Source organism: Cenococcum geophilum, assembly GCF_001692895.1.
Source record: "Cenococcum geophilum 1.58 unplaced genomic scaffold K441scaffold_6, whole genome shotgun sequence".
Lineage (NCBI taxonomy): Eukaryota > Fungi > Ascomycota > Dothideomycetes > Gloniales > Gloniaceae > Cenococcum > Cenococcum geophilum.
This window is the reverse complement of record NW_027137564.1, coordinates 1492023-1624093: the sequence shown is the minus strand read 5'-3', so window position 1 is coordinate 1624093 and position 132071 is coordinate 1492023. Positions and strand designations below refer to the sequence as shown.

Here is a 132071-nt window from a genome sequence, read left to right as displayed (position 1 = left end):
TCGTACTAAATAATTACTAGCTTATTTACTTTATAAGGGAAAAAAGGGTAAGTAGCGACCTAGCCTTAATAGTAAATATTTAGAGCTGCGAAGTAAAACTAGAAGCTACCCTTAAGGTCCTAGGGGTTTAGATAGACTCTAGGTTAAACTAAAACGAGTATANTATATAGGNGACTTATAGAGAAGTAGTAGTATTTTTAGTAGTATTATAAATTACTACTTTAATATAAGGACCCTTTTTTAAATATATACGNCTACTATATATAGTAGTAGTAAGGCTAATAATACTATACGGCTCCTAAATCTAGGGCTTAGGACTAGGCGGTAAGGTACTAGTAAAAAGCTCCTTAGCGCTACTAGCTAAGCTATAAAACTAGTAAAAAGCTACTTATACGCTAGAGTATTATCGATATATTATTAATACTAGAGGACTAAGCCTATATAGGTAAAACTATAGATATTAACAACTAGGATGTCTAGACTTTTATAAGTATATACTCAGAGGAGAAATCTATAGCCTTATAATAGAGGTAGTTCTAATTTTTTTTTATTATTTTTTCTTTAGATAATTATTAAGCTATACTATTATATATATTGATTATTTGTTAAGATCTTTTATATAAAGTTATTAAAGAAGATAATATATGAATATACTACGCTACTAACAGAGATAATATATTAGTTATATAATCTATTAATGGTTATTCTATGTAGAGTACAGCTATAATTATAATAGAGGGTAATAGGCCTAATATATATAAGTATAAATAGTGATCTATATTTACGTATAATCTCTATAGAGACCTAATATGTTAATATAGGGGCTCTATACGATTATTAGCGCTATATTTACTATGCCTCTAAGATATTAACGCTATAGTAGTGTTTTAGGAATCAGAGTCTACTTATAATAGTATATGATATAGACGATCAGTTATAGTGTACAAGCTACCTACTATCTGTAAATAGAGGCTAAAAATAAAGTATTAATAAGAATCTATACGTCTGTCTTAATTACTAAAGACGCATATATGATATTACCTACTGAAGTACTAGACTTATAAGATATTAATTGAAAAGATATAGAAGTGTTATCTTACTAAGCAGAGACTAATACTATACTATAAGCCTATAATAGTATATATAGAGTATTATTATATTTATATGATAGATGTATCTACTATACTCATTTATAGAATAGGCAGATCTTAAATAGAAGCATATAGTAGAAGTAGTAAAAATATAAGACGCAGCTATAAAGAACACCCCTATATGTTAATACTAATAAAGGTAAAATCTTAGTCGCTTTCTACTATAAATATTTGGACTTAATATATAAACTAGTAAGTAATATTTATTACTTACCAGTTAAATAAGATTTTATACACTATTAATCTATTATAGTTCGGCTCATATTTATTAGTTAGTACGCTATATATTACTATTTCTCATTAATATAGTTACGCGCTTTAGATAAGGGACAGCTACTTACTAATAGAATATAAATAATTTACCGCGTAAATACTCTCTATAAGTAGAGGCTAAGTAGTAATAAGATAGCTTATAGGCTAAGAAGTTCTTTAATAGTTCTAAAATGTTATATAAGATCTAATAGAAGGATACTAAAGGTACGCCTTTTTCTAGCCCCTTAAAAACTAAATACCTCTACCTAGCCGTAGTAGTTACGCTAGCGAATTACTAGATACTTTTTACTACCCTCTAAATCTTTAATATCTTTAGGTCTACCTTATATACTATACTTTTTAGGTATATTAGAAGATCTAAAGGGGGCAGTAGGAGTATCTGGTAATTTATTAGCATACTACCTATAGCTAGGCAGTGGTATTTAGTCTCTAAGGGGCTAAAAGGGGTATATCCTTTAGTGTCCTCCTATTAAATCTTATATACTATTTAGAACTACTNAAAAACTCCTTAGCCTATAAGCTATTTTAATANTACTTATAGGCCCCTACTTATAGAGAGTATAAGTAATATTATTTATACCTATACTAGTAAATAGCTAGTACCTTAGTAAGTAGTAGCTATAGAAAAGTAGTATATAGTATACTAACTAAATNGGCTATCTATAAGTGTATTAAGGTATAGTATTTAGAATATAGATACTTACTAGCTATATATTTAGGCTTAAAATCTCTATTTATAGTAGGAAAGCGGCTATAGATTTTACCTTTATTAGTCCTTTATATAGGAGGAGTATTAGTATTAACTATAGGGTATTCTATATAGCTACGTCTTATATTTTCACTACCTCCTTCTATTTAAGGTCTACCTATTTTATAATAAGTATAGTAGATCTCTATCTATACAAATAGCCTCTTATCCTCTATTACTATAGTAGTACTCTATTAATACAGCGCTAGGTCTCCGCCTAGTAAGCTAATAATTTCTATATTTTTTTCTCTCTTTACTACTTATAGGTAGAGGGCTTCCTAGCTAGTATACTTAGGCGTATTACCTCTTTAAGGGGCCCTCGATCCTTATATACGTCTTATTCCTTATATACGTTTTAGTATTTAGCGTATATTTTCTTTTACTAAGTAGCCTTATACTATAACTATTCTCTATATAGTAGTTATATTAATATATAAGTCTACTAGTAAAACTACTACTTTATATTCTAGTATGGCGCGTAGTGTTCTCTTATAAACCCCTATAGTTCTATATAGGTACTAGTTTTATAGCTTAGCTAATAGCGCTAAGGAACTTTTTATTAATACCTTACTACCTAGTCCTGGGCCCTAGATCTAGGAGCTGTATAGTATTATTAGCCTTACTATAAATAAATAAATAAATAAATATCTATATAATTTCTTATATAATTATTTCTATAAATTCTATAATTAATTACTAGTATAAAAATATATATCTATACGCCTATATATTTATATAAAGCTCTATATAAGGCTCTATATAAGGCTCTATATAAAGTTCTATATAAGACTCTATATAAAGCTCTATACAAGGCTCTACTTAAAGCTCTACTCGAAGCTCTGCTTAAAGCTCTGCTTAAAGCTCCTTAAAGCTCTACACAAGGCTCTGCTCGAAGCTCTGCACGAGGCTCTGCACGAAGCTCTGCACGAGGCTCTGCACGAAGCTCTGCACGAAGCTCTGCACGAAGCTCTGCACGGGACTCTGTATGAAGCTCTGCTCGAAGTTCTGCTCGAAGCTCTGCAGGAAGCTCTGCAGAGGCTCTGCCAGTGATTGTATTGGACTGGACTGGACTGGATTTGAGCTTAAATCCAGTCCATCCAATTCTTTTAGAATTTGGCTCCTGGAGCTCCAAAGGAATCCAATGCAAATATATACTATAAATAGTAAGTCTTGGCACGATTTTGGTGTTAATATTAAGACGGGTAGGTGAGCGAATATACCAAATCTAATGCAAAAATAGCCTATATTACATCCAATCGAGCTTATCTACTGCATTAACCTCAGCAATATCGTCGCCGTTGCCCTCAATTAGAGCCAGGGCCTCCTCAGAGCCCTCCATACTATTATTAGGAAGTTCCGCCTGCGCAGCAGCAATTGCAGCGACATCTGCAGCAGCACAAGCCTTCGCGGCTTCTGTTAGTGGTATTCCTAATGAAGCCTGTGGTTCGCCTTCTGCCTTGCCAATATCCTTATCATTAAATGTATCTTTCCGCGGAGGCCCAAACGAGTGCCGAAGGACCTCATTTGCCTTAATTATATCCATCTGGAGTTGAGATCGTTGGTCTTTAAGGAGGATCTTGCAACTGCTAAATAGGCGTTTGTATTTATTGCTTATAGGAGGTACCGCGAGGATATTAAGGGCGAACCGAGCAAGGTCGGGTTGGCTGGTATAGCGATCCTGCCAGTATTAAATTACGTTAAAGTCTTCATCGTCTTTAACGACCTTAACGTTTGTATTAAGGTACTCCTAAAGGTTGTCTATTTTTATTAGTAACGCATCATCTTCTTAATAAATAGTCTTTAAGCGTTTATAAGCCCGAGCAGATATATAGACCTTTAACTACCTCCGCCGCGGTACCTGCCTAGATAATAATTCTTAATTAAGCCCGCGCCTGCCTTTATATTTAAGGAAGAGATCCTCTACTAGCTTCCTTACTTGCGGAATCCAGTGCTTTTTAACCTTATAGTTATTCTATTTTTCTTTAAACTACTGCATCTTAAGTGTCGGATTAAGAATAATTGCGGCGTAGTAAGCTGGCGTATTATCGGCGTATTTATAGTACTTTTCGCACTTCTTCTATGCTACATTAGCGCAGCCAGATAAGATCTTATAGTTTTAAGCCTTAGCTTACTTTTGTTTTTCAGCTACTAGCTTAAGAAACTTCCGCTTTGTTTGATTAAGCTCTATTATAAGCTAATCTAAAGTCTAAAAGTGGTTAGTAAGACCTGTATAATTACCTTCTACTATAAGAGTAGCCTTATAGAACGTCTTAAGGTGGTTATATAGATGTTTAAGTTCTTTCCAGTAACGTAGTTGGAGGAAGTCATCGTATATAAGCGCCTTTAAGCTAGTAGACGGCGAATAGTCGTTATAAAACTTAATAACACGCTCTTTACAGTTTAGAAAGCAACTAATAGCTATAAAGAGGGAGTTCTAACGCGTTTGGTTATTTTAAATAAGCTAGTAGATCGTTAGTATAACTTTTAAATATTGCGACTATGGGCAGAATATTGTGACTGTAGGCAGAATATTATAACCATAGAGCGGCAGATATAAAAATTCGAAGCCGTAGCTAATTAGGAAGCTAATATTATTGCCTCTAGTATTCTACTGGTTAGTAAATAGCACGAATACTTAACACTATAAGTCTATTACGTACCTCTAAGCCATTAAATTCTGCTAAATTACTACTAATTTAAATCTTTTTAAAGAAGCTATAATGCTGGGGAGTTATATAAATATACTAGACAATATTATAAAGCAGACTAACTGCTCCGCGCTTTCTCCAGAGCTTATATACCTTTTTAAAGTCCTATTTATAATAGGCAGTTACTAGCTTCTTATAGATTTTCTTAGCATCCTTTCTAATAATAAAGGCCTATGCGTAGAGATTTGTAATATGACCAAAGCAGCGTAGTTATTGTTCTTTCCGCTTCTTTGCTGACATCTTTAGATAGAGGACTTAAAGGATTGCGTTAATATAGGTATCGTTTAACTCAGCGTTATCGGCTATAAAATACCCAATATTGCCACTAATTTGATACTCCTTAAACAGAGCAAGCAGGACAACCGCTATATTCTTACTACTATATTCACCAATTACCTTACGGAGGCCTAGTATTACATGCCGATACTTACCGTACTGGTTAATAAAATAGGTAGTAATACCTAGAATTACGTACCTATTTAGCGAGGTCTAAAGATTAAAGGATATTAATATAGAACTATAAGCTGCGTAGAGTTTCCTCCTTAGTTCTATTTTCCTTTATTTAAAAGCTGTAATAACCTAACCGCGTATTTTCTTCCTAGTCTTTAGTAGGAACTTTATAAGCCCTGGATAAATATAGAATAGAAGCGTTCGGAAATACTCGTTTTTAAATTAGAAGAAGGCGATATAGTAGCTAATAATCTATTAAATTAACAGGTGTTTAAAGGCCTTAAAGTTTCGTTATAGATTAAGAGACTTTACCTGCGGATATTCCTTAATCGTTAGCTGATTTGGTAAAGGTTCTTTTAGTTAAAGCTCGCTAGAAATACGGTTTATATAGTGGTTAAATTTAAGGTAATCTAGAGCAGTAGTTCTTCCAGATAATATAACTATAAGCTCCTGCTAACGCTTTACCTTCTTATATAGGTAGCAATAGAAGTACTGCGTCTTAGTAGTATTATCCTTCTCCTGTATATCCTCCCCCCACTTCTAAATTGGCGACGATCGCGGCTTAGTATTCTTTAGTCCCTTTGTTAAGGCCTTACAGCAAATGTACAGCTTGCCCTATAGCTTAAACTCTTTAACCTCCGCCTGGCCCTTAGCCTTTTCGTTAAGCCACTCCGGTATAAGGACAACGTCGTCAGATACGATAGAGGTGCGGAGTTAAGGATAAAATCGCTCCATAGCGGCAGTAGGTAGGTAAGAGAAAATGAGGTTAGATGGCAGAAGTAGTAGCAACAACGCGACGATAATAAGCTGTCCTTAATTCTATACTAATAATACACGCGTTTTTTAGGGCAGACGCTTACCGCTAGAGCTAACGATTGGCTCTGCTAGTCCTTAATATCCGCATTAACACATTTTGGTCCTTCCTCCTTTAATCTCCTTCCGATTTGGGTATAGAACTCTTCCTATTCGGGTATAGAACTGGAGCTCCAGGAGCCCCAGTTCGACCAGATCCACTCCACTCCGGATCTAAAATCACTAGATCCAGCTCCAATGCGACCCCTAGATCCACATGGAGCTCCAACATTACCCCAGTCCAATACAATCACTGGGCTCTACACGAGGCTCTGCACGAAGCTCTGCACGAAGCTCTGCACGAAGCTCTACGCGGAGCTCTGCGTAGGGCTCTGCGTAAGCCTCTACTAAAGCTCTGCGCGAGGCTCTACCTAAAGCNTACCCCCTTCTATAAAGCAAATCTATACCTANTAGTAGTCCTTAGTTATTATTTAAAGCTGGCTCGTCGGTTTGGGTACTCTNGCTACAGTAGGAAGAGGGCGGCGGTGGTCGTGGGCTGCTACGACTCGGGGGCGTCGGGCGCGACGACGAGATAACGAATTAGAATCGGGCAAATCGGGCAACGTAGTCTTCTTCGCCAGGTTTGCTTTGGTAATTCTAGCCATTAGGAATAGNTTAGGGAGCTATAAGAGTTNAGACAATTTGGCTCAAAGTAGGTGTATATAGGCCTAAATACCCCGCGCGGGACTAANAAAAATCCGAACCGTGTACCAGACCTTCTAACGAAGGTCTTGCCAAAAGCGGCTAGCGGCTTGGCAAGGTAAGCCTTGGCAAGAAGGTCTGGGAACGAGACAAAGTAACGAGCATACGGCTCGGCCAGTGTTGCCGAAAGCTCCGTTAGTGCTCGCCAAGGCGCTAAAACCTCGGCTAGTGTTAATAATCTGACGCCGACACAGCCTTACTTGGTACATAATTTAACTCTCATCGTATTACGTTCAGAGTTAATATAACAGCAATATATTTCGATTATAACATCAATAGAGCTGTTTAAGAGTTTCAATTAAATACTTTATACCATTTATCACGATTTTAAAAGAGCTAAGTGATGACATAGACGAGGTGAGTTTTGGGAGGTTATACTAAGGTTATATTAAGGTTTTATTAAGGATCTAATATGGCTATAGACCCTAGAGAACTAGCAATCTGGAGCAGGAGAGGTATTTTATTAATATTCCATCTATATTATTATCTTAATCTAACTAAACCATATTAGTTGCCGCCGAATCCCTTTCAGCCCCCAGAGAATAGCCGCGATAACTCTTATATAAGCGGCGCATGTATATATCTAGGTTATATCCATAATCTAACATGGAATAGACACCACTTAATAGTCTAAACACACAATTTCGCAATAAGGTAATGTGACTTCTAGTAATTATAAGAAGGATCTAATTAGGATATAGACCAAGAATTTTCTCCAAAATGGGCAGGTAAATGCTTTTAGTAGGATAGAGGTCGCATAAGATATAAGTTATATTTTAGACAAAACCACATTATATCTATAATCTAACCTCAATAGATTATCAATAAAGTCCTTAGCAGCCCTAGCAGCTCTATCTAAGATGCAGACGCCACTACAATAGCTATATATAGCACTTTAGCGAATAGGGCAGCAGCTTCTAAGGCATATTCTGATCCAGACTCGGATAGTAGTAAGGGCGAGGGTTCTGGCACTCGTGATGCTGCTCTTTAGCTAAATACTATAAAAAGGCGTATTTCTGGTGCCCCTAGTTAATACACTAAGGCATAGTACCTTAGACTCAATAAGCGCCTAGGGTAAATTCCGTTCTTTTATATTAAGGTAATATCTAGTATATATCTAGCTTATATCTAAGATGTAACCTAAATATAGCCCCATAGCAAACATTTCCTCGTCTATATTCTGCTAGAGGAGATTTTCTATAGATAGGATTGTGCTATTAGGAAGACTATAAGTTATAAGTACTATATATCTTTGTTATATCCTAGATCTAACTATAATAGGATCCAGATGCCGAGCACACTATTTACAGTTGGGAAAAAAAATTCGCAAATAGTTGTAAAGGATTGATTAAGCATATTAAGTCGCATTTTCCTATAAGATCCCAGATATATCCATATTATAACCTCCTTCTAACCTTAAAATAAAGAAAGGCGGAGGCTATATAATTAGGAGTGTAAAGCCTAGAGGTTAAAAAGAACTAGAATTAGATAACTTAGATAGTATGTTTATCCATATATCTATATTATATCCTAGATCTAACCCATTTTAGCGGCTTAGAAGACACTTTATAAAGCTATTTATACTAAGGAGGAACTACAGGTTATATGCCCTATTAGTAAAGCAGTAAGAAAGGCTGGAATATATTATAATGGTATAAACTATTATTCTTCTATCTAGGATATATCGCTAATATATTTTAGCCCCCCTAACTAAAAATGCACTCTTAACAGCCAAAGGTTATAGAAAACGCAAAGCAACTTCAGCAGATTTGGGTATATTATTATTTATAATTTTATTATATTATAGATCTAACCAGATTATAGAGGAGCTAGTTTAGCAGACGCGTATTATATTCCATTCCAGAATCCTATTAACCCCTAAGGTAAGGCAAGTTTATACAGTTCTAATTATAATATAACTATAATCTAACCTTAATATAGCCTGACCGCACCACAATGTTTAAGGTTATTAGCAAGTCAAATAAGCAGAAATGTTCTTCATACAGGATTAATAGCAAGAGTAAGTTTACTAGTTATATTTCTATTATATCTTAGATCTAACGTAAATAGCATGCTTATCTAACTGGGCTATATATATCTAGTTCAACAAGGTATACTTATATTCTTTAATTATATTACTAATATATCTATAATCTAACTGTAAATAGAACTTCGTTTTACCTAATATAACACTACCAGAGATTACAGATAACTTTAATAATAGGGAGACGTTTAATACTAAGGAGGACTACGCCGTATAGATTAATTAGGTTAAGGCGTTTATGTATCTTAGATGTATGCCGGTTAGATCCTAGTTATATTATAGGCATAGAACATTACGCGGAGCATAGAGCATAGCGCGGAGTATTAGGGTTAGGCTTTCTCTCAGATATTATAATATCTTTATATCTAGGTAATTACCTTAATATAACCTCCGCCCTTTATGCTTATAAATATAGAAGTTCGTACTAACCAAGTTCTTATTCTAATTTTCTAAGCTCCAATTCCATCTTTTAATTTTATAGTTTAATTGCTTTTACTTTAGCTTCTATACATAAAACCCGGGCTTCTTACTTACGAATATTTAATTAGGATTGCTATAGCGTTAACTGTTATAAGAATTAAGCTTATTAAGTAACAATTATGCGAAGTAAAGACTAGGAGCTACTCTTATATCCTAGATATAGTTAGCTTATAAGCTGGATATATTAAGGATATATCTAAATAATCCTACCTAACAGTAAAATAGGCCTAGGAGAGAGCAAAACCTAACTATCATTTAATGTTATAATAGAGGAAGCTAAAAGATATTAACTTTATAAAATTTAGTAAGATCTAAAATATAATATACCGGAGCGAACAGAGGCAATAGATTATAAGCGAGATTTTAATTATCCGCCTCACGAACTTCGTAATTACGACCGTAGGCGTATACTAGTTCCAGAAGATAATATATTTAATATAACATCATTAAAATCAAAATCTTTATCCTCTTTAATACTTATAGATATAGCATTAGCTTTTCCTTTACTAATACGGGCCTGTTTTCTTAACTTTTCTAACTCTTTTAAAACTTATAGAACTATAACAGATTATATTAGCGATATATCTACGTTAGAGCCGTAATAAATCTATACATTTACGCTTCTCTACAAGAGCCATTCTTTCGGCAATAAACGTAGTTCGCGATGTATATGAAATTCTATACTAATAATACGCCTTCCACACTTCAAAATCAAAAACATTAATTCTCTGCCTACTATAATCGTTATTATAATACTATATTACGGATATAAAAGATATACTAATATTAAAATAGTAGCTAGAAGGCTTAATCAACGTCCAAGATTATTCGCTTAAAAATAAGAGCATTTAACGGCGTTTATATTCTTTATAATTATAAAGAATATATTACTGTCTATTTTACTACAATTTAGATTTATTCCAGATGCAATACATATATATCGCTTATATCAACACCAGTTTACGATTTTATAGTTATTACTGTACTTTTCTATAACCGTAAATATTAGAATGTGGATATAGTATGGATTAATTAGGGATATAATATCTCTATACCTTTAATCGCGTCCAAAATTTCGTAGTATTGCTTACGGCTTATAGCCTCCATAATTAAAGCCATGTGTTACCCAATACTATCTTAGCCTATATTTCCGGCTCTAATAACCCAACAAATACCGCAAAGAATGTGGATTTGGTAATATATAATTGCAGACTTTATATAGCCCTGCTAGGTCTGCGAGGGGTTAATATCTACTAGGTAAAGGCCAAGCCCTAATACATTTTAGTAATATCTTTAACACATACGCATTATAAAATACCTTTTGCCTGCGCCCCATCTATATCCATAAGAGCTATATAAAATCCACGTTTATAGATATAACTCCAATAAGTTAGATAGCCGCAATTCTTATATAAGCGGAATATAGTATAGAAAAGTTATTAATACATCTCTACTAATCGGCTCATGGCTTAGTTTATAAAAACTCTTATTAGTATAATAACTATAGCCTTATTAAAATAAAGATATAACCGTAATATAACTAGGTTATATAATACCTTTATTAATTCTAGGGACATTTATAGCAATTATAACCTCATCTAGCCTAGCTATACCGACTCGTTTAAACAACATATTAATTTTAAACGTTTTTAACGTTAATAGTATTTCTACCTGGCCTTTTTAAAAGCATATAATTATTAGCTTACCATTTTCGTGGAATATATCTTATATATATCCAAAACCAGTTTTATAATATAGATGCTTTTTAAATATTACCCCTTATATATCTTAACCTTATAGAAATAATAAAAGCTATTACTTTTTAATTATATATCAAATCTTATTAAGATTTACTAGGCTTTAATAAAGGCTTAGAAGGCTAGTGATATTATATTTTTCGCAAAACTCTTTTATTAAAGGGCTGTATGTAAAAGAGCCTAATAGAGTAAGGATAGAGCATTAATATAGCTTAGATATAACATACTTAGAGTAAGCCCTGGCCCCAACTATCGCTGGATTTGTTATTAAAGTTCTTTAATAAGCTATATTAGAACCTTCGACGGAGGCGCTGGAGGATGCGTATATTTACCATAAGAAGTTAAAATAACATAAGGGCAATCCTTAATATTATCTGGCTATATATAATTAAACTCCACGTTATATAGGGCTAGTACCCATTTTCTAGGCCCTTAGGCGTAGTTACAACCTAGATATATTAGTGTTATATTATAGTTATATCATAGTTATATACATATTATAATAACTTACCGTAATTATCTAATCTTTTCTTCCTATACTCTACCGCTGTATAGGTTTCTGGGGTACCTTAATAGCCTTAGTCAAGTAAATCTCTTAAATATTTTAATAAGTATCTTAAAACTAAAGAAAGAGACTTTTAGTAGTATTTTTTATGGTTCTGTGTTTAACTTCCCTTAGTACAATATATACTTGCCACAGGTCTATCTATAAGTAACTAGTTATAGCTTAGTTATAGTAGTAATATATTTAGAATCTATTAGACACTAACCGTGTACTTTACAATATAAAGATATGGCTTACAACTAGCACTCTACTCTATATAGGCAATCTAATGCTAAAATATATAACAAATACTATTATAAAGCCTATATATATGTTAATAAAAATAGATAATATAAATAAATGTCTTACGTGTTCGTGTCTCTTTATTTAATATTATCTTAATTTAATTCTATTAAATTACCAAGGAAATATATAAGAGTTCGCAACGTCTATATTATAACTTAGATATAGTAGCATAATATTATAGATATATTATACTTTTTCTCACAATTTACGTATTCTTTCCCAGTCCTCCACTGTAATTTGCTTATAATAAAAGTTTTATAGTTAAGGGTCTAAATATTCGTAACAAAACACGCCTAAATAGGGTATCTATCTTCTAAAACACTTTTAAAGGCCAAGAAGAGGGCATATTATACTCATTTTATTCTTTAATATATATAAGTATTGCATCTATCTATATTAGAACCAAGTTATATATAGGATCTATCTAGAATATAGTGTCTTACATTTTCATATATCTTTATAATATTCTTATTATTTAGCTATAGGCTAGATAAATCTATAATATATTTAATCCCGTACTTAGAGGACATAGGATATTCCGGTATCTCTTAACTAAATATAAGTCTTTCTACTGCAAGCGATCTAGTTTATATAATTAATATTAAGCCTAGCTATATTATAGAGATAATTAGTTTATATATTATATATAGCTCGCGTTATATAATTCTACTTACTACTATTATTAAAGAAGAGGCGTTGGCAGATCGTTATAGCATAGGCATTTAGGATTAAATATCTTGGTAGTACTCCCAATATAAGCCGGATATATCCTGATTACCATCTTTAATGTTCACATATATGCGTTCCTCCTGCACCCGTTACCCTTTATAGAAGAAGTCCTCCCGTAATTATTCTAAGTCTTTAATTAAAGGCTAAGTTTCTTCTGTTGGCAGTAGTATAGAAGAACTACCTAAGATAGGTAAGTGCGTAAGGGTACCTGGATTATATCCTGGATACATTATTAATCTATCCTAGATACATCTTTACGCACTTTGGGATACTTGCATATTATTAGCCATTTTTGATGCTAAGATTTGTACGATCTTAAATACGCCAAAGATAGGGTATGGTTGCAATATTATATGATAATATATAGCTTTAATATATTAATTATAATAATTTTGAAGAATTTTGTATTAAAAGCTTATTAGGTATACGCGCACGGGGCTAAAGTTCATTAAGTATAAGATTTTGCAACATGGCGTATTTAAACACTCCCAGAGCTTTTGGCTACACTCTCCAACCTTCAGACTCTAAAGTGACCCACCCTCATGTATATATAACGTAATCCACAAGCAAGCTGACCACACGACCATCCTGGCCACCCAAAATCCGACACATCACTTAACTACTACCTTAATGGCCACACCACAACAGCAATAAGCCCTCTATCGAGAGGGTAGAATTAATCTGGCTATATATGCGCATAAGTAAGGCCAAATCACAAGTTTCCAAGCCGCTCCTAGCGCCTACGGCGTGCCCCAGAGTACGGCCCAGCTACGCGTTAAAGGCATTAAACTAAAACGCAATTTTATTGCACTAAATCGCCGTCTTGCACCAGCATAGGAAGAGAGCCTTAAGTAGTGGATTCTATTAATGGATTAACGCGGTATACTACTATAAATCGCGACCGTACAACAGATGGCTAGTATTCTAGCTACCCAGCGGGCTGGATCTGCTAGCCTGTAACCTATCGGCTAGAATTAGGTACGGACTTTTATTAAGCGCTATAACGACCTATAATCTAAATATAATCGCAAGTACGACTACTAGCGTACTAAATGCAAGGATCCTATACTTATCTAGGCCTAGTTTAAACGCGTTTAAGATATAAAGGTTTAATATAGAATTCTTAATAAGGATACTTGGAATTTCGATAAAACCAGCTTTTAGATAGGTGTTATTATAACTATAAAAGTCGTTACTAGAACTAATAAGGCTAGCCAGCCTAGAAGTATATAGCTAGGTAATAGAGAATAGGTTATAATTATTAAATGCATTAATATCTAAGGGATTGTAATTTTACTAAGCTGCTTTATACAAGGATAATATTTATAAGGGGATCTTGTAGATAGGGGGCTATAAGGACACGATTGTGGAATAGGATAGATTGGTAAGAGAGACGAATCCTTAAAGAGGTATAGCCTCTGGGATTGTAGAGATTATATACTATAGGCATGTGCCTCTAGTATATAACTAGTAACCATTTAAGGGGCGATTAGGGGCTGTCCTAAGGGCAACCTAAGGTATCCGCAATAATATCCCTTATATTACCTCCCCCTTTTTATAGTTGGCCCCTAATTACTATTATCTTACAGTAGGGAGATTATAAGGGTTTGTCCTAGAAGGGGTTTGGAAAGATATTAGAGAGGTATTAGTATGCCACTATATATTATCTATCTATCTAACCCCTACTTTAAACTTCTAAAAAACCTTAATAAGGAAAAAATATAACTGGAGAAAAGATATAAGGATTGCTAGAAGACCTATTAAAAGCCTACTAAAAGCGTACTAGTAACTACCTAGGCTAATATAGGGATTTTTATACAACTCTATTTCTAAGCCTTTATACCAGTGTGTAATTAATTATAAGTATTATAGGTAATTTAGTGTTCTAGTATAGTTCCGTAAAACCTTTTGGTATAGAATTTAACGTATAAAGCCTTAGCTTATTATCGTCTTTAACTACTAAGATAGAGTCTATAATTCTCTCTTATAATCCTTTTCTTATAATCCTCTACGTTACTAATATATTACTCCTATATTTGCCCTTAGGCTATTAAATGCGGTTAAGGTATTAATTAGTTAGTTAAAGAGACTTATTTCTTAAGATTTAGTATATATACTTTTAAATCTAGTGGTCCTATACTGTATATTTAGTGTAGCTCTACTACTTAGTAAATAGAGATATTTCGTAATAGTAATTATAGCTATTATACGATTGTTAAGAACGTCTATAACGTTGTTCTTTAATACTATAGTATTATTTTAGGTCTAATTTAACCTATATATGTCTTTAATTTAACGTTTTAATTGCCTTCCCCTAGCCGCGTAGTTAGTTTTTATAAGGAAGTAATAGTTAAATAACTTATACGCATGTTTCCTTTTTTTTTTAAATAGCGCTATTATAACGGAGTTATATTAGTAAGGTTGCGGCTATTTACTAAAAGGGTATTAGAAGGTAAAGTATAAAGATACCTTACTTATTAAGCTACTCCTTTTTTTAAACACCTTACTTCTCGCCATTAACCGTTATCTAATTTTAGACGTATCTTTAATATATTATTAAGATTTTCTTCTTTTTCATTAATAATTTAATATGCCTCTTATTACGGACGCTTTAAGTACAATGTTACGACTACTTAGAGAAGAGTTAGAAGAAGCTAGTTGGTTAATTTAGGCACGGTCCAGGATAAAGCCAGTAGAGCTATGTAACGAGGAATAGTAACTAAGGTTATATGATATAATCTGTATAATCTATAGGATCTATATAATCCGTAATAGAGTAGATAGAGTACACGTATATTACGTATAAGAAGGATTTTATAGGAGTACGGTTGTGTATTTAAGGACCCTTAGTCCCTACCTAGATAGTTCCTTCCTTATAGTAATTCTTAGAATATAATTAGAGTTAATCTATTAGGCAACTACTCCACTAGTTATTATTACGTTATTAACTTTAATTTGTATTACTTATACACCTAGCCTAATAATAAGCCTATTATAGTACCTACTACAAGGTTCCGTTACATAATTACTACCTAGTTATAGTATTAAATACAGAAAGTTAAATAATATACCACCAAAAGCAGCCACTACAACGCCATTAACAGCGGCAACTACTTTAAGGTTAGGTAACACCAGTATAGCAGACACTAACTTACAGCAACCTATAACGGTTAGATAACTACAAGAGATAGTTAACTAGTTAATAGCAAACAATACAGTAATAGAGGAAAGGGTTAATGGGAAAGGAGTAGTAAGAATTAAGTTACCATTAATCGAGAGGTACTTAGGAAAGAGATTAAAGCTTAAAGAATTTCTTATATAAATACACTTTAAGGTTACGTAAGAAGGGGTAAAGCTACTAACACCTATGGATCGAATAGCGTATATAGGACTATTCCTATTAGGGAGAGCACTTAAGTGGTTTAAGCCTTACCTTACGGAGATACAGGCAAATAGAATAACGACCACCAATTAAGAAGTGCGATTTATATTCTTAAGCTAGGAAGGGTTTACGGAGCAACTTATATAAATGTTTGGAGACCTAGAGGCGGTAACTATAGCGAAAAGAAAACTTTAAGATATTACGCAACGAACCTTAGCAATTAAGTATACAACGCAATTCCAGACACTGGTAATATAAGTTAAGTAGAATAATAAGGCGCTTATAGCATAGTATAAGTAAGGACTTAAGGCTAAAGTTTAGAACGCGATTATCCTAATAGAAGATGCGGACACCCTATAGGATTTAATAGATTAAGCGATTATNATTAATAATTGGATCTACTAAAGGGAATAGGCTAAAAGAGGCTAGGATAGAGTTTTATAGTTATATAAGGCGTAAAGTACGCAATAACTAAAGCTAAATTAGAAACTATAGTACGGCGTAGAGCTAATGGACCTAAGTGGTACTAAAGAAGCCTATAAGAGATAGAGTAAGAAACTATAGAAACCTAAAGGTTAAGGATTTAGTAATTATAGGACTAGGGAGCAGAGGCTAAACTAGGGATCTTAGTAGTAGAAGATGTTTAGGCGGACTCTATAGTAAAGTTAGTGGTTTAAAAACGGAGCTTATATAAATTGCGGGAAATAAGGTTATTTCGTAAGGGATTATAAAGATAGTTAGAGTTACTATGTAATAAAGGGAACTAAACTAATAGTAGAAGATATATGCGTATAGAGGAATAATAGTATACTGCAAGGAACAAAGGAATGTTTAATTAGAAGTTTTACGTTTTATTATAATAACGCATGCCGAATTTATAAAGACGCTAAGTATAGCGTAAGCTATTAGCCGCAAGAGCTAAAATCCTTAGAATGTAGAGGAATAGACGAACCAGTTCGCAGATCGGATATTAAAAACGATAAATTTAATAAAGGCGAAATATTTTATAACAATAAGGCAATAAAGGCGGCTTACTAGGAGTATGTAGACCTTAGAGATGTTATATAAAAGGTAGAGGATAATTCCACTACAGAATAGGGAACATTAGTAGGGATTAAGACCCTACTAGACACAATGTCTATCGCTTTATAAGACGTAAGAGAAGTAGGGTAGAGAACTACTTCGGCATTTAATAAAGGCAAAAGGCTAAAGGCTTAAGACTCTTAAGATAAGATAAGGCATACTTAAGGACCTATAACGGATAGAAACCGATAGAGCAGGGCAGTAGCTTAGTTTAAAGATATATAAATAAGCTCGGGATAGAGTTTCCTATAGGTATAAGACTCTTAAGACGAGATAAGTAAAATTTAAGACTTTTAAGATAAGATAAGAACACCCAAGCCTAGTTAGACTAAGGTAGGAGCTAGGCTTAAGCTAAAAGTAAGAGGCTTAGGGTTAAAGAACCTAATAAACTAAGAATTTGGAGTATGAATAAAGACACCTATAAGTAAGAGGCAAGAGGCTTCTTTATAGATTAGAGAATCTATAGTGTAAATAGCAATTAGGCTAGGAGACAGATATATAGACCTAGAAGACTTACTAGGAGAACGTAGTGTTTAGCCTAAAGATCGAAATACTAATACCGAGATTAAGAAGTAGGAAGACTTTAAGGATCCACTTATAAGACGCGAAAGGAAAGAAACCATAGAGGAGTTTAGAGTAAGAATTACCTTATAGTAAGAATAGAAACTAGATAAAAGATCTAGTATATTAGAACGTATAAGGGACTAAGCACTAGTATAAAGGATTACTAATAGGCCTAGAGTAGATATACTAAGAGCTAAGTGGCTTACTAAACTAGAAAATAAAGAGGATTTAGGAATCCTAACTAGGTTCGAAGAATAACACACTAAAGGCTGTTATAATGTAGTAATAAGAAGATACTTCCTTATGGACGAGCTATATATACTCTAGTAGCTGTACTAAAAGTGGTATATGCAAAGGCATAACAATAAGTGGGAAGATTTCTATATATAGTTGGATAAAAAAGTTATCTAAGACCACCTAATTACAGAAAAGGCAATAAATTACATTAAAGGAGCCTTAATTATAATATTAAAGGATTTAGAGGAACAATTAGAGGACTAGAGAAGTAGGAGACACATTTTAGTACCTATAAATAAAGTTATAACGTTTAGATTAACATGATAAAGGTTTAAACTTAGGGATAAAGACAAGCTAAGAGTTAACCTAAGACACTAAGCATATTATATACTATTGTGGATCGTATATATAGATAATGCGTATAATATATATAAAGTACTAAAGGATAAGCACCGGAAATACCCTATAAGAATATATTAGTTAGCAGAAGAACAAAGGTATAGAAATGCTAAGTATATACATAGTTAGCATCTAGTAGAAGTTTAGGAGTTAGGAGACTTAATACTTTAGCTAGGAAGATTCCTTACGGAAGAATACCTAGATGGATAATAGTAGTGGGAATACCTAGAGAACACGTGTCTATAGCATATTAAAGACAAAAAGTAAACTAAATATTGGCTAAAAATGGACTAAGTATAAACAGGATTAAGTAGCTAGTAGTTAGGAAAAGTGGAGGCATATAGGACTAGAGGGAACCAGTAGTAGAGCCTTAAACCCTTAAAGGAATTTAAGGACAATACCTAAATTTATAAGTTAAGTGGCAGGATTAACAGTTTAAGGTGTTAATAAATAGTAGAGCAATGAGGAACCATATCTTACTAATAGCGGTTAAAAGAATAGGATTACCACATAGGAAAAAGGAACACTTATACCTATTAGTAATAATTTTAAGAGATCCAATAGCCTACGGAGGAGGCATTATTAATCTTAAAATAGGACCTATTTAGTTAACTATTAAAGGGAGATAGATTAAGATGTCTTTTAATATATTACTATTAGGGAATAATAAGGCAGTATTAGGAATGCCTTAGTTACAGGAATATAATCTAAAGATTAATTAAGTTATAGGTTAAGTCGTTATTAGGGATACGCAATAACGCAAGATGTAATAATAAGCTAAGATAGTATGGTACTAAGTAAAAGCGACCTATAAAGAAACAGAAAAAGGGCTAAGCTATATACTAAAGAGATACTATAAGTATGGTAAGAAGTTATAGTTATTAGAAAGTAAAAAGCTGTTAGAATATATAGCATAGGACTATAAGATAGAATTAGAACTAGGAATAAGTCTAAGGTTCTTTCCAATCTATAAGCTTACTAAAGAAGAAGGTAAAGCATTAAAAGAGTTTGTCTAGGAAAATCTATAAAAGGAATATATTAGACCATTATAATTATTAGCGGGTTATCCAGTACTATTCGTACTAAAGAAAAATGGCAAGCTAAGGCTGTATATTAACTATAGATAGTTAAACAGCATTACTAAAAAAGATAGGTATCCTTTACCCTTAATTAGCGAAATCTAAAACAGAATAGGTAACGCGTAAATCTTTACAAAGATAGATCTAAGATAGGCGTACCATTAGATTAGGATTAAGGAAGGCAATAAATAAAAGGCAGCCTTTAGGTTAAAGGAAGAACTATATAAACTATTAGTTATGCAATTTAGATTAATAAACGCACTAGTAACGTTTTAGAAGTGTATTAATAATATATTAGGAGAACACTTAGATAAATTTATTATAGTATACCTTAATAATATTATTATCTACTTAATAACTAAAAAAGAATACGGGAAACACATTAAATGGGTTTTAAAGAGACTATAGAAAGAACAGATGCTAGTAGTAATTAAAAAATACGAGTTCTTTACTAGGAAGACCAATTTTATCGGATTTATTATTAAATTAGGCCAACTTAGTATAGATCTAAAAAAGATTAAGGCTATAGTAAATTGGTAGAAACTAGAGAACGTTATATAATTAAGATTATTTTTAGGGTTTTACAATTACTGTAGAAAGTTTATAGCGTAATGGTTAAAAGACATTAAGCTATTTATGCAGTTAATAAAGAAAGAAGAACTATAGGTATGGGGAGAGAAATAAAGAGAACATTTTAAAAGAGTTAAAGAATTATTTACTTAGGAGCTAGTTCTAAAAATCTATTAACTAGGTCTAAAGACAGTTATAGAAACGGATGCATTAGACTATATACTAGGGGCGTGCTTTATATAGAAACATTAAGATAAATGGCACCTAGTAGCATACTATAGTTAAAAGATAACACCACCAGAGTTAAACTATAACATTTACAATAAAGAGTTATTAGGTATAGTTGCAGCACTAAAGAAATAAAGAGCATTCTTATAAGATATAGAAAAACTATTTATAGTTAAAACGGATTATAAGAACCTAATAGAATTCCTAATAATAAAGGAACTTAACTAAAGACAGGTTAGATAGGCGGAAATACTTATAGAATATTATTTTAAGATTTAGTATACCAAGGGTATAGATAACACGTAAGTAGACGCTCTAAGTTAAAAGGCTAAACTATAAAACAATAAGAAGCCATTAGGGGCTTTACTGCGAAAAGATATAGATGGGTTAATTAGATATAATTAACTAAAAATTATAGCAACTTAAAAAGAACTAAATAAAGTTTACGAGTTACTGGAAAGCTTTTAGGCATAAAGAATTCTAGAAGCATAACTAGAAGATCTATAGGCGGATATATATAAAAACTATAAAGCTAAGTATATCCTAAAAAGCATAATAGAAAACTTTATAGGAGACTTCTATAAGGGAATAACTTAAGGACATAATGGAGCTATAGGCTTAGTGTTAAGACTCTAAAAGGAGTATATTATTAATAGAATCTAGGGTTTAGCGCGAAAAGTTATAAAGAAATACTTAGATTACTAAAGAAATAAACTAACGAGGTAAAAGCTATATAGAGGGCTATAACCTATCGAAATACTAGGAAGACTATAGGAGGTTATATTATAGGACTTTATTATTAAGTTACCAAAATTAAGAGACCCTATTACTGGATAAGATTATAACGTAATCTTAGTAATAATAAATAAGCTTATAAAGTGGGGATACTTTATAGCATATATAGAAGAAATATTAGCAGAAGATGTCGCTAGAATTTATGTTAAGGAAGTATTCGCAAGATATAGAGCACTAAGTAAAATTATATTGGACAGAGATCTAAGATTCGTAGTAGCATTTTAGGAGGTATTCCTAGCGGAATAAGGAGTTAGAGCAGTAACTTCTACCGCATATTACCTATAGATAGATAGTTAAACGGAAAGGCTAAATTAGATACTAGAGCAGTATCTAAGGCACTATATTAATTATATATAGAATAATTGGGCATTACTGTTACTAGTTATATAATTTGTATATAATATAACACTATAAGAAGGAATGGGCATATTACTATTTAAGGCGAATTACGGATATAAGCCAAGAACATCGCTATTACTACATTAAGTAAAGAAGATAAGTAGTATAGCAAAATAAAGAATGGAGACATTAATAAATCTTTATAAGAACCTTACGGAAATAGTAAAGATAGTATAATAAAGAATAAAAAAGTACTATAATACTAGGAGATCTAAGGGTCTAGATCTTAAGGAGGGAGATAAAGTATAGCTACTATACAAAAATTTTAAGAGTTAACGACTAAGTAAGAAGTTAAACTATATTAGACTAGGACCTTTTAAAATTANATAAAGGATTTTACCNGTTATATTTAAGTTAAACNTACTAGCTAAAATAAAGATCTACCCTATATAGTATATTATAATGCTAGAGCTAGTATATAGGAATATTAAGCTACTAATCTACGAAGTAGACACGTATAGAGGATAGAAAGAAGACGAATAGTAAGTTTTAAAAATCATTAGCTATAAGGACATTAATAACAAAATATAGTACGAAATAAAGTAAATAGGCTATAATGAGACTACCTAGAAACTATTAGAGAATTTAAAGAATGCTATAGGAAAGGTATAGGAGTATTAGAAGAGATTAGGTTAGGTAGTATTAATAAAGAAAGATCGCTAAAGAATGAGTCACCTAAGGGGGACCTAAGAAGAGCAGTTGCCGAGCTACTTAGATCTATTTCCTTCTCTATTAGAGGAGAATCCGTTCTTTTATCGCTAAGTTCCTATAAACCTTATTCTATAAGTTTCTACTCCTTAAAATAGACCTTCTTACGCACCTTTTTAAAATAGATTAGTTAAGCGGACGCCGCTAAACAAGACTTAAGGGCCCGTTGCTAAGCATTAGCAGCCTCCCGTTCAGCGTCCTAAGAATGGTATAATTTAGCAAAAGCAATAGATAGTTTATTATCTAGCTATATAATAGCAGATTAAATATAAAACCTTAAGACAAATTAATTAGGGAGCTAGATAACTATTAAAAGTAATAGGTTATATATATTTAGTATTAGAGATAGAGCAAACGTTATAGGACGAATAAATATTCGCTTTAGTATACTTTAAGTAAGAGGACGGTTGTCGCGAAGATAGGTTTGCCAATATAATATAAACCAACCCCTCTTTTAAACAGCGAGAATATAGAGATGGTATAATCTCACTAAGAGATAATATTATAGTAATAGTGCGACTATAACGAGCGGTTAAAGAAGAAGAAATTACTTTAGGTATAATAAGCAATAATATTAACTAAATTAATTAGACGGACATTATACCTCTAATAAATAACTTAAAGATATTTTAAATCTTTAAGAATAAAGATAAAGAGGAGGGAGATAGTATTACGGACGCTTTAAGTACAATATTACGACTACTTAGAGAAGAGTTAGAAGAAGCTAGTTAGTTAATTTAGGCATAGTCTAGGATAGAGCTAGTAGAGCTATATAATAAGGAATAGTAACCAAGGTTATATAATATAATCTATATAATCTATAGGATCTATATAATCCGTAATAGAGTAGATAGAGCACACGTATATTATATATAAGAAGGATTTTATAGGAGTACGGTTGTATATTTAAGGACCCTTAGTCCCTACCTAGATAGTTCCTTCCTTATAGTAATTCTTAGAATATAATTAGAGTTAATCTATTAGGCAACCACTCTACTAATTATTATTACGTTATTAACTTTAATTTGCATTACCTATACACCTAGCCTAATAACGAGCCCATTGTAGTACCCGCTATAAGGTTTCTTTACACCTCTTCGTTCCCCTACTAACTGCTCTTTTAAGTAGATTCTATAGTATATCCTAGCCCTACCTTTATATATAGAACCCTAACCTCTGCTAATTTATAACTAGTGCTAGTCCTACCTAAATAATTTTACCTATACGTCTTTAAAAGACTAGAAATCTAATAATAGGATTCTAGAGGCTTATAATAAGACGCACTATATTAGATCTAATACCTTTAGTCCTTATAATCGATATATACGTACTAAGAGTGGTAGTTATATTAAGGTAAGCTTTTCTATTCTTAATAGATTTCTATTACTAACTTTAAGCTTTAATAGCCTGGGCCTAAGTGACAACGTTCCTTTAATATTCATAACTACTATATTATCCGGGCTCTCTCTTATTCTAGCGTAAATACTAAATAACTTAGCTAAATTTAAAACTATGCTATGGCCATTTATACTGCCTATAATTCCTAGTAAGCTAGCTAGTAATGCCTAATATAAGAGTAAGGTTAGTATATTAAGGATAGGGTAAGGGATAGGGGTAATAAGAAGAAGGTTGCCGTCTATTATAGGAAGAAGTTTGTGTATACGCGTTAAGTTTTAAAAGAGCATAATATAATACGGTATTAGGTAGGTTACCCTTTAGGTACCTAGCAAATAGGTAACTAATAGTTGCTATAGTAAGGTCTCGGTAGTTCTAGACTATGCTAGCTAGCTAATATCTCTATTTATTTTAGGCTTAAGCGTGTCTTTATTAACTATAAGCTTACGCCGTAAGAGCTTTATTAGTATTAGTTTGGACCTAATATTAGTATTAAGCGTTCAAGAATCTCTACCCTAGCTATACCTTATCGTCCTACCCCTATTTTTATACCTACTTATACCCCTACTAAGGGTTCTAGATCTTATTTTTATTAGCTATCCCTTAAAGGGCTAATGGATACTAATCCTACTCCTAAGGATAAGGCATAGTGGCTTTTTAGATTAGGTATTTGGGGTTTATTCCTATATATAGCAGTAATTAAGGACCTTAATTAGGTGCTTAGGAAGGCCTTAAAAGGCTTTTAGGAAGGGCTAAGGAGCCCTAAAAATAATATTCCTAATATAGATAAATAAATGGGAATGCAATTCTAGTAAAATGCCCTATTAACTCTATGCTATGTATATAAAAAGGCTAAAGACCTGTCCTGCCTTAGGCCGTAGCCCTATTCCTATAGTTTTTTATTTTATTTTTTTTAAATCATTTATATTATACTACGTACAATACTACGTATATAGCCTTTAGGCTATAGCGCTATAGTTCTATATATATAAATCCTTTCTAGGCAGCTTAATATATACTAGTAGCTATGTCCTAGTAGTTTATAAACCCCTAAGCTAGGAGTTTATAGCTCCTTAATAAAACACTAAGTTACTACAACTACTAGGGAATGAGAAAACGATAGGAAAAATATAAGAAATCCTAATACCTGTCCCTGTCCTTTTACAATTTATTTCTATCCTTTTACTCTCTAATATCTTTTTACTAGAACCTTAGTAGAAGTTGCCTCCTTCTAAGGTTCTTATTTTATTTATTCTTCTATAAAACCCTCTAAGCTAGTACTACGTACTAGCTTAGCTGCTTTAAGAGTCTCGCAGTCTTTACTATTAGCAAAGTAGTCTTCTTTACAATTAATGCAAAGAGGGGTAGTATGCTTGCAGGGCTTGCCTATTATTATATAGGTAGAACAGGAGTAGTCTTTAGATAAATACGTAGCTGTATAGAATCTATAGGCTCTAGTAGAGCATCTGTCTCCTATATGGCCAAATTTTTGACAGCTAGTATACTGCGTAGTAGGAAAGACATCTAGGTATTTTACTACCTTAGTAGCTGTACCCGCAATTAGAATATCTTTTTGCTTAAAGGATTTCTTGTCTTTTCTCTTCGTTTTCTATAGTAAAGACTATAGAGCCGAATCTGGTTTATAGATCGTGTCTTTTTACACTAGATAAGATCCATTTAGGTAGTCCTTATATCCTTATAGGATTAAAGGTCTCAATTTCTTCTTTTAGAAGCTTAGAGCCTCCTTCTTCTAAAAAAGGTAGGGTAGGAACCCCATGGGCTATAATTTAAACCCAAGGTTCTAGTTTTTATTCTCTTTAGAAGGTAAAGCAGTTATGCTAGATATCCCTATATTTGACTAGGAAATCTACATTATACTCTTCTATAGTTATAAGGAAAATATTTTGTTTTCCTTTAGTTCTAGCTATAGACGCTAGTACTAGCTTTTCTACTTATAGTTTTAATGCAAATAGTTAGTTAACTTTATTCCGTATAGAGAAGGTATTAAGAGGTTAGTCCTTTTTGTCTATAATTAGAACTAGCTTCCTTTCTTATAGCTGCTTTTTCTTACTTCTAGTAGAAGTAGAACTCCTACTAAAAGGTAGTAGTAGTGATAATAAGGAGGGTAGGGAGGGCGAAGAAGGGAGGCCCCTCTTTAGCCTCTTTGCGTAAGTTTCTTTAATAGGAGCTACCTCCTTACGGAGAGCTCTTATTTCTTCTACTAGTCCTTTTAGGACATCTTTTGCCTCTTCTTTTTCTTCTTCTTCTCTTATAAAGGGGTTTTCTCCTATTATAACACCTTGTATATAGTCCAGTAGCTGTCCAACTTGTTTTTCTTTTTCTTCTCCTTCTAGCCCTTTATAGGCCTGGATTAGGCTTTTTAAAGCCTCGCGTAGATATTGTTCTGGAGAAAGGGAAGAGGGAGGTATACTAGGCATACTAGCCGTAGTAGTCGTTAGTTTTATTATCTTTTTTATAGGTTTTTGGTTTTCTTTTTCAGGAGAAGACTAAGGATGTCCTCTTTTTTCTCCTGTCCTAAATAGGCTAGGAGAACGAGAAGGGAAAAAAGTGAATATAGGCTTATTATCACTTATTTCTATAGGGGGTTGTTTTTGGGGCCTGTCGGGTACAGATAAGAGTTCGTCATCACTTGTCTCTGTAGTGTATTCGCCTCTAGAAGGCTTTTTAGGCTTTTTTTTAGGCTTAGTAGCCTAAGTATTTTTCGGCATTTTGTAGCTAGTAGCTTATAGGGGGTTCCCTAGACAAAAAGTCTTACTAGTTTTTATTACCCTTATACCTTTTCTCCTTACTAATCCTACTAGAAGATTTCTGGGGAGATTAGGCTAAAAGGTAGTAGAAAACTAGCCCCTATTTAGTATTCGTTTTAGTATTTAGTTTTAGTATTCCTATCTATACCTCGCTTATAAGCTAGGACCACCCTTAAGAAGAATTTTCTGTTGGGGAAAAGGGGGTAAAATGACAAATAAATCCACCTCTAGCTCCCTAGGCAGTAGTAATTAGGTCTTGAAAGTTGGAAAATCGATTGTTTTTAATAGAGAGATGGGTATGCGTAAGTTTTGAAGTGTGGCGCTACCGTTTGGTAAGGTCGCATGTGCGGTGAAGGTTTTTATTCCTATGGTTTCTAGAGCCTGTCTATTCTATATCTAATTTAACCTACTTACTTTTTTCGCGAGCTTTCTTTATAGGTCGCGATAACACTATAGTATTAGAGCGCTTTTTGCGACTTATAGATTATAGACCTTGGTTTTAATATTCTTTTAGAATATCTTTATAATAATTAAGGTAATCCTCTAGTTCCTATATAGAGTTCTTAGCGGGCTAGCCTAGCTATTTAACTTTAAATTAAAGCTTGTTCTTAATAGACTTATAGCATAGTATAGCTTTAACCTAGTACTACTCGCCTACTACCTTAGGGTATTTAATTGGGCCTAGACGGAAGTTCTTTTCCGGTGGTAGTCTATACTATAGCTTTAGTAGGTTTATATAAAACACTAGATGTATATAGGCTATAGATAGGGGTAGCTAGAGACAATAGGCTAGCTTACTAATTTATTCTTTAACTTAAAAGGGACCTAGGTATCTTATATTAAGCTTCTTTAATAGTTAATGGGTCTTAATATTTGTTAAACGTAATAGAACCTTATTGCCTACTCTGAAATACTTATCCTAGTACTTATAGTTATACTAAAGTCTCTGTTATTTTTAGGCATCTTATAGGCTCTGCTTTATATACTTTTATTACTCCTCCTATTCCTAAAGGTATCCTTATACTCTTTAGTAGATATTTTTAAACTTCTTAGTAGGATCCTATAACTAATTATGCGGCCTTAGCTAGTAATTATTAGGTATACTATTAAACCTAAATAGTTAAACGCTATAGGCAATCTGGATTAGTGTATACTTATATAATATATATTGCTTTAAATTATAAGCGTACTCCGCGTATAGAAGTAGCTTATACTAGTTATCTTACTAGTAGTTTAAATACATTTGTAGGTAAGACTCTAGTTCCTAGTTCTAGCGTTCTATTTACCTGTCTATTTATAGATAGAAAGCTATACTATAATAGTGGTCTATCTTTAAATGGAAGTATAGATCCGACTAGTACTGGCTTATAAAGACGCTGCCCCTATTAGTAATAATAGAGTATAGCTAATTTACTTTAAGAAAGCATTTCTCCTTAATTAGGTTAGCGAGCTCTTATATATTAATCGTCTTATTAATAAAAGGGTATTAGACGTACTTTAAAAACTTATTAATAAGTACGAGGACCGAATTATATATTCGTCTTTAGCCATCTTTAGATAGTGGGAGATCTATAATAAAGTCTATAGCGTAATATTGCTATAGCTTACTAGCAGGGAGAACTAATTTAAGTAGACCCTATAGCTTATGCCTACGGATCTTATATACTTAATACTTCTTGCAATAGCTAATATACTCCTTTACTTTCTAATTAAGCCTTAGCCAATAGTATTTACGCTAAAGTAATTCTATTATTTTTGCTTAACTATAGTGTGCCGCCTAAAGGATTATTGTAATTCTTTATAAGAATCTTCTATTATAGGTTTACTTTTTATAGTACTTAAACCTTATTACCTTCATATAGTAGGCCTATTAGGTCTAGTTCCTAATAGTAGCGCCTAGCAGTTTCCTTTCTGTTATATTTCCAGTCTACTTCCGTATTAAAAATAGTATAAAAAGCATCCCTTTATTGCACCTTATAGATAAGATCTATTAACCTTTTAGATAGTTTTTAGGTAAAAGCTATTTTATCCTATACTACTTTAAGTATAAGACTAGATAGTACTATAGATCTTATAACTCTTTAATACGCGTATATTAGGAAGGCCACTATAAGGTTAAAGTCCTTTAGTTATTATAGGGCTCTAAGTTCTAATTGCTTTATAGCTTCGCTATTAGTTTAAGGGGATAGCTTAGCAATTAGAGATAGTGTATTACTAGGTTCCGAGAATATATTAGGGACGTCCTATCTAAGTATATTTAGACCCTTATTAGTAACGGATTAAGTACTAGCTAGAATATTAATAGAGACTAATAGGGCTTATACCGCCTAAGACTTAATATATAGAACTGTAGGTGCTTAAGTATCTTATACCTGGAGCTTATTTTATAATATAGGGAGTAAGATATCTATTATCTGTTTTCCTTCTTTTATTTTAAAGCCTTTGGTATAGTTTAGCCGTTATAACGGTCTATTAATAGGGTTGTTTTCCCCTAGCTTATATTTAATTTTAAAATTAAATCGCGTAAGCTTCTTTACTTATTTAGCTTATTAAAGTATAAGCTCCTTTATAGTTATAAAGTAGTATAAATTATAGTGATTTAAGAGTATATAAGTGGTATAGCTCGCGTGCTTAAGGTAGTATTGCTACTATTTAAAGCAGTCAACTATAGCCAGTAGTTTCTTATTGTGGGTATAATACCTAACTTTAGGCCCTTAGAATTTTCTGCTATAGAATACTACTAGTCTTTAGTAGAGCTAGGTAGCGTCTAGGTGCCTATTAGGTTATAGTAGAATACTAATAAGGGTAAAATTTAATATATTAGTAATTATTATTAATGGCTAATCTGGGTTAAAATACCGTAGTAATAAAGCTTTTATAAACTTTGTATAAAGTTTCTAAAAGGCCTTTTAAACCTTTTTGGGCTATAACTATAGTTTATACTATTTAGTTGTTCCCTTTTTAGCTTTCTTCCTTACTACCTTTAAGCTTTTTACTCCTTAGGTTAGGTCTTAGGAAGCTTTTATAATATAGTTAGATAGGTATTAGGCGATATCTAAGTAGTTATAAATAAAGCGCCTATAGAAATTGGCAAAGCCTAGGAATACTTAAATATCCTAGTAGCTCTTTAGCTTTAGCTATTCCTAGATTATCTATACCTATATTAGGTCTATAACTATACCTATAGGTATTATAATATAACTTAGGAACTTAACATACTTAGTATTAAAGATATACTTTAACGCCTTAGCGTAGAGGCCCTAATTATCTAAACGTTCTAGCACTTTGCGGACGTATTACTTATACTAATCCTCATCTTCTAAGTAGATTAGGATGTTATTTAAATAAATAACGTATATACGGTCGACTAGTCCCCCTAAGGCTCTGTAAATATATAATTGGAATATTGTAGGCATATTAGCTAGCTTAAAAGGCATTACTAGATACTTAAAGTGGCCGTATTAGGTCTTAAAAGCGGTCTTTTACTTATCCCCTTCTTTAATATAAAGCCTATAATAGGCGTCTTATAAATCTAACTTTATAAAAATCTTCGCCCTAAATAATTAATCTAGCATTTTACTAACTAGTGGTAGTAAGTAACGGTTCTTAATTATAATCTTATTAAGACCGCGATAGTCTATATATAGCCTTATAGTTCCATCTAGTTTTAGGATAAAGAGGATTAGTGCGCCTACTAGTAACTTACTAGGCTAAATTTATCCCTTTTCTAGTAAGCTATTAAGGTACTCCTATAGGATCTTAAGCTCTTTACGCAAGAGGTTATAGATAGAAAGGTTTAGTGGTTATTTACCTTTTTTTAAATTAATTATATAATCATACTCTAAGTTCTATAGTAGGACTTTAGCTCTCCTACCCAAAAATACCCTTAGTAAGTACCTTAGGCCTATTAGAATATTTAATAAATTAGGGTCGCGTTTATCCTTTATATTATTATTAGGTAAGTTCTAGAGCTCCCTTAAAATACTTATAGGCAGCGTTATACGCTATAGTGGTTGCTTATATATAGTTACTACTATATATTATACCGTTTTATACAGTAGCTAGTAAAGGGTAGGGAAATCCTTAACGTAGCGCTTAAGATGCTATAGTATACTCTTTAAATATTACTTAAGCCATAGTAACCTATGGCGATTGAAGTATCTTATAAAATCTTTAAGATCGCCGCCTCCTTATACTATTTCCGCGACCTATCTAGCAGTTCCCTATAGAGTCTCCGTTATAAAGGGGTTATTACCTATACTAGGCTCTATACCTATCTTACTATTAAATAGGGGTTGGATTTAATACTCCTTTAGGTATAGAGTGTATACTATTTCGCCTAGGGCTACATTCTCTAAAATATCCTTTAGGCTTATTAGTAATATACGCCCTTTTAAATCTTTATTATTCTACTATTTAAAGGCTCCTATCTTAAAGTGTATTTTAGGATTTGCTTTTATAAGCTAAGGGTATTTAAGAATAAGGTTATAACCTATAAAGTTAGCCGCCTAGAAGGGTTACGGGCTAACTACCTTAGTATAGTTATATATATTAGCTACTAACACTATAAGCTTATAGGCACTATATAGTTTAATCTAATACTTATCTAAAAAGCTTATAATAGGTTTCTGCTACCTTTACAATGGGATAAGTTTATACTCTTTTACTAAATTATATTATATAAGATTAATTTTGACGCTACTATTATATAGTACTTAGAACTAATATACCTTACTTATAGGGGGTATTGTTTTTAGCTTAATAGTAATATAGAAAGTCTCTCCTTCTATATCTTGCCTTAGTTGCAGCCGGGAAATGTCCGCGACTAGGGCTTTTCTTTTTTTAGATTATTAGTGCGGTTATTACCCTACTTATTTTTCTAATAAGATCTACCTCTAGAGTTTCTCTTAACTTCTTAAAGTGTTTTTATAAAGGTGCTAAATAGGTATTAGGTTAACCCTAGGAGTCTTTCCCGTTATTTAAGGCTTCTAACTTTAACCTTTTTAAAGTTCTCTTTAAGAACGGCTTCTTTAAAGGTTAGGTTTACCCTATATTACTACTAAAGTGCCTATACTTTTAGTAACCCCCTAGCTTTCTACCGGAAGAGGTCTAGTTCTTTACCGTATCTTTAGCGTTTAGGACCACTTATTTAAAATCTATATATATAGTAATCTGCAATAAGGCTCTTACGCGCTTTATTTTATTATAAATTACTAGCTTAATTTTAGCCTAGATAAACCTAACCTTTTTCTTTTTATAGATACTACTATTTTTATTTTTAAAGGGTTCTAGATCTATCTGTTAAGTATAAGTTTCTATAAAGTTTATAAACTAGTAGAAGTTATAGCGGTTAAGCTGTATCCTATTCTAGAATAGCTCTATATTATTATATTATATAATATATAGGTCTTAAGTCCATTTCTTTAAAAGGGTTTATAGCTGTGGCTATATAGTAATTTACTCTTTATTAAGCTAATTAAGTGCAATCTAGTTTAGTAATTAGTCTTTAATCTTGCTAATAATCTAGCGTATACGCTCTTTGGTATTATCTTATATTATTAGCATCTTAAAGAAGTTGTCTACCTTACAAACCTAATTGTTTAACTACTGGGCGTTGGGTTTATGGCGAAGTTCTAGACTACTAAAGGCCTTAGCTAGTTAGTTTATATCCTTTTTTTATTTATAGCGTAGATAACTCTCTAAGTCTTTTATACCTCCTTAGGTAGGTACTAAGTAGCTTTTAGAAAGCCCTTAGCCTTAAGTAGGTTATAAAAGAATTTGCCTAGCTTAGATTAAACCCTACTAGATATAGATTTGCCCTTAAAGGGTTCTAATATATTTATTAGTAGCTTCCTTCTATATAGCTTTTAAGAGCCTTATAACAGCTTCCTAATATCTATCTTAAAGAAGATTAATATAGGGCTTTTAACCTTCCGAACTTGGGCCTAGGGAGGCTCCTACTATAGAGGTAGTGTTAATACTAGTAGCTAGTATAGGCTTCCTAACAAGGCTTAGGTCTTAAGTTAGTAATTAGCTTAAATTACCTAACGGGGTAAGCCCGCTTAGCTTATAAGTAGTTTATATACCACTACTATACTAATTATAGGCTAGTGGTCTTCTGGGAAGGTTCCGGTTAGTTCCCTAGTTAAATATATTAGTATATTCCTCTAGCATTTCTAGCTTAGGGGAAGATCTTAAAGTTACCTTTAGCGCTTAATCTTCTAATCGGCTTAGGTAGGGCTAGAGGGGTTCTAGCTGCTTTTTAGCGGTATTATAACCGTTATAGAGGGTGTTTATATTTTCCTTAGTGTTGCCGGTAACTATAGGTATGTAAGAGTCTTTAAGCTCCTAAAGTATCTAGGTATTAGGGCTTATTCAGCTATCTTACCTAAAGGGTTATATTGTTATAATCTCTCGCTATTAGAGGGACCTTTTTACCTTAGCGCGATAGCTTTCTATAAGGTGCCTGTAGAGTTTCCGTTTAGGTTATCGCGAGATTTTTTTAAGGAAGGATAGTAGTTATAAATAAAAGATATAAATAAACAATCTAGTTCTTAAAGCCGACTACCCTTCTAAAAGGAGTAGGAAGGATTTATATATAAGGGGATCTTATAGATAGGGGGCTATAAGGACACGATTGTGGAATATAATAGATTAGTAAGAAAGATAAATCCTTAAGGAGGTATGGCCTCTAGGATTGTGGAGACTATATATTACGGGTATATGCCTTTAGTATATAACCGGTGACTATCTAAGGGGCGTTTAGGGGTTGTCCTAAGGGCAACCCAAGGTGTCCGTAATAATATCCCTTACAATATTATTCTATACGACTAGTTAATTAGTATTAGTAAAAATAGCTAATTACTTAATAAAATTAGCCTAACCTAGCTATTTCTATTCTATAAATGTATATAAAATTATACTATTAATAGGTGTTAGCTACTAGTACTAGATAGCTATAATAGCTATATATTACCTAAATTTGATTAGCTCTGCCTAGATTACTAGATAGTTTTCTTTTATATACCGGCGCATTTATTATATTTACTATAGCCACTAGATATAAGCTGTTTGTTAATCCTAAAGTAGGCCTATAAACACCTTATAGAATAGATAATAGGCTATAGTATTAACTATATTAATAAACGCGAATTCCTACTAAGATTGGCTCCCTAGAACTCGGTCGCCCCCCAAACTCAGTTACTATACTAAAATTAACTCTCTTACTTGCCCACCTATTTTCTACACCGCTAACCGTTTAATATAGATTAAAAGGAGCAGAATCTATAAATGGCTGTTGCTAATTTTAATGCCGGCAAATTTAAATCTGGTACTTAAGCTACACGAGCATACGGTGTCCCTTAGTTAACTTTTAACAATTGTATAAGTAGCAAGCAGCTATAACGAATTGCTTACTAGTATAAATAGCGATTAACTCCTATATAAGAAGACTTCCTTACTAATTAGATGCTCGAATAAAACCTATAAGGATTTATCCTATTATATACCCGATTATAAGAAATAGCGGTTTAAATCATTAATTAAAATTATAACACTAAGGCCCTTAGCAAGTTATAGGTCTCTAACTATTTATAACGTAATCCTTAAATTAAATCCTTAGTTAGTTAACTAATAGAGGCCGCTAAAGCTAAGGGAGTACAATATAAGCAAATCTAAGAGTTCTATTATCTTTTAGAGATAGTATAGAAGGCAAGCGGTATATAGGTAGAGAATACCTAGAATATAAACAAATTTGGTATTATATTAGGTGTATATACAAATTTAGTAAGACTAGGAGATGCTTTAAAAAAAATAACCCTTATATAGTCGCCTAAAGATCGCAAATAGGTATCTACCGTAGAGTTAATCTTGGCGCTTAGCCGGTTAATTTAGCCTCTAACAATCTTTAAGGGAAAGTATATTTAAATAAGCTGATCCCATTATAATAAGGTACCTAATTGGGTATATACAACTTCTAAAACCGGTTAAATAGCTAATCGCATCGCATTTAATTGGCTTACTAAATTATTTTTACCTAAAACTAAATTAACTAGCGATAAAGCTTAATTGCTTATTCTTAACGGCTACGGAAGCTACTATACTATAGAATTTCTATATGAATATAAGACTAATAATATATAGCTTATCTTTCTTCCTCCTTATTTAACGTATATTTTATAACCCTTAGATCTATTATACTTTTGCCTAATTAAGTTAAAATATTAAGAGTAGATTGCTAAGCTTATATATATTAATAATGAAGCTCTAATTAAAAAGCACCGCTTTATTAAGTATTACTATAAGGTCTAAGAGGAAGGCCTTATAGTAAGGACGATTAAATCTAGGTAGCGTACCTCTAGTATTTATCCATAGAGTCCGCGTAAAGGTCTTAAATTCTTACTGCTTAAAAAGAAGGCTCTAATAAAGGCTCTAAGCTTTAAGCAACCTAAAAACGATTAATTTAATATTCCTGCTACCCTAAAGAAACTATATAATATATAAAATATATTATAAAGCCTTTATACCAAGCGTACGCCTAATTAAAAGACAAGGGCTCTTTTATAAAAAGTAGCCCGATAATTTAAGTAACTTACTGTATACGCTATATATTAAGAGGCTTAAATATATAGCTTATAATCGCAGCTTAAGGACCTTAAGGGCCTAAAAAGACGTAAGCGGGTGGCCGTAAATCTAAATATAAAGTTTGCAAATATAGATTTAATTAAAGAAGTTATAGGTAAGGTAGAGAAGGAAGAGGCATATATAAAGGCAGAGGAGACAAAATCACGACCGAAAAGGGCGTCTGCTCGAAAGGCCAAGGCCAATATATTAAAACCTATGTATTTGGAGGTGGTCAACCTTAATTAATCTAGTGTAGATAGCTTAAATTAATAGGGTAACCAATTAGGTTAAGCGTCTAAGTATAGGGGTTAACCGAGTTCCAGGGGTCCGATCTTACTATATAGGTAGGATAGATAGGCAGTAATATATTAGAATAATATAGAAGTAGAATTCGCTGCCATTTATAGATCTACTTATTTACTATACTACTAAATAAGAAAAGGTTAGCAGTAGCTATATATCCTTAATATTTATAAGTTTACTTATTTCCTATACTAATAAATAAAACAAGATTAGTAGTAGCTATATATTATTAATATTTATAAGTCTACTTACTTGCTCTACTAATAAATAAGATAAGGTTAGTAGTAGCTATATATCCTTAACATTTATAGGTCTACTTACTTACTATACTAATAAATAAGATAAGGTTAGTAGCAGCTATACATCCTTAATATATATAGGTTTATATATAAGCTATACTAATAAATAAGACAAGGTTAGCAGCAGCTATATATCCTTAATATTTATTATAAATTTGGTATATATTATTATAACAAAACGCGAAACTTTTAATTAAATATTTCTTTATTCCTCTAAGCATATTAGTATACTCTTATATATTTATATCTTTTATTAACCTTACACCCTTTACTATATTAGGTCTCTAACCACTTCTATAGTCTCTAGTATAATAGTTTTATTTTCTGCAATTTATATAAGCTTTATTTTTAAACTACTAGTTTTACTATAGAGTCTACCTAGACGTCTTCTACTACTAAGATCCCTAGTTTAGCCTCTACTCCTTAGTCCTATAATTAGTTAATCCTTAGCCCCTAGGTTTCTATAGTTTTTTATTTTCTCTTTAAGTTTTTTTAATACCGCTTAGGCCCATTAGCTCTACACTATATTATAGTTTAAATACTTACTATATATTACGGGACTCAGTTAATCGAGGCATAAGCGCCGTAAAGAACGTATATAAGCCTGTATAATTAGACCGTCCATTAACGAGGATATTAAGCTAAGGAGCAGAAGGTGGTGGAAAGGACGTCTATATACACGTGCTAAGTCTTAAGCGAGCCCCTGACCAGATCTGTTACGGGTGCCGTAACACTATAGTGCCTTATTTATATTAGTCCTTATTATATTTTACTAAACTAATTACTTTAGTATAGCAAGTTGTCCACTTTAATAGCTTACTTAATTAATTCTCTTACATTATTTAAATCGTCTATTAGTATTATAGTATTTTTAAACTTTAGCCTTTAGTTCCCTCTTATACTATACTATTAACGCCTCTTAGTTCTATTTAGTTTACGCTACTAGTATTTAGAACTATATTATATAGTCTATTACTAATCCCTTTTATATAAGCTAATAAAGCTTCCCTTTAGCTATTACTATTAATTTCGGATCTTTATATATCTATATAAGTCTATTAGTAAATCTTTCCAAGCTTAAAAATATATACCTATTAGAACGCTAAGGCCCTAAGGGTATATAGCAACGTAATAACAGTAGCGGAATGCAATAGGTATCTGGTTCTTAATAAAGTAGAACTATAGAACTAAATCCTACCGTTCTCTAATACGGGGCGACTATATTTTACGCTAAGCTAGTTACGGTAAGTACGTCTCTATAGCCTAATAATTGCCCCCCCTTTCTTAAGCGGCTATCCTTAGCCGACGCTATTATACAATAGAAGTGTTATTGTTGTCCTTTACTAAATAAGAAATGTGTAGTAAAATATAATATAATTAGATAATGGAATAATAGAATAATAGGATAATAGGATAATAAAACGCTAGGGTCTATAAAGACCTATAAAGGTAGGAGTCCCCCTAAGGTAGAATACTAGTTTTCCCTTTCTATTTTAATTTAATTTGTTTAGCCTGTGACTTGCCATCTTTAAAACTTCTAATTAATTATAAATCGCAAGTGTAACGCCACCAGTTCGCTTACTAGCGAGCCTTTTATAAGTATTCTTTATACTTACGTATAGTAGGCGCTAACTTTACTAGACGCTATCTAAGCTCCTATATCGCTCGTAAGGTACTTTACTAGCCTTACTTAAACCTATTTACCTCCACTACGCTAAGCGCGTGGCTACTACTAGGTGGGCTACTTATGGTAAGCAGGCTAACCGTAATTACGGTTACTACCGATAGCTAAATAAGTTGTGCCAAGTAGTAAGTCTATATGCATTAGTTTAGGTTTTAATAGCTAATAAGACCAGGTCCCTAAGGCCTTTTATAGCCTAAATAAGCTACTTACCCTTATTAATAGGACTAAGCGCTATTAAGTTACTAGTAGGGATACAGCTAACCTTAACGCTTGCGTTACTACTACCTAGAAATCCTTTATAAAGGATATTAAAGCCTTCGTACGTACTGACGCTAAGTATAGTCTCCGCCTGCGTTTAAAGGGCGAAGACTTTCCCCTATTCTAAGTATAGGAATTATAGGCCATCCATTATACCCTTAAAGGGATTCTTAACGTAATACGCGCTTTAGTATTTACCACCTAGTCTAATATTACCCTTCCTAACTTTATAGGCGCGAGCATAAAATCGGCTGGTTATAGTTAAGTGGTAGTTTTAATACCACGTCTTAGATAATTAAGCCTGTTAATTAAAGCCTTATTAACTCTTACTATAACTTTAGAAAGTAGGTAAACTATAAGCTTTTAAACGGTAGAGAGGAAGTTAGAGGAGACTGCGTATTTAAGCGGGCCGTTAAGAATATTTTATCCCTAGGCCTTTTAGATAGTCTCTTTAGCTTTATTATACTAGTTTCTTTAATCTTTAGCCATTTTACTAACGTTAGAGATGTTCTTAAAGATTAATATAAACGTATCCTTTTCTAAAGATGCCTATAGTCCGTTATTATAGTTAATAAAATTAACTACTACACTAGTAGTATCTGCGTAGTTTTCTCGTAAGAGCAAAATCTTGTTATAGATTTAGATAAGTACCACCTAGCACTAATTAGCCGCGAAGCCTCTAACCTCTATAAGAACGTTACTAATCTATTACTTAGTTCCTTTATATAGTACCAGCGGTCTACTAGATAAAGATATAATAAGTATACTATTATTAATTCTGCTTAGTTTATGCTTTAACTAATTATAGCTGTCTTTAAGGTTTATTAAGAGTAAAAAAGTAAAGTTCTAAATAGGGTTTTCTAATCTAAATAGTCTATTAAATTTAGGTAGCGGTATAGAGTTCTACCGGCTCTAACTGTTAAATAAACTAATTATAATTTTCTATACCTAGTATAGAAATTTACTATTAGCTTAATAAAGGCGGTCAGCAGAGCTAATATCTTTATAGTAAATAATACTAGACGGTTATACGCAAATATTCTTCTACCCTTACCTTACTATTAACACGCATTAGATTTCTATAACTAAAAAAAGTAAATAAGAAAGCGTAATAAAAAGAGCTTTAGGAAATACGGTAAATAAACGGATGGATTATATAGCTATTATCTATATTTCCTCCCCTACCTTAGAACTTAACTGTTCTCCAGTTAAATATTTTATACTTAGTTTTATTAAATAATCTTTCTAAAACGCGTACTTCTTAAACTACGCGGTATTGCGATATTAGTGAATTTTATATAGTATCTTCCTTAGGTTCTAGCTCTCCTGTTATTTCTTATAGTATAGTTTTACCTAATTAGTTAAGCTAGTCTTCCTAGCGGACCTTAGATATCTATTATTAATAGAACTTCTTTAATTTATTCCCTAGAGTTTAATTACGGAACAGCGTGCTATTAAGATCCTTAATTAAGTACTATCCTTTATAAGGGTAACTCTTACGTATACGGAACGGGCCTAGCTATTTTAAATTTAACCTATAACTACTAGAATAATTTTAATTAAGCTGCGTATTATAGAGTATAACTATATCTCTAACCTTAAATCCGTCCTGGTGAATATAATAGGTGCCATTAAAATACTCTTTATTTGCTATCCTTAGCCGTCTTATATACGCGATAGCTTCTTATATATTCGCGCCTCTTTAGTTAAACTGATTTATATAGAGTGCTAATAGCTCTACAGTAGTCTGGACTATTTACTTAGGTAGTATTTACTAGGTAGGTATATAGAGTTTAATAAAAAGAACATGCTTATACCAATATATAACTCTCGCTAGTGCTATTTCCGTAGACCGCTTAATAGTTATTCTGTCTGTCTATAAAACGGTATAAAGATTATTTAGCTATAAGCCATCTATCTTCGCCAAAGCATCTATTATAGGTTTATGGCCTTACTCTATAAAGCCTTACGCCTAAGCGTAATATATAAAAGCTATAACCCTCTTAATATTATAGAGCTCTATAAGCGCAGCGGTAATATTAGTATTCTCTCCTTTACTATCTACAGAGAGCTATCTAAATACTCCCTATTGGCAGATAATATCTTTATAGAGGAACTTTGCTATACTTTTTATATCCTTATTTTAAAGGGCCTAAGCTTTTACCTACGTCAGGAAAACAGGGAGTGGCGTAGGAAATTTGGTTTCGCTAAAAGTACTTTTGGGGCCCAGGGCTAGCTTTCCGCCATATTAGCCAAACCCTGGGGCTATACGCTAGCTTTTCGCCATATTAGCCAAACCCTAGGGCTATACGCTGGCTTTTTGCCATATTAGCTAAACCCTAGGGCTGTACGCTGGCTTTTCGCCATATTAGCCAAACCCTGGGGCTGTACGCTGGCTTTTCGCTATATTAGCTAAACCCTAGGGCTATACGCTAGCTTCTGGCTATAAAATAAATATTATTACTATTATTGCATTTATTGCTATTAGGGTATTAAAATTCTAAAGGCCTCCTATAGGCTCCTAGCAGGCTTTTTAGCAGGCTCTTAGCAGGACTTTAATTTTCCTAATTATTTAAATTGTCCTACATAACAGTACCATCGGGTCCCCATTCTATTCCCAACAGCCTCTACACGTGCCTTTATATACCCCTTATACACCTAAATGCCACCTTATTTTTTAACCTTTCTTTACCCTCCCTACCTAGGGAGGCACCAGAACGGTAGCTAGCAGAGGACTGTGACCAGAACCAGACGACGGTTGTCAGAACCAGACGACGGTAGAACCAGACGACGACCATTCAAACGACCAGCCAGCGAACACCACGATTGATTCGATCGATCGATCGAATCGAACTAGAGCCTTGATATCAACCTGTTACCAAATCGAATCGAATCAAGGCCTCCTAAGGAGGCACCCCAGATAACCACCGTTCGAATGTACAGCCGGCGAACGCCTGTAGAGAACGATTNGAATNAATTAGAGCCTTNAATCGGGCCGATCCCTTCCCTAAATTAAATCAGGTACTGACATGGCAGGCAGGCAGGCAGGCAGGCAGGCAGGCAGGCAGGCAGGCAGGCAGGCAGGCAGGTAGGTAGGTAGGTAGGTAGGTAAGCAGACAGGTAGGTAGGCAGGTAGGACCGTCGCCAGAACCATAACCGTCGCCGGAGCCAGACGATAATCGTTTAAACGACCAGCCAGTAAACACCACGATTAATTCAATCGGTCGATCGAATTAAACCAGAGCCTCGATATCACCCTATTACCAAATCGAATCGAATCGAATCGAGGCCTCTTAGGGAGGCACCCCAGACGACCACCGTTCAAACNTACAGCCAGCGAACGCCCATAGAGAACGATTNNAATTAATANAATTAATCGCAATCGAATCAAGCAGAGCCTTCGATCGGGCCGACCTCTATCCCGAATTACAGATACAGACAGGTAGGTATAGACAAGTAGGCACGACAGGCAGGCACAGACAGGTAGGCACGAACAAGTAAGACAGTCAGACAGGCAGGATAGGCAGGACAGGCAGGACAGGCAGGACAGGCAGGACAGGCAGGACAGGCAGGGCAGGTAGGGCAGGCAGGGCAGGCAGGGCAGGCAGGCAGGCAGGGCAGGCAGGGCAGGCAGGGCAGGCACTAGGCCTAGTTAGGAAATCAGTACATAGCCAGCGGATCATCGGGAACGCCGCCAATTGACGATTTAGAGTCTACGAGAGATATCCCTTATAGCTACCATTAATTTTAAATTTTGAATTTTATTATTTATTTTATAATTATAAATATTACAGCTATAGGAAATATTATATAAAATGTATAAAATGTATAAAATGTATAAAATGTACAAAATGTATAAAATGTACGAAACGCACAAAACGTATAAAACATGCTAATGTTGCTAATGTTGCTAATATGGCCCCGGGCTAGCCCCGGGCTAGCGTAAATAAGTGTACATAAGCAGATTAGCGGATTTAGCTGAAATGACCCCGGGCCAGCCCCGGGCTAGCCCCTGGCTAGCCCCTACCACCTTCCCGTTTTCCTAACGTATCTAGATATATATTTTTAAGTAATAGCCAGATACCAGAATCTAAGACAGTTTGTTAGCATAAATATAATATCTACTATTACTTATTGCTATAAGGTAAACTCTTATATAGGATATATTACTTCTTCTTTCTATTCTAGCTATTGCTCCTAGTATTATAGATATAACTTAATATACTATAATATCTAATCCTATAGCCTTAGCCACTAATATTAATTTAAGACCCTCTAATACGTTCCCTCTTATCTATAATATCCGCTTCCATTTTAAGAGGGGCAGCCGTATATTCTAGGGTACTTAGTTTAAAGTTAATAAACTCTTTAATATCCTTAGTCGGCTTATTAGGTTATTTACTATTAAGTAGCTATCGCGAAAGTCTATTAGCTAGGCTATTCTTCTTCCCTAATATATATTAGACATTAAAATCTTATAGCTAGATCTACGCTAACTATCTTATTATTAAGGCTCTAGGTAAATTAGTAGTAGTATAATTTAGCTATATAACTAAGGTGTTTATATCTATCTCTATTGTAAATTAAACGCCGTATAAGTATATGTAATACTTCTTTAACGTATACAGTAGCGCCTAATATTTAAGCTCTTCTGTATTACACTTCTATTCTACTTAAGATTAGATACCGCTTTTATATTAATATAGGTAATAATAACCTTATACGTCTATTTATATAAGGCCGCACCCCTATCTATTTTTATATCTATTAACAGCGAGAATAATTAGCCTAGCCCCCTTACTATAATCTAGCTAAACTAGCGCAGGTATAGTAGTAATTGTATACTTTAGAGTTCTTATAACGGCTATCTACTCTATACCCTATATAAATAGAACGATTACTTATAGCAGTTAGAAGATTGGCTCTACCTTAATTACAAAGTCTTTTACCTATATTTAGTAATATATAACAACTCTTAAAAACGCTTAGGCCGACGTAATATCTTTATAGTCTTTCTAGTAAATAATCTTTATAACCTTTAACTCTTCTAGATATTGTCCCTTTTTATTATAGTGGTAACTACTATAATCTCGTCTTTATAGAAATAAGACTTTACGCCTAAGATTATATACCTAGCTTGTTCTAAATCAATAAGCACTCTATCTAGCTATATAATATATTTTAAAATATATTTACGCACACCTAAAAGACTTTCCTCCCTATTATATACTATCTATGGGCCTTTTACTATAATATCATCTAGAAATAGTAGGGCATAGTATAGGATGTATTATTCTAAAATCTTAGTAATTATCCGTATAAACTAGGCTACGGAATTCGTACCTTTTATAGGTACCATTATTTATTATAGAAGTCCTAGAGTTATTATAAAAGTCGTTAGGTTTTTGCTTTCTATATATAGCTCTAATTAGTTATAGCTAAAGAGATCCACTAAAGATATAACCTTATATCCTATAAATTCCTTAGAAAACTTATTAGTATATAACGGCAGATTTACATCCCTAATAGTTACTCAGTTAATATTTATTGCTATATTAATTAGTTAGTACTTCTTATATTCCTTCTTACTTATAAAAACCATAGGTTCCTATATAGGCTTTTGTAATATTTTAGAGCCCCTTAAGCTAGTAGCTCTTATAATATATTTATTACTTCTTTTTATAGGGCCCTTAGTATAGGAAAGTTTAGTACTTACTATACTTTATACAGCACGGTCTTAATCTTTAGTGGTAGAGTTATGTCACTACTAATATAACCTATCTTAGAGAACTCCTATACTAGAGCCTCTTCTTAGTTAAATAGTATGGCCTTAAGGATCTCCCTTTCTCTTAGCTAAATATCTCCTATAATTATGCGCTCTAATTATTTTAGCTTTAACTACGCCCTATAGGCCAGCTTAGTATATTATAGCTTAAGAAAATAATTATACGGACTAAGAGGTAATTCTTAGATAGACGCCTTCTGTTAACGTAAGGCTACCTCTTACTATTTTATTATACCTCCTATAACTATTCTATCTAGTGCCGATAAATTAACTAGGTAGACTTTATCTACCTTTTATTTATACGTAGTTGCTATATTTATAGCGCTTAGTTAGGCCTTACTCTAGTAGCTTTTTATTTACATTATAAATAGATTTATTATCTTTAATATTTAATATATAAGGGACTTAGCTTTTACTTTAAATACCAGTTTTTAATTTTTCCTTAAGTATTTCTTTAGGACTTCCTTTAACGTTTTACTATTAAGCTCTCTCTGTTGGGAATAAAGGCAAATGGTCGCTATATAAGGCATATTGCCGTCATATGTAGCAAGTTGCCGTTACGTGCGGCAAGTTGCCATTACGTGCCGCCGCGGCACTAGCGTAGTGAGGAACCTTAAGTTCCTTACCCCTTTCTTTAAGAAGAATACAGAATAATTATTATACTATCTACAAACCGTAGCTACGTAATATCCCCTTGTGTAACCAACACTAATTAGTGGTTAACTTTACTGTTATACTATAAAACAGTAAGGTATTCCACCAAAAAGAGACGAGCTACTATACTAGTGCTACTTGTGCTAGAGGAAGCTATCTTTTAAGGTTAAAACTAGTCCTAAACCTTAAATAGAACTCTTCTATAAATCTAAGGATTTAAAGGCTAGAACTAATCCTAAGCCTTTCTAAGATTACAGATTTTTGTATCTATTACGCAGAATAATACGCTTTATAAGTCTTTATAATTTAAGGCCAGAACTAGTCTTAAGCCCTATAATCGCAAATATATATCTAAACGTGTACTAAATAATAAACGCGTACTAAACAATAAATATATATTACGAACGCGTACCAAACAATAATCCCTATACTAATAATACTTCCCTCCCTCCAAAAATATGGCTACGCCTACTTTAAATAACTGGAAAGACTCCTTATTACTAGGGGTAGCTAAGTACGTAAAACTTATTAATAAAGATTAGGACGAATTCGCCTTTAATATAATAACTTATACCATAAAACAAGTTAACGGCTTTCTCCTATACTATATTATATTCTACTAAAATAGATACTATATTAATTTACAACTATAGGAGTATTTTAGGGAGGATTTTATAGGATAGACTGCTGATACCTAAGTACTTAGCAACATTAATATTATTTAGGATTTTTAAGACTTCCTTTATAGGAATAGGGTATATATTACTAAGAATGGTAACCCAATTGCTAGCAATATTTAGGCCGTTATTACTAGTATAGAAGAACTAATATGGACGGAAGCTAAGATTATATATTAACTACGGAAACCTAAAAACAACCTATATTCTTTAAAAGGCAACTTTAATTCGTATTAAAACCCCTAAAACGCTAACCCCTTACCTAGAGGTACTCTCCTACCTAAAGGTGCTCTCCTACTTAGAGTTGCTTCGCCTTTACCTCCTCCACTCTAGCTAACCGGTAAGCCTTTACTATAAGAAGTTACGAATCTAATAAAGGTATATTTGGACAAAGAGAAGAAGTTTAGAGGAGAACTATATAATATACTTGGAGTAAAACTATAGGTCTTCTATAAATATTGTAATAAGGTTAAAATTTAACGCCACTAGTACCACTATGCTTTCTCTATTATGTTAAAGGGACGGGCAGCAATATTCTATTATAACCATATTGCGGGTAAAAACTATAGCTTTAATATAATGCTTTAGCTTATCAGAGCCCACTTTAAGACTAATAAAAATTGCTAGTTTTATATATCTAAATAGTAGGAGACTATATTCTAAAGAGTTATCGCTTTTAACCTAATAAAGACTTATTTAGAGTACCTTTAACTACTCTTTAATAAACTCTAGAAAATCTAACATAGCCTTACTAAAACTTACTAAAATAAGAACAGCCTAAGGGACTAGGTTATCTTAGTATACTATAGCGTTCCTAAGTATAACTTAGCGCTATATAAACCTATAGACACATTTAAAGGAGTATATGCTAAGCTACGCTCCGCTATAGGTACTATAATATAAATATAAGAATCTTAATAGTTTTATACTAAAAACCCTACCTAACTAAGTATTTCTAACTAATATAATTATAACTAGACTAATTAAATATATAGTGGCCGTAGTAGGGAATATAGAAGAGGGTACGATTAATGTTAACTATAAGGTAATTATGGAGGTCCTTATAGAGGTTTATTTTAAAGTAATTGCTAGAAAAAGTACTACGTTTATAAAAAGCTAAATTACTAGTTAACTAGATACTCCCTTAATAAGCGAAAAGAGGTATATAATAAGTTCCGTTAGAGTTAGGCTAGGCGAAAATAAGCAAATACGATGTAGATCCAATATCGCTTATTAGCCAATAAAATATTGGTTAATATTAGGTTATTAGCCAATATGGACCGGAAAATTATATTTCCATAACATTAAAATAAATTAAACTAATATAACTGTGTATATAGTGATCTGTTTGGTTTCGCTATATAGCTACTTATCCTAGATACCACGTAGAGGTATAGATTAGATCTAGGTGCTGGAGACACCCCTAACCAGCTAGGTATATATAGGTTGCTGCCAATAATCCTAATAGTTAGCTATATGCTAATGTATATAAGAGAGAAAATTTGTATATACCTAAGCTAAAACAATTGCATTTTGGGCCGTAGCCCCAGGCTTATTATCCTCTATTAAGAGAGGATCTGTCGCCGTCCTAGACCCCCCTCCCCCTGCTAGGGGCAAGCCACGGTTGGCCGGCGCAGGTGTATTATTACCCCCGTCTCGTACGGTGCACTAACTAGCATAATTAGGCTATTTATAATTGGCGCAGCAACCGCTAAAGTGACCGTTAGCCTAACGGTATAACGGGAAGGGTTATAAGCCTAGCACAGCGCCGCGGCACCGCTGGTAAGGTTAATCCACTACCCTTCTATAAGATTGTATGAGGATGGCGTTAACGTATAAGGGCCGATGCATTCCTATCTAATATAGGTAAATACTCCCGCGTATAAACACCATATCCTGCCTAGGAAGGGCTAGAAGTGCTCGGCCCTATAGACTATACATATATAGGGCCAACTGTTGCTGTCCTATAAAGAGAATGGGGGCTTAGGGGTTCTAGGCGGCGGCAGCGAGGGCTTAGGCGGCGGTGGCGGCATCCTAGAGAATAAGGGCCCTATATATATGTCAGTATTCGTACGAAGTAAGCAACTAGGGTAGATTAGTAAAGGGTAAGGCTTAAGTAATGCTTATATAAAGTAAGAATACTTATATGTTGGTAGTTAATGAACTAGTAGTGGTAGTAGTAGTAGTGGTGGTAGTAGTGGTGGTTATAGTAGTAGTGCTGCTGTTGCTGCTTCACTTGTTAGTACTTAACACTTATATAAGGCAGGCAGTTAAGAGTATATTAGTAAGGCTAGAGGCTTAGGTAATGCTTATATAAAGCCAGGATACTTACGTTTTAATAGTAGCTGATAAGCTAAAACTAGTTGTAGTGGTAGATAATAGCTGGGTTAAAGATAAAGAAAGAAGAGAGGTTAAATAAGGTAAAGTACTATATAAAGAAGGAGGGCATAATTACGTGTTGTACGAAGAAATACGTATATATATTCTATTCTATTCTATATCTAGCTTAAAGTATTCTCTTTTTTCCTTTCTTATCCGTATAATTAACTCTTCTCCATTAAAACTCTTCTATTACCATTTAATTCTGCTTCTAATTTTTTAAGCATTTAAGTATCTTAATTATATTAACCCTAAGCTTTGCTTACTCCCATAAAACCGTACAACGTACTCCTAAAAATACCCGCTTTGGGTTATCACTTATAGCTGGAATTGATAGAATATCAATAGCCATTAATAAGAGTTGTGGCCAACGCTTATATTGCTTATCTTAACACCACTATTTAAAAGGAGAAACCTTAATACGAAGTAGGTTCTCGGCGATATAGTTCTTATACTTATCTTAGCTCTTTAGGCGATTAAACTTATTAAGGTTTTTAATAAGCTGCTTATATAGATTAAGATCTTCTTTAGATAAGGCCTTCTTGTATAATGCAGTACTTAATACTTGTGGTAAAGGCTGGGGGCCTTAATACTGACTTCGATACTCGTTCCAAAGTTGCTCTACTGTATTAAGCGCTAGCTTTCGCTACTTCTTACTCTAATTTGCTTTGATATACTCCGTATAACGTTATGGATAAAGAATAATTGCTATAGTATATAGCGGAGACTTATTAGACTTTAGGTAGTATTTATTAAATACCTTCTAACCAGCCTTAATCCGCTTATAGAAGAATTTGTCTTCTTTATAATCTTCCTATCATACGATATTAGCCTATATATACTCCCTCTAAATATATATGCCTTACTAAGCTGTTTTTAAAGTAGTGCATAAGGAGGTCCATTTAAAAAAGTATATCTAAGATTGTTGTATTATGCCCTTAAGTTATAAGAGTTGCTTTCTTAAAGATAAGAAGAAAGCCTATTATCGTACAAAGCTGTTTCCAGTTTATAGGATTTAGAAAATTATTATCTAAGCCGTACTTTTTCGTGTATTAATCTATTGCAGGCTTGTGTTAAATAGCAACCTATAATATCTTACACCAGCTATTCCATCTTATACAATTATTAAGTGGAATTTATCTTCCTACTAGCTCTTTAATAGCCCTTATACGGCTAGGAGAGCTTTGTGTATACATAATAATATTATGGAGCTTTCCAAGGGCGCCTATATCTTAAAATTTTTCATCTTTATCTTTAGCTTCGTACGAATTAATCTACTCAACTTTAGCCTTAAAAAGAAAGGCTTAGACAGCAAGATTAATAATATAGCCATTATAACAGATTCGTTTGTATAAAGATTTCCATGTAATAGCTTCCTCCTCTTTTATATACTTTTTAATCGTACGATAAAGAGTATTATTTATTCCTATATTATCTGAGACAACTACACTAAGCTTTCGTATAATCCCGTAGTCCTTTAGTATAAAAAGCAGAGTTAAGAACTAATTATTTCTACTATAAGATTGTACCGTATAAAGAGCAAGGAGAGCTCTAGAGAGTCCTTTTAAGTTTTACTTAATAAAGTGGGCGCAGACTCTAAGGAGAAGATGCCGATTAGGAGAGGTCTAAATATTAACTAAAAGATGAATACTTAATATTGCTAACTGAAGCTTCTTTTGTACGATATCTTTTATTAATTCCCATAATTCTTTAATCCTCTTTCTTACTTATATATAAGTTATTATAATAAAACCCTCTACCTTTAGATTAAGGACCTAGCAGAATATATAGAACTTTAGCCACTTAATAAGTTGAAGTAGAAGATTTCGTACGGTAATAAGGGAAATAAGGGCAGCCATAATAGCCTCCTTATTAAGAGCGTTTTTAAGTGTAAGAAAATTAACCTCTATATAATTATATTTCGTATAAAGCTGCATATATAGATCTTAAAGCTTTTCTTCAGCACCTTAATAAATAACACCCGGGGTTTTAGAAACAGTAATCTCATACTTCTTTGTAAGATAATTCCGGAAATTTATAATACACTTTACGCCGTATAGTTCTTCCGTATAGTATTTGCAATATAAAATATATTGCTTATCCCGGTATTTTTTTAGCTCGTTATTATATGGATCTCGTATATAGCACCAGATTTTGGGGTTCCTTTTATCTTTTAATCTTTCTATACTAGCAGATAGTATAGAATTTAATATTTCATCATTAGAAGCCATTTTATTGTATATATAATAAATATTATAAAAGAAATTTAGAGTTATGGGGAATGCCAAGAATTATTGGCCGATATTGGCCGATATTGGGTAATTTAGCGATATTGGCCAATACCAAATATTAGCCAATAATATTGACCGTCGGATTATTTTCGCCTACACTGGTTAGAGTATAAGAAACGTTAGAAATTATAAGGTTATTATAGCCTACTTCTAAAGCTTCCTAGTTTAATATAAAGGCGTAAAAGATCTTAAGGGTAAGGTTAATAAGACTAAACAGCTCCTTATAGATATAGAAATTAAGAACTACTTACCTAACCAATACTTTACTAAGTATGGTAAGGTAAATGGTATATAAACCGTTGCTATTCTTAATAACTAATCTACGCTCCATTTTATTATAAAGTTAGATATCTTTAATAAGCTAAAGAAGAGCTCTGCGTTTTCCTTTAACAACAGATACTCGGCAAACGTCTTTTATAGTATTATACCGGATACTGGAGCCGTAGGAGTATCTATAGTAGGAGAACCTTAAGTTTAAGCCCTTTAGCAGCTTAATAGCTCTGTTTAGATTAACTATTTAATAGTAGGCTAATACACAATTTGTTTTAGTAAAGGTACTACAATCTCTCTTAGCATAATTAAGGTTTAAACCCCCTTAGGGTATATCACTTTTTACATTATTTCCATAAACACCCCGTTTCTATTTTATATTAAAGATATAGATAAACTAGGCGTTAAGCTTAATAACCTTAAGAATATACTTATGCAGGGAGATAATTAGGTGCCTATTATATATAAATAGGGTTAGCCTTAGCTGCTCCTTTAATAACTAGAAAAGAGCGTTACTTAGAGCTATTTAACTAAGTTAGAGTTACGCTAACTATACCGTTGTTTTGGTTACCTATTAGTTTACTAATTACTTAGGGTTCTTTAGCGAGTAGGCTATAAAGTTAAGGTTAAGGCAATTAAGCATCTTATAAAATACTATTACTACTACTAAATAAACTAGAGGTCCCCTAGCCGATTTAAGTTTACCCTTAAAGATAACTACGACTTTAACTTCTATATTATCGTCAACGTTATATATCTTAGCGGCAAGCTAGTACTCTAAGTTATTAACTTCTTAACCTCCTTCTAAGCTGTACAATTCTTAAAGGATATATTAGCTAGGAACGTATAGGATACCCTTTAGTTATACTAAATTAATATCTACCTAGGACCCCCTAATTAAATCGTCTATAATATAGAAAAGAACTTCTTATCTATAGAGTTCCAATAATAAATAAAGGTAATAGCAATTAAGGTTAAGGAAGTCCCTGTTAAGGTATATAATAGTATTAAAAAAGTAGAGCGATATTACGCGCCATTACGCCGCGTATATAAGATTATCTCTTTAGAACTAATGGACACTAGCAAAGAACTTACCTTATAAATAGCTATTAAAGCTATTAATAATTCCGCTGGCCCAAATAGACTTATACCTACGTTACTAGTCTTTAGCGCCTACCTATAAATAACTAATAATTCTTTACTATCTCCCTCCGTTATATAATAAGCTAAGGCAATTTACAAGGCAATAAAGAAGGTATAACGCCTCTATACTACACGCTAGGTTAATAACGCACTAGGAATAAGAAATGGCCTAAATACCTTAACTACGCTCAATCTGCCACTCTAGTCTAAAGTACACGTATAGCGTAAAAGGGGAGGATAGTTAGGCCNATATTAACTTATTATAATTAATAGTTAAACTTATACTATTTAGATACCTTACAGACCTACCTAATTCCGTTTAACTGTTATTAAGCCTTACTATAAAGATAATAATTCTAAGCCTTTATAGGATGCCCTAGAAGATGCTTTAGAAGAGAACTACGATTAACATACTCTAAAAGGCGACTATAATCCCAATATAATTGTAGTAGATACACCACAACTATAACGCGGTAGAGGTCGCCTAAAGGGATTATGAAATCGCCAATACCTTATTAATTTTAAAGAATAATTTGTTGCCGCCATTAAGAATAAAGTTAAGTTATTAATGGCCTTTATAACAGCTAAAGAGAAGGCTAACTTTAAGCTCGCAAAACAGCTCTAAAAGGAAGGTCGTATTATAACCCTAGGAGCTCCTTTCTAAGTATCTAATAAGCAGGAGATCAACGGTCTTATTACAAAAGGAGTCTTTAAATTTAAGAAGTATGACCCTACTAAGTTTAATAAAGTTCGCATCTTTAAGTTAAGGATAGTTAATAAGATTAAGGGCAAGGCTATTAACGCCCTATTTAAGAAATTAAGGCTTATTATCTAAGGTTACAACAATAATAGTAAAGAGATAATTCTTATATAATCTCCNANNATTTAANNAGCTAGTTAGCNAGTNATTNTTATATTAGCTCCCTCCTTAATAAAGAATAGAATAGCGGTTTATTTATAAGATATTACTTAAGCCTATACCTAATTAGAGACGTACCTTTAGCGCTTAATATTAGTATACCTTCCGGAGCAAATTCGCCACTAGTATCCTAAAGATATAATTATGGTTATACTTAAGCTATTATATAGAATTACAGAGGCAGAAACTTACTGGTAGGCTACCTATAGTAAGCACTATAAAGAGAAGCTTTTAATAACTACTTCTATATTCGATCCTTGCTTCCTTATTATAACTATAGGAACCCTATTTAGAATTATTGGTATATAAACTAATAATATAATTATTTTAGGAGACGACTAATTCTTAGCTCTTAAAGAGGATAAACTAGTAAAGGCAAATCCTATAGCAAAGCTAAAGAAAAAGCTTAACTTAACAATACTATTACTCTTTAATAGATGTATCCTCTCCCTAAACGAGGATTCCATTGCTTTACGCCAGAAGGGTTAAGGTAAGAATATTAACGTTATTAACGTTAATTCTCTAAAGTAAGGATATATAGAGTAACGTGCTTATAGAGCTTATATTACTTCTATCTATTAACCTAAGGCTTTATTTAATCTCTCTGTTACGGCTTAATACCAGAAATTAACTAAGGATAATATCCTTGCCCTAAATAAGCGTCTTTTCTAGTAAATAAACCATCTCGATTAGGGACTACTCTATATGCCTATTAACCTTCCTACTACTAAGCTCTTTATATTTGTTAATAAATCGTTTATAAATAATAAAGATTTTAGCTCCTAGCTAGGATATAAGATTATTATCGCGAATAAATCTACTAGAGAGAATAACTTTACGATCTACGGTAATCTTATCTATTAGAGCTTAACTAAGAGCAAGCGCATTACCTAAAGTGTTTTAGCGTTAGAGATATATAAAATGGTTAACGGAGTTAATATAGCAATTATAATTAGAACTACCCTAAAGATAATTATAGATCGGCTTAAACTTCCTATTATCCCTATAATCGTATACACTGATTTATATTCCCTCTATAAGTGTTTAGTTAAGCTTAGTACTATAAAGGAGAAGCGCCTTATAATTAATATTATAGCACTTTAGCAGTCCTATAAGCGTTAAGAACTCTTTAAGATTTAATAGATTAATAGCTAAGATAACCTAGTAGATATAATAATAAAGGCGAACCCAAACAAGGCACTAGAGACGTTTATTAATATAAATACTCTACATATACGAGTTAAAGGTTAGGTTAAAAGGAAATCCCTAGAAATTTCTTAGTTATATAAGGTCTTAAGATGTCCAGGAACTTCGACCGGCGGTTAAAGTTATCTAATTAGTTAGATTCTCTTGCTAAGACTTTTTAAGAGGGGGGTATAATATTCTGCAGACCCTAACTTAAATAAGCCAATTAGGATTTTCTATCCCCGGGATAGAAAATCGCTATTAGCTTACTTACCGCTAGCGCCTTAGCGGCCCTACTAATAAGATACCTACCTATAACTTATAAGTAAGAAAGCACCACGTGCTAAGAGGCAAATTTTAGGATAGCGAGACTTATATTATAATGGCAATAGTAAGTAAGGGGGATTAATTTTTATTCCGCTAGTTAAGCGGTATATATATATAGATGGCAACTATAAAAGAAGAGTTGCCAGTGTTGGGAATAAAGGCAAATAGTTACCATATAAGGCATATTGCCGTCATATATAGCAAGTTGCCGTTATATACGGCAAGTTGCCATTATATACCGCCGCGGCACTAGCGTAGTAAGGAACCTTAAGTTCCTTACCCCTTTCTTTAAGAAGAACATAGAACAATTATTATACTATCTATAAACCGTAGCTACGTGATATCCCCTTGTGTAACTAACACTCTCCATCTAATATTATATTTCTTTCCTTACTAATAGCTCTATCTAGCGGGTATCTAAAATAGTATACATATATATTAGAGCTACACTATATTTCCCTCCTCTTTATTTTTAATATCCTCCTTATTTTAATACGCTAGGTTATAAGTAACCCCGGATATAATTCTAGCAGTTATACCGGCTATATATTTCCTAAACTATTTTATATACTAATGCCTTTATTTAGTTTAAAGAACATTATATCCTTATAGTATGTTAAGAACCTTATTTTACCTCTATTATCTTTTAATTAAATAATATAAAATACCTAACCTATTACGGTTTGTTTTATTACTAGTTTAGCTTTTACTAATTATAGTTTACTAAGTATTACCTTATATAATATTTCCCCTAAAGTAATAAATATTATAGATATTAAGACGTTACCTATTACTATAGGGACCGTATATACTAATCTAATAAACTTGGACTAAATCCTATTAGTAGACGTTAAATATATACCTTATAATTATAGGGGCAGACTAGATATTAGTAAACTGTATTATAGAGTTACGCTTTCTTTAATAAGGTTAAGCTCCGCTCTAGAGTTAATTAAGCATTTAGCCCTTCCATCCCCTATTTACACTTCTACCTTTAGGCATCGTCTTTAAAACTAGATAAATCCTACTTCTCGTTTAATCTAGTCTACTTTAGTAGTTATTAAGCTGGCCTAATTAGTATAGAATATTAGGTATACTAATAACACAGATACCTTAACGTCCTCTTACTCCTATTAGTAAGGCTCTATAAGAGGTAGTAGAAGAGGCTTAAAGAATAACCTTATAACTTTAGGTATGTATATAAGGCAGTCTTTAATAATAACCTTAATAGTTTTTAATAAAATCTTATTTGCCATTATAGTTGGGCTTAGGGTTTTTTTTTTAGGATATTTATTATCCTAACTAGCTTTAGCCGTAATGCCTTGGCTATTATTATTATATCTACTATTTACTCCATCTATTGTAATTATTCTATATAGTTAATTTTATTAACCTTATTACTACTTAACGGTAAGTAAGGAGCCTGCTGCTAGAACTATAGTATAATTTAGATATATCCTCTTAGTTATATATTTTAAACTACTGCTAGTCGCTAGCCAGATGATTTTAAAAGCGGTTTTATTACCCTTACTTTCCCCTATAGCCTCCTAAGATTATATAACTATTGCATAGGCTGTAACTAGGTTACGGCTCCGACCGAATTAATGTATATTAACTCTACTTAGTATATATCTTCCTAGGACTCACTAAGTTCCTTCTTACTTTTAGCATTACTACCTTCTACAAGCTCTACTAAAGCTGCCTTTAGTAGGATACCTATCACTAGAGTATTAGAATTAATATTCGCGTTTTACTTTAGCTAGTTCTTAAGGAACTAGATTTAATTATCGCTTAGTAAATATAGAATAGTATTTCCTAGGCACTTACACATTCTAGCGCAGATTTAGTTATTCTTATTTATATATAGAAAACTATAATAAATTAACTCTTAGAGCTGCAGATATTAATTAATAAAATAGTAGGAACCCCCGCATCTATAATACATTTAAGCTTATACCTAGTATATGCTAAAGTTTCCTAGCCCTCTATACCTTTTTGGACTTAGCTTATACTATTCTTATAGCGCTCCTTTATAAGGCTACTGCGGTCTACTATTACTTAGTGCTAGTTACGGGCCCATTTATTCCTAATATATTAACGCCCTATAAAGGAGTTATATATACTATATTAGATCTTAGCAAATCCTATTTAAAAACGGTATTAAAGATATAACGCCTACTAATTTAACCGTCCCAAGATTAAGTTTCTAAAGTTAATTAATAAGTTTCTCTAGTTTAGAGTTTACTTCTTAAGTCGTTTAATAGGTACTTACTAACTTACTTAGCTAAGAGACTATAGGTGGTCTAAGGGTAGTATTTCTTTAGTTAATTATAGCTAGTTACTAATTATAGAATTGTCTAACTAGCTAATAAAGGCTTTAATCCTTAGGATTTATTATTAATAACTAATCTGCGCCTTTATACGAATTAAGCCTATCCTCTATAGCTCTCCTTATTAGATAAAAGTTAAAAAAAATTCTCGTCTATTTGGGTTAGCTCTTATTTTAGTTATAATATATCTCTAATATTTAAATAGGAGTCCCCTTGTAAACCAGTACCCTTATTTATAGTTTTCTAAATTATTAGCCTTAGTAACCTTTTAGGATATTAGCGTAAACTGCCTATAGTATTCACGTATACTACTAGGTGGATTATTCCTATACTACAGCATATAAGCTTCTAATAATTCTACCGTTTTAACTTATTAAAAGTAGTTACTTTCTTAATAGTCTATTTTAAGCTTCCTTATAAGTTCCATTTAGTTACTAATTATAAACTTAGGTAGGCTTGGATCTATATCCCTATCTAATAGTCGCAATACTCTAGAAGTCCTTAATGCTTCTTATTATCTATAACATAATATTAGATATATAGTTGCTTATACTGTTTAATAAATTGTGTAAGCTTTGCAGTGTGGGAGAATTGAGTGAGCGACTTGATTGTAAATGGAGGTCTAAAGGGTCTATATATATACATGAGGAAGATATAGATAATGAGATAAGAAAGGAGCAATTGACCGAGTCATCGACCGAGTCAGTGGTCGAGTCGGTGGCTCGAGTCGGTGAACGAGTCAAGGTGAGCGAGTCGTTGAGTGAGTCAAGGGTAGGCTCAGCAGAGCACCAGTAGTCGGTTACAAATTGCAATATATTTTATGCCGTAAAGTAAAGGGTCCTAAGAGTTTTTAGAGCTGGTATAGGCTGGGCCATAATATATACCTTATCTCGTTCTATTAGTAGTTTAATAGAAGGTAGTAGGCCTATAGTTTTTCTAGAGATAGGTAAGTGGACCTTATAGCCCTTATCCTCTATCTATTAAGGGTTATTAGTCCCTAATATTGCGGGAGTTAGGGTTAGTATCGCATGCCTTAGTTTAGGAGGGCTTCGCGGTTTAATAGGCTGCTTACTTTCCTCTCCCTTTCTAGCGCCCTCGCCGTTATTATAGAATGGGCCCAACATTCCTAATAATCCCTTTACTGATACTATTGCCATTATTATAAATTTAAAGGTGGCACTAATAAATGTGAGAATAATAGCATAGACTGTTGTAAATATAATAAACAAAATATAAAAGACTTTTCTCTGCCGTTCCTAGTGTACTATAGTCCTTCCTTTTATCCTTTATTTTACTATACTACGTACTTACCCTCTTATCGCTACTTGCCGACTACTATTCCTATATAGAGAGTTCGGCAAGTATCGTTAGTTTATTCTTTATGGCAGTAGCTATATATTAGTTACTTATACACCCGTGCTTCTTTACCTCCGTCATTCTTTTATAGTTCTAGATCGTTCCTATATATCTTCTGTATATAGAGTACTAGACTTCTAATTCAAAGAGCTTGCCGTTATCCCTATATGGAATGCTATAAAATATATGGTAGGGTATGGTGTCTCTTAGGTTAAAGTTCGAAGTGCTATTAGTCTATCGGTCTATCGGTCGGTTAGTTAGTTAGAATTAATTAAAATTAAGTAGTAAGAAGAGGATGAAGAGAGTATATTTAAGGAAAATTGTGTATCTGTTGGTGTCGCCGAAGTTATTAAAAACTCTAGGGCTTTAGACCGATCTATATAACTATAGAAGGTCTAGGCTCTCCTAAAGCTATGCCTAATCTAAATATTAAATCTAGGAGGCTAAATCACATCACTATAATATAAGTGGCTATATATATAGCTTCTTATAGAGTTTAATAGCCCTAAGGCTAGATCTGTCAGCTAGTAAATTAAGGGCGACTTTTACTAAGTACTGGACTACTTTTATATTTATAATAAATCCTAATTAATCTAGGCCTCCCAATCTCCGATATCCTTCTATTCTCAGCTATAAAGAACAGCTTAATAGTAGGAAGCTTCTTACTGCCTGTCTTAATTGATTTTAACGATACCATAATTACATTAAATCTTACTGTTTAAAATTAAAGAAAGGCTCTACTAGAGCAAAGAAGTGCTGCTTTTATTTTCCACGCTCTCTCTATAATAAGGCCGCTATATTAAAGGATTAAAATCTATATTACTAGACGTTCTATTTATAGCGTAATAATAAGCTTCTTAATGGTTATAATGCAGCCATAATATTAGCGTGGATGGCGAATATTAATACATTACCCGCTATAAGCGTATTAGTAATAGTTAACTATATAGGCAAATATTGTAGTGTTAGGTGACGAAGTCACCTCGCCTATATATATTGTTCCGCACAGCCGTGTCTGGCATCAAGCCAGTCACTCGTTTACCTTTTGTGGGTTTATGTGGCTGAGTGGTGCGGAGCTTATCACCTCACATAGTGACTGGCTTGATACCCGGGGCCTCGTGGGTTTAAACCTCGTTCAAACCCCAGGCTAACTCGGGGACAGCCTTTGCCGGTCTACAACCGAAGCGCAAAGCCTATAAACTTGGGGTCGGCGGCAGTATCGTGATTGGCTAGGCCCGACCGCCCATGAGTCCAGCTGCATTGTGAGGGCAACACGCTATAGCTGCTAGAGGTCCAGTATATATTGTGCGCGACATGCATATCCGCGAGCCGGCATCGCGACCGTAGCTCAGCACTGATCCGCGCTCCTGAGCCTCACCACGGGACAGGGAATTGCGCCTGTGGACAGTCGCCATTAGGAGGGATGCATTGTCAGGTGACGAAGTCACCTCGCCTATATGTATTGTTCCGCACAGCCGTGTCTGGCATCAAGCCAGTCACTCGTTTACCTTTTATAGGTTTATGTGGCTGAGTGGTGCGGAGCTTATCACCTCACATGTAGTAAGGAAGAGAAGAAGTTAACCTCCTACTAGGAGCTACTCTAATTAGTATAGCCGCACGCTAATAGCCTTTATGCCTTTAGTTCGGTAGTAGTAAAGTTTATAAATAAGCTTATTGCTAAACGCGATTAGTTAGCGCAAGAGGTATACTATTTACTTTTTAATATTCCCCTTTACAAAGGCTCCAGGAATATAGTAACTTTAGATTACTACTAGGAGGACGATTAAAGCGCTATATATAAGCTTAATAGTAGGCAACTAAGAGGGTGCGGACTGTCTAATTATAAGAAATATAAGCGCTGCCTAGATAGAGTAGAGGATATTACTTTCCTTAATTTTCTACTCTATTTTAATTACTCTGTTTATAAGCGTTAGCTAAGAGTAAGGCTTTAAGTTATATCGTACTTTTTGTAATATAAAGGCGATTCTTCCTATCTATAATATTTTAAGTTCTACTATATAAAGCTTATTCTTTATTACCTATAGAGGAAGTATAAAGAAGTTGCTACTTATACTAATAGATTTGGGGCCCCTAATTATATAGCTTCCTATTGGGCTTGTGTTAACTCTTATTAGCACCCACCTAACTACTTCTGTAATTGGAAACTAGAGGAAGGTCGCGAAACTGCTAATAATATTAATAAGTTTAAGGGCGATTTTGTAGACGACTTGGAGCTATACTAGTCCTTTAAGGCCCTATATACCCGCGTTTAAAATACTACCGGAGTTAAAATTAAGGATCCTAACAGGCTTAATAATAGGGAGCTTAATTATAACTATAACTGGAATACGCATTAGGGTACGTACTTATAGCTTAATAAGAGGACTTATTGGCAGGAAGTATAGCTATAGCCTCTACCATAGAGCCGCCTATCCTAAATAGTAACTCCGTCCTCCTTATAACCAGGTTAGCGTTATATCTATTATATTATAGTTAATTACTACAGGCAGATCTAATTAGGCCTTAGCCCCCCCCTATTATAGATTAATATTAATAGAGAGGTAGAAACCGGCAAATTATATCTTATTACTATTCTCTTTACTATACTCTATAATATAGCAAGGGCCAATAGTAAGCTATTACTATTAGCTTGAGCTGCCCCTACTAGGGTAGCTACCTTTAGTATTAGCGATAGAACTATATACGATCTATTAAGGTTGCTAGTAAATTATCTATTTAAGAAATTGCCTACTACTAGTCTTACGCCTCTATAATAAGCTTTTAAGGATATTTACTATTTTAACCTTAACGAGAAATCTATAATTGGGTAAGTATATCTAGCCTAAATTAATTACTACCTCCGTTAGATTTACCTTTCGCGTAATAATAACTACTTTAAAGGCTTAAACATTTTACTAGTAGGCAATTTCTATTAGCTTCCCCTTATAGGTTAGGCGGCCTTATATAGCAATTTACCCGCTAGGCCGTTAGAGCTTGCTAGCTATAGAAAGGGAGCCTATAAGGCGATTAACTAAACAGCTGTCCTAGATTAAGTTATACGGTAAAGCGGTAATAACGCTAAGAGCTTTATATTTAGGACCGCCCTTATAAAGCTACGTAGTAATTCTATAAGTAATTTAACCTAGAAGCTTCTTTTAACTAGGTATAAGTAGGGCCTATCTACTAATAAGGTTATGGGCTTTAATAACGTAATTCGGCTATATAGTATACGCGCTACTATAGGTAAGTATAACACTATTTAGCTTCGCGACCTTTTACAGCTAGTAGTAGCTATTAAGTTAGTTAACACTGGTATAGGTATACGGAAAGTTACTCCTAATTAGTGCAATACTATAGAGAATTTAGCCCCTATATATTAGCGCGAAAGTAATACTAATATAGAATATCTGGGTTAAACTAGGCTTAGTAAATGGTACTACTAGTATAGTTAAAGATATTATATAAAAGGGACATGCGGATATTAAAAAGGATTAGCCTTAGTTACTACTAATTATAGTAAATAGGTATAACAGACCTACCCTATATACTTAGCAGGATAGTAAGAAAGTTATTTCTATATTTTCCGTGCTTTATAAGTAAAAGGGTATAAAAGGCCCTTATTTACGGCATTAATTTCCAATTACTCTAGCTTTTGCTCTTACCGTATATAAAAGCTAGGGCCTAATACTTAACTAGGTAGTTTTAGATATTAAGGGAAAGAATAAGATAGCAGGGCTAACCTATATAGTAATCTTATAAGTTAAGAAGCTTTTAGGGCTTATATTTAAATATAGGTTTAATATAGAATGATTTTAGTTATCTATAAGTAAGACTAAAGAGGTATAATAAGAATATTTTATATAAAGACAATAGTAACTACTTATAAACGACTTTTCCTAAATAGGAAATTATATACTAGCTTAAAGGTAAGCGGAGAATATGGTATTTATCTTAGTTTCCTAGCCTTTAAATAGCTTAACCGCAAAATCTAATTTTCTAAATTTTAACCCCTCTATCTATCCTACCTTCTTACCGCTTTTAGGGCTATTAGATATACATATAGTAGTATATAGGGAAAATTAGCAGTATTGCCAGATTAATATTACTGCTATTTATAGCGTTAATTAATTTTTAGAAATTTTTAAGTTTTTTTTAAAGGGCGGAAATGTCGCTTATATAAGGAGTTATATAACCTCTAAGAATATAACAATTTCTAACTAAAAACCCTCTTTTTAGCTATATAGCCTTATTTAGTTACCCTAGCGGCTATATAAGGTGTTTTATATATATCTAGTAAAGCCCTTTATAAGCACGCTTAGCTATACCTCTAATATTAATAAGATTAGTAAGGGGTGGTTAATTTTTTGTCCTTTTTCCCTAATTAATTTCTAATTTTCCTTTCGCGCAACTATGCTGACTAATTCTATTACGTAATGCTACTTGGGACCGTATATTAGCAGCTACAACTTCTCTATACTATAGTTAAGATTTTATATATACTGTACCTAGAGCTACTTAAAATAACTATTACCTATAGATCTGCCGATTTATAAATTAAAAATTAGACGTAGTTAGAGCTATTAGTAGGGATTATTAATCGCGCTCCCTGTAATAAAATTTTAGATTTTAGCAATTTAAAGTCTAGATCTACTACCTTATTTAAGAAGTTATCACTTTTACCACCTTTATAGTATTTTAAGCTTCTTTACCTATTAAATAACCGGATAATTAACTCTAGTTAATGAACGTATCCGACTAATAAACAAACTAATAAATTAAATTAAAAGTTTGGAATGTCTAAATAAGGTTCTATTAAAACGCTAGCTAGACCCTAACCTAGACCCTTCCTAACCTATTAAATTTTAAAAATAACGACCTTTACCGAATTAAAATTAACCTTATTCTTAATAAGCTATCTAATTAGATTTAATAGTTCTTTATTATCTAAGATATAGCTAAAACTAATAAGGTATAGTAGTATATCGACCTATTTAAAAAGAAAGACGATCTTCTAAAGCTAAAACTATTAAGTTGGCCTATATTAAGGGATATACTACCTACAGCTATATTAATAGTAAAGCTAGACCTAAACTAGCTTACTATTTATAACTAGCTCTACGCCAAATATAAGGACGATTTACGCGTATACTAGAAGCAAAAATAGGCTATAAATAATATTAATAACTATATTATTCGTACTATATCAGTAGCCTACCTTTCACTTATTAATAGCCTTAGTAGTTAGTTATATTAAATATTTAAGACGTCTCTACCACTATAGTAGCTACTGCAGTAATAGAGACACCCTATATTTTAGTAAGTAATTAAGCCTATCTTATATAAGAATCTTATACTATTAGTACTTACCAAATTACATACTTATAGGGCCTCCTCCCATTTATAAATACTTCCTTCTTTATACCTTTCTCTCTTCTTTTCTTCTTCTTTATAAGAGCTAGGTACTCTAATACTTCTTAGTCTCTACTAAGGGATTTATTGGTTAATATAGTAATATAGACAGTATTAGATAAGGAGATAGGTAAAAGAGAAGATAGAAAAAACGGAGAAGCCTCTAGTAGGTATTAGTTAAGCAACGTTAATGGCTATATCATAGCTGCCTAATCTCCTATACTTATTGGCCTTCTCCTATCTATAAATACTCCCTTTTCTATACTTTCCTCTCTTTTTTTCTTCTTCCTTATAAGAGCTAGCAGTTCTCTAATACTCCTCCTTAGTCCCTACTAAGGGATCTATTAGTTAATATAGCGATATAAATAGCATTAGACAAAAAGACGGGTAAAAAAGAAGATAGAAAGGACGGAGGAGCCTCTAGTAGGTATTAGCCGAGTAATATTAATGTCTATATTATAGCTGCCTAATCTCCCATTTATAGGCCTCCTCTCATCTATAAATACTCCCTCCTTTATACCTTCTTCTCTTCTTCTTTCTTCTTCCTTATAAGAGCTAGAGGCGCTCTAATACTCCTTCTTAGTCTCTATTAAGAGATCTATTAGTTAATATAGCGATATAGACAGTATTGGAGAGGAGATGGGTAAAAGAGAAGACAGAAAGAACGGGGGAATCTCCGGTAGGTGTTAGTTAAGTAATATTAACGGCGGTTTTTATTACCCAAAAATTGCGTTATATAACGATATTTGGGAACGCAAATATATACCCCTATCCCATACTTACACTACTACTAAATATTCTAGATTTCGCACTTAAAACTACTTATAATAGGCATTCCTAGGAGATCTGCCGGTTTAAAGCTCTATAATTAAACGTTATTAACGTTTAATATAGGGGTCGTTGATTAAGCTCCCGGGACACAATTTTTAAAGTTTAATACTATACTAATATTACGACCTTCTTACAGTAGCCAAGCCACCCCTAATCTTCTCCTCTTCCTTCCCCTCCTCCTATTACTTGGCGCCGAGCTATTACGTTATTACTAAGCTATTACGTCGTTGCCGAGCTATTGTGTTGTTATACATCCAAACTAGGTGGGCAATGACGTGGTTAATTAATTATATTAGACGTCTCTGTATATAGTTATATCTCTTTTTACACACGTATTTAATTAAGTTAGGGTAGTAGACTTACTTTAATTCTAGCTATACGGCGATTTAGTTATTAGGTATTAAAAATATTTAGTATATAAAGCTTTAAATTAGAATTATAATCTACTATATCAGATCCTACGTAAAGGGCTCTATATTAAAGCTCTATAGTCTAAATATGTACTAGATTCGTAACAAATATAATCTTTAAGCCCAGCTTAAGTAGGGCGCCTTAGTCACTGCAGTAGATTCTTACCTAGCAGTAACTAAGGCGCCTTAATCTTGCTACTACTTGTCGATCGGTAGTCCGTGCACCGATTGTAAGAAAAGAAGGACTCGTGTGTAGATTGATCTATAAAGAAAAGAGACTATTTATACATGAGGTAGTACCCCCCATAGGGGTCCCTAGAGAACGGTAAAACTAGATTAAAACCAGGTCGAGACAAATCTGAAGCTTATGTCTGACAGTACCCGTCACGGTCGATACACCCTCCCAGCTTTAAGCTCTCTGAGATTGAAGCTGTATTACCAGTCCTGGCGCAGTGCCGAGTTTCTCGTCAAGGCCAGGTCGTCTATAATCTTCGGTAAGGCCATATATAGGCCCACTTGTCGATAAGGCCGCAGGTCGGCAGCTACTTTATTATTCTTTATCCGGTTAACACTAGCCGTACTGGTGTTTAGATCCTCCCATACTGTCCAGCAATCGTCCATCTATGCCTAGATCCTCCCATGCACTCCGGCAATCGTCCATCTATGCCTAGATCCTCCCATGCTGTCCAATAATCGTCCATCTAGTATCCAGCTACGCCGTAGTAGCACAGTTGTTGTCTTGTCCTTAGCAGTACGGTGCCAGCGTCGATATAACATAGCAGTAAGGTGCCAGCTCTGGGGTAACGTAGCAGTAAGGTGCCAGCTCCGGGTAAAAGCGGCAACGTGCCAGCTCTAGGGTAAAGTGGCAATGCGCCAGCTTTACGATAACGTAGCAGTAAGGTGCTAGCTCCTGTCCTTCCACTAGCTTATTGCCCCAATAAACCCAAACTCTTGGGCCGCCTTGTCTCTGGCTCCTGCCTCGTATCTAGCACTAAGTACCTGCCTTAACTCGGCCTGCCTTAATCCGGCACCTTAGTACCTGCCTCGTGTTTAGCTCCTGCCTCGTCTCTAGCGTACAGTGGGCATCGTTGGTTATAACATTGGTGGAAGGATATAAAAGTAATCACGAGTATGTTAATGACTGAGGTACCCGGACACGAGCCTGTAGGAACAGCTGATTAAAAGAATAACTGGTGCATAGGAAACAACTCCGGGCTCATAACTGTCAATCGGTAGTCCGTGCACCGATTATAAGAAAAGAAGGACTCGTGTGTAGATTGATCTATGAAGAAAAGAGACTATTTATACATGAGGTAGTACCCCCCACAGGGGTCCCTAGAGAACGGTAAAACTAGATTGAAACCAGGTCGAGACAAATCTGAAGCTTATGTCTGACAGTACCCGTCACAGTCGACACTACTTCTAAATTAAGCAAAAGCTCTATATAGGGGGGTCCTAGGGGGTCACCCCCTGGAAAACCTCATCTCTATATATTAATTAAAGTCTATATAATAAAGCTTTAAAATTAATTGGCTTATTACTTATAAACTCAGGTCAAAATTTTCGTTGGGGGGTACCAACGATCCGCATGTTATTTAGATTTAAGCTCCAGTTAGGTTACAAATGGAGATGCAACCGAACGACCCCTAATATAAAACCGAGGTAATCTCTCTCCAAAGCCCTTCGGCAGCATTGTGCAATCCATGCGTTAGCGGAAATGCCGCTAACTTCTCCGTAAACTCCTCTTTCTTTGCCACTTTTAACAAACCTAGAGCCTTCTTGATTTCGCTCAGGAACCACGATCGTTCAACTGCCATCAAAGGACATGATTCAATACAAATAAATAAAATCCATAAAAGCGCATCAAGTTGTTTACCTTTCGTCCAAATGCCGTATGTGTTATCGAGGTCCAGCGCAGCCTTAACTCTGCCAAACAATAGGCCGCTGGAGCCCGTCTTTACCTTAGCATCTCTTGTCTTATCATAGTATCTTACGTGACGAATACTCGCCCACATAAAAACTTGAGATGCCATAAGGAAGGCGTTGTATAGTGCAAGAATTTCGGGGTATTTGGTGACAGTAAGTTGCGGCCACGGCTTGTCAAAGAGCATAGTTAAAATTATATGCTGTAACTCAAAGTACACATTGTTAACCATTGCACAGTCAATCTGTAACTTCCATTCAGCATCGTATGAGAGCTCTATCTGGTGCATTAGGAGGATAATTTCGTAAAGGAAAGAGCTATCTTTCGGGAGCTTCTTCAGTGTATGCCAAGCGCGGAGAGAAGACTCGTCGACCATTGCAAGAGGGAATGGTCTAGCTTCAGGAGAAGTTGGGCATGAGTGTATGCCAAGCGCGGAGAGAAGACTCGTCGACCATTGCAAGAGGGAATGGTCTAGCTTCAGGAGAAGTTGGGCATGAGTGTATGCCAAGCGCGGAGAGAAGACTCGTCGACCATTGCAAGAGGGAATGGTCTAGCTTCAGGAGAAGTTGGGCATGGGAAAATCGGCTTTTGTTGGAGTGCTGTTGCAACATGGTAGCTGCCCCTAATGTAAAAGGTCAGTGGACTTGCTTTTGGAGCATATCGTCTCAGGATAATCTTACCAAGTAATTATTTTCCGAAGTTCAAAGCCTAGCGTGCAAATTCCGCCTCTCATTTCTACTATTCGTTTCAAAGCTTCAAAATGAGCCTTTGCTTGGCTCCATTCCGCGTTAATGACCTGGAACCATTAGCGAAATCTGATAGATGACTTTCTCAAACTCACGGATCCTGATGCAAGCCCACAAACCGCTAGGACTATGGACTGTGGGACAGTCTTTTCGCCTAATTGCAACGTCTCCATGACTTTCCGTACCGTCTCTCCTGTATACTGCAGTGTTTCTACACTTGGTTCTGTGAGACCAGACATTTTGTCGCGAAGAATCGAGCCAATATGGAGAAGACTACACAAGGAGGTGTGGTCCGATGCTGATGCTTCACAAATGGGATAGAACCAAGGCCTGCCATCCCCTTCTACTGAACGTCGAAAGAACCTCGGGTAAGTATGCAATCATGTGAATGTGTAGATTAGAAGAGTTCAGGAGGGTTCCTACCAGTGACGGGATTTACTAGGACAGGTATGCCTTCAAAATCTACTATACGCTTAGCAAGACAATCGGAGTCTTCACTGAACCATCACTTACTCGACTGAATAAGTAGCTCCCCATAACCTACATCTATGGAAGGACATCCGCGCGAACGGCCCTTGCTAAGATCCTCATTTTTCAGAGTCTCATGCCCAACTTTATTTACGATCTCAGAGTTTCGAGATCTCTTCTTGATCTCCCTCATATCCCTCGACCAGCTCGGTATTAATATTACTTGGCTTTCTCCCTTAGCATTTTCACCTTCGGGAGATGTCGATGCTCCACTCGCATCGGACCCGGTCGAATTTTTACTATTCTTCTGCTATACGTAGTTCCTCATTACATGACTCCTCACTGTCTTGAGCTTTCGCTTTATGCTCGCCCTGGTGTCATCTCCCGTTGTGGTGATGAATTGATACTGCGTCGAGAGAGTAAATCCTGTCAACAAAGACCCTCGGGAGTCCGGAGTCGCCGAGCGCGATTTAGCGGGAGTAGTAGAGGCCGAGCGCAACGGGCTTGCGCTATCGTTGGACATGGCTTTGCGTTTTATTTCCCTTCTAGTGCGCTTCGAATATATCTAGAGCAGAACTTGATTGCCTCTTACTCTTATTGCAAATTCACGGCCTGAAAAAGAAATGCGCCGGCAAGACATTTAACTTAATAATGATGGAAGGACTATTGCACCGTGCTGATGCTGCAGCCTAAATCCGCTCAGCTTCTCACTGGTATCACTGGCTTATCAAAATGCATGTTGCATCCTGCTACGCCAGCTCAGCCCTACAATGCCGGCACTGTCGTAGGGCAATGGTGTTCTCAGGCCCGCCGTTTTGGTTACGAGGCGCTACGCTCATTGGAATCTAGTCGGCATGCCGGTAGTTACACGGGCGGCTACTGATACATCCGAGCAAGGGGTGAATGGCTGAGCGGTAGTCGACATATTATTAATCGTGGTACAGCTACATACAACCGAAATCCGCGGTCCCCGATCTGAGACTACATACGCCAGCTTCCTTCATACCCCAATATAAATCGCAATGGTATATCCAGCCTCAAAGGCTAACTCCTATAACCTTGTTCAGACGGTCATTGCCACTCAGACTGCATCCACAATCCATATTCGATGAGTCGCAAAATGCTTTCTAGATTACGCAGATTCTGAAACAAACGCGCTCTCACCGAGTAATCTATGCAAATTAATAAGGATCTGAGCTCACTTGAGATTGAATGAAACGCAGATACATTACTAATATTACCCCTTCCCAGATTTTCAAGGTGTCGAGTGAATATATAGCATTCCTACAGCCACTAGGTACATCGGTCATTTCAGGCCCGCTGTCCGGCCTCACCTCAGACATCCCCTTTCTCCTTATCCTCGATATACTCCACTGCGCCCTCTCCCTTGCTCTCCTCAACAACCCCCGAACCGCCCATCTCCCTCTCAGTTCTCCTCGCTCCAATCTCCTTAGAACTCCTCCCGCTCATTCGCTCCCTCTCATACTCCAGTGCCTTCGCTCGCTGCTCCTCCCTCTCCTCCTGCGTCATCTCGGGCCCCAACAACAGCCAGAACAGCATATACGCCCACATCGTGCCTATGAATATCTCAATCACCTTCTCGTAATTGAACCACTTCGTGCCGTCCTTCGCCGGCGGCAGCGGATACCGCTCGCCAATCGTCCCCCGGATGGTAGCCGAGGCGCTAGACGCTAGGTTGCCGAGCTAGTACGTCAAGCCGACGATGAGGGTGCGCAGGGCGGGCGGGGCCAGCTCCATCAGGTGGATGGGAACGGGGCCCCAGACGCCGCCGACGAACAACTGTTCGAAGAACACCAGCGCGGTCAGCGCCAGGTCGCGCGGGCCGACGTGCGCGGGTACTAGCGCGCGGCCGATGATGCACGCGCTGATCATCGTTGGTCGCCGCCCGAGGATGCTGCTGATTTAGCCGATTGTCGTGCCGCCGAGCAGCGCACCGATTTGCCTGATCGCCGTGGTGATGGTGGTATTGGTGGCGGATTTGCTGACTTGGTCTTTGAAAGGTCGGGTAGAAGTCCTGCGAGTCGCGCGAGCACGCGTTGAAGCCTGCCATGATGATAACCATGTAGATAAGCGGGGCCTAGTTCTGCTTGAACGCGAGCCAGGCTTCGCGCGCGAATGCTCGGAGCCCGTTTCTCTCCTCGTTAGCGGCTGCGTTGGCGCTGTGGGTTCTGGAGTGGCGTAGTGCGTGTTTGGTTTCCAGCTCTGCTTTTTGGACTTGGAAGTGGCTAGTTTCTAGGAGGAAGAGGCGGAATGTGGTGATGAGAAGGGGTGGGCCGGCTCCGAACTAGAATAAACTGCGCCAGCCATGAGAAGCGGTTGGGGCGAGGACACAGTAAAAGATTGCAGCGAGCAAGTAGCCAGTCGCATGGCCAGAAGATGCCACGAGCCTCATAAGGGAGATCTTCGAGGGCAGCAGAGGCTGCTAGGCCAAAAAGACCTGGTGTCGATTAGCATATTGCAATTGCTATGTGTCTATGAGTTCACAAACCGCCCATAGCAATGCCATATAAGGCGCGAACACCAAGGAATTGACTCAGGGACTGAGCGAAACCAGTCCCGAGCTCAAGAACGACCAATGCGCCGAGATTGCCAATGAAGGGCCGCTTTCTCCCGAAGAGATCTGATAGGCTTCCGAAGATTAATGCGCCAACGGAACGAAGCATGAGGGTTACTGTGAGCCCCAAGAATTGATCAAGTGTCGGTTATGTCATCTAGTAATTGGTCTGTGCTTGGACTTATGAGACTTTTGAGTTCGCAACGTTGAATTCTTTCGCAATCTCGGCGATTGTCAGGGACACCGTAAAGAAATCAAAGGTATCCCAAGTCCAGCCAAGGAAACCAAGGAATATTAGCCATTGATGAGAATTAAGCCGCTGAAGGACTTGAATCGAGTTTCTTGCGTGGGAGTTTTGTTTTTCGTTTAACAGACTTTGAATGAGGATGGTAGAATTTACCCTCAGCGGCTGTAATGTAGAGAGACGGGTGAAGAAGTAGTGGCCAATCTAGGAGGGCACCCTGCTGCCATGTTGTTCCTCATGGCGACAGCAAAAACGCATTCGCGTAAAGAGTCGTATGTGCTTGAAGTAACGAGAATTGCTGGATTGTTGGATGGGTATGGGGAGACTCGTCTATTTCACTCGGAGGGGTCACCACTTTTTGCATGCATATTGCCATGGTGATATTCCGTTGCAACGTACCATATAGATGCAGATGTATCGACGATAAGCCCGTCTAGAATTTGGAAGGATAGTTTGTAGAGAAGTTGAAGTTCCCCGTGTTTCATATACCGTACCCATGGGATATGTGCAACGGTTGGTGTTAGCCTATTATATGTATTACAGCTCCAATATCTGAAGTGCTATTGAAGGGGATATTCCTTAGGTGTTCGTGATCGGCAATTCCCAATGACGGTGCCCAGATTCGTCGCTTTAACGGTGAATTTAAAAGACGGCCCGTGCCAAGCATACAGCCAAGATGCGGGGACGCGGGGAAGCCTTCTTTTGAGGGCATCCTCGGCCCCTTCGACCGTAGGCTCCATAGCTTCCGTGCTGATATAACCATGCTCTCGGGAGTGTTCGGCAAGCATTTCTATGTGTTTCCTCGAGTTCGACTCGACAACTTTGATTCAAATAGGACTTGAAACTGATATTTTCAAGTATTATAATCATGAAAATGGTGAGTGGTATTAGTCGAGGAACTTGTAATTGTCTTTCATTTTTTTTTCCTTGCTCTGAATAGAAGCTAAGAAAGCCATCGCACGGGTTAAGAGTTCCGTAGGAGGATTTATAAAATTGAATTAATATCCCATTGATGATGCATATCAATGAAGATATTGAAGTCTGCTTTTGTCTTGATTTAGAAGTCATATTCACAATTTGAACCGCCATATCATTTCTTTCCCGACAATTGTGAGACATTCCTCCTGGGAAACACTAAAAGTCTCTGAAATACTTCTAGTCAGTGCCACTAAAGCTAACACTCTGCGACGTTTGTCCGGCGGCTGCTTTATCTAATGCCACATTGGTGTTGAGTTTGGTAATCTGTTACTGAAGCTCTGTGCTAAGTCCCTGTTTCGATCAGTAACCCTTCATATGCTGCAACTTGGAGCCTTGGCTTATCCATACAGATTTTCCCTGAGCTTGCTCTATCTGGAGTCTTAATACATCAGTCTGTAATTTCAAGACCTTGTTCTTGATCTTCCCATTCTGAAGCGCGGTGCCTGCCGTCGTTTGTGTACCGCCTGCCGCTGTGATTGCATCATTGAAACCCCCGGTCCCAGTCTCAGCGTCTTCGCTGACCTGTGCGGCTTTGACGATTATCGCCAAATCCGACGCGGCGACACCAGCGAGATTCGACGTATCGATCTGGGCCGAGATCAGGAATAAGATAGAGCTGATAGGAATGCTTAGAGACATACCGGAAACTTAGCATTGACCTCCGCGAAAGCATTGCCAGAGACGCCATCCGATACTTGGAAGTTAGCATAGCTTTGCTCCGTAAGGACACCAGCTCGTTTGTTTAACGACGATGGATTTGCCATTGGGGCGCTTGATGCGAGGGCAGCCAGGCCTAAAAATGAAAGACTGGTAAAGAAACGCATTGTAATATGAACGGAGGAGTGGATATATATAACGAGTGATGCAACAAAAATAGCACAGCTGGAAGGTGAGAATGTAGGGAGATCTCATAAGGAACAAATTCTATATTCATGCGGCCAAAGTCACAGCTCATATGCAACTGCGACAATGGAGCCATGCTTTAAGTGGGCTACCCGAATCTGTCGCCTTTTCATCTCGCTTTGCTTTCTAACGAAGTGCGGCGGTGGTCGAAACGGGTTAGGTTACTGTCGGAACGTTAATCACGTGACGTAGTCACGGGACTACGAAGCGAGACTAACTGTCTGACCTTGGAGCAACCCCTTTCTTCTAGACAACAATCAACTACCAACTTTAACACCGCATACGTACCACTACAAGTGATATTCGTGCACGTTGATAAAGAGAGTTATACTAACACTAATCAGTAGACGTACAGATCAGGAAATACGCAATAGCAAAGCTTAAAACTACGCATTGGCTTAACTGCTAACGCGTTAGATCGCAGAGCTATCGCCCTATTTTAGTTAAAGGAGAAAACTACGTTACCCTTAAAGCTCGAAACCACGTATTAGCTTACTAATACGTTAGATCGCCTAGAGAATCGTATCTTTACTTAGAGAGAGCTACGTTATCCTTAAAGCTCGAAACCATATATTAGCTCGCTAATGCGTCAGATCGCCTAGAGGACCCTTAAAGCTTGAAACCACGTATTAACTTAACTGTTAACGCGTCAGATCGCCTAGAGGACTGTATCTCTGCTAAGAATCGTCTTTAGTCTTTAGTCTTTAAAAACTATAGACTCGTTAAGGGGACACGTATATACCCTTACATCCTTACCTTTATACTCTTAACCTTGACCTTAACCTTAATCTTAACCTCTATTCAAGACTACCCTTATACCTACCCTTATACCTACCCTTATATCTATAACTATAGCACTAATAGAGAAAGAATAGGCTATAATGGCTAGAAAATATAGATACGAAATTAATGCAGATAAGGCTATAAAGGATGAACTAGTAAAGTTTGTAGAGACGACAATATACCTAACACGGGACTTTATAGATAACGACTTATAGTATATCTTTTGGGAGCAGTTTAAGGGGTTTATAGTAGAGAGTTTTAAGAAGATATATATAGATATTAGATCTAAGCTATAAAGATATTTCCTTAAAAGAGGTGTTTACGTAGGCAGACGTAATAGTAGAGTTACTATATCTAAGCTGCTATTTAAAGTTATATAAAAAGAAGAGCTGCATTAATGGACAGATAAGGAGATCGTAAAAACTATTAGGTGTTACGGCACTGACGCGCGTAACCTGGATAGGGCTTAGTTAGGGTTTGGCTAAAGGCTTAGCTCCCCCTTGTATATAGACGTGTCCTTACCACCATCTTCTTCTTCTCCTTATCTTAATATCCGGGTTAATAGACTACTAATTATATAGGCTTGTATACGTTCTACGGCGCTCGTGCCTTAATTAACTAAGTCGCTGTAATATTATATTAAGATCCCTTAACTGATTGCAGGCTGTTGTATCCTAGGTGTCACGGGACGGGGCAGTGGCTATAAGATGTATATATTTAAGGAGTCTATAAGACGTTGCGCGATCGATCGTAAGGGTTGAGGGCGTAAGGAGGTGATATACCTACGCGTAGCTGACATAAGCTGTACGCGAGGTGTACGCGAGAGCACGGGGCTCTCCTATAAAGGCCCCTGCGGTAGGGTTTTGTAACACTACCCCCCCTCCTATAAAGGCGGAGCTCCGGTAACGCTGTGGTTACTATATATATATAAAAGGGACACTTAGGGTATAAAAAAGAAGAAAAGGGGGGTATCGCTAAAGGCTTAAAATAACGTTATGTGATAAGGCTTGGCATCTAAGAATCCAACTAATTAGATAACTTTAACCGCCGGTTGAAGTTCCTAGACATCTTAACGATATTCCGGTTATATAATCGCACTTTACCGCAATCTAACGGCAATCTAACGGTAATTTGCCCCTATATGGTAATGTATAACGGTTTAACTCTATAAGGGCTCCTATAGAGGATTAGGTATAAAATCTCTACTTAGGCCTAGTTTCTATAGGTTCGCGTAGTAAAAGTCGCTAATTAGATCCTTTACATTTTTAAAGTCTTCCTATAGTTGCTATTTTAGCTAGTCTATATTAAATCCTATGTATATAGCTCTGTAGTAGAGCCGTTATCCTCTACCTTTACCAAAGTATTTAGAGTCAATAATTCGTTTAACGGTTTACTCCTTATGGTTCTTATCTTCGTTCTCGTCTCAGATTAGTACTAGTAGGGGTTTAGGCTATATCTGCCCCAGTAAGGGGTTAGGCTAGTAAAGGTATAGTAGCTATAGGTGAAATATAGGCTATATCCCGCGGGTAGCTAGGGTAGACGGGAGCTCTAGCTTATATATGGCTCCCCTATTAATGACTTATTTAATTAGGTAGGGGCTAAGGTTCTTATAATTAAGTGACTTTATAGGCCTTTGCGTAGAGATATTACGTATATCTAGCTATACCCAGTCGCCAACACGTATCTCTGGTGGTGGCGTTCTATAATGGTCGGCGAAGTAGGCCTACTTTGCTTAAGCCTAGGCCATTTCTCCCTTATAGTAGTTAAGTAGATTTTTTATATGGTCTACATGCTAGTCGGTAAGTAGCATTTTAAGGCGTTTTCTATATGGCAGTTTCTTATTAATAGGTTCTGGTGGTTCTATGCTAGATTGGGGGTAATATCCCTTATTCGCGAAGAACGGGGTAAGTCCTATAGTAGTTAAAACATAGTTATTCGCTGCGAATTTACCTAGTAGGAGGTGATTTACCCAGTTATCTTAACTATAGGCGACTACCTGTCGTAGGTACGCTTTTATACTAATATTAGCGTTTTCCGGTTGCCTAGCAGTTTCGTAGTAGAAGGATATAGACATCTTGACGGAGATGCTAAGGCGTTAGTAGATTCGTCTCTATATATTAAAGCTAAACTATATGCCTTAGTCGGACGTAATTAAGTTAGGTAACCTATGTAATTGGTAGATTTCGCGAAGGAAGGTGTTAGTAACGTTGCTAATAGCTACGCCTTTAGTTAGGACGTAGTGGCGCTCTTTTATAAGTTGGTATATTATTATAAGGATATTCTTATAGGTACGGCCATATCGCTTATAGGGTAGTAGGTTAATAACGAAATCTATGGCGATATCTGCCTATTATTATATAGGTACTAGTAAAGGGTATAGTAGTCCTTAGTACTTTATATTAAAGGCCTTAGCGCGCTTATAACTGTAGTAGGCGCCTATAAAGCGTTTAATGGACATGTCTATGTGGCTAAGCGAGCACTGCAGCAGCACCCCTACATCTCAGCAACACCAACATCATCAACATTCACAAAATTGAGCCTTGCTTGCTTGCTTTCCCTCCCACCCGCACCTTTTTCTTTGGTTGCATATTTTGGGCTTTGTAAATAGATACTGCAGCGATATACTTGCGCACGGGTCCATGGGCATCACGTTTAGTCAAGGCAGGGCAATCCCCTGCAAATAGCCTTGCGAATATACCCATTCTCAATTAATGCCTTTGAGCCCGTACCCACCAATTAGATTAATTAATCCTCTTCTCCGCAAGCGTGTGAATAATAGACTAAGTCTATTATTTTAGGCTAGAAGTAGTATCGGCTAAGAAGCTTATAGGTTCCTCCTCTGCTTAGGTGGCCGCTTAATTAGAGGTTATAGGCTATTTAGATTAGTTACCGTTATAGATTTTCTAAGTTAGGGATAAATAGACGGCCTCTATAATAGAGCCTATTCTCTTTTACTTTTAAGGCTACTATATTAATCTAGCCTAAGCTTTAGAGTTTAGTTAGTAGCGTATAGGCGCTAGTGGTCTTTGCGGTAATAAGTTAATACAGTAATGGGTTAATAGAGGTGTTATATGCCGTAGTGATAAGCTTGTTGATTTTGGGAGGTAATTTTAGTTCTATAGTATAGAGCTAAGGTATAGTTAGCTCTATTGTAGGTAGCATACCTAGGGCCAAATTCCGTGCTTTTAGGATTGTTTGTTGTTAGAACTGGTTATAGGGGTTATCTTTAGACTAAGGAAGGTCTTATAAGCGGCGTATTAGGCTATTAAGCTTAGTACCTTATACTCCTGGCCTATATGCGATTTTAAAGTTAAAATTAGAGAGGAACTTGTTTTAGCGTGCTTAGCGTTAGTTTAGCTGTTTTATAGTTATAAAGTACTTAAGGTTGCGATAATCTGTAAGGACTTTAGTTAGCTAGTCAGGTTTTACTAAGGAGAGTTCCGGTTGGAATTTCTTAAACGCTTATATAATCGCAAGAAGTTCCTTATTATAGATCTTATAGTTACATTCTTATAGTATAAGCTTAGATAAATAGAATGCGACTAGGTAGAGGAGACCGTTATTACCTATTTAGGAGAGGATGCCTACGTTAACGTGGTCTAAGGAGTTAGTCTTAAGATAGAGTTATTGTCCTAGTATAAAGTAAGCTAGGATAGGTGCTTTAGTAAAAGCATCTTTAAGGTCTTAAAACGCCTTCTCGTATTTAGGTATTTAGATAAAACGTAGATATGTTTTTCTTTCTTTTACAGAAAGGCCCTTCATTCGCATTATTGCTGTAAGTAGTGCTATAACACCCGAGAAGTTGTATATAAATTTTTAATAAAAGTTAGCGAAACTAAGGAAAGCTTGTACGTCTTTAATGTAGTTAGGGGTTTGCTATTCGGTAATTATACGTACCTTTTTGGGGTCTATACGGATACCCTTAGTAGTAACAATTAGTCTAAGGTATTTTACTTCTATAACTAAGAATTTGCACTTCTTTAAATCAATATAAAGTCCTACGTCCCTAAGGCGCTATAGGACCTTTTAAACGTGCTTAGTATGCTTAAAAGGGTTATCGCTATAAATAAGTATATTGTCTAGGTACGCAGAGTAGAAGTCGTTAAGGTAGTCTTATAAGGCGTTATTAATATAGCTTTAGAAGCTGCCTGGGCCGTTATATACGCTAAAGGGTATAACGGTATATTCGAATTGGCTAAAGCGCAATGCGAATGCGGTTTTCTATTTATTACCTTCTCATATTTAGAGGCGGTTAAAGGCGGCGATAATATCGAGCTTGGTATAGATTTTAGCTTGGCTAAGCCGCTTAAGAGTCTTATATATAAGCGGTATAGGGTATCAGTTCTTAATTGTAATAGCGTTAAGTCTTCTGTAGTTAACGTAGAATTAAATACCTTTTCCTGGCTTCTTAGTAAGGAGGATAGGGGCGGCTACTAGGGATATACTAGGGCGAATAAACCCTTTATTAAGGTGTTTGTTGATATACTTTTTAACAACTAGAAGTTCGTCTTTTAATATTAGGTAGGGTCTCTTATAGGGTGGCGTTTTTCCTTATTTAATATTAATGGTATAGTTATTAGGTTAATATAGGGGGAGTATATCTACGCTCTTTTATAAGCATATGTTAATAAAGTTATAGTACCTTTTAGGGAGGAGCTTGCGGAGTTCCTTGTTGGTAAGTCCTTTTTTAAGCTTTATAAACTTCTTAAAGTCTAAAGGTGAAAGTCCATAGAGTTCTATGGGGGCATCGTTTTCTAAAAGGTCAACTATATCTATCCTATTACTGTAGAGGATGTAGTCCTATTCTTTATTAAGCTTATATAGTTATAATTAGGAGGCTATAGTAACGGTCTAGCCTTTTCTACGTACTATGCGGTAAAAGGCCGCGGCACTTATATAGTGGCAGTTGGTTATAGGTAGGGTAATAAGGGGTTCCTTAGGTTGGTATCCTAGGGAGTAGATAGAGGCAGCTAGGCTATATCCTAGGCAGGTCTCTCTATAGTATTTAGAGTTAAAGGTTGCTTTTCTCTTTTTTTAGTTAATGGCGGGGTTATGTTATTTAAGCCAGTTTATTTTAAGGATAATAGGGTAGTTAGTAAGTAGTATAATATAGGCCTAGAGTTCTTCCTGGTGCCTATTTATATCTAGGTAAAGTTATACTATATAGGTAATCTTCTATACGGTATAACTACCGTCAGCAAGTTATAGGGCGCGGGCTTTAATAAGGGGTAAGGTAGGTAAGTTATAAGTACGCATAAATTAGGTATCTATAAATTTATTAGTAGCTCTACAATCAATTATAGAACAGCTTTTATATTATTTTTTAGCAGTAGTTCCTATTACGGGTAAAACTATCTATTTCCGTCTATTTATCTTTACTAAGTTATTTATTAAGTAGGCCGATATATAGATCCCCTTATTATTAGGGCGTCCTAACCTACGACTTAGGGCTAGGACTTAGCGTTTTCCGTTTCTATATCCAACTCTACCGCTATTACTACGTCTTTATCTTATACGGTAGTGGTATATAGCAACGTATTTAGTATTTAAGGTATTAGGTTAGGTATTAGGCGGCGGCTGCTAAACCTAGCCATTAGGCAGTTTAGGCTATAGCTATAATAGCCTTCTTAACGACATCTATAGCAACGCTTTAGCTTTTAGAGTAGCTCGCGTTCTCCATTTAGTAGCTTTTGCGGGAAGGTTGGTATAGAAAGGTCAATATTAGGACCAGTAGTGTTGCTTAGGGTAGTGGGCGTCGGTGGTTTAGTAGGTCCAGAGGGCTTCTATAGGGAGGTCTTTAGGCGGGGGTTTATAGTAGCGATCTAATTTAGTCGTCGTTTAATCTTCCGTATAGCTACTACCATATTATAAACATTATTGTAGTTATGGCTGGCGGCTGCGTAACTAAGGTAATAAGTGACTTTTTTAAGGAGATCTTTCTGGTCTTTAGTATCGTCTCAGGTAAGGGCTTTAGTGTATTCCTAGAATTTAATATAAAACTCGTCGAATAATTTAGTAGGGCTTATCTTTAGGGCACGTAGTTTAGCTCGGTTGGTGGCTAGTAAGTTATAGTCGCGGTATATTAGGTCAAGATTATTAAGGACTTCTTAGTGGAACTGCCACTTCTAGGGGCTATTGGTCTCCTATTAGGCGAAGAGTCTGTTAAATAGTATACCCTTTGTTCGCCTAATAATATAGCCAATCTTAGTGTCTTCTATAGGAAAAAGGCAGGCGCTCTAAGTTAGTTTTTCGCGGATTTATATCTTCTAGTAGCTGTATTCTTTGCGGTCTCCCTAGAAAACTAAGGGATTAGGGTAACGTATATTAGACCCTACGGTAGTAGCTTAGGTTCGGTCGTTATAGCTTTTATTATCGCTTTAGTAGGGGTTCCCGTTAGGTAAAACTACTTAGCGCTAACTCTTCATTAAGCGTTAAGTAGGTGAAGTTACCAGGGGCATAGAGACTTAAGTGGCGTTATATATAGTAGAGAGGTATCTAGCGTTATTACAAATGTGCTCGTTAAGCTAAGATTATAGGTATTTAATTATGCCTTCTCTTTTAGTGACCGTAGCAATAAGTGCGATCTTAGCCTTCTTTAACTATTAGACGTCGCGTTTAGATACATAGAGGTCATCTTCGGTTTCTTAACGCGTATTATCAGCAAGCGCCTCATAAGCTTATAGGTCTTAAATAATATCGCGATCTTAGGCAGTATGCATCTCGGCTTATATAAGCTTTAGGTGGTAGTTCTATAGAAGGCAGTAGTATTTATTAGGTTCTTGTACTACTATTTTTACAAACGTCTTGGCGTCTCGTATTTCAATTTTAATAGGTAGTAGCCCTTCCACTTGCTTGTCCGTAGTTATATAGTCAATAAAAGATAAGATATTATTGGTGTCTATCTCCTTAGGGGTTAAGGCTAGGGCTAATAAATCAAATTCTCCTAGGATTAATTGGCGTTGTAGGTTAAATATAGGTATTGGATTATTCTTTAGGTTTGATATAGTAGCTAGTAAGGAATATCGTCTTACTATTATAGGTTCCTTAGAAGTATAAAGTAAGGTAACTTATAGGCACGCTGCTTCTGGCAGCGCCTATAGTATTACAGAGATATAGAATTGGTTGTAGGCTAGGTGTCGGTGGTAAAAAGGCGCAACGTAATGTTATGGGATAGGGCAGTGGCTACAAGACGTATATATTCGAGGAGTCTATAAGACGTTGCGCGATCAATCGTAAGGGTCGAGGGCGTAAGGAGGTGATATACCTACGCGTAGCTGATATAAGCTGTACGCGAGGTGTACGCGAGAGCACGGGGCTCTCCTATGGAGGCCCCTGCGGTGGGGTTCCGTGACACTAGGTTAAAGAAGCCCTGTGGCCTAGGGTAGTTAATAGGTAACGGAGCCCTATATACTAGCAGGCAAAGGAAGGAAGGAGAGCCTAACTTCTATAACAAAGAAGGTAGGAGATGTATACTCTAAGATAAAACAAGACTTGTATAAAGCCCTATAGTGGCTAGGTATAGAATCCCTACACTATATAGGCACCCTTATTAAAGTCCTACACTATATAAGCACCCCTTATGTTTATATTTCTCTTCTTTTTTTTCTCTTCTCTCTACTAAACGGCTGCCTATGCTATAGGGAAGCACGTGCTAAGCGGTAACCTCTTTTTAACCGTATAATCTTGTCGACTAACTAAGCAACGCGTATATCTATTAACTAAACGCGTATACCTACTAACCAATCGATTGATCAAATAACGACCCTTTAAACGACCACCGTACGTCTCTATTAGACGCTTACACCGTACTGCTACCTAAATAGTCCTTTTTAATAGATACTAAGCTATATATACTGTAAGGAACGAAATCGGTTAATACTGAGACTAGTGCTATATACTGGCTGCGAAGAACGACCCTAATTAATACTAAGTTGTACAAGCTGCGAGGAACGAAATCACTAGGACTATCGACGCTGGTATTACTCTACTATTAACTACTAATTATGCCGATATGCATACAATCCATATACTAGACAACAGTAGCGCCAATACGCCTGCTACTATAATTTAACTACAACTATACTAATACGCCTACAGTCCATTAACCGTATGATTGTGCCGTTACGCCTATAATCCACAACTTCCGCTTATATTATACTGCTACAACAAACAACTGCCCTACCACAGTCGATAAGATAATAATCGTGCCTCTACGCCTATAACCACTCGACTAATTAATAGCCCGAGCTCTATATTTAACCTGCTATTACAAGACAACCGATAGACGAGCTCTATACTTAACCACTATCATTACCGCCGCTAGTACCGTATTACTACCCGAACATAGCTACTCCTACCTATAGCTAAACCTTAATTTAACCCTTACTACTCTACCTATAGCATTCTAACTAACACTTACTGCTCTACCTATAGCATTTTATCGACTACTGCTGCCCCACCTATAGCAAATAACTACAACTGTATAAGAGGTAGAAGACAAGCACCTAAGGATAAAGCTTAAGGGCAAGCTTTTTTAAAGGGGGGGGTAATGTTACGGCACTAATGCGCGTAACCTAGATAGGGCTTAGTTAGGGTTCGGCTAAAGGCTTAGCTCCCCCTTATATATAGACGTGTCCTTACTACCATCTTCTTCTTCTCCTTATCTTAATATCCGGGTCAATAGACTACTAATTGTATAGGCTTGCATACGTTCTACGGCGCTCGTACCTCGATTGACTGAGTCGCTATAATATTAGGGAATTAGCAGAACTACTAGCTTTAAGAGCACTATAAGATAGGCTAAACCACGCTTATGACGGTCTATTAGGTTAGCCTATAGCTATAGTTATAATACCACCTAGGTCTACTGTACTAACTGCTACCTAATAGCAGTATACCCTATTATAACCTACCTCTATATAGAATTAGTAACTATCGCCTATGGTAACTGCCTCTTTTTTAGCAACTGCTACTACCCTACCTGGTCCTCCTCCTGCCTAGTATCCTTACCCTAGTACTACTAACCTTAACCCCGACTTCGTTAAACCAATAACCACCCTTATAGCTATAACACCTCAAATACCTATTATATCTGCACCAGCTACTCCGCCAATTCCACTAGCTATTCCAACTACCGCACTACTAGTTATCCCGATCGCTGCATCGCCAGCTACCCCGATCACTACCCCCGCTACCCCTACTACCCCTACTGCCCCCACTACCCCTACTACCCCTCCCGGTCCTTAATCCTCTAATTATAACCAATTGCTATAGTTAAGAGAGCAGTAACTATAGCAGCTATATATATATACACCACTTAGGCTAACTATGCCTAGTGTGGAGTAAGGACCTAAGTAAAGACCTAAATATAGTAAGGAGGTGGCTATAATTATAAAGATCTATATAGACAACTAGAAGGCTTGCTAGGGAGTTCCTGCCTATAGAACTGCCGTCTTAAACCCTAAAGAAGACTTGTCTTAGTTAATTAATAAGTTATAATCTTTAACCGTTGTATGGGAGAAGGAATACCCTAGTTAAGGAGCGTATACTACCTTTACAGATTACCGCTATTATAGTTAAGATTAAGGCCGGAACTATAACCGGAATAACCGAAGCCGTAACTAAAACGGCTAAAACCTTAGCTATAAAGGATTTAAACAGTATATAAGTACTATAGGTGTTAATACGGAGGGGGTTTTAGTTAAAGCCTATAACTCTATTGGTGTAGGTTAAATAAATAAACTATAAGGCATTGCCTAGGTATATAGTAGGGAGTAGGTAATACCCTTATATAGGAGAAAGAGAGAGACGAACTAATAGGGGAGGAAGGAGGCTGTAAGCCTAAAGAGCTTATAGGGGGTGGCTAAGGCCTAGCCGAAGGCTACCCTTAGCAGCCCTAAAAGCTCCTAGGATATAGCTAAGATAGTATTATAGGACTACCTATAATACCTTATACACGCCTACCTATTTGCACCGCTAAGATACTAGTATCTAATATCCGCAGTATCTGATATCTATAATATCTATAAGATCCGCAATATCCGCAATATCCGTAATATCCGCAAGATCCGCAATATTAATAATATCCGCAATATTCGCAATGTCCGTAATTCTCTATACTGATTTAAAGTCTTTATACGACTGTCTCGTCCGACAAGGAACTACGTAAGAGAAACGCTTAATAATTAATATTAATGGAGATATTAACCCTGCGGACGCTACAACAAAGGTTAAATTATAGGCCGTAGGGTAGGTTAAACGAACGGAGTTGGCTTTAGTTTAACTAGGTATAATAAGCTCGGACTATACAGAGCTAACCGCTAAGGCGCTAGTGGCGGGCGAACTAATAGCGATTTTCTATCCTGGGGATAGAAAATCCTAATTAGCTAGTTTAACGGCATAGCAGAATTTAGTAGAATTTTGGCAGAATTTGGTAGATTATTACATATTAATTAGATCTCTAGCTATTGCGTATTATAGACGGAAGAGCTAGCTATTACGTATACGCTACGAGTAGTCTAGAAGACTTAACTTTAGAGTATAGATTAGCCTTCTCTTTAGAGTTGCTCCAGTATTAGAACGTTAATCACGTGATATAGTCACGGGACTACAAAGCGAGACTAACTGTCTAACCTTGGAGCAACCCCTTTCTTCTAGACAACAATCAACTACCAACTTCAACACCGCATACGTACCACTACAAGTGATATTCGTGCACGTTGATAAAGAGAGTTATACCGACAGTTACGGATCCAGGTTTGATCTGCAGGCTGAAGTTCGCTTCGGGATGGGGCTTATGCTTTGGGGAAAAAGCGTTGCTCTCGTTAATGGAAATATTCGTGAGAAGCGAACACCAGCAGAAAAATGGTTCATGTATGGTTCATGTTCAAGTGAAAGAGTTGGCGCGGTAGGGCGAGGTATGCATTTTAGGTGTTTTGGAGGACGCTAATCTATCGAAGCACACTCTTGCTAAGCAGCGCATACCTTATGAATTCAAGTTTCGCGTGAGGCCTTTTACAAACGTCGCACAACCTCACGTGTGTAGAAAATAGTGCAGCTTAGGTTATACATAAAGTAAAATTCGTGACACGAAATGATGACTCACCAAGAACTGGTTTAGACCGAAATACCCCGATGAAGGGCTATCCAATCGATCTTCTACCCATTTTCATGNTAACGTCTAATCATCATACCATAAGCCTCGCTGTTAATTGCCAAGATACGCCTATAGTACTCCATGTTCTTGCCCACCCACTTCACATCCGGCCATATCTTTCGTTGTCTACAAAACAGTTCCAAAACCGAAGGTCGTTTTAATGCTTCTTACGTAGTACTCGCCCCAGTTTCTCTTCGTTGGCTCCTCCTGGCCTGCCGGGACGCCTTCCCACTTCACTCTCATCACAGTCACTGCGTCCACATCGTTCTGGTCAAATTGGATGGACAGAGTTGAGTAATGCCCCTGGGGCCATTGCCCTAACCGCCACTTTTGTACGATCTTTGTGGGTTCCTCGAGGACAGTGTATTCTCCTGATACGTTACCGCCAAATAATTCGAATCGACCTCCAGGAGTGGCACCGGTGAATGCAGTGGGCGGAGAGCGCGTAAATGCAGCCAGGCGAGACGGATCCGTAAAGGTTTGGTATAGTTCTGCAGCCGTGGTGCGGAACTCAGCACTCTCGGTGAGCGTCACAACGTTGACAGAAGGACCCTTCGTATTAGACTGGGTTGTCGTGGGCGCGAGGTTTTGCTCGGAGGAAGACTTATTGATAGAGGTATTGGAGATGTATTTTGGAGTTGAGAAACCGCTTGACGGATTTGACCCTGGTGCATGTTGAATATCCCGGCCATGTTCTGCGATTAAGGCAGGCCCAAGCTTTTGGAGGTGCGTACGCAGTTGGGGGACTATTTTCGAACGAACGAGGTCTTTGACGGGTTGCTTACTGGCTGCGTCGGAGTAAATATCTATCTCGAACTAAAGAATGCCGGCTGTTAGTAAGAGAGGCAACTGACAGAAAATGAGAATAGCACGACAAAATCAATTTAGGGAGACAAGGGAACGTACGACGTACTCATCTTCCTCCGTATCATGAGCTACCTCGGGAATAGTGATGGTACCACTAGCCTCTTCGCCTTCTTGATTCTTGCCTGAAATGAAGGTTAGTAACAAAACTCTGGTCCCTTAAGTATAGAAGAAATGAATAAGAGAGGAACGAAGTTTCCAACCAGAATGTTGTCAATTCTGAGGCGGGGAAGGTGAGATATGGAGGGTGAGCCTAACGGAATGGTGAAGACAGGCTTACCAGAGTACTCTAGTTTGAGTTTTACGTCAAACAAGGTAATGACTTTTCCCTTACGCTGGCTCACGTCCACGTCTCCATCCATGCTGATGATTTTGTCCACCTTCGCTGTAACCCCGTCGGCCTCGGCAGAAATTCCGGTTAAGTCATTCTCTAGATACTCCTGCGTCCAGGCGGAAACATCCTTGTTAACCCAATGCCAATTATTTGGATTATGGAGAACCATATTTGCCGATGAAGGATCGAGGTGGGTTGGAGAGGGAGAGGTAACTAAGGTCTCAAGTCTGTCTGTAGGCTCTCTGATTAGCTGCAATTCACCAGAAATCATTCTTAATATTGAAGGTTCAGTATTGAATATCAGAAGGAGACTGTGCTCCCGTAAAGCTGATCCGCATCAAAAGAGTACAAGTCTTCTAGGCCTGGTGCCAGCTGGAATTTCATCATTCAAGATTTGAGAAAACATGAAAGCGGATGCTCATTTACCTGGAGCAAATGGATAGCCCTTCTCAGCATGAGAAAACCGGAGGAACAACGGGAGTATTGGAGGGTGTCGACTTGAGTAGTTGAAGTTTTAAGGTCGTGAGATGGGGACAAGAGAAGCTGCTAGAAAACGGACGCCGAATAGCGCCAAGCCTTACCGGCCCGCCTGTGATTCCGTTAGAGGGGGCCTCGGGGCTCAGGGAGCACCAGCGCAGCGTTATTACCTTCAACTACTTTCTTATTATCATTCGTAGCCAATAACGATAGAAATTGATATCAAGATCGAAACTCGCTCCAATTTAGCACCCCTTTCTTTCGCAGGCGTTAGTGTCGAAAAGCGCGGGACGCGATATTAGTCGAGTTGTGAATATGGACGAGACCATGCGCGGAGAAATGATAAAAATCTATCCCTTTCATGTTGGGGTACACCAAGAGCATCAGTAAAGACAGGCTTAGCATTAGTATTCTTGGTTAGTCGGGGCCTGGTAGTGTTTTATGTGATGCTGTGGGTCTTTAGGGAACTTTGCTCCGATGCTGCTTTATTGAAGTGGCCTTGGTGGTTGCAGTGCAGTAACTAAGTTGAATTTTGAGGAAATGTGCCGAAATCCTTCATAAGTACAAGGTAACAAACGTCACTATCATCGTAAGAGCTTGTTAAGTTCGCCATGTTCTGAGACCCTTTATGAGCGTATCACCACCACCAATTCAACAAAAATACTTTTGGGGGCAATCCTCGTATTTGCTTACCAAGTACCATTTCTTAACAAGTCTTCTTTCGCAACTTAGAGCCATGGCAGTTTACCGTCACACCAAATATTTGTCTGATACTTGGTGATGATCTGGTATGTAGGAAAATCGGACATCCAGACAGATTCTGCTTGACCAGGGGCAAGATATGAGTATCAGCCCTAATATGCCATGCGATAAGCGTTACTAAGAATACCTTGCTGTGTGCCACTTCCTGCAGCTCGGGAGTTTTTGCATATTAAAATAACCCGAAGTCACGCTGAACATTCTCATACATTTGTACACTCACACCACAACGCCGCCAGCATCATCTTCATTGTCTCCTTGTACAAAGGAGCAAAAGAGAGACCAAGCTTGGCAAGCTAGGCTGCCAGGATTGCACGCACCGGCGCTTCTTCGGGTCAGCTCGACGCATCTATACGAACAGGAACAATTTCGTAGCCCTCCACCACCATAGTACTATACAATTGCGAATTGGCCCCCCTTCTTTGGATTTGTCACCTCGTCAGTGCCGATTAAATGCTCGATTTGATCATTCGCTTTGAAACAGCGCGCTATTGAGCGAGACGTGGAAGGCCCCCCGTCTATGCATGTACAACACTTCAACTCTCCTCGACGAATCCCCTGTCCTTGCGCTGCCGATAGTTTCAAGAGAGCTCTTTTGTATAAGCTAGGCCTGGCGATGGTCGCTGCTGGTCTTTGGCCTCGCTGAGAGGCGTGAGAGGCTCTGAACACTTTCTCCACGCTACATCTGCCTGTCACTTCGGGCGCGCGCGCAAAAGCAACCAAGCTGATCCCCGACTGGCACACTATATGCCAGCATGGCGCCTTCGAACATGTTTTCCTACCTTCGCCCTCACCATAAACGCACTGGGTCGAACCCAACCTCACCGGATCCTTCCAATTCCCCGGCCTATCAGCAGATACCCACCTCTTCAGTACATTCGTCCGACCACTTTCCCTCGTCCCGCATACAGGACAGTGCGAATTTACACGCTGGCTCTCCGGTTTCGCCATATCCCCCTATACTTCCTCCAATTCCTCGGGTAACGTCGCAATACGATACGTCATCGCAGCCTTCAGCAATATCAGCGCCACAGCCTCCACATCCAGAGCAAGCGCAAGATGTGGTGAAGAGTGGACGGATAATGGAGGACCGAGGTTTTCGTCCGATATTACAGTCTGTTCCGTATGAATCGCTTTCTTTGAACCAGGATGATATGCGAATACCTGCCAACACGACAACCTCAGGTGCACCGAGTGGATACAAAACCAAAGCACAAAGGCCTTTCGATCAGGGAATGTTCGACGGTCAGGGGGATCAATCTTCATTGAGGCCTACAACTTCAAATTTGGCCTCTACAGCCTCGCCAAACGGTTATTTCAACAATTCGAGATCTCAATCTTCGCTGTCAATGGGTTCTAATGATAAGCAACCAGTCTCTGTTAAGCCTCCAGCACAACAATTGAATAACAATCCTCACAAACCTGTCAAGACGAGACTCAGTCTACGAAATCCTATGTCTCTTCTCATGAGGCGTCGATCCGGCCAGGCATTAGAAAATCTCTCAGATGAATCTCTTATTAGCCATCGGAGTCAGATCATCCCAGCGATGACTCTCCCAGACGGCTATGACCCGAGAATCAGGGGGAAAGGAGTCCATGATTTTAGCGCACCAAGGCGGAGAAGTAACTTCTCATACAATGATGCCTACTCGGACCTAGCCGGATCTGCGGGCCGAGTTAGTGCTCTGGAGTCTGACAGAGACCGGCCAAACTCCAGGACAGATGGGCTTGATGGTAAAAACTCTTCCGGAGACTACAGTCCTCCCAAAATAGAACGAGAACATACTCCTGTTTTCCGAGAACATTTTGACGACGACTTAAGTTTCGAGGCTTCTCAAGCGGCTATTCGAGCGGAAACTCTGGTTAACCATGACTTTCTTTCGAGAATTTCGATACCACTGCCTCCTGCTCGCTCACCACCTCCACCTCCACCAATTGCAAAAGATTCTCCCCCACCCGTTTCTCGGCTGTCTATACTCCCGGCTCCCATTAAGACTAACTCGGAGTTCCACGAATTATCCACTCTATCTCCAGTCCAGGAATCCGCCAGTCCTATCAGTCCTAGGTCTCCTGAGCAGACCCCGAAGAAGAAAATGTCAACTAAGACCCCACCATCTACACGCTCGAGAGCTACTTCGGTCACTGATCCTTCATTTACCCCTGCTGGTTTACCCACACACATGACCAGCAAAGCTTCGCGTTTTAGCTTCCAGATATCTGGCAACGACGATGCTCAAGAAAAGCTCCTCGAAGAGAGGCATAAGCAGAAAGCGGCTGCGAAAGCTTTCAAACAAGCGCGAAACTCGACCAATACACTGGATGATGAGTATGACGAGGATATGTATGATTATGATATGGATGATGACAGGTTCGAAGAGCCCATTCCAATGATGGGCGACGAAGATGATTATAACGCCGGGGAAACGTTAACTCCAGGCATCGCAGCTTTCGATTTTTCGTCTACTGGACTGTCGTTGAACAATCCACTGAGTCCGATAAGCATGATTGGAGAGACCTTAGACACGCCACGCGATGCTGAGGGCAATGCAATTGGCTTTGCTTTCTCGGATAGTGTTCCTGGCAAGATGCATCTGCCACTTTCGGATTTAGTATCTGATGTGCGAGGTCTTGGGTTAGTTGATTTTGGGAATGGACCTACTGGTGACCATTCTAGACTTACCCCAGCCGCAACGCCTGAAGATACGTATGGTCTGAACAGCAACCAGGTCTTCATAAATGACGATGGCATTGACGACGATCTATATTTTGACGATGGAATGATTGAAGATCCCGGCCGACAGAGCGGAGAAGAATTTGATGAGACAGTTTTCGATGACCCGTCGCATCATCTCTATGCTAGACCGGCTCCAGACCTTAAGCCTAGCACACATACACAGGATGGGCATCTGCCGAGTGTCCCACATGATGCTTCTGCTGTTGAAATCTCGGACAACAACCACGATAGCGAAAGCGATCTTCCGGGTCACCTAAACCCTACAGAACCAGCTCTGATTCACCAGACCTCGAAAGCCCATCAAAAATCCAGCTCCAGCTTTGCAAATCTCGAAAAATACCACAGTGCCCTTGCCGATGCCGCTAACAAAGCTGAAGCTGACGGTCGTTTCCGGCGACATGATAGCATTGATACCGGGCGCAACTCTAGTGCTGATGATAATGACGACGAATTAGCTAGCCATGGCTCCCACCCCAGCCTGATTCCTGATGATGGCTGCTTCAGCCAGGATACGTCAGCCTTTCCACCATCGGATTTTGACACTGGCTCAGGATTCATTGACGATGACTACGACTATAGTGACTATGATAGCACACTGGAGGATGATCCTATGATTGCAGCAGCCAATGCTGAAGCGCTCGCAAACGATTATGATGGGTTCTACGGGCAAGAATTTGGCTTTTACGCTTCTGCGCAGGGCGAAGCGCAGTTCGCGAATGGTGGATACTTCGGAGCAAGCTCCATCGGTCGCAGTGTTAGCGGTCGTAATGCTGTGCGCGAGCCGAATCTCACACCCATTACAGAACGCAGCGAGTACAGTACCAGAAACTCATATATCAGTCTTAATCACTTCAATGGCCAACAGGCTCTACCAAGCCCTGGAATCGCCCAATTAGCGAGGATGAGTCCGTACGGATTTCCAGACGACGATCCGGATTTGAGCCTGAGCCAACTCATGAAGTTGAGGAAGGGTACGTTCGGGGGAAGCAATGGGAGTCTGGGAAGCTCCACTGGCACATCCCCGCGGAATTCCAGTCCGGTCGCGTTTCAGTATTACTCCAGAGGCGCCAGTCCAATAACCCATCTTGGCATGAATGCGGGCGAGTATGACAATGGTGGGTCGTCCGCGCTCGAGGACGTTCACGACGGAGGGGATGAAGAAGAGGACGACGAAGCGCTCGATGCCATCAACGCCATTGACGACGACTCCGATGAAGAAGATGAGGAAAATACTGGAGCCAACCGCGAAAGTCCTACCATTACTGGAACGAATTACTCTTCGTTCCCAAACTCCGTGGCGCATTCGGCCTCGATCCAGGACCAGAAGCCCCTCCCATCAATACCCGTTCCGCCTTCCCTCACCCTCTCTACGAGCTTTTTCCACTCAGCTGAACAACTGCCTTCTCCTACACCACCGTCGGCCTCCGTACCTCGCCGCCAGTCTCTGGGACTAGTCTCCCCTATCTCAGCTTCTAGCCCCATGACCCCCGGGGGCGGATGGAGAGCACATAGTCGGAAAGGCAGCGCGGCAGATAGCGTAACTTATGTTAGGGAGCAGGATGAGAGTGGAGGGGATAGGTGGGTTTTAGAGCGAAGAAGAACCGCGGATACTGGCGAGTTGGAGCTGGTGGCAAGGGAGATTGTTGAAGGGGGAAGAATTTGAAAAATTAAAAGAAATATTTGTATGTCATGGCCTACATGGCTTGTGACGGAAGTCTCATTAATATACCCAGGAAATTGGGCGTTTTGATCCTGGCTCGCCCGCACGTATTTTACTCGTGCTTTTGGCGGAGGCGTTGGACTGGATTTTGAGGCATTTTTTGGTGCCGGATCGGGATTTTTTTTTGTGCGCATCCACACTTTTAGACAAGAGGTATATTCATACAAGTCTCGGTAGGCTATGCTGGGATTCAAGTCCTGGGAGTGCAGGTAATCGGGCAAAGGAAATGAACATTACCATCATGCTAGCAAGAGTGGCTGCTTTTCTTTTAAACCTGTTGGGGAATTGTGAACGAAATTTAGGGTCATCATAGAAGCTAAGACATCAAGTCCGGGTATTTGTTCCTCTCAATTGACATATCCAGCCGCCTCATTCGTTGATCCTCGCCACAACCACAGCCTATGGGTGATATTTCTACGGCCGTATGCAAGGTTTCCTCCCCAGTTCTAACGGGTGAGCGTCGCCGCGCTACGCCCACACAAGCCGAAGCGAGTGTTGGGCGAGCAAGAGTGAGCAGGGTAAGTACAGGGTGATAAGGATGGGTGATCTCTCCTCTTAGCTCAGTCCTAGGCTTAAATGTATCGGTTTAAATCCTACTATTAATTACTGTTCTAACCAAAGTGGTATATTAGATCTACATTATGGGCGCAGATTTCTACAGTCTTCAGAAACTAGGCCTACTAATTTCTAAATCTAGAAATGGCCTTCCCGTTTTGCCTATCAGTCCTTAGCCTTACATATTTAATTAATCGCGCCTGGACTGTAAGCGCTAGAATGTGCATTTCTCACCTTCAACGTACCTGTCAAGGGACCCGCCCATTGGAAGGTCTCTTGCATGTATCCAGTGATTGGGCGTATTCGGAGATCATATGGTCTAAATTATCCAGAAGCTTGACTTGCGTATTACCCCCATTTCTTTCCGGCTCGTGGGCATAATAGAGAAACTCGTCTACTAATCCAATGGTCTGGTTGACAGAGCGCCGGAAATTGCGGCCATCAGGAAGCCTTTTGATCGAGGCTAACATCATAGAGCTGTTCCGTCTTGTTCAGGATCATTTCCGCCTCAGTATGGAATAATGTCATGTATCGCTTCGAGAATGTATTCCGGCATAGATAATCCCTAAGCTAGGCCTAGTTAAGGTAATTGTAGAACCGAGCCCAAGTTAAGGCCCCACAAATCGCTTAAAATTGGCCTACAATGTCGGACGGACAAGTCACTGAGAAGAACTCTGTCTATTGAATGTGGCTCTAGAGCCTCTATAAATACATAAGGAAAATAGGTAGTAGACTACTTCGCTGACCGTATCGTAAACCGAGTCGTAGACCGTGTCGTTGACCGAGTCGTTGACCGAGACAGTAGTAAGACATACGAGAACAAGGTGGTGAGTCATAAGGTGATACCTGAGAGTGACCTCAACGGTCGACACACCCCCCCAGCTGCTCAGTCTTGACTGAGCAGCTGGATAGAAAATAAAACGAAAAGTCACGATAGGCAATTTGGTGTTGAGTTTCAAAGGAAATCCTCCATAGTTACCTTACCTAATATCATTCAAATCGAATCAAATTAGATCCTTGATATCAACGAGATTCAACTGTTGAACGAACGCCTCATGCTTCTGACGCGGTAGGGCCTTTGTTAAGCCGTCTGCGACCATAGCAGCTGTAGGCGTCCAATTGATTTTAATTCGGCTATCACGTACTTCTTGGCGAAGCCAGTGGTGGTGTATATCGACGTGTCGAAGCTTTGTAGTGAGCTCTTGTCCGTCCTTTGTAAGCAGTCTAATCGTCTGTAGATTATCGCAGCTGATTGTTTGTTCCTCATCCAAGGACAATTCGATTTCCTCAAAGAAGCGACTCCACCAGATTGACTCCGTTCCTGCATGAGACAGAGCCGTGAGCTCTGCCTCCGTGCTTGACTTCGTCACCATCGTCTGCTTGGTAGAGCGCCAATCGATTGCCCCTCCGAATAGGGTGAACAAGTATCCTTCTGTACTGCGTCTGCTTATTGAATCGTCTCCGAACGCCGCGTCGCTTGCTCCTGTAAAAGCTTGGCTTCCTACATTCTGACCTGAGTATTCGATTGCGAGGGTCTTATGCTGATATAGGTAGGTGATCGCTCGTCGAGCTGCGGCGTCGTGTAGAGGTGAGGGATTGCGTAGGAACTCCGATAGCTTGCCTGAAGCTCTAGCTGCATCGGGTCTTGTGATACAGGTCGCATAGAGTAGTGATCCGACCATCCTTTGGTAGACGTAGATGTCCTGTTTTGAAGCTTCCTCCGGGTTAGGTAGGAGCTCGTCGGTGCCCATAGGCGTACTGACTGAGCGCATGTCAGTCAGGTGAAATGCATTAGCAATCTTTTCAATGTAGGAGTCTTGACAGAGCCAAAGCTTTCTTTGAGTTCTGTCTCTCACGATTCGAATTCCTAGGAACCAGGACAGGTCACCTAGATCCTTCATCTCATACTTCTTCATCAGTGCTTCCTTGAAGCTCTGGAGCTCTGATCGATTTTCTTTGGTAGAGGCGACGCAGATATCGTCCACGTAGAAGAATACGATCAGTGAGTTATTGTGGTAGAGACACGGCTCACCACTGACGGGCTTTAACCCTAATTTGACGAGCTGATTGCTGAAGTCGTTGTGCCATAGACGTGGCGATCGTCGAAGTCCATAGAGCGCTCTGCGTAGTAGTAGACATTTGCCCTTGATGGTGAATCCATCTGGACATTTGATATAGACGATTTCGTCAATCAGGCTATTTGCGAATGCGTTGACAGCGTCACCCTGCCAGACGTCCAAATCGAATGCTGCGATGATTGCTGCGAGAGCTCTGAAGACTTTGGCTGCCAAAGTTGCTGCATACGTGTCCTCATAGATTGACTGTTGTAGATCACCTCTCACACAAAGTCGAGCTTTGAACTTCGTGAGATATCCGTCGGTGTCTGTCTTGTAGGTGAATACCCAGGTGATGGGTACCGTTTTGATAGATTGAGTCTCATCTACGATTTCGAATGTTCCACGATTGTCTAGATCCGTGTACTCCTTCGTAGCAGCTGCTAGAAATTCTGCCTTGTACTGGTGTCTCATAAGCTCCTTCCAGTTCTTGGGTGGAGGTGGAAGCTCATCGCGGTGTATTTTCCTTTGATATTTGAGCCCTGCGTGAAAGGCTGCTTGAAGCGGTCGGAAGGTGTCTACCTCTTTGAGGTGAGTCAAATAAGCTCCATATCGTTTAGGTGGCTTCTTTGATCTTCTTCCTTCGATTATGTTGTCCTCGGAGACCTTAGCTGTGTCTCCTTCCTTTGACTCCTCCGGGTCGATTTCAACGTATTCGAAACCGGGGCGTCGACGGGTAGAGGGTGCGGAGGATCTGGAGGTGCTTGAGGAGCTTGAGGGACCTGCATTTGTAGGATTTGATTGAGGTTCTGGCGTTGGTTCTGGTGTAGGAAGGCCAGGTGGAGGATCGTCTTTTGAGGTGTCTGCTACAATTGAGTCATCGCCTTGAGTGTCTGTCTGCTCACGGTCGACGATTTGTCCTTGATTTCCACTAGAATCCACCTGTTGATTTCCATCAGTGCTCACTCGAATTTCATCAAAAATCTCATCTTCCTCATTCGTGTCCTCATTCAAGTCTTCTTGAAGCGTCCTATCGAGGTTAATCACATTAATCACCTCTAGCATTTGATCGGCTTTCTCTCGAAGCAAATTTGCAAGATCTGGCTTGCTATCGTCATAGACGAGTCGCTCATTGAACGTAACGTCTCTCGTTCGAATCACCTTCTTTTCGCTTGGTATATATATTCGAAAGATGTTCGTTGAATTATACCCCACTAGATACCCAATATGGGCTCTAGGAGCAAGTTTTTGAGTGCGTGGAATGTTGTATTTGAGTGGATAGGCTCTACAGCCGTAGGCACGTAAGTGAGCTATATTTGGCTTAGCTGGTGAGAGACCCATTGCTAACTGAAGCTTTTCAAAGGGCGTCTTCCAGTCGAGCCGTCGGCTTGGTGTCCTATTCGTCACATACGCTGCTGCTTTGAAGACTTCGGGCCAGAGTTCCTCTGGTAGTCGTGCTTCAATTCGCATGCATCGAGACTTCGTTATAATCACCCCCCCAGAACGTTCCGCAGGACCGTTCTGTTCTGGTGTACTTGGAGCTGAGTACTCCACCGTGATACCTTTTTCGGCGGTCCAGTCATCGAATTTGCCTCCAAGCGATGACTCGTTATCTATATGAATGACAACGACTTTGAAGCCGTAGCGTCGCTCGACTACATTACAATATTTGATGATTGCTTGGGTGGTTGATGACTTCTGTGCGAACGTCTTGACCTTGTTCATTCGAACCAAATCGTCAAGGAAATGGATCGCGTACTTGTGTCCGTTGTAGGCTTCGATTCCCTGAATCAAATCTACGTGTATACGGAAGAAAGGCCTCGTCGCCTTATCCGTAGGTGCTCTTCTTGATATAATCTTGTGAGCTTTGCTGACTGCACAAGTCTCACATTCAATTGTCGTAGGGCCTTGTAGAATCGCCCCAGTCACTTCCTTAGGCAATCGCTCAATAGCAGCACTTCCTGCGTGTCCGAGTCGACTGTGCCAAAGTCGTCCGTCTACCTTTTGATTTGGTAGAGGATCCGTTGATCGAGCCGCGAAGGACGCATCCTCCGTCTTCGGCTTCAATTCGTTATATTCGAGGGTTATCTGACCGTGGTGATATCCGCAATATGCGAACTTCTCGCCACCGCGACGGTAGAGGTAGTTGCCCTCATTGTGCCAAAAGACACCCTTCTCATTGAGTCTGTGATTGCAAACTAGATTCGTGTGAAATCCTGGTACGTACGCAGCGTCAATAAGATGGATCTTCTGCTTTCCTGATGGGGTAATAACTGTGACTTCAGCTGTTCCGAAGCCTTCGATATTTTCCATACCAGATCCAGTATACAACTGTTCACTGGCCGGTCGGATATCACCTATAAATCTTGCTCTGTCGTTGATGACATGCAAGGTCGTCGCAGGGTCTAGAATTACGCTGTCACGGAGAGCGTAATCTGATGCGACATAAGCTCCTGCTTGATGTACTGCGAAGCTTCCGTGTGGTTTACTGGGTGAGCTCTTCTGCTCTGCATTCTCTGCATTCTCTGGCTTCTTGTCAGATGAGGCTTGGCTCCTCAATCGGTCGATCAAGGCCTTGAATTCGGGTGAAGCCTCAGCAAGCTTCTGCTCTACTGACTGCATTTTTGAATCGTTTGGTTTCCAACCCGACGGTCGAATTGACTCAATGAGGTAGAAGCATTTCCTCCACGGGTGTAGTAATCCGCATAAGCACGGCTTTGTCCATTCCTTCTTATCTGTCCTTCTTGAAGAATCAGCTTCTGGTTTAGTTTCTGATTTATCTTCTGATTTAGGCTTATCAATTGGCTCTCCTTTGAAGCTAGCTGCGTAGGAGCTGTGCTGGCTCCTCGCCTTCTGAGCTGAGTCCAATCGACGATGATTTCGGTAGACCTCGATGATAGATCGAAGGGTAGGTAGACTTTCCTTCTTCCTCTCAAGGTTCTGTAATTCGTTTTTCCAGTATTCTGACCATCCTGATGAGGCAGATTCGACGGCATACACGAAGTCCTTGACTGGTCGATCGCCATCTACCTCAGGTAGTTTAACCTTCTTGCAATCGTTGTANACCTTNTCCCACTCGCGGAGCCACTTCTCGATATTCTGACTCTTCGGGGCTTTCTTCATTTTCAAATATTGGGTGGCTAGATCAACCTTCCGAGCGTCGTCGGTCGGAGCGACTGCCTCCTTGAGTGACACAAGGACATCGTAGACGGTATTTCCTTCGAAGGTGTAGTCGATGTAGTCACGGGATATTGTGCTGATGATGTAGGTACGTAGAGACTTGAGGGCTGCTTCCTCTTTCTCATACCGCTTGTAAGTACGGTCGTACTGTTTTCGCAAAGCTCGAAGCTCCTCCTTCTCGCCTTCATCGAGGGCTGAGAACGTAGTCTTCTGAGGATTAACAACTGATGGTGATGGCTCTGACGGTGCTCTGTGTCTAGGTAGATCATNTTTCTTGACATCCGGATCGATGTACTCCCATACATNCTCACCGTCGGCTCNATACTTGACGACACCAATCCATTGGTCCCAATCGTTTGGGCCTGCTAGGATCACAGTGTGCGTCGTAATAAGGGTTTCGGATTGTTGAGAGGACATTTTGAGGCTTCTACTGTTCAGTTGACGATAGGGTAATCAGGGTTTCAAATCAAAGATGATGCAGTAGATGGCCCGGGCTCATAACTGTCGGACGGACAAGTCACTGAGAAGAACTCTGTCTATTGAATGTGGCTCTAGAGCCTCTATAAATACATAAGGAAAATAGGTAGTAGACTACTTCGCTGACCGTATCGTAAACCGAGTCGTAGACCGTGTCGTTGACCGAGTCGTTGACCGAGACAGTAGTAAGACATACGAGAACAAGGTGGTGAGTCATAAGGTGATACCTGAGAGTGACCTCAACGGTCGACATACAAGGACATCTAAACAACCCCAAATTGTAGCTAATGGAACGCTTGTAACTAAGGTAATACGGCATATCAAATTTGGAGGTTGTTTGGCATATTGTGTAGTTAAAGATATTCTGAAATGAGGCAATTGATCCGGAATCTAGACGATCAAAGCGATGCACGACTTCGTTCCTTTTCGAGGACGATTTGTTCCGGAATGAAGCACAAACAATCCGGAACGGGTCGCGTACCAGTATTAGGCAGAACAGCTACAAGTGAGAGATGTCCTAGCTGGTCCAGTACGTGACTGCTTGGAACAATGCCGGCTCTTCAAAGGCTGAGAAGCCTGGGGATTCAGTATTCCTCACGCTTTCGAAGCGTCATGCGATTGTGAGGCCACACATTCCCAAAAGTTTCTTCTTGCCATGCATTCCCAGTTATTCGTGCTATATTTGCATCGGCTGCCCTGATCTCTTTGTGAATTCAAACAGGCTAAAGCCTTTTCGTTTCTGGGACTCTCTATCCGCGCCCCGAGCACCCTGAAACGCCAGAGAGTAAAGTGAATGATATGCGAAAACGGAAAGAAAAACCCATGCTCCAAAACTCCAACTGCTAAGGAAGGTCATCGGTGACCACATTCGTCGTGGTGCATGCATTTTGCTTTCCATTTCTAGTTTTGCTTCCCAAAACCAGAACCATTTAACGGTAGCTAGTCTCCTCATTGCTTTTGCGGAGGCTCAGAGCAGTCGACTACACCTACGTAACTCAAATATACTGCACGCTCCCGTTTACTGTGTATCCGGCGGCAACTCCTCGGCATCCCGCACCGCTCCAGCCCCATCTCCACCACCATCCCCCTTTTTCCTCTTCTTCTTCAGCCCCCCATCAGCTCCACCACCCCCGCCCCCAGGCCCCGGCGCGACATACCACCCCGCCCACTCCCTCACCCTCCCAACCTTCCCCCTCAGCTCAGCGCCCAGCCGACCAACCACCGGAGCATCGACCCCGTTCCGCACCAGCACGTCGACCGCGGTGCGCGCGCGCGAAATGCTCGGGTTCAGGCTCTGCCCGTACACGGTCCCGCGGAACGCCGTCAGCGCGATGTTGCGCAGCAGCACGATGTCGCCGGTCCGCAGGCCTTCGAGCGTCGCGCGGAGCTGCTCGTGCTGTGGCGGCGGCTTCTTGGATGGCTGCTGCTGGGGCGCGGTTTCTGGGTTGGGGAGGGCCCGCTCGTGGGGGGGGAGCCAGAAGGTGATGGTGAGGTTTGAGCGCGTTTCGTCGGCGACGAGGATGTCGTGGAGGGTCATTTGTTTTCCGGTGCGGCGGACGGTGACGGTGCGCGGGGGTGGGATGGAGAGGAGGGTGACGAGGAGGTTTGGGGTTGGGGTTTGCGGGTGGATGGATTGGAGGTGTGTTGGTGAGGGGAGGGCGGAGAGCGCAGTTATTGTGACGTTTGTTGGGATGTGGCTGTTGTTGCTGGTTGGGCCTGAGGAGAGGAAGTCCTGGAGGTCCTGGAGGGCTCGCACGCTGCTGTTGTCTGTAGTTGTGCTTTCGAAGGAGCTCGTTGCGAGAGATCCAGTGCTTCTGGTTAAAGAGGCGCCTTCTTGGGATGTGTGCGGTGCTATTTGGGATGAGAGCAGCGTCTCGTGGAAGGCAATGGAGTGCTCGAGGAATTTGGTACTGCTGATGGACTCTATGCTCTCCGAGGTCGCCTCCCAAACGGTCGAGGTGAGATCCGAAACAAATTCAAAAGATACGCCTCTGCGATTATACGGCTCTTCGAATGACATGGATTGGATGCCGGATGAGCTGAATTCAGCAAAAGGCGGGGACAGACCTGTTCGAAGGTGTGCTTGGGGGTCAAGGGGTACTGAACGCCATTTCGGGACAGGGCTTATTGGGGATGATTCTTCTGAAATAGTATAGGAATCATTTGGAAGGTTCGAATTCTGAATATCTAGGAATGTTTTCATTGAAGGCAGCAAAATGTTTTGAAGAAGGCCATTGTCCCAATTGAGGTCCCTTGGCCTTGGAGCTCCTGTGAGAAGGATTGTCCGGTGTTTTGGAGGGGACATTGGTATAGAATGAATGAAGAGTGAATGAATGAAGGGTATCATTCATTGTGGTGGAATCCGAGCAGTCATTTTCTACATAGAAGGGCTTGATTCATTCTAAATGGTGTTGACTCGTTGGTAGGCGGGCGTATCCCTTAGCACGATGAAATGGGCCTTACGGTTATCGATAAGAGCCAGCCAATAGAGTCAATAGGATCAAGGCTCCGTGACCATACGCGTACTTTTAAGTCTAGTGTTCGCGCACAGACCACCTTCTCGTAGGCCCCATCGTGCTAAGGGATAGTACCACAGCGGTGCACGGATACCTTGCGGCCTCAAGCTCGGCGATCGGAGAACGGCCTTCTCGATGTCCGACGATTTCTCGGAGATAGATAATAACGCGTGTACACTTGTAAGGCTGCTGTGTTATATAAATATGTATAAACAGGAGCTTCTCATCATCTCTCTAGCAATCCTTCAACATTTATCTCTCCACCGCCCCCTTCTGTAACATTATTGTTGATGGTGTTGTCGACAATCAAATACCAGGGCATACGTAAACAGCGGAACAGGATCCGCATATTATCAATCAATCTGATAAAGATTTTATAAGGCCCCGCGCAATCATGTCCACGCCGCCCTCAACATCCAAACCCCCAGCTACCTCCTTTAATCCATACAAAATGACCTCGAAAATCAAGAACCTCTACTACCGCTTAACCCCTAGTTCCTCGACTACGGCTCTCCCTACTACCGGCTTCGCGAAAGCACCCGCCGCGTCATCGCTTTTTCCACAAACTGATCCCACCGCTGACGGCGAAGAATGCCTGCACGACTGCGCTAGCTGTACCATCAAGTATCCGAACAAGTGGTCTATTGATGAGGATGAGGAATTATATGGCCATGTAAAGGGTTGGAGCACACATTTGATTGTGGCAACGGGGAAGACCGACTGGGTAAGAGATGTTGCGGGTAATTATTTGATATTTTGCAATTGAAATTCAGCATCATGGCATATCGACCTGGCCTGACTTTGCGACAGACGAGAAAGGTAGTATAATGGAAGCTGTGGATAAGGGAAAGATGAAACCTACCAATGGTGTAAGTATTCCCTTCTATGCGTTCCACTCTGCGCCACTCCATCGCAGCTTGAACTTGTATGGCATGAAAAATCACTCCCACTATTGCTAACACTCTTACCCAAGCGCCTCATGCTTTCGGCCTCAAATATGCCCCTTCCAGAGCATGATACCGAGAGTACAACCGTCCTCCTCCTTCCGTCCTTCATCATACTAGAAAACGTAACACCCTCCAACGTGCCGGATGTGATAACCAATTACGTCAACTCCGGCCCAACGAACACGTCACCTCTCTCGAGTACCGCCCTACCTCCACCTTCAGCCTCCACATCCGCACCGGAACAAGCACCAGCCTCAATACCAACTGCAGCGCCAGCACTAAAAGCCCGCCCTTGTCCCCATCAATATCTTATCCTCCTGTGCAGCCAGAAAACTCGCGATGCTCGCTGTGGCCAATCTGCTCCTCTCCTCCGCCGCGAATTCGAGCGTCACCTGAGACCTCTTAGTCTATACCGAGATTTACACGACGAAAGGCCTAGGGGAGTGGGCATATATTTCATAAGCCATGTTGGCGGCCATAAATTTGCAGCAAATGTAATGATATATCGGAAAGAGTCCTCTCCAACCGTGTCTGCTGAGAAGCCCGTTACAAATGGAGCCAAAGAGGCTAATGGCAATAGTGGAGGCGACCAGGAAAGGAAACCAGGCGAAGATATCCAGGGCCAGGCGGCGCAGTGTATATGGCTTGCACGTGTCAGGCCAGAAGACTGCGAGAATATTGTCAGATATACAATCTTACAAGGCAAGGTCGTTAAGCCGGGGAGGCAGCTGAGGGGTGGGTTTGATAGGGGGAAGCAGCTAGTCAGTTGGTAATATGTTTGGCAGTAGTATGAGACTGTTACGACGTTATGCGGCTAGGTAGGCCTTGGATATATTTAGCAGATGGTTTAAGCCGGGAATTGAGCTAAGTTTTGACTCAACGGATTTCACTGATGGCATGAGGTATATTTCTGTTTAATAGATGTCCCAATGCTAAATGCGTCCGCCATAACTTACCCTCTGAATAGGAACCACCTAGCAGTCAATTTAACGCCAATGAGCTTCATCCCATCACCCCATGCGTCATTAACAGTGTAGCGTGCGGGCGGGTGATTTAGTCCTTGCCACGCCATTTGATTTTTGGGCAAGCGTTCGAAGTGTGTGAGAATAAAAACGATGAATAATTCCGAGGAATTTGCACAGTTCTAAAGGCATTTGACGCTATGGGACAAAGTCTTCAATCCCACTTAACTATGTAGCTCAAACATATTGTCACCTCCACCATTAGTAAGTTTCTCTAAATAGTGTATTTTATTTGTCTTGTCCCGAGTGCTAGACCCAGACCAGGACGTGGACATGTTTCTGCTGCTGAATGTACTCCAGTTTATAAATATTCGGCTTGTCAGCAATACGATAACCTGCTGAGGTCAGCATCTTGCGTGGGCCGCATTAACGGGATCGTCAATACATAAAAGCAGGCTAACTAGCTAAATAACCTTTTTCCAATAATTAAATTATTAGTTCCATACTTCACCGTTTCAGTATGCCTCCCAAATCTCATACCTTTAGAATCACTCTCCCACTGCCGCCCTCTATTTCAGCCGATGCTGCTATTGGAGCGTTACACCTCCATTCTAACACCCTAACCCTCCACCCCCTCGTCGTTTCTTTTAAAGAGATTCCCACCGACGCTGTGGCTGGAGCTAGTGACGCCTTCTTCTCCTCTACCGAAGAATCAAGCCCTACCAAAGCTTACGAAGTCACTGAATCCGTTCAGGTGGTCCCCGGCATCGGCAGCTGGGGCCAAAAGACAGTTATCTTCCCCGCAATCTATCAAGACACCACGGACTGAGTAAAGACACGTGCAGATGCCACGGGCGGAGTTATAGCCAAGGCACAATGGCACGTGCGACAGAATACCGGTGCGAGCGGGAATGAAGGCAATGTGGCAGGGGGTTGGGAATTAGTGGAAGATGTTACGCTTGAGTGTCCAGCATTGTTGATGCCCTTTGTCAAACGCTCCGCAGAAGATTCCCATCGGAAAATCTGCGAGAGACTAATAGAAATATTTAAGGACAGTTGAACGAATAGTGTGGGAATCCGTGGAAAATGTTTTACTAGAGGGCGGATAGATTTGTATTTCTTTGATCAGGAGTATAGCCTCGCTACTTCATACACCAGTCTTATCTGCCGGTTTTAATTTTCGTATTTCTCTGGCCAAACCATCTGTAGCCCTAGTTTCACAGAAGAAGTCTTAGAGCTAATCATAAAGATGACGACGTGTCCCTTCAGCATCTGCTTTAGCAACGAACCACGCTGGTCGCACATTCAACAGTTCGCGTTCAAGATTATGGGTTTCATCATTCTCAACTAGCAACTCCATACCTGAACTTTTCATTCCTCCTATTGCAAGCCATCCAACGGCAAGCGCACATGTAAGCGACGAATTAAGACGGACCCCACCTGGCAGAAGTGCTTGGCGCATCTTTTGGAATGCCTCGTCACCTCGCTGATAGTCGTCTCCGAATATCTCAGGTGTGTGAGTAATGTGAGGGCCCACGAGTGAGAAGGAGATATTGCGTTTAACAGGAGGACCGTGGAGAGCCCGCAGAAGGCCCGTGGCACCTGAAGTTGTCAATATATGTTGTTACGTCTCAAGCCTCTTTGGAAAACCACGAGAATCATTCATACCATGTTTTGTTGCTGTATAATTGGTATTTCCGGTACTCCTTGATAGCCCGCCAGACTCGACATTATGATTATACTACCACCGTTTGGGTTGGCTTTGAGGTGATAAATTCTCAAGTGCACGGTGTAGGCTGTTCCTTTCAAATCGACGTCGAACACCCTCAGATCTAGGGGTTGCGGCTTTCCTACCGTGTCGAAATTGAGCTCGAAGTATTGATTAGGTGGCTCAGCAACGCCTGCGTTAGGGCAAATAATATCGATACGGCCAAATTTCGCGATTGCAGTGTCGAATGCTTCAACAAGATTATCCCAGTTGCTTATATCGCAATTGGTAATGAAAGTGCGCGGATTGTCTTCAAAAGGTACTTCTCTCTTTGGGCGCTTGCGACCACAAATGAATGCGGCATTGCAGCCAAGATCGTAGAAGCGTTCTGCGGTTTCAAGACCTATGCCCGAAGAGGCACCAGTAATAAACAAGGTTTGGCCGGCGAGACTCTTCCGGGACTCTATCGACTTGAATTGCTGGGGCAGTCGCCATAGTAAACAGGAATCTATGTGCTAATTAGGTGCCTTTGAGTGTCGCGTGACTTCAGTGATGTGTGCTTTTCGAATGATTCTCTAACATGCTAGAGCTCGTCAATTTAAACGTTTCTCCTAATTCTAACTTCTCCGGATTCGTGCGATCCCGATCCGTTGAATCATCTTTTCCATAGCCGGAGAGGGGAATATCACAGACGCGACCACATATGAATAGTTTTCAGAGATCCACGAGGCACTTCAGAACGCACGACTACCCTGGGAGAGTAGTACGGCAACTTTGTTAGGGAGCTTTGCACTTCGGTTAGAGTCTATATTGTATCTGGACAAGGTGTAAGTAATCACATCGGCCACCAGGTCAACTTGAGAAAGCTTATCATAGATGACTCGGGAAACCCGGCCCAAGAGAACCTTGACTTAACAAATGTATTGGATGTTGAAGGAATAGGACTGTGTGTTACTTACAGCTGCCTTGGACACCAGCAAGGCCCTCAGCTTCCTTGAATGGCACAGTTCTGCTTTGGACTGTACCCGAATTGCAACCGCCGTAACAACACGTTTCAGGCGATGCAGGCGTCATTAGGGCTGTGTGCTGCTAGCGAGATGGCGATTCTAATCGCTGTTCCGAGCGTATCGGATGATATCTGTATCGCCAAGAGTAGAGATTAAAAAGTCGAGAGTTGTTCGTGCGATAGGCAGGAAAGGAATGTTGCGGTTGTTCAAAATGGGGCACGGTAGGCTTCGCATGACAGGAAGAATACCAATGACGGAGGCAGAGTTGGTGTTTGATAAATGCGTCATTTGAAAGACCGTGGGCTTGCATCTGGCCAGCTTGCGAAAGCAACTTGTTTATTTGACCAAAGCAGAGGCTGGCGATATAGGTAGCACCGATGTGCACACAGTTACCGCTATCACCCTATTATTTTTTCTCTAGCAGAGGCTGATTATTCATGGTTGAAGACTTGAAGTAGCCAACTGGTGATGTTCTCTTTTCTGCCCCGGTATTGTGAATGTGGGCCCAAGCGTAGTATTGCGACAGTCTGGCTGTATTGTGGGGATTGCGGTTATTTTGGTTGGCTGGTTGGCTGGTTGGCCATGACGATTCATGACATTTCACCTACTATTTTTTGACTTTGAAAAGCTCATGTTGATGTGATTGTGGCGCCCGGATCGCCATTAAGCACGAGGTTCACATCACGCCACCCTGCGAACAGATAGGGAACAAGTGCAGCTAAAAGGGGCCTATCGGGACCATCGGGACTACCGGGACCACCGGGACCATCAGGGCCATCGGGACCATCGAACGACCGAACCATAGTTTGATGCACGGTCAGGAGAGCTCAACTCACAGCATTTACTTGAGCGCCTCAATAGAGTTTACTAAGTGGGTCGGGGGCGTCTGGCCAAGGCGTGCCAGTAGCCCGATTTGCTGTGCCGAACCCAGGAGCTCGGCACCCCAAACTCACGATCCTTCATTCATGTCACGGTGGCTTTTGCTATAATACGTAGTTGCAAGACGTTACTAGTTGTCTCCCATACAAGCTATCTATGCCTCCGCCAGACACTGACGTCTCGGATGGAGCATCTGCCGCTGCACCGCGTATTTAGCAATAACCTCAACTACATGGATTTCGCAAATTTCCTTACACTAGTTGGATTAGGAAACTTGCAGGGAGTTCAAATACGGCTTAGAGGATGCTGATTTGGGCGAGGCTCTGCAAAGGAGCCATGCTTAGCTTCTTGCACGAGCTGGCGCCGAGCCTTATATTCTTTGAGGTTTCAAAATCGTATAGTAAGCCTATATATTACGTCAAGTTTCTTGTGGTGATGTCGTGAGGAAAATAAGTAAGGAACTGCTAAGACGTCAAGCTCCACAACTACATCGTGGCTCGATCAATCGCGACGATCACTAAGTAACACTACCTGATATAGGTGTATAAGCGAGGTAACGCAGGCCTAAAATACTGCCTTATTTTACGGAGTATTTTGAGCCTGTGTTATGCACGTGTAGGGGTCCTCTGTAAGGAGGCTTTTGATGAACGATTTTGTGTGGGTTCACAAGCTAAGGCTATGCGACGGCATCTAGCCACTTTTCGTTGATCAGGGCTCAATCGACGGCTTCAGCTTCTAGATTGAGCGACTTTACGAAAGTGTCAAGGATTGCGAAATCCGTGTACCAGTGACACGGCGCTAACCTAACGGCTTTCCTCGAGTTTGATTGGGTTTGCTTGAGTGCTCTTGAGTGCGCTTGGCAGCCCGTCCCCGTAACTTATATCATTGACTATGATTCTCTGCCCGGAAACGGAGGAGATTGATCGACTGCTCCCGTAATGGTAGAATCACACCATACTGGCATGTCTGCCCGCGGGCAGCATGTTTTCGTTATCAGCATCGCGACTCTAGTAATTGCCGGCTTTTTTGTCGCCCTTCGTCTTTATACTCGTATGAAAATCCTTCACTTTGTGGGCCGCGATGATGTATGTATCGCAATTGCTCTGGTTCGTTGTATCAGTAAATATATTCATCAAAGAAACTTCCTGACTCAAGGATTGCATAACAGCTTTTCTCAGTCGGAAACACTGTGGCCATGTGCATTCGTTAGTACCCACTGTTGCCATCCAACTAAGGATTTGAACTTACTTTCCCTAGAGGCCGAATCTGCATTAGGCAGGCATATCTGGACTCTTTCGCATGATACTATAATACAATTCGCAAAGGCAATATGCACGCAATCTCTCGACACTTTACGGCTAGAGCTAACTGCACGTAGATTGCGTATGCAATTGTTATCGTGTATACTTCTAGCTTCACACTCACCAAGATTTCTATCTTGTTGCAATATCTACGAATCTTTAACATTACTAATATTCGGAAACTCTGCTATATCCAGATTGTTATTGTCTCTGTTTATGGGGTCTGGCTTTTTTTCTCCTCAATATTAAACTGTGTTCCCATAGCACGCAATTGGGACAAGACAGTACAGGGGAAGTGTCTTCCAACTACGCCGCTATGGCTAACCAACGCTGCGCTCAATATTTTGACCGACATCATGATTGTATTGCTGCCTATGCCTGTAATAAGCTCGTTGACGCTGCCATTAAAGCAAAAACTTTGGCTTGCAATGGTCTTTTCATTTGGTTTACTGTATGGCATTCACCCTATTAAGTGTGCTAATAGTTGACTAACTTGAGCGAATACCGCTGTAGTGTTTGCGTTGTTTCGTTCCTCCGCCTCAATTCATTATACCTTGGCTCGAAAACAACAGACCCGACCTGGGACTTCGTTGGTGTCGCCATCTGGACATCTGTCGAGTTGAATACCGCTGTTATATGCGCCTGCCTCCCGACACTAAAACCGCTAGCATCTCGATTATTTCCGCGACTACTTCCCTCTAGTCGCTCGCACACTCATTACCAACATTATGGCAGCGGTATCGACACCCACCATGNCACGGTCACGAGCAAGAGGCTCAAAGCGCTGAAGCTGAATTGGGGCATCAAGGGGAAGATTGTTGCTCCCAAGGCGAAAGAAAATAAAGGAATCATGTTTGCCCCTGAAGAAATCATGTTAGGGGGCCTCCAAGGTAGAACAATGCATTTAGGGAAGGGAACGGATGATGCCGTGATCGAAGTCAATATTTATTCTGCTAGTGATAATCCTTACAGTAATTCGTCGAATTTAGGGGGAAAGGATGGGAATGGAAGAATGGAAAAGACCAAGAGCACCATGTCAACAAATAGGTGAATTCAAGTTGGAACCACGGTAGCACAAAGCTTGAGCCCTGTACTTTAATAGCATAGTTCTATTTTTTTTTCTTTCTATGTATAGTTGCGGGGACTCTTTCGTTGAAAGGATTTTCGCCTAGGAGTGCTAAACCCCGGAATGGGAGAAATTTCAATATCTCGGACGAGGCCGAGTGAGGGTGATTCTCGTAGATCCTTATTGGTCGAAATCCAAATCGGGATTCACGTAGACAGAGGCTACGACTCAGCAAATCTAGATGATCTGTATTTGAGCGAGTCGCCTCTGAGTAGTTTTATAAAACTAAGCATTGATTGGTCAAGGCGTACCACCAGAGAGAAGATTATATCATTACAAGTTTCTAAGCTACGCGGCTCACCCACAACCCCAAGATCCAGATACATTTCTGGTACTGCCTAAGCTGCCATGGCAGGCATCTCATGCTTCCCCTTGTCACCTTCTTTCTTAACGCTCTTCCATTCAAACAAGCAAGCCATTAGAAACGCAACAGCCGCAACAGCCGCCACAACACGGTAGGCATCCTTCAAACCACTGGCGTACGCCATGGTAACTGGCCCTAACTGATCCTCACGACCTATTTGTTTCAGAACATCACGAATAGCTGTAGCGCCGGTATTCACCATTAATTTCGGATCCAGCTCAGGCGCGTCTTTTTTTAAACCATTGATCAAGCCATTCTGGAATACAGACTGGGCAACAGCGATGAAAAGTGCGCCACCAAGAGACTGGAAGAACATGGTGGAGACGGTACCGATGGGTATATCTTCCAGCGGGAGCACTGTCTGGACAGCGACCAGCGGGACGTTAAACCCAACACCGGCACCAAGCCCTGTGATGATTTGATAACCGAACCATTTCCCGAACACTGTATCGACCCCGAATGTTGTGATCAGGCCAGCCCCGACGGTCATGAGAGCAGCGCTAAAGATGAGGAGAGGTGTGTAGTAGCCTACGAGTGTGACGTAGACGCCCGCAAGGATGGACGTAAGGACGGCTGAAAGCATAAACGGGAGAATCTGGATGCCGGATCTAGTTGGGGAGGACCCCTTGACTGCTTGCAGGTAGAGTGGAAGATAGTACATGAGGACGAAAACTGCGGCACCAAAGAAGAAGACGAAGGCTCCAGCCGCGCCTACGGTGCGCTGTTTGAGAATGCGCGGAGGAAGCGTGGCTTTGTCTCCAAGGCGGATTTGGGAGTAGATGAAAATGATGATTAAAAGCCCGGCACCGACGAATAGACCGATAATGCGGGAACTGTTCCACGGGTAGGTGCTACCACCCCACTGCACAGCGAGGAGGAGGCAAATAATCCCTGGAACGAGAATTGAGGCACCAATGAGGTCTAGTTCCTTCACACGATCAAGATAGGGTTTCTTCGCATCGTTGGGATCTCGGCGGATGTGAAGGACTAGGAGGACAACAGCAACGGAGAAGGCTCCGATGGGAAGACTGTATGAATCAGCTAAGGCAACCAAATACAGGAACGGGTATGTGGACTTTATGTAAAAGCACCAGCGCCAAGACACTTTTTCTGTGAAAACACCTCCGAGTAGTGGACCGGCTATTGAAGCCAATCCCCACATTGCTCCGAATGTACCGAAAATCATCGGTCTCTTCTGCAGTGGAACTAGTGAAAAAGTAAGATTCTGTGGCCCGGGTCGCGGAGGAAACTACCACTGACGGGAATGCGCAATGATAACCAGAGCACCGGAGAAAATGCCTCCAACTCCCATGCCCGCAACAGCCCTCCCGACAATAAGTGCTTTACTTGACGGCGCCACGGCACATACCAGTGATCCTAACTCAAAGACACCGATGGCTAGGAGAAATACCGTTTTCACCTAGGGGCAGTGGGAGGATTAGCGGGAGTGTCCTATGGTGTAGCATGCTATAATTAGGGAGAAATACTAACATTGAAAACTTTATAGACGCGGCCAAAAGTTGGCTGGAGAGACGTGCTTGTCAAGAAGTAGGCGCTCCCGTACCACCCAATATCAGAGATACTATTAAACCGATCCGTTATTTTTGGTATGGCAGTAGCAATGATTGTCTGATCCAAAGCCACCAGGAATACTACCAAGCACAGCGCAATGATCAACGTGACGAGTTTCAAGCCTGTAAGATAATCCGACGCAACCTTAGCCTCCTCCGGTTCTGCGAGTTCATTTTCCGCCTTTTCGACTCCGTTGGAGATCTCATCAGCTATTATAGAGGAGGTCTCCGTATCCTTTAGCTCGTCATGGATATGTGACTTCTCAAATCTACCGCTTTCTTTACCACGATCTGACGGGGCTATGGCTGGCTGGGGGGCTTTTTCTTCTGCCATGTTGAGAAAACCAAAACAATAAGGGGGAATGAACGAAAGATGGGACAAAAATAATCACGTGGAGAAATAATGTTAGGCTCACGAAAGAATGTAGCGACTTACTGTTCATTTAAGCTTGTGTTAGTAATGACGTACACGAAGAACAACTGTTCGACTAGCTTCTAGACTCTCGAGCCGTCAACCTCTCATAGCACGCCAAGATTATTGAGCTCATCATAGCGAAAGTTGAAAGATGATGAAACGTTGCTCCTTGCGAGCACACCGTCTCGGGGCATCTGGTTGAAAGCGCGTGATTAATCACGCTAACCAAAATGCGTACATTTGTACTCAAAAGTAGGTGAAAATACGTTAAAATGGCTGTGCTTATTACTTCAAAAGGTATAAATTCTGCCGTTTGATCACCAAGATCGACACGCGCTCTCACGAGTGGAGCCCGTGCCCGCGTTTCGGCGTCTGAGTTATCCCGACTCGTATTCGAACGACTGCTTGATTGGTCGCTCAATGTAAGAGTCATCAATCTGGCATCAGGGGGCGGCTCTGCCAATTGCTTTGTCATCTCGTGACTATCTCGGCCTTTTCTTAAGAGCGAAGGCCTTTCGTATTGCTCGCATTGCTCTAACATCTCCTTCGTTGGGTCTAGTTTTTTGCAGTGCAAGCACTGCGGCCACATACCCCCGACCAAATTGATCCGAAATATTAATTAAAAAGAGCGTCTTATCTTACCCACCAATTATCCCTTGCATTGACAAACGCGTCCTTAGAGCTGTGCTCGTTCTGCTAGATAACCAAGGCCTCGTGGCCCGGGGGCTGGTGGTGGCTTTTTCGCGACCCTCTTGGAAGTAGGATATTGAGAAGGCTGTACAAGATCTATATCAATAGAAATGTAGTTACGAACCATTGTGGTGGTGTAATTAATTCTCCACTTGACGTGAGGAAGTTAATGTTCATTGATCGCGTGTACGGGCCACATCTCTAATTATCAACATAAGGGATAGAAAAAACCACTATACCTTAGAGCTAGTTATAATTTATAACTACTTTACTGCTAAATTTTTATAAAAGTGCTTATTAATTATAACCATGCCTTCTCTATTATATAGCAAAAATAGTCTACTAATCTATCTATCTTATCTTTAGACCTTCTTTCGTTACCTCCGTTACCTCTACAATTACCTCCATTATCACCTCCATTACTACCCTCGTCGCCTCATCGCCTCTCGGAAGGGGAGGGGGAGAGGGAGGGGGAAAGGGGGAAAGGGTATTGATCTAATAAATCGGATTTGCTTACCACCATCTTACTACTCTCTTTGATACCTACCACCCTATGTCTCACCACTCTGCTTATGTCTTACCACCCTGTCTCTATTGTCTACCATCCTCCTCTGCTGCCTGCGCCCACCTTATGTATATAGAGAGCTTCTAGGGCCAGCTTGAATCGACAGAATTCTCATTCTGAATTACCCGGCCAACAAAGGGAGACAGGAGGCTTTGGGTATTGTATCTGGGGAAGTCTTGGTAGGGTCCCCCGGTACAGATGATCTGTGCAGAGCTTTCTTAGTTAAACCTCTTACTTTATAAAGCAGAGCCAATATATATATACTTAATCGCTTGATAAAAAGACGCGTCAATACTTATTTCACTTTGAATTATTTTTTTCGGAGCCACTGATTCTCTAAATGAAATTTCCTAGAGATATCTACAGCAATTATCTTCGGGGGTGCCCCGTATGATCCATTGATTTTATTCGAAATGGTGGTTGGTAAGCTTTTCGGGCAACTTGACAAGATGGTGTGGAATCTGTCTGAGGTTTTTGGTGGAATTGAATTATTACGCCTGAGAATACTCGTAACATTGGCTAATTACAAAACTAGAGAACTCTAGACCGTGTTAAGTAGCCCGAGACAGCTGCAGATCGAGTAGATTTTGTGAGATTACAGTGTCACCAATCATATAATCTATCTCGGTGAAGCAGCTGATACAATACTTTTACTAAAATAACATTTGTTAAGCTGCTTCGGCACTTGCTTCATTCAGCACGGTCCTACCGGTGATATACCGACCTTCGCAATTGCATCCATTATTCTTTCATGTACCTCCGGCGTCGCCGCACACATACCAAAATTCCTCTCACCCCTGATTTTCCTGCCTTGCCCAAATTCAATCTTCCCGCCGTATAAGTCAGTAACGACTCCTCCAACTTCCTCAAATATAAGCTGTCCGCCCGCATGATCCCATATTTGTGTCCATCTTTCCTTGGTGGCTGGAATGCGCAGCATGACATCTGTTGCTCCAAGAGTAAGAGCTACGTATTTCATCTGTTGAGACCATAACACTGTCCCTGGCCAGGATGCTCCCAAGTGCTGGGCAACAGCGGCATGACGAGATTGAAGAAGCGATGTTGAGCCAAGCGCGACCTCGACGAAATCAAGCTCGGTCAGATTTGTCCCTAGTTCTTTGCGTTTCCTTTCGACAAGAGTAGCTTCCCCGATCCCCGCCGGAACGATTGGCCTAATTAAAGTACGCTGGCCAGCTATGGCTGACAGCACAACTCCAAACCCGTCAGTATCCACGTCATTCTCGTTAACCTTCCCGGTCTCGTGATCCAGGCACAGATTTGGACACCCCAAGACACCCAAAATCTGCACCCCATCAACAAGGAGGGCAAGACAAACGGCATACTGCTGCCCCTTCATGAAAGTTGCGGTACCATCTATTGGATCAAGGACCCAAACGCGGCCGCAAGCGGTATCAGATGCGCTGCCTAGATCTATGATATCAAGCATTTCATCTACCGTACTTGGGACTGCTAGATCCAGTTCTTTCGACTCGGTCCCGGGATTGCGGATGGAGCATACAAGCTCCCAGACACGAGAGCACAGCGTGCTGTTTTGCCGTAAAGCGTTTGCGGATTCCTCGCCAACGAATGAATCGTTGGGAAAGGCGGCGTGGATGGCGCTAATGATGAGTGCCTGCGCGGCGAAGTCGGCAATCGTGACGGGGCTGTCGTCGGCCTTTGTTTCGGCATCCATATTGGATTTCAATGAGCGGAGAACGGATTTTGTGAGTATGGATGCGCGCTGAATGGTTAAAAGGGCCAAGTGGAGCTCGTCAGCGTAGGTAGGAGCCATGGCCTTGAGTGATGTAGTCGTCCACAAGAACATGTACTGTACATGCGTATAACTAAGTCGCAATCGAAGCGGCTGGGCCCAACAGATAGTCCCTGCTGTGAAGAGTGGAGAGCTGGTGGCTTAGCTTTGCTCCCGCAACTGATGAGGCTTATTAGGGTATGTTCGGTTGCAAATTGCCTCCAGATCAGCATTGTCTTGATCCGTGCATCCTTTGGCGCCAATTAGTAAGATGGTAGTGGCATCTAATTTGATGGCTTCGTTTGATCTGTAATTGAGTCGATTGTTCGGCAAGGCCCCAGACGAAGCTCCGGAGCTTTAAATTACTATTAGCTTCGCCCACCAAAGTAATCGATTCTTGAGCCCGCCTTTGTGCCCACCTCTACCCTCAGGCCTCTGTCGTGACTTCCTCCCTTAGTGTTGAGTTCGAACGCCGCGCGGGCGCAGGAAGGCTCCAATTACGAGAGTAAGAAGAAGGACGTCATATGTAACATGCAGGTGCTGTATGAGGATCGCGTACGCAGGTGGAGTCGCCATATTTGACAAAGGCGTCGACGCGTAGAGCTCCAGAACAACTATCTCATATGGTAAAGCGTGCAAATTTGATCTGGAGGAGCTCCAGATTGAAAAGGCGTCAGATTCAGATTTGGCCTCCAGATCAGATTGATTCTGGAGTTGCAACTGAACATACCCTCAATCTTGCTTCTTTATTACCTCAGCGAGCTCAGACGCGATTTTTTAGCTAGCATCGGAATAACCTACGCCGTCTTCCGAATTGCAAAATCACGTCTGAGAGGGTTTGGCGAGATTTGTTAAAATCCTAAGCAAAATCCATAAAATAGAGATTACGGATATCTAATTTATTTATTCACACAACACGTTATTATTAAACCCTATAGTCACTTTTTTTTTAAGACTTAGGGCTTCTAAATGGTATAAATTTTATTCTACGGCTACCACTTAGTCCTGACATTAATTTCGTTAAAGTTAAAAAACGCGTTGTTAAAAGCCTAAGCATATATTATATCTTATTAAATAGTCTACTAATATAGATAAAACTATACAGATATATAGATATCTACTACTTAAAGCTATTGCAACACCTAGTAGGTGCTATAGTTGGGTCTTTCCTTAAAAATATCCTCCCTTGGCCGGAGCTACTTACTAGGGGGTAAGCTTTGGGCAGAGCCTTATGTAGAACCTTAGTAGAGGCTCGTGTAGAGCTTCGTGCAGAAGCTTTGTGTAGAGCTTTGTGCAGAGCTTCATGCAGAGCTTCATGCAGAGCTTTAAGCAGAGCTTCAAGCAGAGCTTCAAGCAGAGCTTCAAGCAGAGCTTCAAGCAGAGCTTCAAAGCAGAGCTTCAAGGCAGAGCTTCAAGCAGAGCTTTCAAGCAGAGCTTCAAGCAGAGCTTCAAGCAGAGCTTCAAGCAGAGCTTCAAGCAGAGCTTCAAGCAGAGCTTCAAGCAGAGCTTCAAGTAGAGCTTTTACAGAGCTTCGTGCGGAGCTTCGTGCAGAGCTTAATGTAGATCTTTGTACAGAGCTTCGTGCAGAGCTCGTGCAGAGCTTCGTGCGGAGCTTCGTGCAGAGCTTAATGCAGATCTTTGTACAGAGCTTTGTGCAGAGCTTCGTGCAGAGCTTCGTGCAGAGCTTCGTGCAGAGCTTCGTGCAGAGCTTCATGCAGAGCCACGTGCAGGCGTGCAGACGTGTAGATGTTGCAGACGTGCAGACGTTCGTACGGGCGATCAATTGCAGAGACGTTTGTAGAGACGATTGTATGGCAATTGATCGATTGATTGTATGGGCGTTTATACGGCGATTGTAGAACCTTCCTGGTATATTAGTGCTGCGTGTTTAATAGAGCTTTGGAGCTCTTATATAGTAAAGAAAGAGACATATATATTACAGAGGTAGGTGGCGAAAACGCTGATAACGATGTTGACGATAGAGCTGACGACTACGACTTGTAATTGCCACTGTCGACAACGCCACTCAGTCAGTATTTGGTAATGGAATCGATAATAGGGCTTCGAGTAGAGCTTCGAGCAGAGCTTCGAGCGGAGCTTCGAGCAGAGCTTCGAGCAGAGCTTCGAGCAGACTTCGAGCAGAGCTTCGGAGCAGAGCTTCGAGCAGAGCTTCGAGCAGAGCTTCGGAGCAGAGCTTCGAGCAGAGCTTCGAGCAGAGCTTCGAGCAGAGCTTCGAGCAGAGCTTCGAGCAGAGCTTCGTGCGGAGATTCGAGCAGAGCTTCGTGCGGAGCTTCGAGCAGAGCTTCGAGCAGAGCTTCGTGCGGAGATTCGAGCAGAGCTTCGTGCGGAGCTTCGAGCAGAGCTTCGTGCGGAGCTTTGAGGCGGAGCTTCGTGTGGAGCTTTGAGCGGAGCTTCGTGCGGAGCTTCGTACAGAGCTTTTGCAGAGCTTCGGTAGAGCTCCGTGCAGAGCTCTGTGCAGGTCTCCCCCTAAGCTTCGTTCCGCAGAGCTCTCGCAAAGCTCCACAGCTCTACGCAGAGGGTGCCGGCGTAGGCGTAAGCGTTCAGCGTTGGTGTTTACTGCGCGGCTCGGCGGTGCAGAGGTAGAATTGGGCCTCTACGGCGATGACTCCTCTTACTATTGCGCGGGTATAAGGAGCTGAGGATCTCATAGCTTTATAGAGTAGGCTTTTCTCTATAATTTAGTGTAATTTTTATATTAATAAGTATTGTGGGAGGGTAGATCAATTTCGTTAAAGTTAATGAGGTCTTCTCATATAAACGGTGTTTAGGTTTTCTCAAATCTCGCCAAAGTCCCTCAGACTAAGAAAACGATTACCGTCCTAAATCAGCTTAGCGGACGGTGCGGATATTCCAATATCCGCAATCGATTTCTTGGTCTGAGCTTCTGAGGTAAGCTTCTTTACGTGTGATTTCTATATTAGTCATAATATTTCTCCGTTGTTATTGCAAGCGAATGAGAATTTCGCATGGAAGTGCTCTATTGGTGTGGTATTGTAATAAGTTACGAATTGTGTTTTTTTCTTTGACACTTGGCCTGGCATGTGCGGTGGACCGTTGGTACGCGCACGTGTGGGCATACTGCTCCTTATCAATTCTCCACCAAGGGTCTAGGAGTCGTTTTGTTTTAAAAATCGAATTATATATATTTAATACCCAACGAATTCTCCACTAAGCTCGCCAAAAATCACTCTCACTACCGTATCTCAACCCTTTTATAACGTCCAGTTATTATAAATACTACGAGGTAGGAGCTCTTTAACTTCCCCATGTATTGCATCGATGTCGTAGTTATATTATATAAAATATTAGACATAGGCGTCTAAGAGCTTACGGGCGTCGTTTTAGCAGTAGCTTGGTTTTAAAATCCTATCGCAATCTTACCTTACTGCCATACCTTATATACTTCTCTAGGTGTAATTATCTCTAAAATACTACGAGACAAAAGCTCTTTATCTTCTCTATCGCCTCCACGTTATGGCGATATCGTAGCTCTATTTTATGAGAAATTAGATATAGGCAGTTAGTTAGTTTAAAATCTACGAAGATTCCGTTAACTTCTACGACGATATATCTCGCCTTTTAATAGGGCTGTAGTATGTATTTATAAAGATATAATTACTTGGGGGGTCTATTATGATAAGGAGCTGTATGCCCACACATGCGCGTAGTGCACGTACCAACGGTCCACCTGGGGTCTGCTTTATGAGATAATTGCCAGGCGATTCGTTGAGAGAAAACACGCCGACTCGCCTCGTAGCACCGCCCCTCCAGACCGAATGACTAAACGGATCAAAACAGAGGCCATGTTAACGTATGTGAAAAGTATCATAAAATCCACGTTGCCAATTCCATTCACCACTATGGCCTCACTAGAATATGGAAGCCACCCAATGGCTACCTGCATCAACAGACATCCGTAAATGCTTATCGCTACTCTGCCTTTGCAGTGCCTGTTCGTAGGCTATTTATGTTCGCGTCGTCTTTCCGTCTAGTGCGACATTTGGACCGCCTCTTTCAGCAACAAGAGTAGTTCTCCTGCTGCTCCTGTGTCACGACTTTGTGGTGGCAATTTGTAATACCTTCACGGAAGATTGCTCGCGTTTGCGACGAGACAGGACTGAAGCCTGTTCACGCGTTTTTGAGCCCAATATCTTCCGGCCTGATATTGAACCCACGTAGTAGCTCGTTCTCTATTGGCGCAACAATGTGTTCGCACACAGCCTGACGGAATGACTCGTCTTCCAAACTTGTTGATTGCTCTGGATCTTCGATAAAATTACAGTCTAGACACGCCTGAATCGCATTCCTATAGTCCACAAATAGATTGTCAACGGTCTCTTCGTATAGGCGTAGAGCCGTGGTCAAGTCTGTGTTGACATTCACAGTGCCATCTTCCGAAAGGTCGTCTGGACATCTTTGTGATTCAATGGTGGCGCAAATCTCGATCTCTAGGAGCAATATGCCTAACGCAAGGATGCTGGAATTTGGATGAAGCCTAAACATCTCATCGGGATCTTCTGCCGGTTCAGGCTCGCCGAACTGGATCGCCAGATACGGCCTTTTAAGGTCAAGAAAATCCTTAGCTTTGTAGAAAAAAGACACGTGCTTTTTACTCCATTCCTTGCTTAGCCATGGGCTATCGCAAAAATGTAGGAGGGAGTTGGCGAGTATGACAGCCAGAATTCTCCTTTCTCTTAATGTAAACTTCTTCTGGCCTCGAAGTAATTCATCAAGAGTAACGGCGGGCTCGGAGCCTATAATTGAATTTCTGTTCGGCGAAGATTTGGCTTGTGATAGAGCCTCGCCATCAAATTGGATATGTGGACAACATTTGTGGCTCTGTGCCTTCTTCATAACCTCGCATATTGTTCCTACGATATTTCCGGAGTTCAAAACAGGCTTGTCTAGCAGGGTACTAGTGGGTGTGGAAATCGAGCCAGGTATGGTTGATGATTCACTCTCAAATTTATCACACGAGGTAGGAGAAGCGGATGGGTTAGGGCTGAGGTCGACGAACCGAACCCCCGATGTCGCAGGAGGGGATCTTGTCATAGCACTTGGGTGTCAGAGCAGCTAGTATCCGGAAGGACGATTAAGGACTCACTTTCTCAATAGAATGCAGATCTCGCATTCCAACCACGCGTGAGACTTGACAGACATGAGCATATCAAAGTGCACTGCCTTGGATTGCTCGTGACCTGGGTGAAGATACTTCAGAAGACATAAGCGCGCCTCATGTGGCAGGGCGCAGGTGCATTTCCAGAGTCTTCCAAGCGTGGAGTAGAGATTGCGGAGTAATGGCCGAAGTTCGAAATGATCTAAGTGTCGGGCTCGGGGACGAGTCACTTCCTCGGTATCGTTGTCGGTGTCCACGGTCTGATTGAGCAAGCGTTCAAGCTTCTCATTCTTCTTCGAGATTTTGTCAAGAAGCCGATTTCGCCGGTCCTCTTTCACACTGAATCGTATCTCCTTCCCCAAATCGCTGAAGCTTCCACCGCTTCTGATGCTCTCCCGTAAGGAGACGAGCTTAGCATAACTGGTGGAGCGCTGAAAGGACAATGTGTGAGAAATGCCTGCTATAAAGCTATTTGGTGGGTGGTACATACGATATCTTCCCGTCTCAACTTGTTAGACTTGTCATTTACGAGCTTCTCCAGAAGTTTTAAGATGGCAGCCAGCGTCTCAGTGAAGGCCTCATAAGCGATGCCCAGCCTTGCTTGCAGCGCTTTGACCACTACGGGGTCGTTCCACAGCTCGGAGTTGTTATCATCCATCAGGCTATTCCTTTGCGCCTCTGGCAACGCGTAGAGGTCTTGGAAAAGCCTTCGAACGTTAAGATTGAGGATCGTCACTTCGTAGTGAAAATTTGTATAAAAGTCGGATTTCCTTTCGGCTCTTCTTCTTGGCTGGCAGATGCTGATAATAGGGTCGAAAACCTTGCTATGATCTGAGGCCGCCACGAATAGAGGAAGCACTGCGAGTATCAGACCAGCCACCTCTAGACCAGTCATTATGGTTGAGTATGGGATTTTTTTAATAGACGTAAAAGTTTGTATGGGGTGGTTAAGCAAGTAAAGAGACATCTAGGTGGGCGGAAGGATACTATATGTAGTACAGGCTGACAACAGATTCCCGTTGCCTAACAGCCTCATACTCTCACTCATCATAGCCTTGCACTGCCCATTCTAAACCTAGGCCAATCACACAGCTGCTAGATAATGGGGCAAACCTAGACACCCCTCAGGGTGGCATCGACCTGAAAATTTCATCTTCTGTCTCTACGCTCGCACTGAATTGTAGAAACAATGATGGAATATACGTCGATCTCGTTCGCCGCCCACCGCTGCGAAAAGACTTTTGACAAATGCCTACATAACACACCCCAAGGCCTTACGGATGAAAACAAGGCTGAACTGCTGGCTGGTCTCGATGATCAATCAGCCCGCTTCAACATTTGGGCTAGTAACCTAGGAGTCTTTGCGGCGGACCACGCCTCACTAGACTATCGCCTACGAGACAGTCAAACTGTGCAATCCCTTATGGTTGATCAACTTCGAATGCTGGAAACGTACCTTGAGGAATGTGAGTGCTCTTTTCCTAACCTTACGAATTAACACCATTGTCCGGCATTAACGGGACATCTGACTGGCCTCATATGTGACAGACAGTTCATGGCATACTGGCTATGATGATATGTCCTTAGCTTCGGATAGTCAAAGTGACAACAAGGATGAGGAAGATGACGAGGAAGATGGTGTGGAATCGTCTACAGTATCAAACTCATCACAGTCGACCGAAGATGCTATCCATCTGTCTCCTCGATTACGACAGTTGCAGATGATTCAGAAAGCTATTGATAGGCTAAACAGACTCTCAGTGGCTATCCGACGGCCTTCTATCTTTACTCAAAGTCAAAGAGCAGCTAGTTATATCGTCAAGGACGAAGACGGTAACGATACCATGGAGGCATTCGAAGCATACGCCTTGGCTATTACCAAACTCCGTTTCAAAGACTCTAGTCCTGAAATCCAGCATAGACTGAGTCAAGCCATCGCTCTTCGCAGAAGGAAATTTTTGTACCGCCAAAGACATCAGGAAAAGCTGAGAAAGAGATCATACAGCGGATCAAACGATAGAACCAGAATCACTCATTCTGCCAGTCAAACAGCGTTATCTGGAATGCTCAGCGCCAATCACTCCATCGTACCTACAGGAATAGAGAGGAGCTCCCCTGCGCAACGCGATGTCGCATCTGTTCAAATGTCGGGAACTGAGGCTTCCAAGTTCACAGAATCGAAATTCCTTCCCGATGCTAAATCCTCTATAGCTTCAACAGCAATATCAACTGCGAGCCTGAACGATGCTTTTAACATTCCTCCGGCCCCGAAGATTCCAAAGGGTTTGACAGAGTTTCAATGTCCATACTGTTGTGTTCTAGTCCCCGCTAAAGAGTCGCATGGAAAACGGTGGAGGTCTGCAACCCCCTTCCGTAAAGCCTGGTACGCTAGATTGACTAATTTGACCCTCATAAAAGGCAACACGTTCTCAAAGATCTTGAACCGTACGTCTGTCTGTTAGAGAAATGCGCGGAGCCACATCGACTGTTTCGCGATCGAACCACTTGGCTCACTCATATGCGAACGCATACCATTCAATGGCACTGTAATGCGCGTGGACACCACCCTGAGTTTTTCTCTTCTGAACAGGAATTTGAAGACCACATGCGATCAAGTCATAGGTTGTCATTTGCAGAAGCCCAGTTGCCAACTCTAAAGCGTAGAAGTGCGCGCCCAGCTCCTGTACTGTTTAGCTCATGTCCTTTATGTGGTGCTGTACCTTCCCAAGATGGTCATGCAAATAATCAAGACGATCAACCTTCAATCCGTTTCTCGGAACAGCAGTCCACTACCGCTGCATCTTACCGAATGCAAAACCATCTAGCATTACACCTACAATCTATCGCCTTGATTTCTCTTCCATGGCAAGACGATGTCGAGGAAGATTTCTCCAGCGATCGGCCAGAGATACGCAGGGCTGAAGACAGCCTGATATTCAGCAATTCCGAAATCACCCCCGGCGACGCATCAGCATATATCCCGTCGCTTGATCCTGACATACTTCCTACGTTCGAAGACAAAGGTGCAGGGCCAAACGATGCCAACACCTTGGATGAATGGGATTTCATGTCTCATGCCTCATATGAAGGGCATTACCTTGACCCTGTACTGCAAGCTTTCGTTCGCAGACTTAATGTAGATGCAATGCTAGCTGAGAGTAAATCAACCGAGCCAATTCTTCCATGTCATTATCTGCCCTCATTCCCTCAGAACGAGGATTTTTTTGGCCGCGTGTCGGTGTTGAAAACACTTAAAGAGGCTTTTTGCCATTCTACTGACAGGGCGGACATGTCTACATCCTCGGCTAGCAAGCTGGAAACTTTTATTCTCCATGGACCAGGTGGAGTGGGGAAAACACAAGTTGCCGCTGAGTTTATATACAGATACAGAGAAGCCTTTGACGCAGTATTCTGGATTCACGCGGACCAAAGATCCAAGCTAGTAAAAGATATTAATCGTAGTGTAATCAAACTGGGTTTGGTTACGGAGACGTCTGCCGACGCCAGGGACCACATGTTCACCAAAGAGCTCTTCATGACATGGCTCGCGAATCCGGTGAGAAGTTCTCAGAACGATTCGACGAAAGCATCCTGGCTTCTTGTTTTTGACCATGTCGTTGATCCTGACATACTCAACGAATTCTGGCCGGTTGAATGTACCGCCGGCTCCATTTTGATTACTAGCCGCACGCCTATGCCATGGGGCTCTTCTGCTTATCCCACAGCAGAACTTGGACCTTTCACTCCTGAAGAATCCGCTCAGTTTCTTCATAACCTAACTGGTAGGGGAAGTTCGGTAGCTGAACAGCAATGCGCTAGAATTCTAGGTCAAAGACTGGGCGGTATGCCTATGACCCTCACACAGCTGGCCGGAATTATCGTACAGGAAGACTGGACATTTACGGAATTTACTCATGCACACGATGAGAGGGAAAGCAAGCGAGCCATTATGAAACTTCAGCTCGATGCTGTACCTGAACTTGCAGGAAGCGAACATTTCTCATCCGAATGGGCTATGGAAAGTCTCGAACAAAGCAGAGCGTTACTGGACGTATTATCTATGCTAGACGCTGACGATATACCCGAGCGTATCCTCACTGCTGATCCCAAAAATGTCACCGTCGATGGGTATCCTAGTTCGTTTTCAGCTTACGAGGCTGCCCGATCTGAGTTGCTCGAGTATTCTCTGATCAGTCGTGTTGGTGCATCCAACAAAATCCTGATGCATCGAATTGTTCAAGACGCCGCGAGAAGAAACATGAGCCCAGCCTACTTCCGTTCAGTGCTCAATACTTGTGTCATGCTAATATCCGAAGCTTGGCCATTCTTGCCATTGGACTGGAGGCACTCAGTTGCCAGGTGGCCGATCTGCGAAGAACTATTCCCGCATATAATACGCCTGCGAGAGTTTAGAAAATATATCCCGGTATCTGTCGAGGACATAAAGGGAGCTTACGCGTTCGCGAGGCTTGCAACGAATTCTGGGTGGTGAGTAAGTATGAAAGTTGCAAAAACAGGTGCTAACGGATTCAGGTATTCCTTTGAACGCGGAAGGACCTTCGAATGTGAAGAATTCTGCAACATGGCGCAGTCGATTTGCGACTCACTCAAGAAATTCTACCCTCTTCCAGCATTTATACCGCACCAAGGTAGTCCTACTGAAGAGGAGATCGATTCAACAATAGCGGAGATATACTACAATAGGGGTAATGTCGCTGCCGAGACGAACAGACCTGCAGATGCATTTGAGAATCATTCCATATTCAACTCTATGATGTTGAAGCAGCTTGGTAATGGGCCTCAAGGGACCGACATGCGCCTCGGGATTTCTCTAAATGAGCTTGGTATAGCACATATGCTGAGAAATGACTACTATAAAGGCGAAGACTGTTTTCTCCAGTCAATTGACACAATGCAGAGACTCGACAGTTACGTTAGCCATCAAATATCATTGCCGATGGTCAATCTTGGCCTGACGTACTGGCTAACAGATCGCCATGAAGAAGCAGTCAAAGTGCTGGAACAAGGGCTCTCAGATAGAGAGGCAGCGTTTGGTATTAATGATCGTGAATCATTTATGTAAGCGATCTTAAAACCCTTTGAAAGGGGACCACGAAGCTGACTATGCAGAACCGGACGGCTACTTTATGCACTTGGGAACGTCAAAAACTCACAAGGCTTGCCTGATGAAAGCTTCGAGTACCATCAAAGAGCACTTGAGCATTACAGGTTTACCCTTGGAAAGGGTCAACATCGCACTGCAGACGCTTGCGTCAAGGTTTCAGACCATTATGTTCGTATGGGTCGGCTTGAGAGCGCCATGTATGTGTAACTAAATTGTCTATGCCTTGTATACGGCGACTGACTGTTTCCCCTAGGGAGCTTTTGGACCAGGCGTTAAAGGTCTACGGACATAACTACGACTACAGACCAGAGAAAGCCCGCGCTCAGTACAAGAGAAGCTGTGTACTGAGATTGTTACACAGAGTGACGGAAGCAGACGATGAAGCGCTCGAGAGTCTCAATCATTATAGAGCGTTATGTCCGAATGATACACGATGTCTGGATTCGCTTTCTCATAGTGATTTTGATAAACTTGTCGTATTTTGGTCAAAATGAAGATTTTTTATGCTCAAATGCGGACCACCAAAATTTAAAATACATTTCCTTAGATAGCCAGAATAGAACAGAAGGTCCTGCTGTCGACGAAGCGCCCGTGTGGACCTTGGGTCACCAACGTCCTTTATACGTTGAGAAGCATCGGGAGTGCCGAAATTGCATTAAACTCAAAAGAGTATCAGGAAGATGGATACCAAGGGATGCAGCGATCCCATCAATCTGCAGACGTACTTTGAGTGCTCTCGCGGATCATTATTGCACAGCTCATGGATCATTGGCCGCCATCAAGTCGACGTTACTGGCTTCGCAACAACGATAAAGTGATTAACGTTGGAGGTTGAAAGCGGTAATTTCTCTAATTCGAAATGTAAGAGTAGAATCTTAAATCTGCATTAAATGTAATAGACTAGAGAAATATCTGTGCCTTAATATGAACTCCTGAGTCAGATGAAACATCTTTACACGATGTAAGACAACTTTAGGCGATGTCCGGGCCAGGAATTAGCCAGCCAAATTCTAAGCGACCAGCTGATCCAAAATGCTGGTCAATCAAAGAGGCCGGCTCGATGAGGGGAGCCTGGCTGTGCGGGTGCGTACAGGCGGCCAGATTCGGTTTTCTGATCCATGATTACTAATGCAAGTCACGTTCCATACGAATCCACGACTTATTCGTAAGATTTTGGTGATGATAGCGTCGCGATTTGGGCTTATTAGTTACCCCGCTTGTTATCAGATCCCAACAACAGCGGACAACGCCTGAAATTCTTTGCCGAAGCCCTCCATTGCCTTTGGGAGAACCCGGCAGCGGAGTAAGTGGAAGTACTCTTCCATTCCAGTCCACGCCGGCATCAACGATCAAGCCGTAACGCTGTTGCTAGACACTAACTAGTTGAATCTTCCATGGAAATCTCCCAACCAAATAATGCGCCGCGATGCGATACTTCAGCAAATCTTTCATATCTTGTTCGTGACAAGAAGCACGATGAAGAAAAGCCATACAGGCTCCGTTATGACCCTGGCGAAGACCTACCGCGTACAAATTGCGTAACGAAGCCACAAAAAGACATTCGTATCCATGATTTTCGAGGTCAGGAGCAGTTGTTCTCCTTAGAGAACCACGGCTTCACTGTCGCGAAGCTTGAGCCTAAATTGTCACTCAATGAATTCTATGATAGCTCGAAAGTAAAGGATGTTTACTACGAGCAGCTGAAAGATCTTCTAAAAGATCTCTTTCGGGCAAAGAAGGTTGAGATACTGGAACACGTTGTGCGCATGAACACAATCAACCAGTGTCCCAAAAAACTGAACTTATAAACAGATCCGGAAACGTTATCCTGGATTCCCCATATCAACAGGAGAGGACTACGAGCACCAGCTACCAACATCGATAGTACACACAGGTGCGGGCTTTGCTCTTTTCTAAATCTAGAACTAAAATAGACAGATTTTACTCCCGAGGCTGCACTTGAGGCTAGTGAACTCGTCCTCCACATTGACCCTGCAGATTATGGTCGTGTGCAATGCCTCAAGTATGTCAAGAGCACAACTCTAAAATGGATCAAGCTGACCGACAGGAAGTTTGTGGAAGCCGTTGCGCGGGCCATTGACAGACTGGCCACTGGCTCTCTGTGATGCGCAAACTGTCGACAAACAGCGGGACTTCGTTGCTTCAGATGTCGTGACGAGAACTGGCTTCACCGAGAACTTTCAGTGCTACTATAATCCTGACCACAGGTGGTACTACCTCAACAATCAACTGGCTTCAGAAGTCATCATTTTCCGGCAAACTGATACGGAGGAGAGGTATGCAATAGGTGAGCGGTCTTTTACCAAGGGCAGTAGCTGGGTTAAATTTACTGATTCATTCGGGAAGGCGTACCACACGCTAGCTTCTACAACCCGAAAGCCAGGGTTGATGAGAAACCGCGGGAGAGCATTGAAGCTAGGGCGTTTGTGTATTACTGATGCTATTATTCCCATAAATGACATATCTACAATTTGGCCCCTCTATCCTACGTTTATATGCGTTGATTTAGTGTGTAGGGAAATGATCCTGAACATCCCAGGTATGTAAGCTTATTTAGTGACTGTGCATATTTACATCCACAAATCCATTTAAAACAATAGTTTCGCGGTGCAGAGATTTCTAGTTCTCTCCTGAAATTTCATGAAATATTTATGAAAATACCCCGGTAGCAGTTCACGCCATTTGCGATATGGTTATCTTCCTTCCCATCAACTATTGACCCTTTTGCCCCACTCGCTTTGGTGGAGCACTAGCAGTTCCTTCCAGGTGGATAATCTCCCCTTTCTTGAAGCCATGAGAGTCGCCAGCTTGAATTGCAGTGTTTGGGGGCCAGTGAGCCTTCCAAGGTTGCGACTTAGTAGCGTGGTCGCTTGCTTGAATGGTTGTGGGCGGAGAGGTCTCGCTTGGCATTGTCTTCAGAGGAATCAGTATTGCATAGAGAATTGGGCTTGATGGCCTTTTGCGCATTAGATGGACTCACGAGTGTTTCTGTGCAGAATCCGGGGTATAATCGTAGTTGATGGCGATTTCTTTGCAGAGATATTATACAGGTACTAATGGCCTGGTAGGATTGTGGTGCGTATATATCGATCGAAATAGTATGTGCTGGGACATGCGGCGGTGATGGTCCTGCAGTATTTCGCCACTGACGGAATCTGCGTTTTGAGAGTTGAGCGCGGGGCACTGCACGTGCCTAAAATTTGGGCCTGATTAGGAAACCGGTTGTACCCGGAAGCGCACGCTGCCCCGCTCATGCATAACTCGGCTATTCCGAAGCAAGAAGCTAGTGCTTGTCCCGCGGCATTACTTTGAAGTTATGTTTGATTAGATTTAATTCCTGGAAGCCTAAATTTCGATGCTCTCTTAATAGGAAATATTCAAGGAATATTCAAGGAAATAACTCACTGCGTCATGCTTACAAGATCATAAATAAGAGTAATAGTTCTGGCCTTTCACCCATGCGACCTCTTCATATCTGGACTTTGCTATTGAACATTTCTATCCACCGGAATGTACCATCTTCCTCACATGATAGCACTAAGCTAGTGTAAAAATAAACAGCTTTAGGATTTTAAATACATTCCTGACTCCAGGCTCAAGGCAAACGGCTTCGACTGATGAATATCCGGGTCAATCTCGTCATCAGGATATGCTTGCAGTGATGTGTTTTTTTGGCGCTTGCGTTGGACCGAGCGCCGATCATTGATCGTCGTCCACCAGATTAAGACTAGATTAGGGGTATCTTGGCCTTGTATATAGTCTCTCTTTCTTCATAGATCAATCTACGCACGAGTTCGTTCCTGACCTAGTATTTCCGTTCGACATGAACCTTCACCATGCCGCTCTGGACTCTTCCGCATTGATATCAGAATTGAAAAATGGCAAAATGTATGAAGCCGAGAGAGCTAATAAGGCCTTGTTACGTTTTGCCAAGCTAGCGCAAGAGTGGCTTGGTTTGATAGTGTTGATTGTTATGGCTAATCGCAATGGGAAGAGCAAAAAAGCAGCGATGGGATTAAGTGAGTTAGAGGAACATACATTAAATAGAGTAGCATACATATGTGCATCGGAGAGCTGTGGCAATCATGGCGTTCGAGCTGTTAGTATAGCTATGAAAGCCCCTTTTCCTATATTTGTGGTTGGGTTTCCTGATATCTTTTCACCTCATGACTCTATGGCAAGGCTCTCTTGGCGGTGTCAGCAATACGGCCAACACGCAGATTTTAGAGTCGGATTTTGACCTGCCTAATACTTTGCAACTTTCATGAATTCGTCAATTCTCATAGTAATCCAGTTTTGAACTTCCGCTTCAAGAACTGAGGAGGCGGACAACTCTTCCTGATTTTTGGGAGAGCAGTTCCGTACAGGTGTAGCGGCCCCAACCGCCTAGTCATTTGGGCGAGAGCCTAGCTAAGACAGGCGCTGATTGGCATGAGTGCATTTGCAGCGTTCGACGTACCGTCACTTTCACTAATTCAAATATTCGGTCAGTCATAGACAGCACAAAAGTTCCATATGTAGAAAAGGCCGGTATTAAGGCTGGCAAGAGGCCACGGGGAACTTATTCCTTTGAAGGATTACCAATTCAACACTGCGTAGACACTTGCCCATATTAGGACCATAGCGTTGGTCATTGCTCTGCCCTACTTCTCGCGACTGCGGTTGAAGCCACGATTGAATGTCTTGGGTACTCCGGTCAGGCCCCTGTGGTAGCCCTCCCCATCACTTCCATTGCCTGGCAATAATGTCAACAGGGCGTTCTGGCGAGAAGTATTTTCGTTTCACGCGGGCGTCTCGTCTACGTTTTAAGATTTTTATTTTATATTTAACTTAACGAGCCCGTTAGTCTTGAAGATTTGGAGTAGTAATAAATCCGCGAGAACCGAAAGCTTCTACCAGTTTAGGAGAATGTTTCCACAGGGGTTTCTAAATGAAATCTAATATTAGTCAATGAGTATTTCAGTCGATACTGCTCAACGTTAAATTTCTCTCCGCCTCTCGCTAGGTCTAAGATATAGTCAGACCGTAAAGTATGTCGAGACTGAGGTTATTTACACTCTGTCTGAGGCTGAGATCGGCTTCTTTCTCTTTCCTGGGCCTCTTCCTGCGCCCACATGGCGCTCGAAATGTTGTATCATATTTCTGTTTTATGGCAAGCAAATTTAATAAAAGGTATTTGGCGGATTTTAGGAGAGAACGAGGTAAATCCGTAACATTACATTCCTCCGGCTAGGCCGAAGACGCTGAGGGCCTTGCCGCTCCTGGAGTCCTCACGGACCTGGTGGCGGTGTGATTCTAGAACGTCTTGCAGTATCCACCACGACATCTAGTCTCCATCCTTTTGCAATGGACAATGTACTAGTATTTTGCATACTCAACCAATGCCGTGAAGAGGTTTTGGTGTTCTTGAGCTTTGGACGGCTAGCGTGGGCTCGTGTGGGCTCGCGTGCCTACCGAGACCTCGGAGGCGAGGCCGAGGGCGAAGCTGGCCTCAGCGCGCCCGTGCGACCTAAACCAATACCCAGTTAAGCTGCATTTCCCTCTTGTGCCTTTCCCATTCCGCGCCATGTAGCGAACCCCCTTTCGCTACCTGAGTAGCTCATCGATAGTTTTGTCAACGCCTCGCCTAAAAAGAACAACAATGACCCGCAAAAGTGGATGTCTTAGGGTCAGTAATTCTTCCACAAACATAAAAACCTTTCTCTGTGGCGCATGCCTGGCCTATTATGGATGTAACTTTTTCGGGGCGAAGAACGCCTTCCGGAACGCTGTTAAATTAATGGCTTTACTCATAGCGTTCGAGAAGCTCAATATAAAAGCTGGAGGGTTGTACGAATTTTGTCCACACGCTCGCCCTTGCGAACGCTCACACTCCCTGCGGTCTTTACATTTAATTTGTTAATATTACCCCACACTCTTTTGGCTTTGTTGTTAAACATACTGAAAATGGTTCTAATCACGAATTTCGGCATTTCCATAGCCCTGTCGTTACTGAGTTTCGGCATTAATACTGCAAATGCCGCCAATACTTCTGACATTCATCAAATTTTCCCCGATCTAGGGACGCTCCCTAGCCAGGGAGATTATACAGTCGCTTACATAGACCCGAAAACCAACCAGCTCGTCAATGATGAAGTAAAGGGCAATTCCAAGAGGGCGGCTGAGAAACGTGGACGTATGTTGACCCACCTTTTCGCCTGGGAGACTTTTGATATGATGCTCGGCAAGTCGAACGACTGCCAATGAATCTCCATTGACGTTTAAATAGAGTCTTACGATAACGACCGCCTCGTTTCCCTTCTACGCGGTCACAATGCCTATGGCTTCTGCAGATCCTACTGCCCTGACGAATATGCGACACCCAAACCCATCACGAAAACCGCAAGCGTCACGAAGACTGCAACGGCGTCTAAGACGACCACTATCTGCGCCTCCGGTTGCCTTCCCACAACGACCACACTGACCGTTACTGGCGATCCCCTCCCAGCCTCGACGTTCACAGAGACGTCCACCATTACGGATACGGAAACTTCCACGATCGAGGCTGACACAGTGACTGACACTGTTAGCACTACGGAGACCGCTACGAGCACCGAAAGTACTACCATCACGGTCACCACAATTCTCTCGTTCGGATCGAGTACCTCGTCCAGTACCTATTCGAGTGCCACTCCCTTCGCCCCTCGTGGACTCAACTACCCCTCTTATCTCCGTGGCTACACCAGTAACCAGATCGTCGCCGCCTGCAAGAAGCTCGTCCCACCGCCACAGCCCAGAACCACGACTGTAACACGTGCAGCGACAGTTACTACCACAAAAACACGTACTATCACAAGCCTCCCGGCCACCATCACTGCGGTTGAGACAAGCACGCCTCCCGCCAGCACAATCACTGCTTCTACTAACAGCACCACAACCACTACCGTTTTTACTACAACCACCCCCATTACGACCACTACAACGACCATCTCTACTACAATTACAACAACGACCGCGTCCACAGCTATCACAAGTGTCTGCCCATCCGCGACATCTGGTATCTCTGGCATTGCCGTGAGCCCGCCCGGCCGGCTGCGATCCGGCGGCAACACCCTAGACCAAGCTGCTTGCTGTACTTTCTGCTACACTACTGTTGGATGCAATGGCTGGGCCTTTCTCGGGCCCAACTTCTGCTTCGCCTCGTTCGGGTCTCCGCCCAACAGTGCGCCCATCTCCAGCCAGTGTCCAAATGGACTTGGTACTTACGTATTGGGGACTGGCGGCCCAGCTGATCTGGCTGGAGGGGCTGGACCTTGTGCGGCTTAGTCGTTTCAAAGTTACGTAGATCAAGATTGTCAAGGACGAGAAGGAATAGGGTTTCAGGGGTCTGTTATATTAACAAATCCCGCCACAGCGAGCACGCTTGGCTTTATGCAAATAGATAAGTATGCGGTAGAGTAATCGAGTTACTTTTCTATTCAATATTGTCTTTGACGTAACATAGGTAGCCAGGCCTTGGAATGAGTCTAACTTTGGCGAGAGTTTCCGCATAATAGACCGGGTAGAATTTTAATCCGAAAGCATCTGCCCTATCTCTGGATCGGAGATCCACATTGAAGATCTTACAGTAAAAGTTGAGCGAGAGGGGCTGCGTAGTCTCAAGTGATATAGTTTACGATGGAAAGCTATAGCTTAAAGGATTTGCGTACCTATCTTCCAATGAAGAAATTCAGCCTAAGGAGACTTGGATCGGTAATCCTGGTAACGCCACGAGGTAGCGTGGGTGCTCAGAACCCTTGACGTGGTGTAACGTCTTAGCGACAGCCACCCACCCGAGACAGTGCACGGGCCTCCTACGAAAATCAAAATCAAAACATTAATTTGATATCAAAATCGACGTCAAAATCAACCCCAAAATCAACCTAAATCTACCCTATTATATAAATACACTATAATCCATTAGTAGTTCCTTCCAAACCTTCTTTGCAAAGGTAATAACCCCCCATAATACAGCCTTTCTTTCCTTTACCCTCTTCTCTTCCTGCTCCTTTTAAAGCTTTTCCTCGTTCTTTTTTTATGCCTCTGCTACTAATAAAACTCGTACCTTCCCATAGGCAGCTTTTGTCTTATTATAACGCTCCTTCTTCTATTTTTTAAGAAGCTCCTAATTTGTTCACTTAAGGATTATATTATTAGCTACCGTACTTAATGTAAACTGCCGAATATTATACACAACTTAAGAACGTAGGGGTAATGCACCTTACAAGAGCTGCCTAAATATTTCAGTAAGTCTCTCCTCTACGGAAGGAGACACGGGTATATTAAATCAATGGCCGTTCTTATCTGTAAAGCTTATACAAGAAGAAGTTGGCTAAATCTTTTTTAAAACAACCGAAGGATTAAACGGTAGAAGGCCAGTTGCCCGCCATACACTTACCATATTGGTTAATAATATAGCTTCGTATTATACAGCTTAGTAGTACTTAAAAAACTTAGGCTTAGTAATATTAACAGCTCTATAGAAGGCGAAGTCATAGAGGCGCTTTTAATAGGCTTTTAATAGGGGGCTGAATATACCAACATCTAGGGGTTAAAGTAGGTATGTTAAATAAGGTAGTAGACAAAGAGGGATAATCTTATAAGCCTCGCAATACTCAATAAACTACATTAATACGTGGCTCTCGTGTCCGTTAAGAATTAATAAGCAATAGACTCCTTAAAGGCGTAGCTCTGTATATTAGTTAAAGTGTTTTAACCAATTAACTACAATATCCGAATTTATCTACCCTAAATCGCTTACTTAAATTACTGCCTCGCGATTAAGTTTAGGTAATATCTAAAATTATTGCATTTGCTTCCCCTAAAAGATAAGGTAGGGAGGTAATTAATATTAACTTCCTAATATACACTTAATAATAGACACCTAATCGCAATTACCCGGCTCTGTAATAAAGGCTTAAGCCTCTAATTAAAAAATAAGCACCTTAACCTTATCGCCTAACCCTATTGCAATTCCTTTCTTATCTATATTATATTAATCGCCTAAGGGAATTGCGTACTTAGTAATAGTGGCTTTATAGAGATTAAACTACTCTTTAATAATCTCTAGATCCTTAGTATCCTTTCACTTTTAATTAAGGCCTTAGGCGAATTAAACTTTAAGCTCTAGGTATCGGGTAAGGAAGTTTTTATACTAGTATTAGCTAAGCTCTAAAGGACGCTTCTTTACAGCAAGGATACTTTTAGCCATAGATTTAAGGTGCTAAATTTAAGGTAGCTAACCCCAGGCTCCCATTATATTAATCCATTTAACTAGGGAGTCCTCCTTAATAACTAAGAGCTTTTAAAGCTTTTGGTAATACTCCTTGCTTAATTAGCGGCCGTTGCAACAATAGTAAACAAAAGAAGGCAATAGACCGTATATTCGGGCAAGCAAATGGCCAGATTAATTAGGATCGGCTTCCAATAATTAAAGAACAATTTGCATTCAATCTTCTTGGTCAAGCGATAGCAATTGGGGGGTAGTAGAGGACATAGTGGTGGTGTAGTAGAGGAGTATTTTGATGTTTTGATTTTGATTTTCGTAGGAGGCCCG

The 132071-nt window shown here is 39.8% G+C and overlaps 19 protein-coding genes across 19 annotated transcripts; 7 read left to right on the top strand and 12 right to left on the bottom strand.

Moving 5' to 3' along the window:
• Positions 1 to 3682: 3682 nt before the first annotated feature.
• K441DRAFT_429213 (uncharacterized protein) lies at positions 3683 to 3859 on the bottom strand (the record flags this gene model as incomplete). The annotated part of the gene is made up of 1 exon (XM_067641614.1): positions 3683 to 3859. A coding segment is annotated over one exon (177 nt), but the record flags the coding sequence as incomplete, so codon positions are not given.
• A 61217-nt stretch (positions 3860 to 65076) lies between these two features.
• On the bottom strand, positions 65077 to 67144 carry K441DRAFT_693395 (uncharacterized protein; the record flags this gene model as incomplete). Its single annotated transcript, XM_067652650.1, has 7 exons — positions 65077 to 65803; positions 65962 to 66029; positions 66088 to 66203; positions 66249 to 66376; positions 66577 to 66615; positions 66667 to 66928; positions 66965 to 67144. 7 exons carry the CDS (start codon positions 67142 to 67144, stop codon positions 65130 to 65132), a joined length of 1467 nt encoding a protein of 488 aa, XP_067508113.1. The 3' UTR covers positions 65077 to 65129.
• An 812-nt stretch (positions 67145 to 67956) lies between these two features.
• On the bottom strand, positions 67957 to 69305 carry K441DRAFT_684664 (uncharacterized protein; the record flags this gene model as incomplete). Its single annotated transcript, XM_067651804.1, has 5 exons — positions 67957 to 68271; positions 68344 to 68539; positions 68736 to 68874; positions 69026 to 69079; positions 69131 to 69305. The coding sequence occupies 5 exons, from the start codon at positions 69303 to 69305 to the stop codon at positions 67957 to 67959; spliced, it is 879 nt and encodes a 292-aa protein (XP_067508112.1).
• A 1290-nt stretch (positions 69306 to 70595) lies between these two features.
• K441DRAFT_703203 (uncharacterized protein) lies at positions 70596 to 71433 on the bottom strand (the record flags this gene model as incomplete). The annotated part of the gene is made up of 3 exons (XM_067653459.1): positions 71060 to 71433; positions 70767 to 71006; positions 70596 to 70682 (listed from the first exon to the last, which is right to left on the bottom strand). The coding sequence occupies exons 1-3, from the start codon at positions 71240 to 71242 to the stop codon at positions 70596 to 70598; spliced, it is 510 nt and encodes a 169-aa protein (XP_067508111.1). The 5' UTR covers positions 71243 to 71433.
• Positions 71434 to 83385: 11952 nt separating this feature from the next.
• K441DRAFT_542312 (uncharacterized protein) lies at positions 83386 to 84626 on the bottom strand (the record flags this gene model as incomplete). The annotated part of the gene is made up of 3 exons (XM_067642682.1): positions 83386 to 84075; positions 84166 to 84272; positions 84404 to 84626. 3 exons carry the CDS (start codon positions 84624 to 84626, stop codon positions 83386 to 83388), a joined length of 1020 nt encoding a protein of 339 aa, XP_067508110.1.
• A 1433-nt stretch (positions 84627 to 86059) lies between these two features.
• On the top strand, positions 86060 to 90327 carry K441DRAFT_653858 (uncharacterized protein). Its single transcript, XM_067647599.1, has one exon. The coding sequence runs from the start codon at positions 86449 to 86451 to the stop codon at positions 90088 to 90090; it is 3642 nt and encodes a 1213-aa protein (XP_067508109.1). The 5' UTR covers positions 86060 to 86448; the 3' UTR covers positions 90091 to 90327.
• A 4936-nt stretch (positions 90328 to 95263) lies between these two features.
• Positions 95264 to 96680, bottom strand: K441DRAFT_653854 (uncharacterized protein; the record flags this gene model as incomplete). Its single annotated transcript, XM_067647598.1, is given in 3 exon segments — positions 95264 to 95422; positions 95527 to 96580; positions 96593 to 96680. A coding segment is annotated over 1 exon segment (693 nt), but the record flags the coding sequence as incomplete, so codon positions are not given.
• An 865-nt stretch (positions 96681 to 97545) lies between these two features.
• On the bottom strand, positions 97546 to 98313 carry K441DRAFT_468316 (uncharacterized protein; the record flags this gene model as incomplete). The annotated part of the gene is made up of 1 exon (XM_067641838.1): positions 97546 to 98313. A coding segment is annotated over one exon (768 nt), but the record flags the coding sequence as incomplete, so codon positions are not given.
• Positions 98314 to 99332: 1019 nt separating this feature from the next.
• On the top strand, positions 99333 to 100649 carry K441DRAFT_466102 (uncharacterized protein; the record flags this gene model as incomplete). The annotated part of the gene is made up of 3 exons (XM_067641814.1): positions 99333 to 99669; positions 99740 to 99798; positions 99903 to 100649. Coding segments are annotated over 3 exons (1143 nt in total), but the record flags the coding sequence as incomplete, so codon positions are not given.
• A 603-nt stretch (positions 100650 to 101252) lies between these two features.
• K441DRAFT_693388 (uncharacterized protein) lies at positions 101253 to 101667 on the top strand (the record flags this gene model as incomplete). The annotated part of the gene is made up of 1 exon (XM_067652649.1): positions 101253 to 101667. Exon 1 carries the CDS (start codon positions 101359 to 101361, stop codon positions 101665 to 101667), a length of 309 nt encoding a protein of 102 aa, XP_067508105.1. The 5' UTR covers positions 101253 to 101358.
• A 408-nt stretch (positions 101668 to 102075) lies between these two features.
• On the bottom strand, positions 102076 to 103620 carry K441DRAFT_674181 (NAD(P)-binding protein; the record flags this gene model as incomplete). Its single annotated transcript, XM_067650722.1, has 4 exons — positions 102076 to 102345; positions 102507 to 103054; positions 103292 to 103456; positions 103506 to 103620. 4 exons carry the CDS (start codon positions 103618 to 103620, stop codon positions 102076 to 102078), a joined length of 1098 nt encoding a protein of 365 aa, XP_067508104.1.
• K441DRAFT_653850 (uncharacterized protein) lies at positions 103281 to 103981 on the bottom strand. The gene is made up of 2 exons (XM_067647597.1): positions 103506 to 103981; positions 103281 to 103362 (listed from the first exon to the last, which is right to left on the bottom strand). Exon 1 carries the CDS (start codon positions 103839 to 103841, stop codon positions 103653 to 103655), a length of 189 nt encoding a protein of 62 aa, XP_067508103.1. The 5' UTR covers positions 103842 to 103981; the 3' UTR covers positions 103281 to 103362; positions 103506 to 103652.
• Positions 103982 to 105304: 1323 nt separating this feature from the next.
• Positions 105305 to 106722, top strand: K441DRAFT_703198 (uncharacterized protein; the record flags this gene model as incomplete). The annotated part of the gene is made up of 6 exons (XM_067653458.1): positions 105305 to 105517; positions 105601 to 105637; positions 105690 to 105757; positions 105811 to 106184; positions 106247 to 106470; positions 106706 to 106722. The coding sequence occupies exons 1-6, from the start codon at positions 105371 to 105373 to the stop codon at positions 106720 to 106722; spliced, it is 867 nt and encodes a 288-aa protein (XP_067508102.1). The 5' UTR covers positions 105305 to 105370.
• Positions 106723 to 107197: 475 nt separating this feature from the next.
• On the bottom strand, positions 107198 to 109128 carry K441DRAFT_674179 (putative MFS toxin efflux pump; the record flags this gene model as incomplete). Its single annotated transcript, XM_067650721.1, has 3 exons — positions 107198 to 108429; positions 108484 to 108643; positions 108715 to 109128. 3 exons carry the CDS (start codon positions 109126 to 109128, stop codon positions 107198 to 107200), a joined length of 1806 nt encoding a protein of 601 aa, XP_067508101.1.
• A 2030-nt stretch (positions 109129 to 111158) lies between these two features.
• K441DRAFT_684656 (carbohydrate phosphatase) lies at positions 111159 to 112256 on the bottom strand (the record flags this gene model as incomplete). The annotated part of the gene is made up of 1 exon (XM_067651803.1): positions 111159 to 112256. The coding sequence occupies one exon, from the start codon at positions 112254 to 112256 to the stop codon at positions 111159 to 111161; it is 1098 nt and encodes a 365-aa protein (XP_067508100.1).
• A 4107-nt stretch (positions 112257 to 116363) lies between these two features.
• On the bottom strand, positions 116364 to 118246 carry K441DRAFT_693383 (uncharacterized protein; the record flags this gene model as incomplete). The annotated part of the gene is made up of 3 exons (XM_067652648.1): positions 116364 to 117291; positions 117340 to 117782; positions 117842 to 118246. The coding sequence occupies 3 exons, from the start codon at positions 118244 to 118246 to the stop codon at positions 116364 to 116366; spliced, it is 1776 nt and encodes a 591-aa protein (XP_067508099.1).
• Positions 118247 to 120496: 2250 nt separating this feature from the next.
• K441DRAFT_684665 (TPR-like protein) lies at positions 120497 to 122970 on the top strand (the record flags this gene model as incomplete). The annotated part of the gene is made up of 4 exons (XM_067651805.1): positions 120497 to 121839; positions 121885 to 122430; positions 122482 to 122673; positions 122730 to 122970. 4 exons carry the CDS (start codon positions 120497 to 120499, stop codon positions 122968 to 122970), a joined length of 2322 nt encoding a protein of 773 aa, XP_067508098.1.
• A 900-nt stretch (positions 122971 to 123870) lies between these two features.
• On the top strand, positions 123871 to 124935 carry K441DRAFT_542797 (uncharacterized protein; the record flags this gene model as incomplete). The annotated part of the gene is made up of 5 exons (XM_067642709.1): positions 123871 to 124236; positions 124289 to 124370; positions 124415 to 124499; positions 124549 to 124784; positions 124844 to 124935. The coding sequence occupies 5 exons, from the start codon at positions 123871 to 123873 to the stop codon at positions 124933 to 124935; spliced, it is 861 nt and encodes a 286-aa protein (XP_067508097.1).
• A 3272-nt stretch (positions 124936 to 128207) lies between these two features.
• On the top strand, positions 128208 to 130162 carry K441DRAFT_693380 (uncharacterized protein). The gene is made up of 2 exons (XM_067652647.1): positions 128208 to 128672; positions 128766 to 130162. Exons 1-2 carry the CDS (start codon positions 128444 to 128446, stop codon positions 129800 to 129802), a joined length of 1266 nt encoding a protein of 421 aa, XP_067508096.1. The 5' UTR covers positions 128208 to 128443; the 3' UTR covers positions 129803 to 130162.
• Positions 130163 to 132071: the final 1909 nt, after the last annotated feature.

What these genes read in the sequence shown, in the direction of transcription:
- K441DRAFT_693380 (XM_067652647.1), top strand. Translation starts at nt 128,444, where the DNA reads ATGGTTCTAATCACGAATTTCGGCATTTCCATAGCCCTGTCGTTACTG. An exon ending in GGCGGCTGAGAAACGTGGAC is followed by an intron (nt 128,673 to 128,765) that starts GTATGTTGACCC and finishes ACGTTTAAATAG; the next exon opens with AGTCTTACGATAACGACCGC.
- K441DRAFT_653858 (XM_067647599.1), top strand. Translation starts at nt 86,449, where the DNA reads ATGGCGCCTTCGAACATGTTTTCCTACCTTCGCCCTCACCATAAACGC.
- K441DRAFT_653850 (XM_067647597.1), bottom strand. Translation starts at nt 103,841, where the DNA reads ATGACGCATTTATCAAACACCAACTCTGCCTCCGTCATTGGTATTCTT.